The sequence below is a fragment of the Uranotaenia lowii genome, chromosome 3 (genome assembly GCF_029784155.1).
Source record: "Uranotaenia lowii strain MFRU-FL chromosome 3, ASM2978415v1, whole genome shotgun sequence".
Lineage (NCBI taxonomy): Eukaryota > Metazoa > Arthropoda > Insecta > Diptera > Culicidae > Uranotaenia > Uranotaenia lowii.
In genome coordinates, this window is record NC_073693.1 from 185,167,708 (window position 1) to 185,311,886 (window position 144,179).

General features: G+C 36.7%; 8 protein-coding genes and 4 long non-coding RNA genes across 32 annotated transcripts in view; 5 read left to right on the forward strand and 7 right to left on the reverse strand.

Annotated features, from left to right (window-relative positions):
* The first annotated feature begins 1,490 nt into the window (after positions 1–1,490).
* LOC129755592 (uncharacterized) lies at positions 1,491–3,416 on the forward strand. Of its 3 annotated transcripts, none has more exons than XR_008739288.1 (5): positions 1,491–1,978; positions 2,054–2,302; positions 2,378–2,503; positions 2,796–2,927; positions 3,149–3,416. It is a non-coding gene; the product is annotated as an uncharacterized LOC129755592 (long non-coding RNA). The 3 variants fall into 3 exon arrangements; XR_008739289.1 differs by having other exon boundaries at positions 2,796–2,914; XR_008739287.1 differs by lacking the exon at positions 2,796–2,927 and having other exon boundaries at positions 1,492–1,978.
* Positions 3,417–18,043: 14,627 nt separating this feature from the next.
* LOC129754608 (pyridoxal phosphate phosphatase PHOSPHO2-like) lies at positions 18,044–19,736 on the reverse strand. 3 transcript variants are annotated; one of them, XM_055750757.1, is made up of 3 exons: positions 19,668–19,686; positions 19,494–19,599; positions 18,044–19,099 (listed from the first exon to the last, which is right to left on the reverse strand). In XM_055750757.1, exon 3 carries the CDS (start codon positions 19,081–19,083, stop codon positions 18,340–18,342), a length of 744 nt encoding a protein of 247 aa, XP_055606732.1. In that variant the 5' UTR covers positions 19,084–19,099; positions 19,494–19,599; positions 19,668–19,686; the 3' UTR covers positions 18,044–18,339. The 3 variants fall into 3 exon arrangements, with proteins under 3 accessions (XP_055606732.1, XP_055606733.1, XP_055606731.1); XM_055750758.1 differs by having other exon boundaries at positions 19,410–19,736; XM_055750756.1 differs by lacking the exons at positions 19,494–19,599; positions 19,668–19,686 and adding an exon at positions 19,159–19,331.
* Positions 19,737–26,220: 6,484 nt separating this feature from the next.
* Positions 26,221–26,766, reverse strand: LOC129750664 (uncharacterized). Its single transcript, XR_008738443.1, has 2 exons — positions 26,679–26,766; positions 26,221–26,614 (listed from the first exon to the last, which is right to left on the reverse strand). It is a non-coding gene; the product is annotated as an uncharacterized LOC129750664 (long non-coding RNA).
* A 1,776-nt stretch (positions 26,767–28,542) lies between these two features.
* Positions 28,543–29,506, forward strand: LOC129758347 (uncharacterized). The gene is made up of 3 exons (XR_008739954.1): positions 28,543–28,754; positions 28,827–28,881; positions 28,938–29,506. It is a non-coding gene; the product is annotated as an uncharacterized LOC129758347 (long non-coding RNA).
* A 2,459-nt stretch (positions 29,507–31,965) lies between these two features.
* Positions 31,966–64,328, forward strand: LOC129758312 (uncharacterized). Its single transcript, XM_055755796.1, has 5 exons — positions 31,966–32,361; positions 32,438–32,562; positions 32,659–32,750; positions 63,578–63,791; positions 63,854–64,328. The coding sequence occupies exons 1-5, from the start codon at positions 32,225–32,227 to the stop codon at positions 64,234–64,236; spliced, it is 951 nt and encodes a 316-aa protein (XP_055611771.1). The 5' UTR covers positions 31,966–32,224; the 3' UTR covers positions 64,237–64,328.
* On the reverse strand, positions 58,070–61,454 carry LOC129758309 (uncharacterized). 4 transcript variants are annotated; one of them, XM_055755786.1, is made up of 3 exons: positions 61,399–61,454; positions 61,168–61,266; positions 58,070–61,110 (listed from the first exon to the last, which is right to left on the reverse strand). In XM_055755786.1, exon 3 carries the CDS (start codon positions 60,225–60,227, stop codon positions 58,221–58,223), a length of 2,007 nt encoding a protein of 668 aa, XP_055611761.1. In that variant the 5' UTR covers positions 60,228–61,110; positions 61,168–61,266; positions 61,399–61,454; the 3' UTR covers positions 58,070–58,220. The 4 variants fall into 4 exon arrangements, with proteins under 4 accessions (XP_055611761.1, XP_055611759.1, XP_055611760.1 ...); XM_055755784.1 differs by having other exon boundaries at positions 58,070–61,266; XM_055755785.1 differs by having other exon boundaries at positions 61,168–61,447.
* Positions 64,272–75,054, reverse strand: LOC129758310 (phenoloxidase-activating factor 2). 3 transcript variants are annotated; one of them, XM_055755789.1, is made up of 6 exons: positions 74,901–75,054; positions 73,307–73,450; positions 73,127–73,237; positions 72,871–73,001; positions 64,971–65,260; positions 64,272–64,912 (listed from the first exon to the last, which is right to left on the reverse strand). In XM_055755789.1, the coding sequence occupies exons 2-6, from the start codon at positions 73,425–73,427 to the stop codon at positions 64,318–64,320; spliced, it is 1,248 nt and encodes a 415-aa protein (XP_055611764.1). In that variant the 5' UTR covers positions 73,428–73,450; positions 74,901–75,054; the 3' UTR covers positions 64,272–64,317. The 3 variants fall into 3 exon arrangements, with proteins under 3 accessions (XP_055611764.1, XP_055611765.1, XP_055611766.1); XM_055755791.1 differs by having other exon boundaries at positions 64,793–64,919; XM_055755790.1 differs by lacking the exon at positions 73,127–73,237.
* A 4,681-nt stretch (positions 75,055–79,735) lies between these two features.
* LOC129758313 (uncharacterized) lies at positions 79,736–80,643 on the reverse strand. Its single transcript, XM_055755797.1, has one exon. It carries the CDS (start codon positions 80,515–80,517, stop codon positions 80,110–80,112), a length of 408 nt encoding a protein of 135 aa, XP_055611772.1. The 5' UTR covers positions 80,518–80,643; the 3' UTR covers positions 79,736–80,109.
* Positions 80,644–85,476: 4,833 nt separating this feature from the next.
* On the forward strand, positions 85,477–95,869 carry LOC129758311 (diphthine methyltransferase-like). Of its 4 annotated transcripts, none has more exons than XM_055755794.1 (3): positions 85,477–85,611; positions 94,742–95,326; positions 95,390–95,869. In XM_055755794.1, exons 2-3 carry the CDS (start codon positions 94,750–94,752, stop codon positions 95,854–95,856), a joined length of 1,044 nt encoding a protein of 347 aa, XP_055611769.1. In that variant the 5' UTR covers positions 85,477–85,611; positions 94,742–94,749; the 3' UTR covers positions 95,857–95,869. The 4 variants fall into 4 exon arrangements, with proteins under 4 accessions (XP_055611769.1, XP_055611770.1, XP_055611767.1 ...); XM_055755795.1 differs by lacking the exons at positions 85,477–85,611; positions 95,390–95,869 and adding exons at positions 85,854–86,547; positions 86,683–87,141 and having other exon boundaries at positions 94,742–94,882; XM_055755793.1 differs by lacking the exon at positions 85,477–85,611 and adding an exon at positions 87,001–87,141.
* A 5,139-nt stretch (positions 95,870–101,008) lies between these two features.
* LOC129754586 (zinc finger MYND domain-containing protein 11) lies at positions 101,009–104,737 on the reverse strand. Its single transcript, XM_055750727.1, has 8 exons — positions 104,521–104,737; positions 104,309–104,454; positions 103,177–103,934; positions 102,896–103,115; positions 102,218–102,836; positions 101,578–101,743; positions 101,367–101,522; positions 101,009–101,299 (listed from the first exon to the last, which is right to left on the reverse strand). Exons 2-8 carry the CDS (start codon positions 104,442–104,444, stop codon positions 101,171–101,173), a joined length of 2,184 nt encoding a protein of 727 aa, XP_055606702.1. The 5' UTR covers positions 104,445–104,454; positions 104,521–104,737; the 3' UTR covers positions 101,009–101,170.
* Positions 104,738–125,312: 20,575 nt separating this feature from the next.
* On the reverse strand, positions 125,313–126,201 carry LOC129758358 (uncharacterized). Its single transcript, XR_008739957.1, has 2 exons — positions 125,846–126,201; positions 125,313–125,753 (listed from the first exon to the last, which is right to left on the reverse strand). It is a non-coding gene; the product is annotated as an uncharacterized LOC129758358 (long non-coding RNA).
* A 5,220-nt stretch (positions 126,202–131,421) lies between these two features.
* LOC129754276 (allatostatin-A receptor) overlaps positions 131,422–144,179 on the forward strand; it is a 54,152-nt gene continuing 41,394 nt past the window's right edge. For 2 of the 9 annotated variants that reach the window (XM_055750232.1, XM_055750235.1), the window contains exons 1-2: positions 131,422–131,786; positions 143,236–143,632. In XM_055750232.1, coding sequence (XP_055606207.1) covers positions 143,464–143,632 — 169 coding nt within the window. In that variant the 5' untranslated portion in view covers positions 131,422–131,786; positions 143,236–143,463. Of the gene's footprint in view, positions 131,787–142,192; positions 143,186–143,235; positions 143,633–144,179 lie in introns of those variants that run through there. The other 7 variants (XM_055750238.1, XM_055750237.1, XM_055750233.1 and 4 more) reach the window with 7 other exon arrangements.

Below are 144,179 nucleotides of genomic sequence, written 5' to 3' on the forward strand. Positions count from 1 at the left end.
CGATAACATTGACTAAACTGACATGATTCTTAGAAAAAATTCCTTTCAATTTCTGGCTAAAAAGCCGTCTGCTACATTACAAACTACTGATAATTATGAAAATTCTACTTAAGAATACATAAAAGGAGCATGTTTGTCAATCTGTTTAGTTTGCCCAAACAAAAGCACAAATATGTTTAATGAATTTTTACCTATAAAAAAGAACTGGTAAACTAAATTAATATTTGGAATCAACACCCCAAAATGAGTCAATTTTTAAAAGAAAAAGGTTTTTTTTTGTTTCAATTAAGCTTTTTTTCTCGCTGCGTATAGGCATTTTGGCTTTTTAAGCTTCGTTCAATCATAGATAAAAATCGGTTTCAACTGGTTTCTGCCAACTGGTAGTTGTTCAATGAGCCAAAGTTTTGGTCGAAACTAGTCAGGTCGTTGTCAATGAAGCAAGCTGAAACTAGTCAAAATAGTCAAAATAGACAAAGCTCGACATGGGGGTTCGTTACGGCCTGGAAGAAATCGGTCGAAGTCAATTGGAAAAAGAAAGGTATTCAATCGTCAATCCATTTCTACTTGTTCCAAACAAACTTTATTAAAAAGACTTTAAGTTAATGAAACCCTGATACAATTAAGACGGTGTGAAACTCAAAACTTAGCAATTTTTCAATTAAAATGAGTTTTTTCTTTTCAATTATTGAGTGTCTGCAATAAAAGTGTACCTGTTTTAAATTTGCTATCACACCGGTGGGGAGCGCGTGTTTTAGCCGATTCCAAAATTTAAAATTTTGCTAAAACTGGTATACCTAAAACCAATATTTAGACCTGAACCGTTGCAGGTGCTCTAACTGTTGGGAATTTTGAAATCGATAACTGTGCTAAAACAGCAATATACGCCACCGGTGCCAGCCGAAATGTTTTAGCGTGGTCGAAAACCGTGTTTTGCATCTACCGTTGGGACAGCCCTAAAGCGGGCCACAGACTACACAACATTTGTACAAATGCGATGAAATTCGATGAAATTTTGTCGCTGTGAGCACGATTTGCATAGTGTATGGCACTGCTTGAATGAGCGCCCAAACGGTTGGAGTAAAATCGGGCGGGATCGAAATATTTTGTACAAAACATTCTCCCAGCCGGGGTGGAGATGGTTTATTTTGTTGATGTTGCTGTTTTCGCCAGCAATCATTTGTGTTCGCGTGAAATATGTTTGTATAGTGTGTGGGCGAGCATAGATCAAACAATCGACGCGGAATCATCGAATTTGTACAGGCCAATTTGTGTAGTCTATGGCCCGCTTAAGAAAACATAGTTTGTCATTGTTCTTCCCAAATTTTGTGGCTCATACACGGAAAAATTGAGTTATTCATAAAATGTGTTGCGATTACACCTTCAAAATAACTAATCGGTAGTTGCTCAAAATTTGTATATCCTCAAATCAGTTTTGAGTACTTTTGGGTTGCCAATATACATTTTTGAACTAAAACTCGATTATGCAGCTCTGTATAAAAAGTTTGCTGTTGTTGGAATCTGTTGAACAGGGATGTTCAAAGCTAATTGTGAGATTTTTCTGCATTTTAATGAAAAAAGAGCAAGAAGAAAACAATTAATAAGAAGAAAAACATTCATGGAGGTCCGTGAATTAACTTTTTAGAGTTTAGCTATCATAATTCGGTGGAAATAGCGGTACAAAAACTAAAAAATCTACTGGTATGCTGGAACATCGCGAACGGAATCCTGCGAAATGGTCGAGACAAGGTTTCGGGAAAAATCAAGGACTAATTTTGGAAAACTAAAGCGGTGGATTTACCGGAGAGTCTTCCGGTAATCTGAGGGCGATTCTTTTGCGTGAAGGCGAAAAATAAGCCAGCTGCGGTCATTAAAAATATAAATATGAGACCGAACAACATACGGTTAACGACAGGCACTGTGGTTCAAATCACACGGAAAAAAATCCGTTTCCTGGGTGTGGTCAATTACAGATTTTTAGGTAAGAATTCGGTCTTTATTTTACTAGATGTCACAAAACCATGTCTAATCGGTTCAACCTATATCACGATTTCAGAAGCTGAACTTGATTCCCTGGAATTGGAAAAAAAAATATCGAAAACTATGGGATTTCACTGGAACTCTATTGGCCAATCCGAACCCTATCCTCGAGTAAGACCATCAAGCTCTTTCAGGCACCATTCTTCTGTGCATCAAAATCTGATAATTTTTTTTTATCATGAATCGAAAGGCTACTGGCTCGGAATAGTCAATAGATTATACAGACAAAATGCAATCAAATTGATAGTCAAAAGCGACGAAAGATGTAAGTTTTCGTCGTAGTCCTCGCAAAAAAGGGTTAAACATTTTCTAGTTTCTGTTTTTTTTTTCACTGGTGCAGCGCCATGAAATCCGACACGATGGAAGTGAAACTGCAGCAAATAACCATGATAATATGAACAGTACAATCTTTAGGAATACACTCCCCGGATCATATGGATACTACAATGAACATGAAAATCAACAGGTATTAAAACTTTCAATAAGGACTATTTTGAATATAAGATCTAATATTTAATAGATTCTGAAAAAATGATTTTGAATCGAAATTTTCGATTTTTAACGTACAATTGTTATTTATAATTTCATATACTCAAATTATCTTAGTATTGCGTAGTTTGTAGTGAGTCCAAAAACAATACCAGCTCCTTGTATTTTACAATATTTTTTTTAGTATTATTGTTACACCTTTAATATGATTTTTACAAATTTTAAACATTTATTATTTTGAAAGATTGAAATTTCATACTTTTCCCCAGGTGCATTTCCTGTTCGGCATTGACCCATATTTTATTGAATCACACTTCGACGACTTTGCCAACAAGTTTATCGGACATCTCGCAGAAATCGAACGGGAGTTAATAGCACGAGCTGAAGGGTATTTCAATCAAGTATATAATCATAGTTTTAAATTGTATCATTTAGAAAATGCGATAAATATCTGGGCTCCTCGGAACTCTCCCTTAAAGATAAACCGAAACCGGACTGTGTCTTAGAGCGACGGCGGTGGATTCTTGAAAAGGGAGCCAAATTGGAACCGAGAAATTGATCTCTTGTGACTGATTTGTTTACTATAACTAATAATAACAATTATTCAAAACTCTTTTTGCAGATTCTTCTTTCCCTTTTGGCATTTGGTTTGGCGACATAGACGTGAATCGGTACCAGTTGATATTTCCAGTTGAGCTACCCGAATACGAAAATATTGTAACATAACAGTTCCTGTTGTAGTTATAAAACGATTAGAAACAGTGTAAAAAAACGTTTATCAAATTATATCTGAAACCATAAAAAACATTGCACTTATCTTGAATTCCAAAACGACGGTCTGTTGAATATGGCGTTAAGTTATGTTACTGTTTAAAACTGTTAAAACTTCTATATGGCAGTCTCACTTGAGCTACGGTACGTATCGCATCGTGTTTTCAATAGCCGTGAGCAAACCAAACTTACCCCTTTTTTTTCGCTTAATTTTTCATACTTCCTTCGGAGCTGAAATATGACCCCCGGTGATGATAATCCGGAAAACCAAGTTAAGGTTCAACGGGTTAGAAAATATCCCGAAAAACATCCTGGACCATACTTAGTGATCGCCGAATCAACCGAAAACCAGTTAGCTTGTGCCAAAATTGCCAAATCTTTGATAAAAAAGTTTGGCAATGATTACATTCGTGCGACGCCGATGTCGAAGAAGAAGTTAAAAATTTTGATGCGAACAAAGGAGTCTGCAAATTGTCTGGTAGAGAAAAAGGGCGATGACCTCCGATTTGTGATACCGCAACGCTTAGTCGAGTGCCTTGGTGTGGCTTATGTGGAAACAACAGTTGAGGATGAAGAGTTAGCTAATGCTGTGTCTTATGATAAGCGAAAGTTGATGCAACGTGATAATCCTGATATTTTAGAATTCCGTCGAATCATTCGAAATGTTGATAACAAAAAAACACCACTTTACACTGTAATATTTACATTTTCTGGCACCGAACTACCAACACACATCGAAATTGAGAAAATACTATACCCATTAAAGAAATATATTTTTCCGGTTCGTCAATGTGGTCAATGTTGGCGGATTGGTCATATTAAAAGCCAATGTAAAAGTCAAGTGAGATGTAATAAATGCATCAATGGAACGGGCGAGCTTGAACACATTTGTTCTGCTGACGAACCTCAATGTGTGAACTGTAATGGATCGCACAGAGCAAACGATCACAAGAAGTGTCCGAAACTTATATTGAAAAAGCAGAAGGATCAAGAACGGAGTGAAACATTCTCCCAAGGTCAAACTGACTGGTTTTGCCAAACCGGAACGAAAAATGCTGCGAATTTCAACTGTGTACAACAACAACAACAACAAGTCCTATCGATATCTCCAACCTCAACGGCTAATATTCGAGCTAGTGCTGCTAAGCGACGCTGTGGTGATGATGATGACCTGGAAGAAGAACCGCCCCGTCTCGAGGTAAATATTTCGGAGGGGGTGTGTGATTCCATTCAGGCAAGCATCGGCTCCAAGGAAGTTATGGGAATCTTATGCGAAATAACGGATGAAGGAATAAGAGAAAAAATTACAACAGAAACTCTGGGAAAAATTTCTGATGTTGTAACGCAGAACATTAGATCTTATCTAGGTTCCTTGCGTTTATGATAAATGATCACGTCGAACAACGAAGAGTGCAGAATCCCACTGCGTTGTATTCAGTGGAACTGTAGAGGAGTTCTTACCAAAAAATCGTCGCTTATCCATTTGATTAACTCTGAAAGGGCCAACGTGATACTTTTAAGCGAAACGCATTTAGATCGTTCCAAAAAATTTGTCGTTCCACAATTTGACATTTTTAGAACCGATGGCAGGAGCAATTCAATGGGAGTTGCCCTTGCAATAAGAAGAGAACTCCGTCCTACAGCTTTTACCGTACCTGGATGTTTCGATATACAACACACGTCTTGTCAAATAAAAAGCAGATTTGGAACTTTGACCGTAGTTTCGCTGTATATTCATCATCAAGCAAATGTGTCTAAGGCTAAATTTGAAGAGTTTTTCGCCGCAATTCCCTCACCATGTATCATTGCAGGAGATTTCAACGCAAAGCATAGTCTTTGGGGTAACGAATCGGATAATACTCGCGGTTCACGTATAGCAGAAGCTCTGGAGTGCAGCAACCTCGTCGTCCTAAATAACGGAAGTCCAACTAGATTCGATGTAAACCGGTCGTGGAGCGCAATCGATATCACACTGGTTTCATCTGATTTTAGTTTGGATTGTGATTGGAACGTTTTGGAATCCCCGAATGGCAGTGATCACTTTCCAATCATCTTTGGTACCGATTCTACACCGATAGAACTCCGCAATGCGAATTTGAATTTAAAAAAAACCGATTGGCAGAAGTTTTCTGATAAAATAGAAGAATCTTTAGCTGATACTCACGACACCCAATCCTTCGACACTTTCTTTCGTAAAATTTGGTCTGCTTTAGAGTTTTCGACTCCGGTTCCAAAACGTAGTACTCATCTGCACAAATGCCCTCAACCATATTGGGATGAAGAGTTGACTGCTGCTAAGGATGCAACCCGCAGAGCTTTTCGCGTCTGGAAAAGAACTCTGTCCGCTGATGCATATGATCACTATGCAATCAAGGAAAGATTGTTTCGAAATTTGGTAAGAAAGAAAAAATCCGAATCATGGCAGTCTTTCTGCAACAGTTTCGACAATACAACAACATTACAAACATTGTGGAAGCTCGCCAAAAAGTTTAAAAATGGTACCTCATCCGCGAATCGAACTGTTGATGACAAAACTCTAAATATGATGTTGGACAAAATAGCCCCTCAATCAGCGAAAAGCCCAGGATTGATCTTTTCACAATGCGAATGTGATGATCATTCCAGCAATCTGTCATTCAATGTTTGTGATATTGAATCGGTGATGAAAACCGGTAAAGACTCGGCGCCAGGATTGGATATGATACCCTACTCTGTTATCAAAAATCTCCCCTTAGTCGCTATTCGATGTTTAGCCAGAATTTACAGTGATATCTTCTCCAATGGAACGATTCCTCCCACCTGGAAGGTTTTCAAAATAGTAGCCATTCCTAAACCGAATCACGATTTACCTACAGTGTCCAGTGTTCGCCCAATAGCATTAGCATCATGCTTCCGCAAAATCTACGAGATGATGGTTAAGGAAAAATTAGAATGGTTCATTGAAAGCAACAACTTGTTTCCTAATGAAATTTGTGGTTTCAGGAAAAACAAAGGCACTATGGACGCGTTGCTTCCACTCATAGAAGAGTCATCAAAAGCTCTGAACATGCAACAACACGTTGTCGTGTGCACTGTTGACATCAAAAGTGCCTACGACGATGTTGAAATTGAAATACTTGTTCAAGAATTGAGAGCACTAGGGACTCCTGAATGCTTAACTCAAAGTATCTACAAACTTTTTGAAGAACGAATTTTGTCAATCACTGGGAATTCTGGTTTGATAGAAAGGACTACCTGGAAAGGCCTCCCGCAAGGTTCACCCCTCAGCCCTATCTGCTTCAACGTCGTTTTGACAAGACTTCTGCGTGATTTACCAGATGATGTTATTAAAATAAACTACGCCGATGATACAACGCTTGCTGTCAGAGGAAATAATTTAAATAATAGCTGCCGAGCACTTCAATCAGGGATCGACACATTGGTTCACGGTTTAACGCTTCTTGGGTTTGAAATTTCTCAAACTAAGAGTAAGTGCCTCCTTATTTCGAATCGACAAACTGAACATGTACCGGATATAATAATTCATGGCGAACCTGTAGAATTCGTTAATTCTATAAAACTTTTGGGAATGAATCTATCGACAAATCTCTCCTGGTCACATCATATTCTACAGATCAAAAAACGCACAGCACCGTATCTCAATTTCCTTCGCAGTATTGCCGGCCAATATTGGGGAGCCCACCCTTCGACAATGATACACATATATAAAGCATGTATTCGGTCGATCATTGAGTATGGTTCAATATTTATGACACAACTGAATTATAAGGATGGTCTAATGCTGGACAGAATTCAGTGGGCATGTATCCGTGTATGTTTAGGGTCAACCAAAACTACTCATACAGGATCGCTAGATGTCTTAGCTGGTTTATGTCCTCTAAGCATAAGAAGAGATTCCTCGGCGCTGCGGTTCGTTAACAGAAGAGCTTGTTTGAACACATGGCACCAGCAGTTTGTAAATCCAAATTTGGAAACAAGATCCTTCACCACCGGTTTGCAACGAGCTCTCCACCACGTCAACGATTTTTTTCCTCTGCAAAACACGCTGGAACAACTGCCCTGTTTTTTGTACAAACCGGATGTACGGAAAACAGTGCTTTCTATCGATCTTTCGGTGATGGACTTACGATCACAAGAAGCTTCTACCGCTGCTTTAATAGACACTTTGTTAGAGGAAAAATACTCAGAAAGTTCTATTATAGCAACAGACGGTTCCAAGGATCTACTAGGCACTGGTTATGCAGTCGTCAACAATTTTGGTGCTCCAACATGCAGTATCAAACTCCCTTCCACAATGAGTGTCTACACGGCGGAACTGCTTGCTATCAGGAAGGCAGTTTCTATCATCTCTGATCTGCCAGCAGGTAAATATGTGATTATCACTGATAGTATGAGTTGTCTTTCTAGCCTTCAAAACAACAAAATGAGTCCATCGAACCCCGTTGCATGGTACGATATTAAAAAGATGACTACAATGGCTCAACAACAAGGTTCTGAAATCCATTTTCTTTGGGTACCATCACATCGAGGAATCCAGATGAATGAATGGGCTGATCAAGAAGCAAAACTGGCCTGCAGACATGGTTTGCCGGACGATTACACGTTCACTGTGCATGATGTCTCCTTCCCAACTGTTCAACACGCTAGACAACGGTGGCAAAGTGCATGGAACGCTGGAGCCAAAGGCCGTTTCTGCCATAGTATCCTTACCAGCGTTACAAGTCATCCATGGTTCCATCAACTGCAACTCGATAGGAGAGAAATAGTTATTTTGTCAAAACTCATAAGCAACCATTCACGGTTACCTGCACATTTGTTTAGGAATAGGATAATCCCCAGTGATGTTTGCAACTGTGGCGCGATAGACGCAGACCCTGATCACTTCCTGTTTGCTTGTTCGAACTTCAGTGCGAAAAGAAATGCTCTATGGAGGATTCTTGTGAACAAAGGCGTTGTTCCTGATACACAAATTTTGTTGAAGAAACGTGATATTGAAATTTATAAAACAGTAGCAAAATTTTTCGTAGAATGTAAAATAGATTTATAATTTTCTCTGCTTCCAATACCCACTTGGCCAGCTATGTAACAGAGGTTAAGCCAAATAGATGTAGGAAATAAAAAAAAAAAAAAAAAAAAAAAAAAAAAAACTTCTATATGGAGACACTGTTTTAGCAACAGTTAGGGAATGGTTTAAAAAACGCTTATGGATAACGTATTCAGGGCATTGAACTGTTTCTAGAATGAACATGTGTAGGCATATTTTTAACGATTTGTCAAACCGTCAATCGAACTGTTACGGAAATCGAAATGATCATTGTACGAACCGTTTGTACTAAGATTACTGTTTTTTTTATGGTACCTCATATAACGTAACCATTGAAAAAAACTTTTAGATTATATCATTAAACTGATAAGAAACTTTATAAAAATACTGTAATACTTACAGTCAGGTTAAGAATAAAAAACGCTAGTCAGTACGGTTTAAATGAAATAAAACGATACAAATATTTTTGATAATTTCTTTATTCATTGTATTTATTTATTTCACATTTTAACACTTGCACTCTCATGTGGCACTTGCACTGTAACCCACCTTCGAAATAACGAAATATATCGGGTTTCATGTCCCTCCTGTTCAATTCCATGTCGCGATCGGCCTTTCCTCTGAATGTAAATAAGTGCCTCAGGAACACTCCCAGGATGCTGAAAAATGCAAATCGATTATTAAAAATTTATCAACACACGACATTGTGTTTAAAGCTTACCTTCATAATCTGTTTTCCAGTAAATTGCATCTTTTAAAAAGAGCACAATTGATTTTCGCCGCAATAAGAAAATTTTTTTAACAAAAATGGCTGACTTGAACATGTGCTAGCAGCTGTCAATATTTGGTTAGCTCTGTTCAATGATGAATTACAATAAATGTTTAATTATTAATAATGGAAACTAAACGATTTATGTTACCGTTTTTTTTTTCTAGATCAAATTCGAATGTACATAGAACAGGTCTGTAACATTTGACAGAAGGCATGAACGCTACAGATAACGGTTCGAGATCTTTTGTACGATTATTGATAAAACTGAATTAAATCGTTGAATGGTATCTTTCACCTTTTCAGAAACCATCACATTTTCACATTTATGTTCATAAAAGATTCTTATCGTTGTCGAAGTAAAGTTCAATATAATAGCTACGTTTACAGTGACAATCACTATTTACACAGCAGTAGACGAATCGTAGAGACTGTTTGAGATTCAGTTTTTTAGTATGCGGGTAATGATTGCTTTTTTATTCCTGCCGAAATAAAATTGAAAAGAAATAAAAAACAGTTTTCCGGCACTCGGATGAACGGTTTATAAATTGAATCGAGAATAAAAATTTTATTGCTACGCAGAAGAAGAAATTTTTGTATCTTTTTTTTTGAGAAATTTCATTAATTTTTACTTTTCTGAAGAAATCTTTAAAATGCATGGGCATCCCCATGTCAAAATATACAGAATTGACTAAGGGTACGAACACAGTGAGCGCGAAGCGAACTGCGAAGCGAAATATTCATTCACCGGATGAATTTCGCAAGTTCATTTTTGAAGGCCGGCCACAGTGTACGCGAATTGCGAAGCGGTTCAACACTGAAAAAAAACCTTCTGTTTTGCAAAAATTAATCACATGTGAAAAAATCTTTGCAAATTAATTTGCAGAATCAAAACTGTGAGCGAGGGATACGTACCGCGCCAAAAAAAAATAATCCGCGTTAATTCCGAAAAACCACGTTAACTTCGGAAAACCGCGGAAAAACCTTGCGCGTTCTAGGACCGCGGGGATTATGAAAAGGAATCTTAAGGTCATGAATTGCCTGGACTTTATGAGTACGTCGGAGAATAGATTTTTGACACCCAAATCCTGTATGACGGCTTCAGCCTAACACCAACATGCTTTAAATGACTGAAAATCGCATAAAACAAGCATAATGTGGATATTAGGTGAGAAGAATCAATTAGAAAAAGTCGAAATTTGCAGTCTGACGCTATGAAACGCCATTTCAAAATCCAATACGGCAGCTTTCGCTCAACTTTTAAATATTTTAAATGACTTGAAATCGCAATAAAAAAAATCTACCAAAACTATGACAAAAATATAACAAAATAATGAAAAAAAATTACAATATAATAACAACAAATATTACGAAATGCTGACAAAACTTCGATAGAAATATGACAAAGGTGACACAAATATTACAATATGATAAAAATATACCAAATCTATGATAAATTTGACATTAAAATGGCAAAGCCTTAACCAAATTTTAAAAAAATCTGACAAAAATTAATAAAGTTGACTAAATAATAACAAAAAATTAACAATAATTTCAAAACTCGAAATAAAAACTTTAACAAATACTTGACAACATTATGGAAAATATGAAAATTGAAATAATAATATGAAAAATCAAAATTTACAAATATGACAAAATTTTGCAATAAAATTACATAAATCTGGCGATACTATGAAAAAAATCTTACAAATGTAATAAATATATATGTAACAAAGCTATGAAAAAATATGATAAAAATTTAACAAAACAACGATAAGAAAACAAAATTATGACAAACAGTTGACAAAGGTTGTTATAGTACTGTAAGATTTTTGTCATTTTATTTTAATTTTTGTAATAATTTTGTCATGTTTTCATTTGTCGTATTTTTGTCATAGTTCTGTCAGATTTTTTGTTCATTTGATTGTGAGTTTTGTCTTTTTTCGTTCGATTTTAGTCGTTTTAACATCTTCTCTTCATACTGAAAGCAACTGCATTTCACACAACTGCATTCGATGATTACTCTTGTATTTGAACTCACGGACATTGGCTTAGGAGGGAACTAACTTGCCAACTGAGTTACATTTTTAACATATTCAACATTATGTAATTTTTTTTTAATTTTGTGTTTATTTTTTGTCAGATTTTTGTGATTTTATTGTAAATTTGTTGTTATTATTTTGTCATTTTTGTAAATTTGTTGACAAATATTGGTCCTTATATTAGTTCTGTCAGGTCATATTGTCAAATTTTGATTATAATTTTGCCATACATTATTTTTCTCATTTGTTATAGTTTTGCTGCTATTTCTGTGAATTTTTCTTCATATTTTTGTCTAATTTTTTTAAATTTGTCATATTTTTGGCATAATTATTTTACCACATTTATCGTGTTTTATTCAAAGTTTTGTCATTTGTCTTTATTTCTTTTGTCATATTTTTTAATTTTAGTAATAGTTATTCATATTTTCCCACAGTTTTGTTATATTTTTGTCAATATTACTTTAGTTTTATAACACTTGTCATATTTTTGTTTATTCATTTCATGCTTTTTTAAATTTTGTTAAATTTTTGTCAGTAATTTTTCATCAAATTTTTTATCCCTTTCACTCATTTCTTATATTTTGGATGGACCATACGATTTTCAGTTCTTTATTGCATTTTGAATTAAGCGGGAACCGCCATCTTTTATTTCAAAATGGCGTCGGACAGCCAAATTCGACTTCTACTTATTGAGTACTTTCATCCAATACCCATATTGTGGGAGTTTCATCTGCTTTTAGTCACTTCCAGCATTTTAAAGTTGAGTGGAAGGGGCCATATTGGATTTCAAGATGGCGTCGGATAACAAATTCCAACTTCTATCCGTTCAGCCCCTTCGCCCTATACACATATTGTGGGGCTTCCATGCCACCGGTCGTTTATTGCCAGTTAGAATTTGTTTCAATTGATAAAGACTGAAACCGCGTTTTTTTTTTCGAAAATCCGCGCTAAAAAACCGTACATTTTTTATTACTAACACAGAAACGGCAATGATAATTAAATAAATAAACTTTTGAAAAATATTTTTTTGATAAATCATTTTACGATAAAACATTTCCGAGAGAATATTTTCAGTGTATGTCCAGATGAACAGATGAATTCGCGCGATCCAGCCGGGTCTTCGCACGAAAATTCGCTTGCACTGTGGCCGGTCGATGTTTTTTTCAACGTGTTTCAATGAGAAGCGGTTTTTCGCGCGAATTGGAAATTCGCTTCGCACTTCGCACCGCGCTCACTGTGAATTCGACCCAACTGGCTGAAAGCTTTCACGGCAAAAATAAAAAACTCATCCGCCACTTTTTTGTATGCAACTCGGACAAAAAGTGCAGGGACTTACTGTTAAGTTTAATGCATTAAACTCAACTTTAAGTTAAGCGTATTTAACTCAACGTTAAGTTTAGTGCATTTTACTCAACAGAAAGTTTTTTTAATTTTTCTCGCCGGTGCGTTAAATCGAGGAATCTTTAAAATAAGCGATTTTTTCTGATTAAAAGGCTAGATTAAAATAAAAACTAGGAATTTCAAGGCAATTTGTTTATTGAACTATTAGGTAGTGTAATAACTGCTGCTTCCAACGGATTTCGTTTGGTTCGGTACTGGACTCGTTTCTATTTTATCCCGTACTAGAACGCTAATCACTTCGCTCCCGGGACAGATTCGGAGTTTCTTCCGCACCAATAACTGTACATACGTACAACTGTACGAAATCATATCTTTCGGATGACTTCTACACTTCCGGGAATCCTTTTAGAAAACATCCAGATATTTAGGTGGACACTATTGGACTATTTCTGACCCGGACCTCAAACAGAAACGTTGGTATCTATTCCATCGGTAAGACCTGTAACACCAAATTTTTCTATTGTACAATATAATTCACAAAAACTGACATTACTGACCTGATTTGGTTGCGGGATCCTTCATCGAAAGTAGTCAGCTTCAAAGGGGTGCCACTGCTATCAGCATCAACCCATCGGGACCTAATCCTGACGTTCATCGTAGTCCGGATTTTCGTCTACACAAGCAGCACAGCATGGTAGGGTTCTGATTCCTGTCAGGTAAATTATTTGCCTCCGTGCTTCGGCTTTTCGGTGTTTCCAGTATTTTGAGCATGGATGATCACGTAATTCAGATGCTACGAGTTATCGTTCATTCTGCAAGCCATCTTCCTGTTTCGGCTGACAAGGAAACTGGGGTACCGGGAACACAGTCCAACTTCCGGGAAAATGTTCACAGAATTTCCTGGCGACCGCTTCCTTGCTTCGGACATTTCTTGCCGTTTTTTGCTACGTGACCAGTTCTAATGTGGTGTGGAACTTCTTCAGCACCATTTAATCGATGAAAAGTTTGTCCTCCAAACAAACGACTTGGTGATGCGGTTCGGATCTGTCTGGAGATTTCATTTTAACAATAAATTAATACATAATTTAAATCTGATCAATACTCACTGATTTCATGTGGCTGCCTCCGGAGGATTCTGGCATGTCAAGTTCGAATTTGACCGCTTTTCTACTGGAAACTTTCTGGAGACTTTTAATCGCAAAAATTCTGCGGTATCCAGAACCGCCGTCCGGAAACAAAATGGCTGATGAAAAGTACTCACGCAATAGTTTTCTTGAATAAACTTTTGAGATGCATACAAAACATGAAACGAAAAGTATGCAAACAAAAGAAAATATCAAAAAACTCTCGGCTGCGTAAAAATAACTTACTCGGTAAGTTTTTGGCAGTTTGCGTGTTCGATTGTGTAAAAGCTTTTTGCTCACGCTCTGTATAAAGCGCCCAAACATAAAACTAAGTGGAGACACTTTTCTCGAAACTGTATGGATTTTTATACAGAACAGAGTAACTTTGTTTACCGTGTATAATATTATTACATGCACTCAATTTTGGGTTACAAAAACCCACGCAAAGCGCAAAAAAGCAGACAACTGCTAGTGGGTGGCTGGGTTGCCAGGTGCCCAGATTTGTCTGTAAAACCAAGACTTTTGACCCTTCGTCCAGATATTGGTCAGACACAGATTTTGCCCAGATTTTTGCTTAGAGTGCCCAGATTTAACAGACTTTCAAAATTGAGTGATGAAATCGATATTCATGTATCGAATTTGATCCATAAGTGCCAGATTAGACTGTAAATCTCGCTTGTATTCATGGGTATTTGACCAATCATTCATTAAACTTTTTTAAAAATAAGACTGGCATGGTACGTGGTAGGAAACAGTGTTAGTTATATAGTTCTCAAATCGAAAATAACCCGAATACAAACAATCCCCCCCCCCCCCCCCCCCCCTTCACACGCATCGGCAAAACTCTTGTTCAGTACCAAATTTGTGATCTCCCTTGTGCACAGACACGCACAGACTTTTTTTCAAAATTGCCCAGATTTTTTATCCTTTACACCTGGCATCCCTGGTGGGTGGACACATCCTGGCGCTTAGAGCTCGTGTCGAGCTGTCAAAATAAAAAAGCGCACGTGAAAAGTGCAAACGACGTGCGCGAAAGAGCAGCCAAATCAGGAAAAAGGAAAAGCAAAAGGTGCCGGAGCAGGCCGAACTGCCCCGAAAAAGAGCGTGCCGGAAACAGCCTTCGAAAGAAGGCCGTTTCACGGGGTTTCAATAAACCCGAGTCGTGACAAAGTGTTCGCGCCTAGGATCGCTCCCGGCGGCGCGACTCATTGCTGTTTTTTTGGCCACAAGGGCCGTATCGAAATCACCGAACAAAGAGTGATTGGTAGCACAAATACGCGCCCAGGATCACTCCCGGCGGCGCGAATTAGTGTTGTATTTCGGCCCCACTATCGGCCACGCACCGAAACTTATCGGGCTAAAGGAAGCGCGACGTGGTGGAAAGTTCCGGCCAGAAGAGCCATATAGTATCATATCAGCCCCGAACCGAAGGAGTTGGGCTCAATATCTCCGCGCCCAGTGATCGTTTGTGGCGAGCCAAAGGAATTGGGCTCAGTAAACTGGCGCGCAGGATTATTCCCGGCAGAGACAGTGGTTTCCGGCCAGAAGAGCTATACAGTGTCAGCACTGTGCTAAAGCGAACCGAAGGAGTTTAGTTAAATATTTCCGCGCTCAGGATCATTACCGGCAGCGCGATCTTAACGTTATTTTCCGGCCAGAAGAGCCAAACAAGAAGTGGTGACGAGCTGAAGGAATTGGGTTCAATAGTTCCGCGCCCAGGATTATTCCCGGCGGCGCGAATTAGTGTTGTTGTTTTATTTTCGGCCACGTACCGATCTTCATCGAGCCAAAAGGATATTGGCAGAACAGACGCGCGCCCAGGAGTAATCCCGGCGGCGCGATCCACCATCAGTTTCCGGCAAGAGCCGAATTGCCGCTATTAGTTGCGGTATGTTGTGTTGCTGTTGAATTCCTGTGAGACGAGCCGAGGGAGTGTCGCTTCCATTTCGCGTGCCTAGGAAACATATTCCCGGCTGCGCGACCACCAGCGAAAGTGTTGCTTTGTTGAACGAGCCGAAAAGGAAGAAAATTTGTGTGCCGGTTCGCAATGCCGAAGGGAATTAATAAATGGCTCGCAGTGCCGAAAGGAATTGATCCGAGGTGGCGATATCACAGGAGGAAACAGGTGAGCTTTAGCTAAGGGGGACTGGTGGGTGGACAAATTTTATTTTCTTCGCGCACATTTGCGCATTTTATTAAGTTTGCCCAGATATCTGTTTGGGACAACCCGAGGCAATAACAGACAGGCAATAATATTCCAGATGAAGCTGCTACCTATATCAAATCAAATTTACTAAACGTGTTATTGATAAAATATGTTCTTTTAATTCGCAGAAAGCGAATAAATTCTAATTTAATGGGTAAATTTAGTGAGGGGAGAGAGGGAGTAAGCTCGAGCGTTACGGATTGTGACATAGGGGAAGGGGGCAGGTATGCTCATCGTTAGGTAACGATAATTTTCTCCAAAATATCAGTTTAATCGCCGCTTTTTTGATGTCATGCAATCTTTGCAGAATGATAAGTGAACTAAAATCAGCATAAAATTTGTAAACTTCAATATGATAAAAACTGGTTTGTAACCTTTCGCATGCAAACTGAGTTAGGGGGCTTCATACGCGTCTGTTCTCCATGTCAGGGGCGGCGTGCGGAGTGCAACAACGTCCTGGTGGTGTTCGGGACCCAAAACAGCAACATCACGACGGTCCTCCTGCGAGATAGTGGGGTTAGCTGCGGGCCTTGCGAGCCAGTGACTGCAAAAAAACATAAGCAACGAACAACGAACAACAAATTTCGGATGGAAATCGGCAAAGACCCACGCGACAAAAAGGGACTTGCGATTGGAAACTTGGAACATGAAACTGCAGATCTCTAAATTTTGTGGGCAGTACCCACGTGCGCTCCAACGAATTGAAGATCCGCAAATTCGACATCGTAGCACTGCAGGAGGTATGTTGGAAGGGCTCCACGGTACGAACGTACCCAGATGGTCGTGCCATCTACCAGAGCTGCGGCAGCACACACGAGCTTGGACACGAGACGGTTGAAAATCAAGGGCCGGTTCTTCAACATCAGCATCATCAACGTGCACAGCCCTCACCTTGGAAGTACCGGTGACGACAAAGACGAATTTTACGCGCAGCTAAAGCGTGAATACGACCGTTGCCCAAAACATGATATCAAGATCGTCATCGGGGATTTTAATGCTCAGGTTGTTGGCCAGGAGGATGAATTCAAACCGACAATTGGAAGGTTCAGTGCGCACCAGCTAACCAACGAAAACGGCCTCAGACTTATTGATTTCGCCGCCTCCAAACGAATGGCCGTATTTACGTAGTACCTTTTTCCAGCACCGCCTCCCACACAAGTACACCTGGAGATCCCCGTACCAAACAGCCGGCACTTCTCGGACATCATCGATGTCAGATCCTGTCGAGGCGCCAACATCGAGTCAGATCACTATCTGATGATGGTGAAGATGCGCCCAAAACTCTCCGTAGTGAACAACACACGAAACCGGCGCCCGCCTCGGTTAAATATAGCACGACTGAAGCAACCTGAGGTCGCGGCAGACTACGCGCAATTGTTGACTGAACAAGATTTCGGGAAGCTTTGTCTGTGATTAAACTTTTAATGATTTTTGTTTTACTTTTTTCTCAGGGATTTTAAACCCAGAAGGTTTATTCATTCCGAATTTCTTTGAAACCTATACTTGGTATAGTTGAGGTATCCATATATGAAAAATGAGTCCCAAATTTTGACATTGTATCATTTTTATGATTCCTAATTTCACAAGCAGGGCGTGATAGCATAATTTGGAATAATTTGCAATAGATTTGGCTCAGGAAGGCCAATTTTGGTGGAAAGCCGGTATTAATTTTGTTGTATCATCAGCACTTTGGAAGTTCACAAGGAAACGAACCAACTAAAACTATTTAGCTTGAAACGATTTTCAACACTTCAAAGCTATTTTTGAACCAGTCATCAGGTCTTCTGATATAATCTCTAATTAATGAGGTTCTTTCAAACGATCTCGCGATACAGGTATTTTGGAAAATTTAGATTTGAAGTCTTTCTGATGAGTTTCTTGCTGCTTTTGTTACTTTTTCTAAGAACTAGAAGAACTTTCGTGCACGGGGATAGAAACGTTAAATGAACCAATAAAGTGTACCAATAATGGCCGCGCTCAACAAAATTATTTCCTCAACAGAATAGTTCAACAGTTAACTTTTTCTTACAAATGATATTTAATGGAGCTACAAACAACATGCGTTTAAAACTTTTGAGGTTCTTGAAATTTACACAAAAAATAAGATAAAGATGTTGGACAATACTGGATGTAAAGTAGCAGTTGCTATCGATCTTTCAGGTTAGATTTGTTGTGATAAACAACAAGTTTTATAAAAAAAAATTATCAATTTTAATAAACTAATGTGTTTTTGAAATAATTTATTTTCTCATAGTTCTTTCCGTTTATTGGAAAAAGTTGTATATGTAATTGATGTAAAATTCGAATCACTACCTAAACATTAATATTGAGCAAGTAACCTTTAGTAACTTAGTTTCATATACTTTCGCTGTTATGTTCAGTATTCTACTATTTATGTTCTGTAATTTTGATATTATTACAATAACTAATCGAAAGTTTACGCTTTTCAAGGTTATTCGAATCATACTTAAATTATATTTTATTGTTGGCATTTGATTACCGATACATTCTACATACTACAATTCTTTACAAATATCATTGAAGAGTTGCGATCCAGTAGACCAATTTATGATTTTGCCTTCATATTTATCCGGTAGTTTACTGATGGCATTATTTAGTTCTTCGGAACAGCTATAGCCGTCGCGAGGACAAGCGAAACCGTTCTCTTTCAGTCTCAGCATGGGACAAACATCGTTTTTGCCATCTCCTATGTAGAAAATTTTATCATATTTTATTTGAGCTTCGCTATACTGTTTGTTGAGAAAATTTTCAAGTATTTTTCCTTTACAAAGGTTTTTTGAACTTAAAGAGCACTCAGTTTGGTGGTGATAAGGAAAAAGTTCTAGCAAACCGTCTTTGTTAAAATTTGCAGGATTCGTAAAGATTGTATGTATGTAATCACTAATACCATTAAAATCGTTCCATGTTTTAATAAATTCGGAGTTAGAATCGCTAATAATGATGATGTGGAAATTATTGTTTGCCAAATTTTCAATGCATTTTTTAATTCCCTGTACTTCCGGGATGGATTTAATTGCCGAGCTGATATCAGTAGCTGTGAATTTATGCAAATGAAGTATTCTGAAAATTCGCTGCATGTAAGGAATCCATCCAGATGATCGTAAAATTCCTTTTATTTCCGGTGTGATGAGAGACTGGTCCAGTAGATTGCGAACAATGATATCCGTATTGTGTTCACATATTGTATGGTCGAAATCAAATGCGGCCAAGTTCTTCAACGAGTATTCATTTGTCGACATTGTGGGAAGTAACGTTCTGAAAAAGGAAAACATTGCTTTACAACCGTCGAGAAGAAATTCAGTTCATCAACAAACTTGTGATAAAAAGCTGCACAAATGTAAAAACAAAATAGGTTAAATGAACGCATACACAATTTTCACACTCAACAAGTGAAAGGACTTGGATAGCTCTGAAAGAGTGATATTCTGATTTCTTAATTTGCAGACAACAGCCGTTCACAAAGAAATTAATGAAATGGAAAAAAAATAGCGAAGCGCCTCAATGATTCCTTAATAGGGACAAGCCAATGTGAAGTATACAACGCACAGTTTTCACATGCACTCACTCGTTTGTTGTAGTCAGAATTTACGAACGCTTGTTATGAATTCGCTATTCTGTAGTTGATTTTCATTACTAAATTTTCTCTTACCAAATTACGACTTAAACAGTTGTATGAATCATAAACAAGACTACTGTGATAAAATGCTTCTATTGATTAGCTGGTTGATGATGTTTCAACTGGCGGCTGTTTTCCTCTGGCGGGATTTATTTAAAGAAATTGGATATCAAAACAAACCCAACACTTCGATGATTTTATATATACCGAGCTGAGCTTCCCCAATCCACAGAACAGACTGGCATTGCAAGAAATAAGTAAACATGACAAAAACAGCTGACGGACGACCCTGATTTAAACCGAACGACAAAACATGCATGAAAAAATGGTACATTTTGAAACGGAATGAATGAAGTTTTTTTTCATCCTGATGTCGATACAATCGTGAAGAGACACAAGGATCAAGGAATATTTGAATAAGGTAGTGCCGAGAGCCATATTCGATTGTTTTGTGACGTCACTAAAACGAATGTATCGAAATTTTATATGAGAATGGCAGAAATTTCAAAGAAACACATTTTAGAACGAAAATGAATTCCAACTTCATTTTGCTTATGTTGTAAGGTCTCTATATCACTGTTGTGATGTTTTTGGGTCCTTTGAAGATTGCATTATGTTTTTTTTCTTATTTTATTAATGCATGTCATCTTGAAGCTAAAAGTGCAAAAATGCAGAAAAAATAAGCTTTAAAAAAGGTCTAGCTGGTAGTTATTGAGTCATGATTTTTATCCAACCGGTTTACCATATTCAATTCTTCTGTAGAATAATTAACATCAATGATTGTTAACTCGATTTACTAAAATGCTTATATGCCAATAAATGATTGTGGTTTTGTATAAAAGTTTGTGTTTTGATTACTTTATTGTAATAAGAAGCTTTAACTGCACTGTCGGGAACATTTGCATGGAAGACTTTGAACTAATAGTTTTGCAAATTTGAGTAGGGAAAATCCACTATTTTTTTCGAACTTCGATGGTCTATGTTATATAAAATTACTCAAAAATCCACCTTTTTTGTACCGATCTTGAAGAGCAAGAATTCTTCTATGAATAACATGTTTGAAAAGTGGAAAATTTTCAGCAAATTCTTCGAATTATCAACGAAAAAGACAAAGACGACACAGTCTTTACCAATACTGGAGCAGGGCTGCCTTTTCACTACCTTCTTTAAATATTCCTTGCGCCAGGATAAGAACAATTTTCGTTTTAAGAATTCATTATTTCATTTTGACAATTTCTTATACGATTTAAAATTTATACAGGGCTTGTGATATAGCTCAGTTGGCAAATCTGTTGTCTCCTGAGCCGATGTCCGCGAGTTCGAGCCCAAGAGTAAACATCTAATACAGTTGTACTGGATAAGTTTTCCAATAACAATCCGCCTACTGCAACGTTGATTAAGTCGCGAATGACTATAAAACGACTATAATCGAAACAAATAAAATAACCGTTGGTCTATCGGAAGAGAGTTATCGATAATAAAATATAAAAATATACTTAAGTAGATCACTTAGTAGTAAAATTTTTACTGTGGTCGTTATTGACGTATAACAACATTAAATATAGAATAGTGAGGTTATCACAGTTAAGTCACTTCAGTGTTGTTATAGGCACCAACGGATCACTTCCGACCATAAGTGAAACGGAACCCCTAGATGTATAGGTCCCACGGCTTTTAACTAAAGCTCAATCACATGGTCAATCTGGTCCGATCATACATGATTGTTTGACTTTTTATTGTTATTTATGAATGATGAACCTTCTTTAATGCTCTTTTATATTTTTCAGATCATTTGGAGGTGGAGTTTTTTTTCAGATACATTAAAACAGTTAGAAAGTTAGTGTTTTCGTTTATTGGCAGTAGCAACCTAGTTACCCACGAGTTTTGCCCTAGCTGCAAGGAATATTTAAATAAGGTAGTGTCGAGAGCCATATTGGATTTTTTTTTGTGACGTCACAAAAACGAATGTATCGAACATTTATATGCGAATGATAGAAATTTCAAAGAAAATCATGTTTAAGAACGAAAATGAATTCCAATTTCATTTTGATTGTGTTGTTAGACCTCTATTTCACTATGTTATGAAATTTTCTGATCCTTTGAAGATTGCATTATGTTTTTTTCTCATTTTAATAATGAACGCAATGTCATCTTGAAGCTAAAACGTTCAAAAACGAAGATAAAATCTACTTTAAAAAGGTCTAGCAGGTAGTTATTGAGTGTGCAACTGATTGTCATGATTTTTATCCAATCGGTTTACCATATTCAATTCTTATGTAGAACAATTAACATCAATTGATTATTGTTAACTCGATTTACTAAAATGCGAATAAATAATATTGGTTTTATATAAAAGTTTGTTTTTTGATAACTTTTTTGTAATAAGGATCTTAAACTGCACTGACTTGATCATTTTCATGGAAGAATTTGAACTAATTTTAAAATTTTGCAAATTTGAGTAGGGAAAATCCACCATTTTTTCGAACTTAGATGGTCTATTTCATGCAAAAATTACTCGAAAATCCCACTTTTTTCGTACCAATCTTGAAGAGTAAGAATCCTTCTAGAATAACAGATATTAAAAGTGGAACGTTTCCAGCAAATTCTTCAAATTATCAAAGAAAAAGACAAATTTCCTAGTAAATTAACAGATTTTTCGTGATCGTGACGTCGCAGTGTGTACTAATACTAAAGCAAGGCTGCCTCGACACTACCTTCTTTAAATATTCCTTGCCCTAGCTGCTGTTATTGTGTTCGTTTATTAATTCAGAAGTTCACTAGTTTTGCCCGAGATTTGAACCTCAAGCAGGCGGTTGCACCCCGTAAAAGTTGTCAGTGTTGGGGGTAAACATAAGTGTGAGTATAGCAACCATATATTTGCATCGTCCCGGGTAACGATTCTGTTTGTTTATTCAGAAAAAGTTTTGCCCCGCGCTTGTGGAGAAGACGAAAACGGCATTAGAAAGGAGTAGGTTAACATATGTAAATACCATTCTCCTCCCCAATGCACCAGTGGATGTGTATTTGCGGTTTATGAATTACGAGGGCTTATTTTAAATCTAGCTTTTTACAATCACTGGGGGCTAATTGGATGGAAATGATATTTTGAGGTTTTATAGGTTTGTGAAAACGAATCTGTCTCCTGTGTTGTTTTGATAGTATTATCGTTCAAAGCAAATAGCCTTGATTATTTTTAAATCTCATTCAAAAGTAGGCATTCAACTAGAAAGAAGTAGGCTTTGCTGCGGTGATGACGGGTGTGTTTTTCTCAGCAGCAAAATTAAAAATAGAGAAAATATTCGAAAATTAACGTTAAAAGTGAAGTGAATCGAATTGTGTGGAATATGGCCGGAAGACCTTTCCGGAGAAGCTTAATTCAAAATCATGGCAGATTCGGCAGCAGTTAATCGCTTGCAAGTTTCCTCTGGATGTATCCCAGTCCCATTTTGCGCAGTAATGGTCGTTTTATGGTGAGATCTGTCCATTTAATTTAGGTTAATTTCGAAGAAGTTTTGTAAGTTTAAACTTCATCACCTTTCCTTATGCATCAATCATATCTGCCAAGTAGGATTTTCCAACAAAACTAATAATCTTTCCCTTTCCTGTCTGAAACAGCATCTTTATATGTAGGGTCGTATGAGTTATCTGCACCTGAAAAGTTCATTAAGCTGTTCAGACTATCCCTATATGATTACATTGACTTGCCACGGTGTGCATTGTGGTACCACACTGATTCTTAATAACAACACTTGAAATGAGTATTGAATCCAGGTACAAGGTTCTTAGATACACTAGGTTCTCCGACTTTCACAGTAAGTAGGCGAGAAGTGAGCGGGGCTCTCAATGAGTTTGTTTATTTTTTGCTCAGCTTTTCTGGGGTTTGTTGGTAAACAAACTTCATGAGTTCCGTATAGTTGCATAGCCTACATAGCCAAAATGGCTGAATCGGGAATTCGTTATTCGGGAACACCTCCTGAATATATACCCACCTTGTCCAGGTACTCATTTTGGCATCTTGTGTTGGCCTGATTATTAGTTGTACCTCGTGTATCAGCCAATGCTAGATGTGTGTAGTCACCCTATGCTATGCTTCAAAAGTAGGCATTCAACTATGTGAGGCAAGTAGGGTAGGGCGATGCTCAAACGGTAAGATAGTCTCTTATACCCATATTTTGGTAAATTTGCATGATTCTGTGATGTTGTGATAGGAATAATGTTGCTTATTTCTACTATTATTATGTATTATTATGAGTTTGAACTAGACTTCTTTTTAGATATTGATAGATGACATGAACTAAAATCCTGTTTCTTCTTTTTTTTCTGTTTTCTTTTCATGTATCGTGGTATGCACTACCGACTAATCATTTGGTCCAATGATGACCGTCGAGTTTGGAAGAACTCGAATAACCTCCAAGCCATCCCCTAACATCATAGGACCCAGACGTTGGCTCTCGCATGATGTGATTGTCAGCCCAAGGATCCAACTAAAAATCAACAGCTGAATATGGGGCCTTATTCTGCGACGCGAATGAAGTGACTCGGAGTCACATTAGTCGTAGTCACGTGACTCTAGTCGGGGTATTCCGAGAGGCGACTCACTCACGGTGACTAGTTCATTGCCTCGGTGGCTTGATGTTCATTTTGACGTTCCAGAGGCAATGAACCAGTTTCATCGGGTTCACCATGCGAACTGTCAAGCATGTAAGGAACATTCAAAGCAGGTAGTGTGATATTCAATTTCGTGGATGACGTCACAATCATGAAGAATTTGAAAATAATGCATTTAATTTTTATGTAACCAAACCAAATGTAAGTCTTAAAAAATCATACCAATCTTTTTCGAATATGCTGTAAATCCATAAGCAGAATTCAAATCGTCTTTCGTTGTAGTTCATGTTAAGAATTGAGATTTGTATTCTGGTACAAGATAAAATTTCAGGTTTAGTTAAAAAATTTAAAATCTTAAAGTTAAATAGTTGAAGAATTCCAAAATTCAAATTTAGATTGAAACCTGAAATCTTAAATTTAGTTTTTTATAAACGATTGTCAGATAAATTTAATTTTTCGGTAAAAAAAATCATATTGATTCAAAACCCAGAAATTAAAAAAATAAACATAATTGAGAATTTTTTTTCTTATATGATTCATTTGGTTGGCCGTCAGCACAACTAAAGGCTATTTAGGCCGTAAATATTTCAGATTAAAAATAAGACAAATACATTCATAAATTCAAAGATAAAATTCTGATTTAAAAAACTCAAATTCAAAATTTCATTTAATATTCATCTACAAACCTCTGATCAATTTTAAATGATACGATTGAAGTTCATGTTAATTAAAAATATAAATCTATTATTAATACATATTTATATTTCAAAATTTCAACTAATAACAATAGATTATAAGTTGAAAAATCTAACTAACATATTATTGATAGAGATTCATAATTCGGAATTGATGATTTCAGAATACATTTCAAGCTAGGATTAAGGAATTTGAAATTTCAGATTCATTTATTTATTTATTTTTTAAGTTATTTATCTCTCAATAATTACGGATCCAATGACCGAGAAGGTTGAATACAAACTTTCAAGCTTATCTATCAAATTACTAGAATATAAAGATTATTTTATCATCAAATATTTAAAAATAAAAACAAAAAACGGTCTTTTTAAATTTTGTCATTTCTAAATAAATTTAAAATTCCTGCGATTGAAATTAGTTTAATAAATCACGGATTTAATGGCTAGAGAATTTCAAATTTCTCAAATCATATTCACGGTAAAACCGCAATCGAGGAATCGGCATAAAAACATTTCTAGTAGGTTTTAAACAACAATACCAGTTGGATTTTCATTTATGTAACCAAACCCAATGTAGGACTTAAACCCAAGTAACATTTTTAGTTTTATAAAAATCTGCAAGCTAGCTATGAAACATTGTTATAAAACAACGTTAAGTTTTATTAACCGCATTAAAACATCTATAAAGCACTTATCAGTGTAAAAAGGCCCACCTACAGGAGGTTCTGAAGAACATATTTCAAGTACCTTATACAACCCTCTGCGGGTTTCGTCGAGAGCTGTCAAAATTTAGTTTGAGTGAATATTTTTCTGCGTGTTTATTTTCCGGACAGGTTTTAAAATTGAATTGAAAAAGAATTGAAAAAATATTCTGTTCAACGAAGATGCTTCCATTTTGATCACGAATCAAAATACACGAAAAGTTACATATCAACCTAAATGAGAAAGTATAATCTTTTTCTCAATTCACCTACATAAATTTGATGCGCTTAAAATTTTATCGATTGATATTTCGAAAAACATGTAGAAAATACGTGCCCCAGTATAGTTTTGCGAAATAAAAGATTTAAATACTCAAATATTTACCTATAAACATCCAAAAATATATTTTTAACTCGGTATAGACACCCATGTTGTGTGTGTATCTGTATTATATACCATATTTGAAAGAAAAACGTGGTTATTGCAGTATGTTATAGAAAATAACGCTTCATGTTATAAAATTTCAAGCGGTTGTTTTTCATAACATTTTATCATAAAATGGCGTTCTATCCCCAACACCTATTCGACTAACAAAAACTATATTTATTATACCATTTGCCCTGAGAAATGCTTTAATAGGAATTGTTTTTCTTGGATTTCAGTTTTTTTTCTTAAACAACCTTTTAAACCTTTCACTTAAAAATAATTTTTCTTTTTTAAATTCATTATTCCATCAACAAAATAAAATACCAGGATTTGATTCACGTTTTATTGTTATTCATTTTTAAAGACACTAATTGAACACCATTTAATCCGGATTCAACCGTAGAATGTAGGTGCTCTTCCGGTTCCAGCTGAGCAGCACCTCCATCAATCTCCGGGTGTGTTGCTCAGTAAAAAACATCCTTCGGTACACTTTTATAGCCACAGCATTGCAGCTCTAAGAGCCAAAACGACGGTTCGTCCCCCGTCCGGTGCACACATTCCGCAACAGCTACGCAGCACAACAAGTAGTACAGGTGGTTCTCCGTCCGTTGCTCGAGAAAACAACCATCCTCCGGTACCAGCTTATCAATCTGGAACTCCAGGACATTGTGTGAATGGTATTACGGACGGCCAGGCAATCTGTTCCAGGTTTCCGAATATTACCTACAAAAGTATAAAAAAATACAATATACAATATACGGATTATCGAAGAATGAGAAAAATTTACCTTTTATTGTCGATTGATGAAAAAAATGTTTCGTTACCTCAGAAACATTGTTTACATTTTGATTCTTCTTTTTTGTTTTAGTTTACACTTCGAAAAATTTTGACATTCAAGTGTCGGTTTTATATACACGCTAACTTTTGGCTACCCCTTAACGAATACTTTTGACCCGTTATTCGATAAGACTGGGAGAACTCCTTTTTACGGATAAAGTCGCTTTACCCTTTAAGGGGTACTCAGCCTGATAACGCTTCAGCGGATAAAAATTACCCCTTATTCCAAATGCTTGTAGCGGATCAAAATTACCCCTTATTTGAAAGGCTATTGTATAGAGAATTTAAAGGAGCTACTTATGGAAAATGTTTGCCGGAAAATAAATCACAACAAAATATCATATGTTTCACAATAAATATATTTATATAATATCAAATTATTTGAAAATTTAAATTTACCCTCCATCGCGGATCGACCTTAAAACAACGGCTTCAAACAACAGCTTATTTTCATCATCTTGAACTGCGCAGCGCTGAAATAATAAGATGAATGCATTATAATTTCAGAAAGGAAACAATACAAATATTTTATCAATCAAATACTTACAATCTTTCTAATCGCTGCCAATTCACCGGACAAATAACAGCGTTATGAATGTAACAACATCTGAAATTACCACTTTGAAGTGGACTCGAGCTTTTCGAAATAAGGGGTAATATTGACCCGAAATAATGACCCGTTATTTGACAGATCGTGGAGGTTCTCAATAACGGGTCAATTTTACGCCTTTAAGGGGTAGCCAAAAGTTAGCGTGTATAGCACGGTTTTGAAATTGCTTTATAGCGGCTTTCAAAACCGCTATATACACGGAGGATAAAATATTCATTAAAATTGATTGAAATTTTCTAAAAAGGTTTTATAATCGTCGTGTAGATAGCCTGCAGTTAGTTTTTGTAATGGTCTTGTTGAAATACGCTTCACAGCCATCAAGACTTTTGCAATTTCGTTATAAAACTTTGTCGTTTTGCTATAAAACCATCAGGAGTTTAAAATGTTGCTTGGGAAATAAATCAAAACAAGTCAGAGATGAATGAACTTTTAAGTTTAAAGTCTCTCTAATCAAACAATCAATCAAATCAAAACAATCTTCTTCGAACAAGCTGTAAATTTCTAAGAAAAATTAAAATTGTCTTTCGTTCCAGTTCTGGTTGAGATAAAAAGATCAAATACAGATTGAAAACTTAAATCTAAAATTTCATTCTATATTAACAATAATCAGATAAACTTTTATTTTTCGATTTGACTTACTGTAATTTTATTTTATTTCTTTATTTTATTTCTGAAACCAGGATGCTAGGTAACATTTGAAATTTTCAAAAACCAGGATATCTGGGTAAAATTTGCATGTGATGAAGAAATTTTCAAATTACAATAAACTTTTGGTCGTTTTAACACCTTTCATCTTCTTCTAATAATTTATCAGTATAAAATCTTGAATTCTTGAAATATTCTTCTTTAAAGAATGTAACATTCACCGATATAGCCGTTCAAATAAATATATTTAGATACTTTCTTAAGGGATGAATCGTCTGAATGAAAATCATAGAAGAAGAAGATGCTACATTTTTTTAAAATTGTGATTAAATAAATAAGGCACACTTTTTCAAACTTCCAATACATATGTTGAAACGAATATTGCGTACCTCAAAAATCAATTGCCCTTTAAGGAATAAAAGTTCATTGAAGTTCATCTGAAATAAATTTTGCCCAACGGGCGTATATACCCAGGTAATGCAAATCTAATTGATTCCAGGCACAATTTTTCAAAGATTTCTAATAAAAAAGAGTTTTGATTTGTTTCCTAAGCTATTTTTTGTGATTGTATTCAGCTCAAGCTGTAGTAAATGCTCTTTTCAGCATAAAAAGTAACGATTATTTCTCTGTCTAAATTTATTCGTAAAATATGCATCACCTACCATTAAATTTCTTTGATTTTTGCTACTGTGTTCATCCACAAGCTACAAAATGAATCATCTGAGCTGTCAAAAGATATTTTCGAAAAGAAAATAATGGGCCCGGAAAAAGGTAATTTTTTCAAATTATATTTTTATTTAAACTAAATTTATTACAGACCTTTCCACTCTTTTTCCATTTCAGCTATATTGTAGAAGATGCAATGGGTTGGTGTTTATCCCGGTCTTAAGAAAGAAAGGTAGTTTTACCCAATTAAATTTCATTAATAATTATTACATGTTAAATTTATTCCAGATTCCAGATTTGCTGCTGTTCTCTAGACATTTCTCCTCAACTATTTAATTGTTGGAATTGGAATAGAACGAGAAATCCGTGGATGCTGAACCAACCATGGCCAAAAAGGCAGTGAAAATGTACTTGTGAACACCAAAAGAAAATCGAACGGGAAGTTACCCAAACCCAAGAAAAGAATAAAAACACAGAAAAATGAGAAAAACGGAATTTTTAATCCTTCTATTTTGAAACATCAACAAAATTTGTGTATAATTTACGTAGCTCAGCCTCTTGGCAAGGCTCTAATTTGATAACTATCATGCTGGGTTTCGCGCATTTGATTGTTTCGGGTAGCGAAAAGCTTTTCTCCATAACAGCCGGCGGGGGTGGAAGTCCAGCTATGAGAGTTCAAGTGGTTCAAGTTTTTTTTGTACTATTTAAAAATTTACCCAAGAATATGAAGCAGATATTCAAAGAAATTCAAAAGATGTTGGTTATGTTTTCAAATTTGGTCCTTTTTCACACTAATTTTGTGGCAATAAAAACCTCCTCTCGATTTTCTTAGAATTCAGCAACTTTCCTTCTTGATTCTTACCGAGTCACCTGCGTAATAGGTTACGACTTCAAAAGTTATTGGCACCGACTTGAGTCACGCCATTCGCCTCTGAGAATACGGTGACAGTTAAAAAAAGTTCATTCAAGTCACCTAAAGTTCATTGAAGTCACGGCATTCGCCTGCTAGAATACGGTGACTCTAAAAAACCAAGTCACTTCACGTCACTCGCCTCGCAGAATAAGCCCCATGGTGTCCCGTAAATTGGTGAGATCTTTCCTTTTTATTCTTCATATTTTGAATGCGCCCATCAACCGTAGTATATAGATGCTTGGGAAGTATGTAGAGGCCATAGTCTCCAACCCTTCCATGTCCTTTCTCAAACTGGTGTTATGAGGGGTTAGTTTATTATTTTGAACTGCATTCTGTCCATATTCAGCCGAAGTGGGTATAATGCAGTGCATGATGGTCTAACTAACGTCTCATGATCGCTTTCTATTCTACGCTGCCTACTCTAAACTTTAAATTTTCTTCTTCAAACTATTCTAATTTTCATTTCAAGCGTCAAGTCAAGCTCCCCGTGCTATTTAAACGCAAAAAAAAAAGAAAAAAAAACAAGTAGTTTACTTAGTAGTAACATTTCCATCTACAAAGAGGTGGCGTCAGCATTGCAACACGTCGAAAAAATAGGACAACCGGGGGTTAGTTGATAACATCTCAGCCACAGGTCATAAAATCTTATTTCTGTCATAGCAAAAAAGGTGGTTCAAATTATGCATCATAGATTGCTCAAAAATTAAAGTCGAATCATTTCTTTATTGGACGCTATATCTCAAAAACAACTTGACATAACATCACAAAAATTGGCATATATTCATATTACATTACCAGGTAATTTTGCTGAAAATTTCATCATCCGTGCATTCAAAAGCTATTCACAAAACAAAGTATTGCATTTTTTTTTTTCGAATACACTCCTTATAAGGAAAATCCACCGTTTTCCTGAATCCTGTTTAAATAAACAGCACTGCAATAGATAACTCATTTTTTTCAATTTGGCGTTCAGATCGGTCTGGATGAATCTCTACCATATAAGTCATTTTCATATGAGTTATGCGAATGACTGACACTGATTAGAAGAAAATAATTCAATTTTCGAATAGAATATACTCATTAACTAAATAATGAACTCTAAGCGTGTAAGCTGTACAGTTACCCTGTTACGTTACGCCTACTCATCTAGGTATATTTCCCAATCTTCAACATATCCGTTTTGCGAGTTTCGCCCTTTTACAGAAACGCGTTAGCATTGATTGTTTATTTAACCTACTCTGTATCGCAGCATTATTCACATTATTTCTAAAATCGCCAGTGAACAACATTACAACAATCCGTTCAGTGTATGATGATGTGTTGAGAATCTAGTCAAATTATGGCCCTTATTCTGCGCCGCGCGTGACGTGATGATTGTCACCTCACCTCGGAGTCACCGTGAGATTTGTCACCTTATTCCCGTTGTCGATGTGGGTAAAGTGACAGAGATTCATTCGTAGGTGAGTGACTGAGTGAGCTCATGTGTCAAATTAGCTCGGTTTGTTTTGTTTTGCTCGCGTTTCCGAATTTTAAAATTAGTTTTTTAATCAACAACTGCGAATTTCGGTTCGGAAAAGACCACAATCCAATTTTATGGTGTTAGCAAGTCGTCCAGGCCGGATTTGGAGCCGAAATTTGCAGCGGATGAGCCGGTAAGCTGACTGATTGGAGCAAAAAAACTAACCGCAAATCAAATGCCCAAGCCGGCGGATGTGTCCACCAACCAGCCATCATAAAACCCTTAAAACAGATTTAATTTAGCTTATCCAAGTAAGTAAGATATGTGTTTTTAAGGCAGATTCTTTAAGTATCTAAATGTGGTTTTCTCCTGTTTTTTTTAGTAAGTTATTTAGTGCCTGACTAGCTACAGCTGAAGAAAAACGTCACGCTGCTGGGGAGACCTATTAATTTAACCGTTTTTAGGGTTTAGAAGATCATTTGAAAAATATAAACTTATTCAATTAAAAACTTACTCCTCACTTGTTTTATTACTCAACTTTAGTTTTTCATTTTAAGGTTCAATTTTGGATTTTTGTTAAGAACTCGATCAGATTAAAAAGGAAATCTCCCTAGTTTTTTATCATCTCTCAAAGATTTTTTTTTCTAAAACTTAAAATATCATACATTAGTATAATTTAATATTCAGAGACTAACCATTCCACTTTACATACATTTTCGATTAAATTTCTATCTCGTCACCACCTCAAAAGGTACCGACAATTGTCACCTAAAATCGTCACCCGAATGCGACGATTCTCACCCACGGTGACTACGAGAATAGGGTAAGAACTCACAAAGTTCATCCGAAGTGACGTTCCTCACCTAAACCGACTGCTGGAATAGAGTGACTTGGGTGACTCTACTATCGTCACGTCACTCGAGGCGCAGAATAAGGGCCTATGTGTACATGGCAATTGTGATACAGAAACACAATGGAATTTTCAACATAAAGCTGACCATTATTTCAATTCGTACATTGTAGATTGTTCTTTAGCCTTGAATCTGTTCATAGCTGTAGCCTAAACTCGGTATCAATTCTGTAAATACATGCTCAGCTGACAGTGCGAGAGACGAGATTAGATGAGTTGACCACCGACATAAAGTCAGACTCGTACCGCGTTGTTATCATCTTCAGTTTTTTTTTTGTTTTGGTTTCTAATAAATGATCAGTGTTTTTATGCGAATTTGCTTGGTATCGCGCTATCGATGTAAAATTGTGCCGATAGTAAGACATAACTGCACCAAGATGAGTGACAAATCGAGCACATTACTGAATTCATCAGATAATTGGTTCAACAAGTATGTAAACGTGTTTTTTTTTCATTTCGCAGAGCTTCTCAGATAAGGACTTTTCTATTAACTCTTTATCAAATAGGTATGCAGCGGTAGAAGATGCTCCATCTGGAATTTTCAAAGGTCTGTCGGATCGATTTAATGGCATTACGGTTGATTCAAACCAGGAAACGTGTGTTCTCAATGAGTTCGAATCAAAACTCAACAGTAAGTTAAAACTCTGTTTTTCTTCATAATTAATATACCTGCATCTGTATCTACGGGAATGTCATCATCATACTTGTTTTATTATTTTTTTTACAGAATCCCTACAGCATTGGGTGGACAGCAAAAAGCGTGGAATATGGTTTAAAGTTCATTTGAATTCTAGTCATTGGATCCCAGAGCTAGTCAAAGTACGTACATATTTAAGAAAAAATATGTTTATATAATCAACTGAACTTTTCTCTCTGTTCCCCATTTAAAATCCAGAAGCTTATACAGAACTGGGCGAATAACTTTATCATCATACATTGGAATGGCAGCGAAAAGGGTTATTTCAATTTTTTTTTTAATTTAGTCATGTTATTGACACATGCGGCGAGAGAAAACTCTAAATAGGAGAATTGAATAGGAGTGAAGAATAGATGGATAGCTAAGCAACAGATGTGTTTTCTAGGATCAAGTTTGATAAGACGTGAAGATCGTAAGTCTTATGGCAGATTTTTTAGAAAGCATTTTTGTGTTGAAACGCCTTTGCCGCAACACCAGCTCTACTGTGTATAGAAAACGTGATCAACATTTCGATACCGCATTCGTATGCACAGCAGGCCATGCAGATGGGTTGTGTATTGTGAGTAAGTACACAATTTGGCAAAAACGTAGCAACACACCGACTTACATGTGCTTTCATAAATGCGTAACCGATTCTAGCGATTATTGCAATTTTCGGGCGAAGTAGTTTTCATCACCTCTAAAACTTTATCTTAGAAAGCAATATTCCGAAATCAATCATTTTCGATTAGCCATGCTTTACTGCATTCAGAGCTAAAAAATCGAAGCAGTCAATTTTTCCTTCTCCAACCAAATCGTGTAAACAATCATGCATGACAACGACGCTTCTATATTTGAAACATTTCCGCAAAACATGATATGGTAAAGAAGGACGCAGACTATCATCAACGGACGTCTCCATCCGCTGTTTCGAAGCTGCGCTGCTGCCATCTGGGATAGTACGATGTTGCGTGAGCAACATTCCGGGTGAACAATATATTATAGACGACTTGACAATGCTTCGAGTTAAGTTTTGATAAATTGAAATGATTATTAAAAAAAACACTCCTTTGAAAATTTTAAGTTTGTTTTCAATTAAATTAGAATGAATTAGTCTGGCAGAAGAGTCAATTCTATCTGATAGTTCCATTTTAAAATAGTCAGTCGGTCAGAAAAAACTAACATGTAAATCAATCTTTTTGTCCATTTTCTAAACTTTTTAATTTTTTTCCAATTATCTATATTTTTATATTATATCTTTATATTAAACTTTATGCGCTTCTCGCTGGTCTGTGTGCATGAACGAATTTTTCGTTGTAACCTCAAACTATAATTATTGGATTTGGTATAGTTGTTACATTTGGGCTTATTCTACGACGCGAGTGACGTGACTTATGAAATTTCATATCATTTTTCTGGCTTAAATAGGCTCTTTACCTTGCAATTTTCGTTCGGATGAGCTGTTATTGGTCTTCAGAGCTCATCGATACACAAATTTCTCTTCTGAAGCTTTTTTTGGAGTCGGGACGAAGAAGTGAAATTTCGTGAGTCACGTCACTCGAGTCGCAGAATAAGCCCCATTTAATAGATATGTTATATAAAAATTTAAACTGTTTCAGTCTCATACAGTCTTAAATGTTAAACTTTTTACGGCTAATGGTTGTATAAATTTAATTTTTAATTCAATTTACCGAAAAATTCAGATCATAAGGTCCGATAAAAGTACAAAACATGATATAACCATTGAACGATGTCAATTGAATAGCATGAAAGTCAACTTAAATTGAGTAGTAATTCAAGGATATAATTTTTTTTCCATTTCAATCACCATCAAATATCCAAATCCGCCTTCCAGCTTTGAAATTATTACGCCTGATTGTATGCAGCTGCAAGGAAACCTAATAGAAAATAGCCAAAATTTAAGTTTTTTCGAATAAAAAATTCTCGCTTACCAAAAGCTGGGTCTTTCTCAAATTTTGAAGGAATGTTAATTGACTTTTTTTTTAACAAACTGCAATTGAAAATGTGCATTTGGCTTAAGTTTTCATTCAAGAATATGTGAAATACTCAGAAGGGTTTTTGAAGTAGTAAAAAATTGACCTTTTTTGTTGTCGATTTGCGATGCTTCACGGCACATACACATTTTCTCCTATAGCTCACAATAATCTCTGAACCTTCTACTTTAAATTTGTATCCATCATTTTTCAAAAATCTTAACCAAATTAGAGAAATCAATGATTTATTACAAGCTTGTATTTCCACCTGTTTGTTTACATTTTTTGCACGCACACGATCTGTCAAAAATTAGCTTCGAAATCGCGAATGGTGATTGCCTCCCTTGATCACAACTGATATGTATCAGTTCTGAGCTATGTGTAAAATTTACAATAGGTGTGTTCAACAGAACTCAATCATCAATTGAAATGGATTGACAGTTGATCAGCTGTTTTCCCAATTGACTTCGATCGATTTCTATCAGGCTGCTGAATGAACAGCCAGACACTAATACTAATGCGCTTCTCGCTAACTTTCAGCTACTCAGTTCAGAGTGACGGTTACTCAGTTGTCGCCAAAACCGCACTTACTCAGTTCTGACTAAACGGCCTTTACTCACACGCAGAAAAATAGAAATTAGTTTCAAAGGAAAGTGCCGCAAAAACAAAGGATTTTTTCCTTTGAATTTGGGACAAATAAAAATTCCTTTGATTCAAATGCATTTCCTTTTGTTTCGAAGAAATGCTTTCCTTTGAATCAAAACTTTTTCTTTGTTGCAAAAAACAAAATGCTTTTGATTCAAAAGACTTTTCGTTTAATTTTAAGAATTTATTCTTTATTTCAACGGCATTGGATTTCAATTTAAAAACATTTGTTCTTGAATTCTATTTCTTGTTCCTTAAAAATTCTAGTACTACATATGGATTTTCGTCCCATTGGAAATAAAAAGGAGACAATTATGGTTTAAAAAAAATTTATTTCTCTGTAAGTTCATGTTCACATCATCGATTTTCTCCAGGGTTAGAGTTTTGAACCGGTACATCTGTAAATAAAGAGGAGAACAAAATGTACACATGATGTTTCTACATAGCGCACATAATACAAATTTATGACAAAAATGCTTCTCTTGTTATGAAGCTCACCAAAAACTATATTTAGCAGGAAAGTACTTACTGAAGGATGTTTGTTGGCGGACAGTTCCATTCGAACAGGGTTTCGGCACCAGATGTCTCCTTGGACCGGATCCGAAGCATTTAGTTGGATAAATGATTGCCCTGAAAAAGTTTGTTAGGTTGACAGTTTATTTGAAAACAAATTGATTTTGAAAGACCTACCTAGGAGTTCACTATCGTTTGTCCTCTTAAAGCTCTCGAGACTTTCCTACGCCGTATCTCGTGATTCCGGGGTGCTGTCTGGCTGTTGCGCGGCAGTAAGATTTCGCAAAAAATAAACAGGATTGATTATCGGAAAAGCTTCTCGCCAACCCGTTCACCAAACAGAAAATAATGAAGATGTGTCGACTGTTTGACGAAAAAATACTTTGATTCAAAAGAAAATTCATCTAAATCAATTAATTTCCACATTGATTCAGAGTCAAAAAATGGGGCTTATTCTGCGAGGCGAATGACGTGAAGTGACTACGATTTTTAGAGTCACCGTATTCTAGCAGGCGAATGCCGTGACTTGAATGAACTTTAGGTGACTCGAATGAACTTTTTTTTACTGTCACCGTATTCCCAGAGGCGAATGGCGTGACTCAAGTCGGTGGCAAGTGACTTTTGCAGTCGTAACCTATTTCGCAAGTGACTCGGTAGGAAATAAAGAGAAAGCAGCTGAATTCCATAAAAAAAAGATAGTGGTTTTTTATTTTGACAAAATAAAAATGAAAAAGGACCAAATTTGAAAACTAATCATAGAGGGAAGCAATAAAAGCAGTTTTTTTTAAATTCTTTGATTTCATTTTTGTATTCTTGAGTAAATGTTTTTAAGAAATAAATACTCAAAATTGAACTCTTCGGTTGAAAAACAGAAAGGTCTTCAAGAGGGTCGTGCAGAATTATAGATTTTAATTTTATTCAAATAATTCCTTCAATTTTATTGTTTTATTTCTCCCCAGTAGAATGATTTTACAGCCATTATTGAAGGGAGCATGCACACACATAGGAAAGCGATTTCGGATACAATTTTACAAAATTATATTTTTTTAAATACTTTATTAATATAAATTTAACGAACTTACATTTCCTTGCTGTTCTTCATTTTCCACAAAGCATTTCCTTGTTGGCTTCTCCACTGTGTTTCTCGATACCAGCACGATTCGAGTCGGGAGAGTTTGATGCGGCCTGGAGTGCTGACAAAAGCACCAGTTCATGTTATTCCGGTGGTCCGGAGTGCCGCTTGGTCTGAGGAAGACCACACTGTTGCGCTCGCAGACCAAACGACCAAACCGCGCTGACAATCACCTTCTAGCCTGTTGGAAGTTCCTACTTGGAATCCAGTCGCATCTAATGAAGTAGAGTTGATTCGGAATTATAGTTCCGTCCGTCCGTACAGTCGTTGATGGAAACTTACCTTTTTCTATTTGGCTAGAATTTTTTTTCCGATGTATTCCGGTGCTGGCTCCGGAGGCAGGAGTCAAATTGGTGGTCATATTCCCCGTACGGCTCCAGGAACTCGACGCGAAAACGCGGATAGATTTGAAGCGCTAATTTAAATGTTATTGTTTGTTTTGTTCTTCCTCTTGTTTTCCTTACGTTTGATTCATCGAAAATGAATATGGCGGAAAATACCAATGCAATGTAAAGGGAGGTGAAGCATATATTTTTTGTTAAAAATTAGTTTGAACCTAAACATACAAAAAATCAACTTTTTTGCTGATAGGAGTGTTATAGCTCATTGTAAACACAAAATTAAAATATTCAGCATAAAATTTACACTTAAAATTTTAAAACTAGAGTGAAAAATTTTGCATGAAAATAATTTGATTTACATCACCTTAGAATGTACGTAAGTTGGGCGAAAGTCATTTCGAATGAACTTCAACGAACTGTTTTTTTTAGGTTGGACATTTTTGGTTTTGCATATGTATTAGTACATGGACTGAAAATTAATAACTTTAAAAAAATATTAGTGTGTATATAACTATGTTCATATATGTTCAATTCTTTATTCAGTCAATTTGTAATTTAAATCCAAACTACAGGTAGAAACAATTCAAAGAAAAACATATTCCTGACATTATTCAAATATTTAAATAAAAATTTGAGATTGTTTCAAAGCTTATGATAAACATATCTTGGTTTCTGAATTTTAGATCATTTAGATTGCAACTGCCATAGGGTTTATCAGGCACAATTTTTTTTTCTATCAATGATGACATCCGATCAATATATGAAATAGATTTTTTTTAAATGTTCAACTAAAATCGTTTAATAATGGGTAACAAATGTTTTTTTTAAATTCGAGAACATATTTGAAATATAGTGATGATTAAGTATGCTACGTTTGCATTATAGAACTTTGAAAAAAGGAGCTAAAAAATTGAAACTTAACTTAAATTTTCCATAAATGATCAAAATTGACGATATCAACTGAACACAACTAGAATTGGAAAAAAAGTTGCGAATCATTGAAAAATGAATCCTTTTTATAACTTTAAAATAACATTTGAATTATTTTTCATTTGATTAATTAAATTTAATTTAATTAAATCAAGGAATATGACTAATATGGGGTATATATTATGAGGAACTTTGAAACCTGAATCTGAAAAATTATATGATAAGAAATCTGAAATTCTAGTTTGAAATATGCAGAAATCATAAAATTTGGTTTGATGATGCAAATCGATTCCGCATAAACTTATCTTAATCTAATGTTAATTTAAGGATTTTTAAAGATTTTTTTTAAATCATTCATTTTTGATTGACCGGAAAAAAAACTTTCCGAAAAGTAAACGGAAAACGAACAAAACGAAATCTTTGAAGCGCGTTTTTTTCTTTAATAACTTAACCCCTCTGCCAGAGGGCCTCTGGTTTCATGTGCCTAAGATGTAATCTGAAGTCTGTAGATCTGAATTATTAGTGGTATGAATAAGGTTTAGCAATTGCTTCGGTAGCTTTTACTTAGCTCGAAATCAATCAAAGCAAAAGTCCAAAGCATTTGCTTAGTTTGGTATGAATAAACATTTGCTTAGCGGATGTGTACTAAAGTCTTAGAACATAGCTTTTGCTTCGAAAAATAGAGCTATCCAACCAGCAGAATCTGAAGTTTTCTAAAGTAAAATGAAAGAAGACGATCAGAAAATTGAAAAGTACGGCTAAAGTAGCCTTGAAGTCGACGAAGCGGGTGGTGGGTGTAAGAACGACCAGAATTTTTTTGTTAATGCGTGCTCGTATGTTGATGTTTAAAGAAAAATGAATACATATTCGAATATTGTCAAACAAAAAATGGCCTAACTTTAATATTTATCATAAGCTCTCCCACATGTATTCGGATCGGGATAATCCGATGTACAAAAAAAATAGGCAATAGGCGCGCATTTTAATTTAGATTTTTTTTTAATCTTAGGATTATAAAAAATTATATAAAAATGAGAGATCTGTATAATGTTTTAAATTATTACAATTTGTTTCTTACTTTGAGCCAATTGGGACTTCTTCCACTATAGCCGGATTTTTTTCAATTTGAAATATTTACTAATTGATTTGTTTATTGTTATCTTAGACGAATGATTTTATACAACGACAGGAATATGAAAAAAGTTGGGTTATCACTTCGACTTTTCTTTATCCATGTTGAAAATACCTTTTTGAATTGTTTTGAAGTGAAATATTGCTAATTTGATAAGTTCATGACGTTATTAAAGAATTTTTTATTGGAAAAGTCTGCTACCGAGCATGCTTAGAAAATAAAGCAATTGCTATGAGATTTGTCGAGCAATTGCTTCAGATTTGAGCTTTATTCATACCAAACTAGCTTGTTCTAAAAGTAAAAGCTCCTGACTGAGAAAACAGCTGTCAAAAAACTTTATTCATAACAACCGAAGAAATTGCTTTAAGCGACTGCTCGACTGCTCGATTCAGTTTAGCAAAAGCAAATACTAAGTTTTTTTCATACCACCCTATGTGTCTAGTTCAGATGTATAGATATATCTGAATTCAAATTTGAAATATGAATCTGAAATATTGTTATATAAAGCTGTCTAAGTTTTGAATTACAATGAACGTTAATCGCAAAACTTTAAATTGATCCGAAAATGTTAAATTTTGATTCGCGTCTGAGATTTCAATCTGATCTTCAACTTGGAAATTATGCAGCTATTTAAATTTCGATTTTAATTGAATTGAATACTAAATGCAGAAAATTAATACGGAATTCAGAAGAAAAATTTTGATCTAGATTTCCAATATGAACTTTCGATCTTAATCTTAGATTTTATTACTTTGTAAGACTAGCCGTTAGCCAATCGGTAGGAAGTGCTGTGAACCCCTATCAATCCCTAGGGTCGGCACGCTTACCATTCAACACTATGTTGCAGGGAAGTTCGGGAAGACTAAGGTAAAACTCCTAGGCTAATTAGTTAGTACCCTTTATTTAAGGTTTGCAGTTCCTCCCCCACTTTCTTATTGCTATCTATCTAACCTTTATACTGCGCTGCGAGAACGTTGTGGGAACGTACTCCTCCTTCCTCCTTCGGTGTCAAGCTCGGGTTCGTTGATGACAACTGGGAGGTCGACAGGTTCTCGCTGAATGTACCCGGCCCCACCTTGGGTGCTGAACCGGGCACGGTTGTGGCTTCGAAGGTAAGCGAAGTGGCGAATTTCAACGGCGTACCTGGCCCCACCTTGGGTGCTGAACCAGGTACCGGTGTAGGTCAAACCAACGGCGTAACGGTTGTCGGTCGACGGCGTAGAGCTTATTGCACGTCTCTCTCGAGTTGAGTTTGAATGGCCTTTAAACTCGGAACAGCGGGGTCCTGTTGATGTTCAGGGCAAATTAGGGGACGATTTTTGGGGCAACGAACAAAATGGCGGATGGTTACCTGATGTTCCGTCAGCTGAGTATCCTTTTCAGCTAACTACTTTCACAGGTCCACAAGTTTGACCAATATTGTGATAATACTACAATTTGGCTTTTAAATGTAGTGTTTAAATGGTCGTGTCTTTAAAAAACGGGACACTTTAAAAGATCTTTTTGCGCTTGATCTGAATGCGTTCGCGAACTATCGGCAAATGCCTTGGTCATTTCATTCTTGACCGGCCTTGAACCATCCCCGATCGTTGCCCTCGTTTTTTTGCTCGTATATTTCGCCCGATTGTAGATTTCGCCTCTTCGCTCGACCTTAGCGGCTCGCATCTCTTGGTGGCCCTCTGGTGGTGGGTTGCCGAACGAACTTTTTCGCCAAGTCGTTCGCCGGGTTAGGGTGGCTGGGTGAACTACTTCGCCAAGGAGAAACCCTTAACCCCCACGAACACCACTGCAACATTATTTAACCAATCTACAGCAAGATCACTGCAACATCCTCGACAGACTAGCAACGCTTACAACGTATAAAAATGCAAATCCCAATCTTCACTAGAACAATAGACCATTTGAATTCCACTGAGCATATTTGAAAAAAAAAAACTAATATAGAATTAATTCCTACTTTGAGTCAGATGCTGGATGCATAACAAATGCATAAAATTAGTATCAATTTTAAAATACTTCAGAATAGTGACGTCATCCAAGAAATTGAATATCACACTACCTGCTTTGAATGTTTCTTACATGTTTGACAGTTCGCATGGTGAACCCGATGAAACTGGTTCATTGCCTCTGGAACGTCAAAATGAACATCAAGCCAACGAGGCAATGAAGTTGTCAAGGTGAGTGAGTCGCCTCTCGGAATACCCCGACTAGAGTCACGTGACTACGACTAATGTGACTCCGAGTCACTTCATTCGCGTCGCAGAATAAGGCCCAATAAATTCTTTGATTTCAAATTAAATATTTTTATTCAAAATTTTGGAACATTGGTTTAATGGAAAAAAAGTTCGGTTCAATATAAAATTTACTTGAATCAAGGAAATTGGATTTTGTTTCAATGTACACAAGGTTTTTGAATCAAAGATGTATTTTTTTTATCTCAATGGTACTACTTTTCGCTGCGTGCAGAACTGACTAACTGCCCTTTTCGCGACTTCTGAGTCAGGGTTACTCAGAATGCGTGAATGATTTCGGAACGGTTTTTGACCGGATTTTTTATGCTGGAAAAGTAAAAACCTGTACAATTGTTGAAAAAGAATGATGGATTTGTTGATGCAATAGAAAACAAGTCAAAATATTTTATTTCAAAAATCTGTATTCAAAAAAAAAATCCGTTTCGTTGATCCATTTCTTTTTTCCGCGACGGATGTTTGATGCACCTCGGATTCTTTAAGCAATCATCGCAATTCCCTGTAAAATAATCAAAATCATGTTATTATTATAAGATTAACCTTAAAAATGTACATTTACCATAAAAATTTCTTAATTCTTTGTTGTCGAAAACAAACAAAGTCGACTGCCACGCACAAACTGATCCAACTTTACTCAGTTGTCGCCTACAAGCACTCGAATTCGCTGAGTGCCAATTTTCGAGTCGTCTGAGTAGCCGTTACTCGGAAAACTGAGTCATTTTAGATCAAGCGACGGCTGCGCTATAGACAAGGCGATGTCTGAGTAAAATGGAGTCGGGCTCTGAGTATTTCAAAATTAGCGAGTTAGTTTGTTTTCATTTTTTATTCGGCTGCGCGCTTCAAGCATTCGTGCACAAATTTTGCGGACAGCAAACGCTGACGCTGAGATGCGATGTCGTGATCGCGCAACCGGAATTCATCTAAATTAAATGAAATAAAATAATGATAAATAAATAAAATTAATGATAAAATTGCCAAGGAAATTGTCTTGAGCATCTATCCCACATACAAACATAATATTAAATGTCATCATGATATTAAGAAATAAAATTCAGGGTATTAATTTAAAATTTATTTGGCATCTTACCATATTTGACAAACACTTTCACCACACTTTTTGATCAGTTGCTGCTGCAAGAAGAAGAAGTTGCTGCAGCAAGCACACCGACTGATGAGACCAACGCAGAAACACCGACACAGCACCGACGGATGCTATACCAGCACCGCACCACCCAAGACGGACCACATCAACACGGACTCCCTGCAGCAACTGATTTGACTGACACCAGACTGCTAGCACTGCACCACCACCCCGGCACAGAACCACTGGCACAACACCACTGACACAGCACCACCGACGCTGCACCGGTTGACTCCACTGTAACTTGCACTGCAGAAATTAAAAACAAATCGAACCAGCTGTTTTTGACAGTAAACAACTGCATGTGTGTTAGTGTAATAGAAATCGATAGAAACGAATCCTACCTCTGAGCTTGATCGTTTTCGATTGGTTTCGATCGATTTCGATTGGCTTCATTGAACGTCAATTGGATTCGTTTCGATCACAACATTGGCTGAGTGAACAACAATTTACCAATCGAAATCGATTGAAACCGATTTCAATTGGCTGTTGAACACGCTTAATATGATTTTTAATTTTTCGCTTTGCTTAGACAATGTTTCGAAAATTGCTCAAGAAAAGCAATCAGGATTCGTTTCTAGCTAGAAAATGTCTTCTTTCATTACTGCGATACGCACGTGGTTAAGGTTGTACGTTTTTTTTTTAAAATTAACACTAATTAGATACAAAAAAATCAACCGAGGGGCATCGTGTGCTCCCTTTGCTACTCGTAAGAGCAAGTTCACTGGAGTTGGGAAAAAGTGGTAGAAATTTTGACACTTACGGCACATTTTGAAAATTTTGCCATGTGAACTGTGGCCTTCTAGTTTTTTTACAACACGTGTTGTATTTTCGCATGCTGTGATGCAAAAATAGCAATATTTCTATCACATACGGCTGAAATAGAAACAGTGTTGTAAAAAAATATAACGCCCCAAGATCTTGAACACATTTTTGCATGGTAAAATTTTCAAAATGTCAAAATTTCTATCACTTTTTCCCAACACCAGTGAACTTGCTCTAACGTGGTCAATCAGAGGTGATTGACATACTTGTTGATATATTCTGAGCGTCGCTCACTGACTGTTTCACAAATATTTAGCCTATCATCATTGTCGATCATGCTTGTTATTGATTGACTTTCATGAATGTTTCAAAAGGAAATTTGAAGAAATGCCGCCAGGAACGCATGTTGGCAAAACCTATTGCATGGACTTGGCACTTCATTGCGGTTAGCCTGTAGTGATTGGTACCTTCTACGCAAAGCGAAAAGTAAACAATCATCTGATAGCCTCCATGTGTAGAGAATAGGATTGATTAGAAGAAAATAGAATTATTGATTAACTAAAAATGTAATGAAATTAAGTAAATATAGACGAACTGGAGATAACGTTCAATTCGAATAAATTATGTGTAAATTGCTTCTGTCTGTGCGACTTTGAGAACGTGCTCCAGTTGCGTTAGCAAGAGTTATCACATTAGTTAGGGAAAAGAAGAACAGTCGTTCAATAAGTGTGTTCGTGAAATCGGTAGAAAATCAGCATAGGAATATTAGATGATGTATTGATAGTATGCATGTATGGATATGGAAGAAAAGCCGTTAGTATCGAAGCTTGGTTGAAGAAGCCAGTTGAGAAAGTATGTTTGACGAGTAAGCACGCGTTTTGAGGGATTGTCGCAGTGATGACGCGCGGTCACTACATTGGTGCAGCATACGCTCCCACCATCTTGTTGCTTGGTTTGTTTGTTAAAAGTGATGTGTTCTATCTCAGAGGTTTGAAGATTAGAATTGAAAGGAAGGTTTCGGCAGCGAAAATTGTTTCAATGAAGGATTAATAGTGATTCTTGGTTCTGTAAAGTGGTTGGCGACATGAATTCGGGAGGAGAAAGAAAAACTTAATTTTTTTGAATGCCGAACATGGTTGAGTGATTTTTTTAATTGAATCTTTCGAAGCGAAAAATTATTTTTGAGAGAATTTATACCAAAACACAAATTTAAATGAAAATGTAAGTCTTATGATAGAATACTAAAACTCTGTTTGAAACAGTTTTGAATGCGAAGTTATGAAACCAAAACGAAAAATGATGGAAATTTCAATATAAATTATTATTTGCAATTTTTTTTCTTGAAATCGAAATATTTTCAGAGAAATTTTGTCGTGGAAAATAATTTAATTTAAACGAAAATGTTGAAGATTTTGGTGGTTATTTCAAGAGTTTTTTTATTTAAAAAAGCGTTGTATTTTCGAAAAAAATGTATTTGAAAAGAGTATTAAGAAAAAGCGTAAAATTTAAAATGAAATAATGAATGGTATAAACTTATCGATGTTATGATAAAATAAAAACAGTTTCAACGCAAAGTATTGAAATCAAAACATAAAATGGCTGAAGTATTTGAGATTGTAAGTATTTACGAACGAAATATAATTAAAAAACCGTTATTTGAATATTGATTAAAATGGAACGAAAACATGACGTATTACTTATTGGGGAAAAACTTAATTTTTTTGAATGCCGAACATGGTTGAGTGATTTTTTTAATTGAATCTTTCAAAGCGAGAAATTATTTTTGAGAGAATTTATACCAAAACACAAATTTAAATGAAAATGTAAGTCTTATGAAAGAATACTAAAACTCTGTTTGAAACAGTTTTGAATGCGAAGTTATAAAACCAAAACGAAAAATGATGGAAATTTTGATATAAATTATTATTAGCAATTTTTTTTCTAGAAATCGAAATATTTTCAGAGAAATTTTTTCGTGGAAAATAATTTAATTTAAACGAAAATTCCGAAGATTTTGGTGATTATTTCAAGAGTTTTTTTTATTTCAAAAAGCGTTGTATTTTCGAAAAAAATTTATTTGAAAAGAGTACTAAGAAAAAGCGTAAAATTTAATATGAAATAATGAATGGTATAAACTTATCGACGTTATGATAAAATGAAATCAGTTTCAACGCAAAGTATTAAAATCAAAACATAAAATGGCTGAAGTATTTGAGATTGTAAGTATTTATTCAAACGAACGAAATTTAAAAAAAAAACGGATATTTTGAATATTGATTAAAATGGAACGAAAACAAGGCGTATTACTTATTGGGTACAGTGCGAAATACTAAAAACTGATTGGATCATCAACTGGAACATTTTTAACAATCGAAATATTATCAAAAAAATTGGTTATTTTAAGAACTATTTATTTATCTGAAGCGGAATATTTAATAGAAAATAATTAATTATTGAAATAGGTCGAATGTAAGTTCAAATGCTCGTTGGAAACAAAACCAAATTGACTTGAAATTCTATGTGAGTTTTTGAAAAAAAAAAATTCATTTAAAAAAAAAGATAAGTGAGAACCAAACTTGTATTTTTATTTAGAGTTTTTCTGTCTAAAAAAAGCGTAAATAAAATAGGACATGAGGAATGGTTAATCAGATCGGCAAGCTAGTTGAAATAAAAAAAAATTATGGCTGAAATATTTGATTTAAAAATATCGAAAGCATTTGGAATATTATTGAAAAAAAAAATATTTCGAAAAAATAATATATAATAATAATAATAATATAAATCATAATTATAAGAACGTGATTAATTAGACAAATCGGGCTAAACTTAATTAGGTTGGTTTTATAAAAAAAAGCGAAGTATTGGAATCGAAACGAAAAATATTGTAGCATAGTTATAAATTGTTTCATTAAATCAAACATAACATATTCAAAAGAAGTAGCTATTTGAAATCAGCAGTTTTATAGGAACTAACGCAATTGTATCAAGGAAACGATTATTTAAGATAGAGCTTTGAATAAATGCGTAAATTTTTCTATAAAATCATTAATGATTCAATTGAATGGAAAGTAATTGTATGTTTATTTTGGAAATTGGTAGCATGGAAAAAATCTTTAAGTAATTGTATGCAGAAGAATTTTTTTTTTGGTATATTGAACTTGGATAATAAGTATTTAAGTCGAAGCTTAAATGTCTGTGGGTTATGAAATGTCAATTTAAAAAGAGGATTCTATTGAAACACTGAAAAAATTATAAAGAGTTTTGATCAAGAATGTAAATTTACTGGCAGGATTGTAAATTCAAATGAATCTAAATCATGCTAGGTTTTTTTTTTTGTAAAAAGATATCTTAAGTAAAAGCAGAAAATTGAATGAAAATTTATAAAGATACATACGAAATGAAAACATTTAATGCAATTTAGCAGTTTTGTTTTGCTGAGAGGTTTCAAATGGCTCGAAAGCAGGTTGAAGTGATTTTTCGTGCAAGTGTGGAAATCGATACGAGAGTGCTGGATCTATTTTATAGGAAAGTTTTCATCGAACAAATGAAATATTTTCTAATAAAGGTAATGGAAATGATAATTCTGGAAATGATGAATAGTTCAAATAGAACGAAAGCAAATTGACATAATTTTTCGATAGTTTGTTTTTGTGCAATATTGAAGCCCGAAGCTAAAATGATTGAAGGTTTATAAATCAGAAGAAGTTTTTATTGATAAACACGAAGAAAAATTTAAAACTAAACATTTATTTTGTAAAGAGTTACGATCAGATGCGTAAATTTAAAAGAATAAGATGAATAATTGAATATCAAATGAAGTTAGAGTGCTTTTTGGCAACAGTGATTAATTTACGAACTATTAAATAGGAATCGAGAAATGAATAGAATATTCGAATTAAGAAGTTTAACAATAATAAATCTTAAAGAAAATGATTTTGACTCGAAAAGTGACTATCTGAAAGATTGCCAGGCAAAACTCTAAAAAGCACACTTAGAAAATAATAATTTTTTTCAATGGAACGTATCCGAATTGAAATGCTTCCTGGAAATCAATTTTTTGTTTTAGGTGAAGTACTTAAATCCAACCAAAAAAGGATTTATTTTAAATAATAACTTTTAAACAACTTTTGAAACAAATGTTTTATTATTAAACAACCATTACTTTGAAAAGTTCAAAAACGTAGACCTCAATCGAAAATGGTGCATAATCCAAATGGATCGAAAGAGAGTTAGATTTCGTTGATAGTTTTTTTTTCTAGTAAATAATAATCGCCATTTATGAAATTGAAGCTTCAAATCATTGTTGTTTAAAATGGTAATTGAGAAAAATGTTTTTATTTTAACTAACGCCAAATTCGTTAATGTTAAATGTTAAATATTCGAAGTATTTAAAATAAAAAATTATTACAACATACTATATAGTATAAAAAAAAATTATATTAATAATTTTAAATGAAAGCAGAAAGTAAAATTTTTTAATGATACAAACGGACTGAAAGCTAGTTGTAATGCAATTTAGAAGTTTTAGTTTGTTTGCAAAAGGTTGGAATCAAAAATGAAAATCATTTAAATGCATGAAAAAAAAGTTTTCATTGAAAATAACGATAGATTATCGAACGTGAAATATATATTTTGGAAACAGTTTTATCAAATATGTTTAACTTGCGTTGATAAATGATTTAAATTTTAAAAAAAAAATCAAAAGTCGAACTTTTTAGTACCTAATACATTCAAAATGTATACAAAAAGGGTAATTTAAAAAAAATATTTGAATATCAAAACGACACTTCGGTCAACATTTTTCAAGAAAATCAGTTCACGAAGAGGGGTAAAATTTAAGAAAAAAATGTTTATTTTAAATTCTGTAGATTTCAATTAAACAACAAAATAACAATGCCTAATTTTTTTTGAATTCCAGAACTTTTGAACAAGTTTCAATAATAAGTAATAATTTTGCAATAAGTTTGTTAGTACAATGCAAAGCGGCAACCGAATCGCTTGTTGACAAAACTGTGTTGCTCTTATTAATTTTTGAACGTTTTTGTGTAAAACCAGATACTTGAAGTGTAGGCAAGGGGGCGGATGTAGAGAATAGGATTGATTAGAAGAAAATAGAATTATTGATTAACTAAAAATGTAATGAAATTAAGTAAATATAGACGAACTGGAGATAACGTTCAATTCGAATAAATTATGTGTAAATTGCTTCTGTCTGTGCGACTTTGAGAACGTGCTCCAGTTGCGTTAGCAAGAGTTATCACATTAGTTAGGGAAAAGAAGAACAGTCGTTCAATAAGTGTGTTCGTGAAATCGGTAGAAAATCAGCATAGGAATATTATACCGTATTTGTTTATGCCGAGTGTTGCACTAGTGTTGCACTGGTGCAACACTAGGTGCTGTCAAACTGTTTGTTTATTCGGACGGTGTTGCACTGGTTTTGACCTGTCGGAGTTCTGCTTACGGACGGTGGCCCACCGATAATTTTGCCAGTGTTGCGAGAGAGCGTGTGAGTGAGCGAGGTAGCAATACACTGGCGAGGATTTGTGTTTGTTTTTATCGGGTACGGTGGAACCAGCGTTGCCAGATTGAAAACCGCTTAAGTCCGTAGATTTCACGAAAATCGAAAAATGTACTGTTTTCGGCTAAACAAAACTTGATGACCTTTTTTTTTTTTTTTTGGTCGTCAGGTAGAATTTTCATTTATCCGCAGAATCCCTTGAATTTATTCGATAATCCGTAGAAAATCCGTAGGAAATGCTGAAAATCCGTAGATTTGGAGCATCGATCCGTAGCTCCGTAGAAATGGTCAAAATCCGTAGAACTACGGAGAAATCCGTAGATCTGGCAAGGCTGGGTGGAACACTCCACGAGTGGAGAAAACAAATACAGTATTAGATGATGTATTGATAGTATGCATGTATGGATATGGAAGAAAAGCTGTTAGTATCGAAGCTTGGTTGAAGAAGCCAGTTGAGAAAGTATGTTTGACGAGTAAGCACGCGTTTTGAGGGATTGTCGCAGTGATGACGCGCGGTCACTACACCATGGATTGCTCAAAACTGATACATATCAGTGTTATGATTCTAGGAGGTTGAAAATCATCAAGGAAGGCAATCACAATCGAAACGCTGGAATACTGCTAGTCTGCGTGGTCTGCGTCCTTCCCTGCCACAACTTGTTTTTTTTAGGAATGTTTAAAATATAGAAGCGTCGTTGTAAGTAATCCACCATGGGTGCACGGATTCACCGCAGTTTCGCCAACCTATGCGCTGAATTGCATTCTTTTTAAATCATGAGTTCGGCTAATCTTCAATGCAAATCACCACATACCCGACACCATGGCTTCGTGTGAACTGTCATGTAATGAATGTGTTTTGTGTATGTGTGAGTCTTATTTGGAGAACGAGACAATCAGTTTCGCAACCCATCTAAAATTCGTCACACTCAGCCGAAAAAGAAACGTTAAATTTACCTGGATTTTCACGGAGCCATTCGTTACGTGAATTTTTGCCTGGTTTACCTGAAGCACTTAGGAGTTACCAAAAAAACACTTGGTCCTTACGTGAATGGCTCATTCACGTAAAATCTGTGTGAAGGAATACCAGTTTCAATATGGCGCGGATCCGACAGTTGGTGCATAAAGACAAAAAAAATCTAAGTGATGAAGAAGCACATATTCTTTTCGTAAGTAATAAAGTTTTGTTGTTTGGTTGCTATTTACATCTTTTGTTTTTTTTTTCAACAGGATTTGAAATTGAGGCGGCGGAGACGGCCAAGCAACCGCTAAAGAGGCCAAACCAAAGACACTTTTCGATGAATATGTGTTCAATAAATTAAGTGAAGTGAATATTTAATGGTGGAAATGAAAAGTGCATATATTGTGCAAGTGTGGATTAAAGTAGATAAGTTTGGTCGAAAAATAAAATTTAATTTCGAAATTAAAACATTTTTATTAAAAATATCCGAGAAAAAACCTCCCTACATTAAAAATACAATGAAATCTACGTGAATTGCACGTAGCAAAACGAATCCCTGCCCACATTCGATCTACGTTCAATTCACATACAACTCATATGAAAATTACGTGAATTTTGCTTGCTGTGCGAGCTCTGTTTGCTACCTGAAATTCACGTAGGTTTCACGTGATTTTCATGGGGGCAAAAATCCATGTGAAGAATGGGCGATGGGCGCGCTCGCAGTCCCGGTATACGATTTCTCGTGTGTTAAACAGAGAGAGAAATAGCCTTCACTCCAATTTCACTCCGATTAGCTGTCATTCTTATGGAAATCTGTGTAGGAGTAAAGAGCAGGCTTTATTCTTTTTAGCAGGCCCAATCCCAATTCTTTCGGTGCACATTTTCAGTGTTATAAATCTACGACAGGTATTCCGCACTCGTGTATATACCTGGCCAGCTGGCAACTGATTGAAATTCTTATTATATACAGTGAGGGGCAAAATAAAGTGTCCAAACTATTTTTTTATCATTTCTTTCATTTTTCTGGTTGAAATTCACCGAAAACACATCATAATCATTTTTAAAATATTGTTTATTATGTTCTTTTTAATTTTTGTTAATGTTGCGCTGGTAAAAAAAGAAAGTTTTTCTGATAGAAAAAAAAACAAATAATATTCCAAAAAAAAAATGGGCAAAATAAAGTGTCCAACTCAAAAATGTATATAATTTCGATAAGTTTCCATCGCGAGGCCCTTCGAATTTGTTTGTTTTGTGTATTTTGACGTTGCATAAACAACTGGCTTGGCTCTGGAGTATTCAAACAGGTGTCTACATTCGAATAAGTTGTAAAATATGGAGAACGCATAAATTTCTGGTTCCATTCCGTTGTCCATCCGGAAACTGGTTGTTCGTGATGTGAATAACGGTCAAACGCACCGGGAAGTGGCCAAGAACTACGAAATCAGCAAGACAGCGGTATCAAAAATCATGAAGAAGATGAAAACGTTCGGATCGGAGATGGATCGCTCAGGAAGAGGACTGAAGCCCAAGACAGATGCCAGAACGGACAAGAAAATCATTCTTGAAGTGAAGAAAAAAGCAATAATAACGATCCGGCAGATACAGGAAGAGCTCCAATTTTCGGTATTGCGTTGTACTATCCGTGTGGCAGATCTCTTGCCGGAATTTTTAAATTGCAGCAATCTTGCTGCTCTGCAATCTGTGCACGAAATGAAAAGAGTGCGTCAGATGCGAATCAAACCATTAATGAATAAAAACCATAAACCTTAAGCTTACCTTGATGTTTTTGGTGATATGTTCACGCTCGGAACATCACGCTCCTCTTCTCGGCAAGAAAACGACGCAAGAATCCCTTCAGCGCTCGAGGCTGGAACACAAGCTTGAAACGCCTTGTTGGGCGGCAATTCCCGGCATCAAACACTGGCCTTTGCTCGGGGCCGGATCACGAGCAAGGTCCTTTTGGCGCTGGGGGCCGGATGAACAAATGGCCACTCAATCAGCACTCACAAACCCGACATCCACTTATGGACATTGCTCGGGGTCGGAACACGAGCAACGTCCCTCTTGGCGCTGGTGGCCGAAATAAAAAAAACAGCACCTTAATCGGCACTTAAATAACGGCACTCAAATTCCCTTCGGCGCTCGTGGCCGGAACACAAATAACCGCTGACCCGGTTTTGGTTCTCCGGGGTGATTTCCCCTGCGGCGCTAGTGGCCGGGGAATGAAATGTACTAGGCAATAGTGCCTGAAGTAATGTGCAATCCGCTCCGGTGGTGTTGGTCGCTGCGCACTGAGGGTCACCACAGTTCACTTCGAGGTGAACAGCTCCCTCAAGTGCTGGCCGGAATTGACTTCTCTTCGGCAGTGAGCACCCTTGAAGCGATCCAACACCGGTATCTCCTGCAAGCGATGATCCAACGCGGCGACGATTCCACGTGTGTGTGGAAAATGCCACACCACAAAAAAGCCCTGCAACATGACCATCATTAGTTTTTTATTCCTAACCACAAATTTATGACTGCCTACCTCTTTTCAGAAGGCCTCTTCGTGCTGGATCTCGTCGGATCTTCGCTGGGTCGATTCGGACGCAAAGGGGTTCCTTTCCCCTGGCACTATCCGGAATTCCTGTGTAAAAAACGAAGGGTAATTGCAGTTAGCATTCTGCGAACGAAATCTTTGCTGGCCGTTACCCGTCTTCCGGGTCTGAGTGACGGAATTGTTGTTTTAGTAGGAAAATGTCATCAGACATTCACTTACCCGAATCTCGGAGTGTTGACGGGTTGTTGCTGCGGACCACAATTTCTTAATAAGCGTTTTCCAAACTTTTGGAAAGACGCGTCGGGAAAACGTGTGAAGCTTTTTTCCCACTTTTTCTGTTTGGTCCAATGTCACTGGATATGTGGTAGACCGGTCGGCGTGTACGTCTAAATTTTATGTGATTTTAGACTTTGGGTTTTTTGTGACCCAGTCAATAATTGTAACACAATCTACAATTTATCTTAAAATTTTGTGAATTTTTATGACAAATTCACAAAATTTTACCAGCGTTATGTTTCGGTCTTTTAACAGGAGAAGTGTTTCTATCTTAACTAATACACTCTCGACAAATTCTTCTCTGCGATCTTTGCAGCTACGATGAGTGTTTGATATCTCTTACAATTGCAAAATTTGCAATTTAACTTAGTGCTAATGCTTGAACTTAAGCTTCGCTGATCTCGTTGTCAGCCTTCCAGCTATGCTCTGGAAAATTTCCTTACTGCTAACGTATATGCTTCTCCTGTTCGGCTTTTTCTCTGTGGTGTGGTTGAATGGTTCTTTGGTCTTGGGCTATGGTTTGGTGGCTTTTGGGTGTGGTTTCTTGATGATGGTAGTTCTTTGGAAGAAGACTCAAAACTTAAGTAATACACTCTCGATAAATCCTTCCGCAATTTGCAGCTACGACGAGTGTCTTGGTGTCTCACAAAACTGCATAGCGCTTGCAGCTTATGTTCGGGCTAATACTTGAACTAAAATTTGAACTGATTGCATTCTGTGTCAATCAGCATTCCAGCTAAGTTCTGGAAGATGTGCTTCATAGGTACTATTGCATTTGCTTCTCTCCGTAGAACATTCATCTGTATTCTTCGTTGGGGTGGCTATTGCTTAGGTTATGGTTGGTGGAGTATGTTTGTTGAGGGTTTGATTGTTATGGCTTTAGAACTACAATATCTGATTATACTACAGTGAGGAATTATGGACATGATAAGAATGGAATATTTTGCCTTGGATTTTGATTTGTTTAACATTAATTTTGCGATATGATGACTTAGAGTCTTGACCGATTAGCGATAATTTTCAATTGACATTATTGTTCATTGATTAACTTGAAGTATTTTTACTTAACCGCGCTGCGTATTTTTAGCTTGACAGATGTTTCGCAAGCATGGTTCGGCGACTGATGTCTTCATTCATAACTGTGTCGACTTCAGGTTGTTCTACCTGTTGGTGTTTTCGAATGATTGGTGCTTACTAACAGTTGTTTACACGTATGGCAATCTAGTAAAGCTTGATGTTGTTTTGTTTTTTGTCAAAGAGCATTTTTTGGTACTGCGAGGCGTATTTTATGCTGCTAGTGGTTCTAGGCATAGTTTGTTGACTTTGTCGTTTTTCACAGCTTCGTGGTTCTAGCGATGTTACACGTTCGAAGAACTGGATTGTTTTCTTCGGCCGCTGTGCGTGTTTTGATGTTGCTGGTAGTTCTGGATGTTGCTGGTTGACTTTAGTCATTATTCATAGCTGCGTGGTGTAATGATGTTTTGTTTTTTGGTGAAGGATTGTTTCTTAGCCGCTGTGCGTATTTTGGTGTTGATGTTAGTTCTCGACGTAGTTCGTTGACTTTGCCGTAGTTCATAGCTGTTTCTTGTTGTGATGTTTAGCACTCGGTGACCGGTTTAATTTCTTTGCCGCTGTGCGTATTTTGATGTTGCTAGTTGGTTGACTGTTTGGTTGTCGTCTTTCGTAGCTGCGTGGTTTGCCGATGTTTCTCGTTCAATAACCGTGTTTACCGATATGCGTGTTTCGATGTTGCTAGTTGTTCTTTTGGTGACCGGAGTGTCTGCTTACCGCTATGCGTGTTTTGAAGTTGTTTGTAGGTTGATGTTATCTTCGTTCATAGCTGTGTTGTTACCGGTTTTTCACGTTTCGATGAACGGAGGGTCTGCTTTGCCGCTTTGCGTGTTTTGTTGTTGTTTGTTGGTTGGCTGTTATATTTGCCTTCGTACATAGCTGATTATTTTCCGATGTTTCTCGTTCGGTTGACGGTTTGATTTCTTCGCCGCTTTGCGTGTTTTGTTGTTGTTTGTTGGTTGACTGTGTGGATTGTCATCTTACATAGCTGATTTAGTCCGATGTTTCTCGTTCGGTTAACGGTTTGTCTTATTCGCCGCTTTGCGTGTTTTGTTGTTTTTCGTTGGCTGACTGTGTGGATTGTCATCTTACGTAGCTGATTTAGTCCGATGTTTCTCGTTCGGTTAACGGTTTGTCTTATTCGCCGCTTTGCGTGTTTTGTTGTTGTTCGTTGGCTGACTGTGTGGATTGTCATCTTACGTAGCTGATTTAATTCCCGATGTTTCTCGTTCGGTTAACGGTTTGTCTTATTCGCCGCTTTGCGTGTTTTGTTGTTGTTCGTTGGCTGACTGTGTGGATTGTCATCTTACGTAGCTGATTATTATATAATGGAACAGGATTTTAATCCGATTTGATGTCTTTGGCGTGGTATACACCCTGATAGTCGCTGGAGACATCTTCTAATCGGTAGTTGTTGGCGCCTATCCGTTCTCTTACGAAACAAGGAACAAATTTGGGTCCCAGTTTTTTCGTTTCCTGTTTTGACTTCGATGAGAGCTGAAACGATCTTCTCCAAACTAGTTGACCTACTTCGAAACTCCTATTTCGGGCTCGAAGGTCGTACCTTGCCCTGCTTTTTTCGTGAGCATCTCGAATTCGCTGTCTTACAAAGTCATGTACTTTTGATAGTGCTTTGATTCGTTTCTCCTGCTCTTCCTGAGGATTTTTGGAAGCGTTCAGATCCTGTATCTTGTAGTTTTCGGTGAAGACGATCATTTCTCGGCCGTAGTTAGCGAAGTGTGGCGAGATCCCGGATACTTCGTGTCTCGCTGTGTTGATCGCGCAAACTATCTGCTGCAGATGTTCGTCCCATGATCGGTGGTCGTCATCGATGAGTGCTCGTACACAAGTGATGAGTGTGCGATTCACCCGCTCGGCGTTATTGCACATTGGTGAATAGAAAGCAGTTTTCATGTGCTCAATCTTGTATCTTCGGAGTAAAGAAACAAACGCAATGGCTTTAAATTGAGATCCGTTGTCTGTTAGTATTATGCGAGGCGTTGAGAATTTAAGGAATACATATTTCTCTAGAAAATTTATCATTCCGCCAGTTTCAGCAGATCTGAACGGTTGAGCGATTACATATTTTGTAAACCAGTCGACAATCACGAGGATTACTGTGTTCCCTTTCTTCGACCTTACTAGCGGACCGACCCAGTCGATCGATACTAATTCCCATGGTTGAGCTGCAGGTTTCAGACCTCCCATTGTCGGTGTTAAGCATTCATTTGGCGCCTTGACTGCCTTGCAAACGGAACAGTTTCGTACATATTTCTTGACGTCTACTGCCATGTTTGGCCAATAGAATGATTTTTGTATTTTCTGCAACGTGCGATCTGCACCCAGGTGCGCTGCTGTAGGTATGTCGTGATGCTTTCGTATTACCTCCTGCCTTGCTTCATCGGGAATAACCTGCTTCCAAACGTGCGTTCTTGCACCAACTTCATCTGTAGTGGTGCAGTGTTTGAATAGTTCACCTTGAACAATGCGAAAATTCGGGAATTTATCGGGATCTTCGGTAGTTCCTTTCACTAAGTTCGAATACCATGGATCGTTAGATAGCTGTAGTGCGTTGATTTCGATTCTGCTTAAGCAGTCTGGTACTTTGTTCAATGCTCCTTTTCGATATTTTATATCAAACTGGAAGGCGTTGAGTCGCAGAATCCATCGGGACATCAGAGCTGATGGGTTTTTCATGTTTCGAAGATATTTCAAACTAGCATGGTCGCAATACACGATAAATCGGGAGCCTTCGACGTATCCCCTGAATTTTTCAATACATCTTATAACCGCCAAGCATTCACGCTCCGTTGGGGAATATTTTCTTTCAGACGATGAAAGTTTCTCTGAGTGGTAACAAATAGCTTTTTCCTCTGCATCCTCTCCTTGAGTCAGGACTCCACCGATGGCTATTTCACTAGCATCACATGCTATTTGAAAAGGTTTTGTGTAGTCTGGCGTTGTTAGAACTGGTGCAGTGGTTAGACATTGTTTGAGACGTTGAAAAGCTAATTCGGCATCTTCGGACCATCGAAATTTCGTTTTGGATCTCGTCAGTTCTGTCAGTGGTACAGCAACTTTGGCGAAGTTCTTGATAAAGCGCCTGTACCAGCCAGCCATACCTAGAAAACGTTGGACATCTTTTCGGTTAGTGGGCTGTGGGAAATTGGTGATTGCTGATGTTTTGTCGGGGTCGATGTTCCACCCGTTCTCGTCCAGAACGTACCCTAAATATTTCAGTTTGGGTAAACAAAAGCTCGATTTCTTTTTGTTAATGGTGAATCCTGCGTTTCGGAGTCGATAGGCTACTTCTTTTAACAGGTGTACAAATCTGTCGAAGGAATTGGCTGCGATGATTATATCATCCAGATATGCGAAAACTTCAGGTTCCAAATCAATAAACAAACTCGTCATAACTCTGGCAAGTGCCTGGCTAGCAGTGCAAAGTCCGAATGGAACTACGCAATACTGGAAATGACCGCGCTGTGGAATTGTGAATGCAGTTTTTGGTTTCGAGGCGTGGTCTAATGGTATTTGCCAAAAGGCTGCTTCTAGATCGATTGACGCCAACCATTTACTTCCGCTGAGATTCTGCATTATTGCTGCTATTTGAGGAATGGGAAAAGCTTCTGGCACTACGATTTTGTTCAGTCCTCTTGCGTCCAAACACAAGCGTATCGAATCGTCTTTCTTACGAACTGCTACTACAGGAGAGTTCCACGGACAGCAGAAAGCTTCTTCTATCACACCCATCTTTAACATCCTGTCAACTTCCTTATTAACATCTTGCAGAATGAAGCGAGACATTGTGTAGAACCGTTGCTTCACTGGTTTTGCTCCATTGGTGTCAATTGTGTGAGTGTACAGATGTGTTCTTCCTAGCTTGCCTGTCGATTCAGATGAAGGGAATTCTTCCACTGCTTCTTTCAATCGCTGTTTTTGTTGCTCAGATAGACTGTTTAAGCGAGCATTGTTGTCTTCTGCGATGCTGTTCACGAGTAATTTCATTTGAAATTTATTAAAGAAATCCATTCCCAGAATAAAACTGTCAGGTAGGTTCTCTAAGCATATTACTGGCATAACGTGTCGCTTACCATTGAGTTCTAGCGGCAGCATGACGTAGTGTGATATGTTGTGTTTTGTGTTATCGGCTGTGAATATTGATCCTCGTCCTGGAATTTTCTGTAGTTTAAGAGTTTCCGCAATTTTGGTTTTACTACCTCCTAGGAGTGAACACATTGCTCCTGTGTCCAGCATGCCTTTCATCGGGATTCCTCTGCATGTCACGTCAAGATACGGCCTGTTGTCAATTGTGGCGATGTTGTGTACTGCTATGTTTGACTGGCCGAAGTTTTTAACTGTACATTTGGTGGGGTCGAGTTTGGTTTTCGGCAGCAAAATTGGACCCTCTAGCAGTTGCCGCCTCGGGCGTTTCCCGGATGGCTTTGCATGAGCTCTCTGGCCATTTGGATACAATCAGTACAGTTCCGTACCGTGTAACCTTGCTTCCCGCAACGATAGCAAAACAGGTGTGTTTTCGGAAATGGGCATGTGAGGAAGAAATGATCATCTCTGCCGCATTGCCAGCATCTCAATGTCGTTGTCGGGTTGATTGGTGTTTGGCGATTCATCATTCTGAAGTTTTGCCCTTTATTGTCCACTTGAACTGCGTTGCAACCTGCACCATTCAGTTCATTTCCAAATTCGGATACTTCGGTCTGTCTTTCCCTTGTGGCTTGATAGTTGTGTATCGATGGATCTAGAGGTATGTTGCTGTCGTACTGTTGTGATGAGTCTAGCATGTTATGCTGCATTAACGACGAATTCCATTGTTGTGTGTTCTCACTTTCAATTGCGTTTATTCCGTGTTGAACTGTTGGCCTATTGTCCCTCTGCATCTGTGGTCTAAGCTGTCTGTAAACGTTTGCTCGTCCTAATTCTTGTGGTCGATTTGAATTTGCTGCGAAACTACCACTATTGATATTCGCTTCATCCACCTCTTCACATACTTTGATTAAGCTAGCCAGTGATGAAACCTGAGCGGCGATAGTTACTAGTCTGAAGTGTTGATTCAAGTTCGTCCTAATAATGTGGAATTGGTCCATCTCCGAAAATGGAGGATCAGCTGCACCAAACATTAAAGTCATTTCCCAATTGAAAGTTTCAAAAGATTCATTTGGCTTTTGTACTCTGCAATATACTTGTTTTCTTATCAACTGTGCAAAGTCTCGCGGAATGAATTGTTGTTTAATTTTTGTTTTGAATTCGTCCCAGGAAATATATGCGTTGCATGACAAGCAAAACCAGTCTAAAGCTTTGCCAACTAGCAAAAATTTTATTTGTGACATCAACTCGTCACCATTCATGTCATCAGTCATTGCAAATTTCTCTACCTTCTTAATGAAAACAATCAGATCCAAAGGACTACCCTTTCCGTCGTACTTAAAAGGCCAGGCGTGAATTGGTTTTCCTCTTGGTCCTCTTTGATGCCTATTCTGTTCCCTGAGTATCGAAAGCAATACTTCATCTCGGAGCTCCTGCGACATTTCGTTGTTCTGGTTCTCCCGATGTAGACCTCGATGCCTCTGCGAATTGCCTCGATCTGGTAACGGAGGCGCCTGCTGCATCTCTACTTGCTGCATAGCTGCATTAGTGTTTTGATGAAGTGTCTGATGATTCTGGATTACTTGTTGTGGCTGCGCAATGGGTAACTGCCTGAGTCTTTCCAAGATCTCTTCCAACAGCTCCGTTTGATTCCTTTTGCTGGAATCGATGTCACGTCTCGCATCTGCGTTGGTGTTGGATTTGGGTATTGCTCCAGTTCTCTGCATAGTTTCCATCCGACGACTTAAATTGACCGGATCTGTCGATGGTACGGTTGCACCCCTGGTGCTTCGATCGTTCCTCAAATCCTCTTCACCGAATCCTCTAAAAGGGCTGGATGTTCTCGGTATACTGTCCGAAATCGTCAAATTTGCTGCTGCCTCAAGCTGAGTGTTGTCTACACCACCAGTATCTTCATTCGATGTCAATATTGTATGTAACTGTTTCACTTCACTTGTAAGTTGCACTAGTAACTCACTACGCGGTTGATCCTTAGGAATTAAATCCAATCTATTGCGGTAATGCTCAAGACGCGAAAGCAATTGCTTTTTCGAATTCGAATCGTTATCAATGACAGCTTTACGTGTATTTAATTTGATCGCTTCTAAGTTTGTTAAACATATGTTGAGATTATCTTCAATATTCATCACGTGATCTGAGGACTTAGCAAAAGTGTTTGCTTTTTTCTCCTCCGTGATTAATGATCGCAACGCACTAAGTTTAGTTCTGCGATTGCTAAAACCAAGGTCAAATTTGTTTCTGAGCCGAAGCTCGTAATCAATTTCCTCATCATTCAAATCAATTATGTCCATTTTTAAATTTTATTTTTGTAGTATTTTACAAAAGTTCTATTTTATTCGGGCGCCAATGTGGCAGATCTCTTGCCGGAATTTTTAAATTGCAGCAATCTTGCTGCTCTGCAATCTGTGCACGAAATGAAAAGAGTGCGTCAGATGCGAATCAAACCATTAATGAATAAAAACCATAAACCTTAAGCTTACCTTGATGTTTTTGGTGATATGTTCACGCTCGGAACATCACGCTCCTCTTCTCGGCAAGAAAACGACGCAAGAATCCCTTCAGCGCTCGAGGCTGGAACACAAGCTTGAAACGCCTTGTTGGGCGGCAATTCCCGGCATCAAACACTGGCCTTTGCTCGGGGCCGGATCACGAGCAAGGTCCTTTTGGCGCTGGGGGCCGGATGAACAAATGGCCACTCAATCAGCACTCACAAACCCGACATCCACTTATGGACATTGCTCGGGGTCGGAACACGAGCAACGTCCCTCTTGGCGCTGGTGGCCGAAATAAAAAAAACAGCACCTTAATCGGCACTTAAATAACGGCACTCAAATTCCCTTCGGCGCTCGTGGCCGGAACACAAATAACCGCTGACCCGGTTTTGGTTCTCCGGGGTGATTTCCCCTGCGGCGCTAGTGGCCGGGGAATGAAATGTACTAGGCAATAGTGCCTGAAGTAATGTGCAATCCGCTCCGGTGGTGTTGGTCGCTGCGCACTGAGGGTCACCACAGTTCACTTCGAGGTGAACAGCTCCCTCAAGTGCTGGCCGGAATTGACTTCTCTTCGGCAGTGAGCACCCTTGAAGCGATCCAACACCGGTATCTCCTGCAAGCGATGATCCAACGCGGCGACGATTCCACGTGTGTGTGGAAAATGCCACACCACAAAAAAGCCCTGCAACATGACCATCATTAGTTTTTTATTCCTAACCACAAATTTATGACTGCCTACCTCTTTTCAGAAGGCCTCTTCGTGCTGGATCTCGTCGGATCTTCGCTGGGTCGATTCGGACGCAAAGGGGTTCCTTTCCCCTGGCACTATCCGGAATTCCTGTGTAAAAAACGAAGGGTAATTGCAGTTAGCATTCTGCGAACGAAATCTTTGCTGGCCGTTACCCGTCTTCCGGGTCTGAGTGACGGAATTGTTGTTTTAGTAGGAAAATGTCATCAGACATTCACTTACCCGAATCTCGGAGTGTTGACGGGTTGTTGCTGCGGACCACAATTTCTTAATAAGCGTCTTCCAAACTTTTGGAAAGACGCGTCGGGAAAACGTGTGAAGCTTTTTTCCCACTTTTTCTGTTTGGTCCAATGTCACTGGATATGTGGTAGACCGGTCGGCGTGTACGTCTAAATTTTATGTGATTTTAGACTTTGGGTTTTTTGTGACCCAGTCAATAATTGTAACATCCGTCGCCGCATCCATGCAAAGGAGTACCATAGAAAGATCGCAGTGAGAAGGCCTTTCATCAGCCAGGTGAATAAGGCTAAGCGGCTCAAGTTCGTCAAGGAACACGCCGATAAACGGCTCGAGTACTGGAAAACATTGTTGTGGCCGACGAATCCAAATACGAGCTATTCAACCGGAAGAAGCGGGATCATATGTGGCGCAAGTCGGGTGAGGAGCTCCAAGATCGCCATATCCAAAGAACAGTCAAGCACGGAGGAGGTAACGTGATGGTGTGGGGGTGCTTTTCTCGGGGTGGGGTGGGCAATTTGGTAAAAATTGACGGAATCATGACAGCTGAGTCATATTCCAATATCCTGCGGGAAAACCTCGAGGTACCCCTCATCAAGACGGGCCTCGAAGAGCGCTTCGTTTTACAGCAGAATAACGATCCGAAGCATACGGCCAATCTGATGAAGTCATTTTCCCGTTCCTGCCGCATAAAAGCCCTTGAATGGCCCCCACAAAGTCCTGATCTGAACCCCATCGAAAATCTGTGGGCCATCCTCGATGCTCTGATTGATAAGACTGGTGTGACAAATTAAAAATACTTATTTTGATGCCATGGAGCATGCGTGGGAGGAACTCGACCCACAACACTTGCACAACCTTGTTGAAAGTATACCGAAGCACTTGTAGGAGGTGTTGAAGGCCGAAGGAGGCCATACCCATTATTAAATAGTTCTTGTTTGCCTTCAGTTTGAATCAATTTGAAGCTGTACCGATCTGGACACTTTATTTTGCCCCTGTTTTTTTGGAATATTAACTGTTTTTTTTTCTACCAGAAAAACTTTTTTTTTTAACAGCGCAACATTAACAAAAATTGAAAAGAACATAATAAACAATATTTTAAAAATGATTACGATGCGTTTTCGTTAAATTTTAACCAGAAAAATGAAAGAAATTGAAAAAAAAATAGTTTGGACACTTTATTTTGCCCCTCACTGTAGTCAGTTATAAGAAAAAACACATCTTATCTGTCGGCCACTTATGGGATTCGGTTCCCAAAAGTTTTCTTGTCGTATGTATCATCAAGTATGTCGATCACCGTTGATTAGCCACGTGACGAATAGCAACGGTAGTCCCCGATGCACAGTGGTCCGAAAGGGCTAAAAGTGGAACTTTTTTCCTAGCGCCTCTGTATTTAATCTAATCTCTTAAGTGTCTTCAAAACATTTGCTTCTTCAAACATGCTGTATTACCTTAAAAGCATCAACATCTAGTCAAAGTCCAATATAAAAATAATTGAAAATTCTAACTTTTTTATTTTAATAGATAGAGCTTTTAAATAATTTAAATTTAAATAAAGGTTTTATTTTTAAACATATTTAAAAGTTAGTTTTTTAAACTTAACTGTAGTTAGGTGAGCATTAACATTAATGAAATGTTTTAAAAATTTGTTGAGGCATTCAAATCACACGTTTTGCACAAGATTTCAACATTCTACGACGTTTCCTAGCAAACTTACTGAAACTCTCAGTTTTATTTTTTCTCAACTTCACGAGCGTTTATTGCAAAAAAGTGCAAGTGGATTTTTAAAACTAACACATTGAAGCTTGAATTAAGTACAACAAATTGGTGTTGGCGCCATTTGTCTCCACGCGCTCATATTTGAACACAACAAGCATATATTTGATGTGTTTTGCGTGTTTCCATACAAAAATTTATTTCCATGCTACGCTGTTCTATGCAGATGTTAAGCAAAGCGAAGGCAGGAGGCAGTTGATTATAATTTTTGTATAGAAACACGCAAATATATTCCATTGCAACCCTATTACATACACCTATACATCTACTTCTTTAAATTTTATGAATGAGAAAGCAAAATTCAAGTGGATTCATAACTTTATTTCTATACCGCTAGAAGTTAGTTATGCAAGCAAATCCGTTAAAACCTTTCCTCCATCTTTTACAGAATGAATTTAAATTTCACCATGCCAAAGACAGTTTTGTTATGATGTACCGATGGCTTCCAACAGATGAAAGCCTGAATATACCACCGTACGCGCACACGATGATTGGAGTAGGTGCACTTGTAATAAACAATCAAAATCAGATTCTGGCGGTCAGTGAGAAACATGCTTTAATCAAGGGTTCTTGGAAGCTTCCTGGAGGTTACGTTGAACCTGGTAAGTCTAGCATTTGTCCTCTTGTTCTAGGCGCTGAATTCAAATCTATTTTTTTTTTATAGGTGAGAATCTTGTTGATGCAGGAATTCGTGAAGTTCTGGAAGAAACAAGCATTAAAACGCGATTTGAATCTGTCGTATCGATACGGCACGCTCATGGAGCCGGTTTTGGTTGCTCGGACCTCTATGTTGTGATGGCCCTTGTACCTGAGAATAACGAAATAAAAAAGTGTGACCGGGAAATTTCCAAGTGCGAATGGATGAATATTGAAGATTATTTGAACCATCCCAAGGTTCATGAGACGAATAGGAACTTTGTTCGCACGTATCTCCATTACAAAGAAAATGGTTTGAAGCTAATGTGCCGAGACGAGGTTCACCAAGTTTTGAAAAAACGTTACAACATATATTCTGTAGAGTTTGACGAACATGATTCTAAACTATAACGGATTTATTGAATTTATAGTGCGGGTAGACTATATTTTGTTTTGTTAATACATTTATTTTACTCGGGAAATAGTTTTTGTTTAATTTGAATTCACAGTACTAGTTATCCATTGAACGTAAGAAGCCACATTAACGTATACTCCAGGAATGTTTGTAGTTCCACAGCCGATGCCCCACGCGACCAATCCTACCACAAAAAATCTCCCACCAAGTCCACAAACTAAAGGCGATCCTCCATCCCCTGTACATGCGTCCTTACCAGCTTCTCCTCCAGCACATATGAAACTTGTCGTATCAAGCTGAAAATTAGTTCCCAAGCGAGTTGTCCGCAAAGCGGTTTCACAATCTGCAGATGACCTAACTGGTACGTCGACCTCTTTTTGTATAGCCTGGTAAGCACCGTTAACAAAATCATTTTTACCCCAACCAGAAATATAGCAGCGTTGGCCAACGAATGATGTAGCAGGAAGACAGGCTGTTGTGATAGTTGGAGTGGTTCCCAAATTTACAGCTGATGAAAGTCTTAGCATTGCTATATCATTTTTAAGATTCGTTGCTGTATAACTAGGGTGTATAAATATTTTAACGACAGTGTATTCCTGTGCGGGAATTGGCTCAGAAGCAGCCGATGCGTCCCACTCACCCATCCGAACTCTTAAAACTCTGGCGCCTGACCTAGAAACTTATACATTTACATTCCAGCAATAAAAATTAACAATAATATGTTATTTACGTATAATCCGAGATGCGATGAGCAGCGGTTATGACATTTAATGGGTCAATGAGAGCGCCGGATCCAACATATATATCTCCGGGACCGAGAAGAACTGCCTGCCATGGATATTCTCCATAGGAAGCTTGTCCAGGACCTGGTTGCCTAGCAGCTGCGACTGGTGGAAACTGCAGACCACACTGATATCCACCAGGTAAGCAACACCTTTCCAAGCCTGCGGCACAAGTGGTCGGGGTGACGATGTTAGGGGTTATGCCTGGAGTCACTATGTTGGTTGTAGCCGATGGCGACTAAAACAGAAGAAAAGCCTTTTATAAATTTTGACATTATAAAAACACTCGAAGCTTCTATTTCCTTTCCTAGAGAAATAATAAGTTTGTGAAAATTGCGTCTCACATTTTAGGGTCAAAGCTTCTGGAATTGATTACCTAATTTAAAAAAAAGGTAGACTTAAAGCTAGGGATTACAATCATTATCATACATACAATTAACTTATTAAATTAGCTACTTAATTCATCGGCCTTATTAAGTGATGTCCTTTTTAGTAAGAAGGGAAAAGTATACCTAAATGCGCTCAGTGTGTTCAATATGCGTCTGCAGCTGTTTGGCGAAACGGTTTATGAAGATTATGAAGGTTTGATAATGATTATAAAGTGCAATAAGAGAGTGCTTTGTATGTCCCGTCATGTTTGTAAAATGCCTATATTCTTAAATAACAGGTTAAATAAAAAAAAGATTTTTATTACTAAAACTTAAAATCTAAGCCCTAATCAACACATAGAAATTTTGCTTAAAACATAAATAGGCACATTTAGCCCGCACGGTTTAAGTATGATCAGTGGTTCAAGTTTCGGAATTTAGACAACTTTTATAATAAAATCATTTTTTTTTTCGAAAACTGAATGAGATTTCAAAATAAAAAATAAAATTACTTCAATGTACAGAAAACAGATTTCTGCCCATGTGCGCATAGTTTTTATACACATTTGATGGAATATTTGATAAAATCAGTATTCTGCTTCTCCCAACATCTGAGAATTTTAAATTTTATAGAGGGATAGAAAGATAGAAGAAATAAAAGTTGGCGAAAATGACGGGTAGATATTTTGACGGGTTTTATTTTTATAAAGAACTATTATAAAGTATTCGAAGGTTTTTTTAACCATAGCTTTTTTTTTTTTTTTTTTTGTTTCGATTATAGTCGTTTTAACATCCTTATGTCATTCGCTACTTATATCAACGATGCAGTTGTCGAACAGTTATTGAAAAACTTTTCCGGTAAAACTGTGATCGACGGCTCAGGATGCAACTAATTTGCCAACTGAGCTATGTATATCACAAGGCCTTCAACCATATTATATTAGTATTATCGAGGATTCTTAAACACTACCCTAGCCGAATTGATGGCAAAATTTTAAAAAATGTTGCTATCACAAATTTGCTCTCATTTTGCTTGATTTAAAGTGGTTAACAGCAAAAATGAGAGCAAAAATTTTTAAACTTGGCTAGCAAAGTGATGCCAAATTTTGCTTTTCGATACCCGAATGATACTTTGTTTTTAAACTTTTGAGAGCACATTTTGATCAATGTTCAAGGGTGTCAATACTTAAAATGGCACACAGTTTATTGTAATCTTCTATAATCGCGCCAAAATGTTGCATTCTTGTAACACCAACAGAATTTATCCAACAAAAGTCGAAACTGATCACATATTTTCTCGCAATTCAGTTCTGAGGTATCCAAAAATGTGGAAAAAAAACAACAGCTGTAGATCACTATAGCTATCAGGCTTGGCAAACTCATCGTTATTAGTCAAAAAACTGTGACTGTGAAGCTTCTTGGTCCGTCAAACTCAATTGACTGTTCCTCATACGCCAGACACTCATCTCACAGTCGTTTGAAGCTAAAAGAATTTCATAGTGAAGCATTCACCAATCGCATTCAAAGGACCGAAGACAAAAAATCAACGCATTTATTATTATTGTTGCTCCTGCCAGCAAGCCCGTAACTTTAGTTGATCATTGTCTTGAAAATAATATGAAAATTTTAGCTTAAATTTATGTTGAATTGTGAAGATTTCAAATTAATTTTATTAGAGAGGCTTGCTTGATAGATTCGCCTCTGGCCCTGATGATAGCAGCAATACCGGATGTTTCTGGGCGGTATACGTTTGCTGCTGGACTGCAGTTACCCCAGCTTGATGGTTCCGATATTTTGTCTTGATAGTAACGTTTATTGTTCGCAAATCTCATCTTCAGTATTTCCGTTTCTAATTACAAAAAAAATTCTCGGATCGCGGAAGTCGAGGAAAAGAATTTTGATAACAGACCGACACGAACGAAATACCTCCCTGTGCATAAATTTTCAAATTGATTCTATGCCGACTCTTTACACAAAATTTGATACCTCTCAAAATTCCTATGTACATAGTTTCATCTCAATCTGATGCCTCATTATGACAATATTGCGAAAACAATGAACTTTCAATATGGACGACCCTTTTACAACCCTGATCTAAAATTAAATGTTTGAAATCAATTGCCCGCCCCTTGAAACTCCCACGTACTAAATTTCATTTCCGTCTGATACATAATTACGACAATATCGCTAAAACAGTGAAATGTTAATATGTACGACCCCATTGGCCGATCCCTGATCCAAAATTGGATCCTGACATCAATTTCCCATCCCCTAAAACCCCAAAGTACAAATTTCCATCTCAATCCCATGTTTAATAACGTCAATATAGCAAAAACACTGAACTGTTAATATGGACACCTCCTTTTGCTGACCCCTTTAGGGGCCGTTCACATACCACGTGGACAACTGAGGGAGGGGGAGGGGGGATGTGTATGTAAATGTCCACGCTTGTCTACGGAGAGGGGGGTAGGGGTTTGGGTCATGTCCACGTGGACATACTTACTTCCAAAATATTTTCTAAAGGTGAATAAATATTAAGATGTTTGAATCAAAATCTTCAAATTGCAAAACTTTTCAGTTTAGGTTTAAACAACTAGTAGCCACTTGAAGGCAAGTGATAAATAAGGTAATTTAGAAATTTAAAATTTTCAAAATTATTTATGAAATCAGGAAATTCTAATTCGTTTTTTGTCAAAATCAGCCATTTCAACAACAAAAAGACAATAAGTAGTGTTTTCTAACTGTCAAATTAGATTTAGAAAAATAAAACAAATTTCAAATCTGTCCACGTGGACATCCTGGGAGGGGGGTAGGGGTTTGCCAAAAGTCCACACTTGTCCACGAAGGGGTAGGAGGGGGTAAAAAATCTCATTTTTCTGTCCACGTGGTATCTGAAAAAATCAAAAGATATCACGAAGTTCATCCAGTATATTTTTTGAATAAAAATTACTTGTTGTTTGTTCGTTGTACATTTAAATATTTACAAATTTTTTTACAAAATGATGGAATGTGTGGAAGGGGTAATGAAACTTGTCATTTGTTTGTTTGAATATTAAACAATTCCCAACGATTCGCTTGTATAAAAATCTATGAACCTGATTTTATTTCCATAGAATAGTTTATGCTCAAATCCAAGAATAATGAGAAAAAAAAGCTCACGCTCGGAATTGCAGTATATTTACTGAAATGAGGAAACGCATGATTTTTTCAGGGCTCCGTTTTAATAAAGCAAGTTTTACAACACATTTCACCGAATTTCACATGAATTCAAATTTTATATGAAACTAGCTGACCCTGTGTGCTTTGCTACACCTTCCAAAAATTATTAAAATTTGTGGTCCCAAGTTATTTAACTTTTCATTTAATTGTACAAAATTCTAAATTCAATTTCAATATCATTAAAATGTTTTTTCTAAATAGAGGGTCTCAAACTATCCTTGACAAATTTTCTGTAAAACAATAATATCACGGGGCACTCATTTTACCTATTCGTTCTCGAATTACTATACAAATTGTGAGAGTGCCCTCCTCCATAATTCCTTTAACCCTAATGGAAAGAATGGGGTCTTATAACATCAGAAAAACACTTCTTGGATACAAATACGATTCCATATCATATTGGGTTAGGGATGAATCATCCCAGAGGATGAAAATCCCGCAAAAAAAAAATTCATATCATATATGGCGTCATTCGCGATAAGCTCTCGAGCTATTCAAAAACTGGGTGACCCTCTCCCCACTTTGTATCTCCCCTCTGGCAGGAGAAGGGGGTCTCAAACCATCGAAGCAACATCACACAAATATGCATTCATGCAAATTTGGTTCCATTTTCTCGATTAGTTATCAAAATATTTTTAAAAAAATGTATGAGTGACCCTCTTCCGATTATATCGTTCCACTGAATGGAGAGAGGGGTTCTAAACTACCGAAAAAACATTTATTGTACTCGAACACCCTCCCACGCTAAATTTGGTTTCGTTTGCTTTATTAGTTGTCGAGTTGTGCCAAAAAAATTTGTATCTTGCTGCCTATCATCCCCTACCTGGAAAAAAGGGATCAAGATCAAACATTCCGAGTAATCAAATACATTCCCATGCCCAATTCTGATCTAATTGCTTAATTGTATGATTGTTCCTATGTCATATTTGGTTCCATTTGTTAGATAAGTGCTTGGTTTAGCAAATAATTACATATCCAAATGCTTCCCATGCCAAAGTTGATTCCATTTGCTCAAGTTATGTGAAAAATTGTAAAGGAGCCCTCTCTCTCCTCCCTATCACGCAACTGGAAGTAGGCAGTAGTACCAAATATTCACAGAAACATTCGATGTGCTTAAATATCCTTACACGCAGAGAAAACTTGGATTTTGATACAAAACAAAACTGACTTTGATTCAAAACATTCAGTTTTTTTAATCAAACTCTTGTTTTCTTTGAATCAATGAATTGTCGTTTTGATTCAAATGAATAATTTTTGAAAAAAAGAATTAATTTTTTGAACTGAATAATTTTGGATTTTGATTTTAAACACATTCTTTGATTCAAAAGAAATTTGTTCAATTGCACATTTCGTTTAAAACAAAGTAAATTTTCTTTCAACCAAAGAAAATTGTTTTCAAAAGAAATGAAAAATTTCTTTAAATTGAAATTTTAAACTTAGAAGATATTTTGGATTGAGCAAGAACAGAATTTCGAATAAAGTTTGTCCGGTTGTGTTGAAGATCAAAACTAGTGAATCAAAGATAGCTTCAGGAGGATTCAGAATGAAGAATGGTAAGTGTGTGTTAATCCATTCATCAAAAAGTGAATGTTTAAGATTTTATATAAACTCTTGCATTGTTACAGGACCACGGCAGATTCCGCCCAAAATCCAGCGGTCTGATTATCTTCGGCCCGATCTTCAGCGGTAATCACCATCAGTCGGATGACCACTAAAGCTAGCAATCGGAGCTGCTTCCAGAAGTCTATTGAGCTGCCCAAGAAGAATGCCCTCAGGCCAAAATTAGGACCGGATGATTCAGTTATAGTGAACCAGTGTTAGTGTTAATTTTGTGAATAAAAATGAATTTAAAATGTAAATTCTTTCTTTTTATTATTCAAAATTCCTAATAGGAACTTCGGGACAACAGGAAATATTTCTTCCAATTGGAATAAAAGGAAAATGGTTCAATGAACCAATCCTTTTAAATCTAAATCTAAATCACATTGTAGCAAACGAGAACAATGTTGCATCAAATGGAACTGTGTTTTGTTTCAAAGCATTAATATTTTGATTCAAAGTTTTTTCAAAAGAAAAACAAAGGAAAATGCCTTTGAATCAAAGGAATTTTTATTTATCCCAAAATCAAAGGAAAAAATCCTTTGTTTTTGCGGCACTTTACTTTGAAATAAAAAATCTTTTCGCTGCGTGTACAAACCAAATTTCGTTTTATTTTCTGGGTAAGTTCCCGAGTGATGTAAAAATTGTATGGAACCACCCTCCTCCCTTAAGATGCTACAACTTGAAGAACGAAGGGTTCTCAAAATATCATAGACACATTTCTCGTATTCAAATACCTTCCCTCATCAAATTTAGTTCCATTTGCTTGATTAGCTATCCAATTATTCTGAACATGGTGAAGGAGCCCCCTCCCCACTTTCTATCTCCTCACTGGAAGGAGGAAAGGTTAGCAAATATTCAAAGAACTATTTATCGTACCCAAATAAAATTCCAAGCCAAATTTGGTTTCATTTGATCGAATAGTTTTCAAGTTATACAATTAAAAAGGTATGAAAGTCTCCTCCTTTCTTCCTGTATATTCATTGGAAATAGAGAGGGGTCTCAAATAATCATAGAACCATTTCCTTTATTTCCCTACCCTCCCATGCCAAATTTGGTTCAATTAGCTTAATTAGTTCTCCAGTTATGTAAAAATGTTAGGTAGGCCCCCTCCCTCCTTCATAACTCCTCACTGGAAGGACGGAGGGGTACCAAATATTCTTAGAAATATTCTTCGTACCCAAGTACCTTTCCATGCCAAGTTTGGTTTGATTTGCTTAATCAGTTCTCGAGTTATGAAGACTTATTACTTTTATATGAAAGACCCCCTCCCCCACTTCCTGTTAGAGAGAGGGGTCTCAAACCATAATAGGAACCTTCCCCGGCCTCCAATACCCCCACCTTCCAAGTTTCATGTAAATCGGTTCAGTAGTTTTCGAGTCTATAGGGAACAGACAGACAGAAATTCATTTTTATATACATAGATGTAAAGCTCACATTTTTTTTTTGTATGCATCATGACGTTAATATGGCATAAACAGTAATGGTCCTGTATGGACGACCCCTTTGGCCGATCCCTGACCCTAAATTAAATTTGAACCTGAAATCAATTGCTCGTCCCTCCAAACACTCATCTACAAATTTTCATCACAATCCGACGAAAAATAACGTCAATACCGCGAAACAATATTTGTCTTGTATGGACGACCTTCTTCAGAAGAGGTCATCCGGAAATCTGAAAACATTTTTCATCATTCCTGCTCTTTATGAGCATCCATGCCAAATTTCAGCACTCTAGCTCTTAAGACGGCTAAGTCTATAGAGGACAAACAAACCCACAGAAATTGCTTTTGCTTTTTGCTATCATGCCTTGAACATAAAATTTTGTATTATTTTGCCCGCATGAAGGTTGAACAATTACAATGCCAAAATTTGTGTCTTAATTTTCATATGCCATACTATTATCATCCCAAGTGTAAACTTCACTCGACACCTCGTTCTGCCATCATTTTAAAATCAATTGTGATAGCATTTTTTGGTGTTGAATGAGATCAAAATTTGGCATCGTTGTGAATTCGTTTATTTTGTTTCAGCTCAATTTAGGTTCGAACATATACAACAAAAAAGAATGCCAAATGATGCCATAATAAATGAACTATGAATTTAATGAATCCTACTTAAAAAAAATTGACGATTCATTGATTGAAAAGTACATTTTCACAATTCTTTTTTGCATTTTTGCAGTCATGATCTTAAAAAAATTCAAGAAAATATGTCCATACGTACAATGTAAAGCTTTATTGAAAACTAAATTAAAGTTTTTTTAGCATTCCGTAGCTGGTTTGCAGTTATTTTTCCGAAGTATATTTTTCGGATTTTTTTTCTTAACCTTAAATAACAGAAAACTGAAGTGTTGTAACTGGATATTTTACGAGAAACGTATTTGAGTAACATTAAGAGGTTTCCAAAACTATAAATTTTGTACAAATCGGTTGAAAAACAGAGAGATATAGCGGTTCTAGTCCTGAGAGTCGGATTGACACTCCAAGATTTTGGCCAAAAACCGCCTTAGTTGGTTTTCCGAAAAACGGCCACAATGTGGTTGATTAGATACACCATAAATCATGGCATGCTCCATGGCCGATTTTTTTCTTAGGGGCTGGTGACATAAAAGAATTTTTTTCATTCACGTGCCATGTAAATGACTAGTTAGTTTACTTACTGTTATAATGCGAACATCCAACAATCCTGATCCGTCGTTAGTGGTTGGGGTGGAAGTGCATCGTCCTGTGGGCACACAAATGCAAGTTTGATTCGTTGCGGTCGTGGTGGTGGGTGGTATGGCTGTAACACCTTGAGAAGAAAAGTAAAAAAGTACAAGTGAATCAGGTGGTTGGCCAGACCGTGCTGAAATATTTTCAAACAAAAGCTAATAATCGAGATCAGTTTTTTTTTGTTTTTAGTTAAAAGCCAATTACCCGTTTGCAACGGTACAGCACCGGTGAGAATTCCAGTAATGACACCCGAACTTACGTTGGTCGTTTGCTGCTGGGGTGGAAGCGGTTGAAGGGATTGTTGTCTAGTGAGGTCTAAGCGGATTCAAATCAACGGATGAGAAAACAAAAACGTCCGGAATGTACTTCCTGTTTTAAACTTACCACCTGACCCCGTTCCCGTATCGCCTGGAAAACTTATCTGTGCGAATACTCCGGCATACGATGAAAAGGTGACGATGATTAGAAATGGCTCTAAAGTTGACAATCCAGAGTGAAGTTGCATATTGAAACGATTCACGACGTCAACTGATGGGGAAAGATGGCTTTTAATAAAGCGTCCGATCATTTCAATTTCTAGACCGATAACCATCGCGTGCAGGTAATGATATGTAATAGTAACACGTTTTTCACTGAATAGAGCCATTTCTATTTCCAAAATAGCGTCTGGGTATAAGCTTACTAAAAACATCGAAACTTATCTGCATCTTTCATGTGTGCACAAACGTATATTTTAATTTGAAGCACTAATTCCAACTAATGGAAATCTTCATCATTTAGCCTTTTATTACGGAACAAAATACTCTATACCTTGCCATTGTGCATGAACATTTTGGGTATTTCCCATATTCTTAACCTTAAATGCTTATTCCATGAAATCTGTATTGAAAGCAAAAAGTTTGATTGTGTCGTATTTCACGCATATTCATTTCAGAAAAGCTTCAGATTCGGTTTTCACATTTAGTTTTCAGAGTCTGTTTCCCGAGAAACAACTCGAATTAAGATTTTCGCTATGAATTTCAGGTTATAATTGTAAAACATGAAAAGGAAATTCAGAACCAGGATTTACAATTATATTTTATAACCTTTGAAGATTACCGGTTCAGATTTCAGATTCGGAATTAAGATTACGAAACTTTGGAGTAAAGATTTAGATTTAGAACATTGAATTCGACTTTCAAGTGTTAAAATACAGATTTTATATTCAGACTCAGCTTTCTTATTCGGTGATCAGATTAACGGTTCAGATTTGATTTTCAGGTTTCGGATTAAAAATTTCGACTTCATATTCAAGACTGAAGTGCCAGAAAAAAATTCAAAATAAGAAACCGCAAACAATATTCAGATTCCTGTTTCAGAAACAGATTCAGCGATCCCATTGAAACTCCAGATTTTGATTTAAATTTAAGTGTCAATTTTGGATTTTATAATGAAATTCAGAGTTGACTACATAATCAATAATAATTATTTCGAGGATATAGTTTTGAAAAATACAAATAATTATATGTGTTTTCAACATCAATTGTAATTTGTTCATTAAAACTATGTTGAAAATTTTCCATTGATTTTTTTCAATGCCTTTCCGCGCAAATTAAAACGCTTTCCATTCATATTTTACGTAACATAAGGGGTTTTGTCCTATTTTAAAAATACGAAATCTGACATTCGCTTTAAATTCAAAACCAGTACATGAATGATCAGGTTAATCATTTATAATTTTTTTAAGGTTGTAAGAAACAAAGAACGACAAATTTTAGGATAATTGACCTCAAACCTCCACTGTCATAACCTTCACATAAATCACAATTTTTAGCAGGTGTATATTTCACTTTCAAACGAACGTTACATGTTTTAAAAAATACATTAATATTCAAAATCACATTATATAATTGCAGCATGTAAAGTAATTGATGTATTTTATACTTTTTTAGTCAACTTAAGATAATTTTGTCGATTTTTTTTATCGCCGAGCAATTACCGGAATATTTCCTTTATTTTTTTAATCAATTTATGGAGTTGAAATAAACTTATTTCACATCTGAACGAACGAATGGTTTAAACTTCTGTTACAAGTGTTTGAAGGAACTAAAATAACGAGTGAAAACAGAATTCGCTCTCACTGCTGTTTATATGCTTGATAAAAACTGAAGTATAAAAACCTCCATCCATTGACAATATTGTTACCTATATTGTATCTACCTATATGAAACGCATCATTCAAACGCTGCTGTTCATGGCTAGTGCCTCCAGTACTTGAGCGAGAATAAACGGTTCTATACTTGCAGTTACTCAGCCAGTTTTCACAAAAACTGTTTCCATTGTTCTAGCCCTTGACAAATGAATGTTGATTTGGTCATAGCTTCTAACAAATAACTAACATAATTGACCACGTCAGGATGATGAGAAGAGTGGCATTTGTGGACAACGTTCTACTATTATTTTCTTCTATTCTTCAGTTCCCCGAGGTTGAGGTTGGTTTTTGATCGAATCTCTACATATTTTCTACGGATTTAACTGAAAATAAATAAACTGTTTTAAATAAATTTTAAAACGTTGAGTTTTATAATTGGTCGGGGTAGGGAGCATATAGTTTCAATTAAGTATATATACATTGTCGATGCAATTATTAAGTTAGAAGAAGGTTTTTGGAACAGTTCTCATTTTTGTATTTTAAAGGTACAAACTTTAATAATTTTAACCAAACTTCCTCTATAACCAATAGCTTTCACTCCAATAGCAATAGCTTTCACTCCAATTTCACTCAGATTAGCTATCATTCTCATGGAAATCTCTGTAAGAGTAAAGAACAAGCTTTATTTTTTAGCAGACCCACGCTCAATGGCTGAAAATTGCACGCTACGACAGCTTGCGAATGACTGTGTGGTTCACATCACAGGTAAAACAGACACTCGAATTAAACCTCCGTTACAAGAAACTCTTAATAGTTTTTCATACTTAGCAACAAATCTAGGTATGGTAACCCGAGTTAGATTTATTTTCAAGGAAGCTTTCCCCTCCTCAGGTAGAGCTCTTCATAATGGGTAGAACTCTAACTGAATCACTTAGTTTTAAATACATATTTGGATGTCTGGTTCAACTCTAAATGCCTCTGGAGAGAACATATTCTAAGTACTTGACGTAAAAATGCCAAAAGAGAATAAATTTCCTTCGAACGATCACTGGAACCTAGTGGAGTGCTCATCGACAGGACCTCATCAGGTTATACCAAACCATGATACTGTCGGTAATAGAATACGGAAGCTTTTGCTTAGGGTCCGCCGCGAAAGCCCACCTGTACAAACTAGAACTTAGAACGTTGTTTGCGTATTGCCATGGGTTGTATGAAGTCGGCACATACGATGAGTCTCGAAGTACTGGCGGGAGTAATGCCGTTGAGAAATCGGTTCTTCTTTTCATCACTTTAGTTATACCTAGTATACATTTCCTCATTCAAAAATAAACTATTCATTGGTGATAGTAAATTCGGAAAGGGTTACGAATGTTAATCCGCAAGTATGACAATTGTAAACAATTATCATACTTTTAGTCAATTAGAAATAAATCCTTCTGAAACCGTATTCGGCACTGTTGTTCGGGTGTTGAATGTTAATCTTAAGTTGTTCTCGTCGTTTATTCCAAAGGACTGAAGCAACTGTCAAATCACATACAAACCGACCGTACAGACTTTTTGGAACCAGAACGTCAGTTCCCCTATGATTTCAATGGAATTTTGGAACCAAAACGTCAGTGCGGTACTGAAATGTCAGTTCGGAAATTTTCTTCTCTTTCAGCCCCTTGGTTTATTCAGTCTGTAAAGCTTAAACCTGCTAAGACGGTGTTATTTTTTTAACTTTATTGTTTTAAAACGAAACATTTCGGCTTATCGAAATTATTTTTAAACCGAAGCCGTTAATTTTATTTCAGTGGAGATTAAATATGGCCTCTATAGGCCACCTATATCCGTGGTCCAAACAGCCGGTTTAGACCCAAATTCCGACACGAGCAACCGCACTGGTGATCCATTATACTAGTTTCAACTCAACTTTTTTTAGAGCTGGTATAAGGATTGATCCAAAACTGATGAGATTTGAATCCAATTTGACGCAGTTCTAAACCGTTTGACAGTTAATGGAATACGAGTGCAGTTGCAAGTTTTTTCATTGGATCGGATCTAATTTCTTTGGTTCAATTCTTGTATAAATTAGACCCAAGAATAGACCACGAATAAAGATGCCCTTAGAACTGATCGGAAGCTACAACAGGGAATTAGTGCATTTTAGTAGATTAGGAGCTTATTTTTCTAGAGGTCTCATCACTAACCAAGGTGATTTCCGTGCCACCTTACTTTACGCCCAAACACTCGCGTGAGATTTGTAGAGGGATGGCGTACAGCCGGCCTCCGCCGGCATAAGGGTGCTGTACGCGTCTGTTCTCCATGTCAGGGGCGGCGTGCGGAGTGCAACAACGTCCTGGTGGTGTTCGGGACCCAAAACAGCAACATCACGACGGTCCTCCTGCGAGATAGTGGGGTTAGCTGCGGGCCTTGCGAGCCTGTGACTACAAAAAAAACATAAGCAACGAACAACGAACAACAAATTTCGGATGGAAATCGGCTAAGACCAACGCGACGAAAAGGGACTAGCGATTGGAAACTTGGAACATGGAACTGCCGATCTCTAAATTTTGTGGGCAGTACCCACGTGCTCTTCAAGGGTGCTGTATACATTTAGGGATAAAAAATACAAAAAAAAATCATCATATTCTAGCATATGGGAACAAGATTTAAACTGTGAAACATTGATTTGCATGTCGATGCATTTTAGCCCAGACTGATAACAAAATTTTAAAAATATTTATTTAAAAAAATTAAATGATTGTTTGAAAAATATTCATACACCAACAGTGTTGATATAGGATAATAAAATCAATATAAAGTTTGTAGGTAATATCATTAAGCCAATCCGTCACATTGTGTAAAGTTTTTAACGGCATCAAAAAATGTAAAATTTCGATTTTTAAAATATCTCACGATGTGAGAAACTATGGCGTCATCGTTTTGTTATCATTAAATGATAATTTTATTACATTATATTAAAATAAAAGTTAAATAAATGTTGTGGTACACAAATGTTGCATCGAACCATGCTGTTGCATGATGCTCTGTTTGACTGTACTTGTTTGAATCCTTTACAATGAATTTTCTACTTTTTGAAATATAATAAATGCATCCATTGGAAAAGTAAAAGTTTGAACTTGAATAAGCTCAACATCCACTACTTTCTTGAAAACTAGCGTAAATGAATATTGTGTAGGATTTAAATAGTTCTTATTGCTCTATTCATATTCCAAAAACGTTGAAAAATTTTGAGTTTTGAGATTTTTCTTATTAAAGTATTAAAAAAACAGACCCATATGCAAAATCAGGAACAAATAGTGTAATATTGGGTACGCTGATACATTTTTCCTCATATGTTAACATTAGGAACACCCATATGTTAACATTAGGAACAATTAGTGCCAAATTAGGAACATCGACACACTTTATAAAACATGATATTTTTCGAAAATTAAGGCTTGAAATGATTATTTCAAACCAAAACAGAGTTCATAAAAAAATTTGGAACTTAGCACCCTATTACAAAACACGAGTCACGAGTCATTCTACTCGAGTGAGCCATTTTAGTATTACAGTAGTCGAGTCGAGTCGAACTTCAGTCGAGTATTTCGACTGAGTCGACTGCTTGAACGTTCGTGACTCAGCTAACCGAGCCAAGTTTGTTTTCGTCCAATTTAATTCGATCAGTTTCACTCGACTATCGTAATACGACATTTCGCTCGACTCGACGGTGACTGGAGTCGAGTCTAGTTACTCGACTCGTTTTATGTAATAAGGCCCTTAGTTACCAAAAAATTGTATATCTAAGCATTAAAGATTCGGCGTAATAATATCAAATCTAAAAACCTCTGACAAAATATAGCGAAATTAGGCTCACTCACCCTACTTAGTTGATAGGTTTTAACATTTGATAGCAGATTTATAATATTTAAGTAACTGAAATTATTCAAAGTCTAAGATACAAGGTTTCTATCTAAAACTATAATTTTTATACAAATCGGTTGGGATACAAAAGTAATATAGCGATTTTAAGCCAGGATTTTCAAATTGACACTCAAGATCTAACTCAAGGGCGTATGGGGTTAAGTCTGTAGGAAATAAGGTTAACAATAGTGAGATGAATGACAATTCTCCTTTAAATTATCAACAACTTAAAATTAATTAATTGAAAGATACCCTACCCCACGGTATAAATATATAAGGTAGGCTACTAACACGAGTAAACAACTCGTTTGAATGTAAACAAGTGACGTCATTACTATCTGCCTATAGCGTGCCAGGCAAAAAGTTTTGCGCGCGTAAGATAATGCTGCATACACCGAGGATCACTAGATGGATAGTAATGACAACACTATCGGGAAAATATCACCTTATTATATTGTACACCGTGCCCTACCCTATCCTACAAAGAGTCACTACATAGTCGTGACGTTACAACGTGTCACTTTTTTTTAAAATAAATTTAACAATTTAGATTGCGTCCTTAATACAAAATATGATTTGAATTAAATTTCAAACATCAAATTTTGAAAAAAGTGGGATTTTTAAAAATAACGATTTATGGAAATTGTGAGTGTGGTTGCTTGGAATGGGTTCTTTCTTTTGAAGATTACAGATCAGTGCATTTTAATATTTAAGTTGTAAGGGGACTGTCAGTGATAAAATCAATAAATCAATAGAGCATACAGCTCAAAAGCATAAGTCAAGTTTTATTATATTAAATTACATTATAAAATAGATATTCATCCAGAAATTTTAAGATCTTATAAATGTAATGTCTTTTCCTTGGTGAAATGTTTCACGGTATCTGCTTGGCAAAATGCTCAACAATATAGAAGTTGGTATACGTTAGCTTCCGTGCATCGTTTAGATTTCGTTTTTTTTTTATTAAACGTGTGCTGTAACCTTTTTCCAAAATTGAAAGGTACTTTCAAACGATTACTTATGAACACAGCTTGTAATCGATTTGTACTATTATTACCGGCCTCGACAAACAAAGATTTTCTTCGCTTTGTGACAATCATTCGGTGGTTTTGACCATTTCTATCAATCGAAAATTATCCAAGTTACGTCACTGCCTAGCTGAACGTTCCGTTTCCAGAAGACATTCTCGAACCAAAATTCTAGCGTGCACTATCCCACGCTTCAGTCGCTCAGCTGAACTGCGGCTACCAGAATATGTTGGCCGTATATCGCGACCCATCTCCTCAATAACCATCAAAAGTTGGGCGTACTTAGTTAGATTGGATCCGTTGTTGGGGAACTGGTTCAAATTGGTCACAGGGGTCACGAGTGCCGATGAACTAGCATTAGAACTGGTTGTAGATAAATTCTGCGGCTGTTGTTGTTGGCTTGGATGACAAGTGGTGGACACGATTAGTCCCTGGCTACTCGGTGCAATTTTAGTCCCCATTGGGATTGGTGTAACAGTGATATCCGTCAACTTTGACTCAACGGCTTGGATGTCGATGAAATCCATATTAATTTCTGCTAGCTTCTTTAAACGGAATTCAATTTTTATTGGAAAATTGAAAATAAACTTTTGAATTGTTATTAAAATATGACAAAAACAAAACAAGCTAAATTTTACACGATAAATGAAGATTAATCACGGGATGAGATATTTGTACACGCACTGGAATGGCGGTGGCGGAGAACTGTTTGTAGAATTTTGTGGCATATGTGTGCATATGGTGATCGCTCACTGTCGTCCGACCTTAACATGTTAGCCCATACTGCAATGTCATCTCTACTACAATCCTGTCACCAAGGAAACAGTCATAGCATTCCATTTTTCTGTAATATTGTTGCTGACAGAAATTTTTGTTGCATGACATTCGACCGCGATACATGTCGTTTGTTTGGCGCGTTTGAAGTTTGGTGATTTGTGTGGTATTTCCAGTCAGTTTTCTCAAAATTAAAATGCTTTCTCCGGGATGGATTGGAGCGTCTGGACCTCAATTCACTGAAGCTCGTACTGAACATAGTTAAGGAAGCTTTCTCAAAAACCCCTACACTGATTAATCAATAATAAATCATTTCACACATTTTGCAAAAATATTTCACACATTATCGCCAAATATATGGAGCTGTCAAACCGGTTTGTGCTTTTTACACACCATGCAGATTCGAAATTTACACATTATCCGGATCAGTCTGGATCAAGGGGCTGAAGAAAGCAAACATTTCCGTACCAAGTTTTCAGTCAAGAAACCCGCAGGAAGAAGAAAATTGAAACGAGTGAAACACCTATATGGGCAACATGACCGTCTTTATTGCAGCAATTTCAACGAGAGGCAATTTTTTAATAATCCTTAAAATGATATCTGCGGCTCGGGAATGTCAATCAAAGGGATCTTTGGTAACATTAATAAATTATGGTTCGGCACAAAATGCAGAGTTTTTAGTATAATCCTTGTTAAAATTGATTATAAATTTGCACTATGACAACAACAGATGCGTTTGGCAAGCAAAATGTTACCCTATTTCGAGTCTGTTATGGGGTGAAGTGTTTAGTTTCGGGAACCACACTGACGTTCTGGTACCAAAAATTTGGTACGTTGCGTTTGTATGCGATTTGACAGCTGGCTCAGTCCTCTGGTCTGGATAAGATGAAAGTGGGTGAAATCACACTTGTTGTTTTCTTAATCAATTTGGTGTCAGCCATGTACAAACTACGTCGAAGAATTTATATACGGCTGAATCGTCGTAACGAATCGGATGTAAGTTTATTATAATTTTTATTTTCTAGATTTCGGATTCAGCCCGCTAATTGCTGGCGGTGCCAATGGAGATATTGTTTGGCAAAAATTGAAGATAAGTTTCCTCAAAAACCGAAAAATGATGAAAATCTTCAATTTAATGAATAAAAATACTTTTAAAAACCATGAGCATTTTAGTGGGTTCCAGTCGTGCTTAAAAATAGCGTCACTCTTTCATTTTACACATTTTCCTTTCCAAGCGCTTTATTATTTCACACATTTTCCCGTTTTCAACGCTTTCTGCATAATGTGTGAAACGCACACATTTCTTCTCCTTACATTAATGTGCAGCAGTACCTTCACACATTTAATGTGTTGGTCTACTTATTTCCAAAATGTGTGAAATTTCACACACTAATGTGTGAGATGTTTTGTCAGTGTACCCATCAAATGCAAATTGTGACTTCCCGATAGGAAATACACCCTACTATTCACTATACTTAGTCGGCTCGCGAAGGGTGCGTCGGCCGATTTTCGATCATACTAATCGGCCTATTGTTGCAACGTCGCTTATGGGAGTTTTTGCTGGGCATCAGCCGATTAGTAAGCCGATTTCGTAGGCCTATCAAATAGGGTGATGAGTAGCATGATTGTGTAGGAACCGACTTAGTCGCCTGATTAGTAGGGCGATAAAGTAAATGAGATTTTCGACGTTCAGCTATTTAATAGGGGTATCAAACGAGCTATTTAGTATTAACCATCCGACTCAATCCGACTAAATAGCAGAATTGATTGGCCTCAAAAATCGATTGTTTTTCCTACCACCCTACCCAATCGTACTAAATAGCCGGATTGATTGACAGCAAAAATAGATTTTTCTTTGTACCACCCAACTCAATCCGACTAAATAGCAGAATTGATTGACCACAAAAATCGACTGTTTTTCTACCACCCTACTAAATCGTACTAAATAGCCGGATTGATTGACCGTTAAAATTGATTTTTCTCCCTACCACCCTACGCAATCCGACTAAATAGCAGAATTGATTGACCACAAAAATCGATTGTTTTTCTACCACCCTACCAAATCGTACTAAATAGCCGGATTGATTGACCGTTAAAATTGATTTTTCTCCCTACCACCCTACGCAATCCGACTAAATAGCCGGATTGATTGACCGCAAAAGTACCATCCGACTAAATAGGGCGATTTATGTAAATAATTCATTTTCGTATCTCGGAGCAAGTCCAGTAGAGGTATTTTTATTTTTCTGTAGTAAAAATGTAGGTGGTTGGCGAAGTAAATTTTTGGCAGGTAGCCTGATGGTGGAGGCACGAACCTGCAAACTGGCTCATTCGGCAATGAGAATGCCGGAATCTTTGAGCCTAGCATTCTACCGGTCGGGAAACGACCTGTCCTGTGGAGAAGCTAGCCATCCAAGCACTGCAAAACTCCAACGATCTACCAAGGCTTCCGTAAACTTCTGACTCAACAGCAGCTCGCACCTGAAGATGGAAATACGTTCCAGCTTCTCCACCCGACCGGTACAAAAGGATTTCGAGAGCTGAATGTTTTTCTATTGAAATAAGAGGAAAACAATCAAACTATTTTCCAAAATAAATTTTTTATTCCATCAACTCACCTCCGGCACCTCATCCAGAAACTGGCCCACGGTGTGGGCGTCGTCAGCGATGCCACCATCGGAATCATGAACACCTTCGATTACGGCTTCAGGCATGCCCGGCAAACGTCCGGGAACTTGATCAGGTTGACGTCGTGATGACGGAACCGGTAGAAACCCGCTCGCCACTCGAACAAACTGCTGATGAGCACTGACGAACCGTGGGCCAAGCTTTCCCTTCGATGAACTCCATCACACAACACATGTCAAAAACTAATTCAGTTATGACCATTCCATACTAAATAGGCTTAAAGTTTGCCAACTAAATAGAGTCCTACGAAAACCTAATAAATTGACCGATCCCCTCCGATTACGTCGATCAATTTATTGTGCTACCAAATCATGCGTAATTGTGTGAGCCTACTCATCAGCCGATTTAGTATGGCACCTATTTCATATTCAAGCGTAGCCCGATTAATCGGCATACTAAATAGGGTCATTGATTTAGTAGGGTGATTCGTAGCTAGACTAAATCGGCACCCAACTAAATATGTGAACGGCGAAATTTTTCAACTGTCAAATTTCCTATCGGGTTTTGCCATCTATTTACAATTTTGATTAATTGTTGTTGATCTATTCATTGAAAATATTATAACAGGAAATATGTTCTTGATTTAATTTAACTCCAAAATACTTGTTCGGTTAAAAACATTTAAAATCCAATGTGAATATCTGCAGTAAGATATTGTTAAGACTATCCAGAATAATGGAAGGCGGAAGTAGATATTCTTCACCATACTCAAATCTTCAAGTCAACTTGCAAGAACATCCCGGATCAATGGAATTTCCTCCAGCACCATTTAGCATCGAAGAGTTCAACTTTTACCATCAACATTATCCATCTTATTTTGATTATGACAAAGGAACGTTTTTCAATGCCAGCCCGATGCTGAATTCTATGATCGATAATCCTACGAAGACCAATAAATCGGATTCATTTTCGGTACATTCTTCCATTACGAGTTCCGTGAGTAGTGACAATACCGGTAGTTCCAGTTTCAGCAAAGATAACCGGGACCGAGAACGAGAAAAAAAATCATTAAACTCGGGTGTAGAATCCATGAAACAAGAGGATGCAGAAAAAAAACTTACAACTAAGGCATTAAGTAGGGCACGACATACCTTACAACAGAGAATCAAGCGCCAGAATGAAACACCGGAACAGAAAGCAATACGTCGAGCCCGTAACGCCGAGTTAAACCGGAGACGTCGAATGAATAAAGAAGATATTCGAGTAGCCATGGAGAAGATAAAGAATCGATTAAGACAAAGAGTGAAGCGTGAAATCGATCGAATGCTACGAACGCGACAAAAACGGGAGGACTTCCTGCGGGAAACATTGGAACAAATGAGCACCGTCTTTTCCGATACTGATTTGATCCAGTACCAGGGACGCATTGCTAAAGCGCTTCAGGAAATCTCAAACTAACATGTAGCCACTTGTGTACCTTAAAACATGATTGAATTATGTTGCTTACAATACAACTGATAACATTTACGTAGAACGTATGTACGAAAAAAGTGTTCATTCCAATCGCAAAAAGTACTAGAGATTTTGAATGTTTTAATTTGGGACAAGTGTTCCTGTCTTCGCAAATTTTGGATTAATAAAATGTATCAATATTCTGCTGTCAACAGAATAATAATGCAGTGCAATGTAATATTATCATCTTTATTACCACAAATAAAATCAGTAAATCATAAAAAACTCCCTTGTTTCAGTTTAACTTATTGTCGAATGTTAGAGAATAAGGAGGTGTAAAAATAAAACAACTAACCCCCCTGAACTCTCGCTAGTTTCGAATTCTAAGCAAACATAGAAATGCAAAAAAAAAACATACTCAGAAATGAAAGAAACGTACAAACATAGTTTAAAAATAAACAAACTTTGATATTTTTTTACTTTTTAATTAATAATATGTATTAGATTATTATCATCAAACCATGAAAAATTTGAAATTTCATCATTTTAATACTTGGTAGTTTTTGTCATAAGAAAACTGAACTTTTTTTTTCTCTAACTTGTTGCTAAATCTTATTAATACAAATTTTGTACCACACCGTGATAAAATCGAACATTCACTGTAGACCTGAAAACAAAAATATTTTCCTATTTTGGTTAAATTATTAAGTTGTAAAATCTAAATTCTTGTTGGATTTCAGTTCTATATCGTTCTGTTTCGTAATAAGGTGAGTACGTTTGTCCCAGCTATGTAACTTTTACCACAATTTTCTGGATTTTCGAGCATTACCGTACGTATAAATCATAAAGCTACGTTGTTAAATGCTACATTTATGATTGGGTTCTATACGTTCTTGATAATTGATAAAAACGTGTTAGTTCATAATCGCGTAAAACAAACTAGTATATAAATTTAAAATGTTTCTTTTATGGTGTTATGTTTTTTTTTGTCAGAATTCTATCTGTAAACAAAAATCAATAAAACGACAAATGTCAACCATATCAGTCTTTTTACGCATACGCAAAGCGAACAAATGAAAATATGTGAAAAATTGGAAAACTTTGTAGCTAAATGGCTCTGTCTGTCATTTGAACGTCATTTTTTCAATGGCTGGCGAAAAAAGTTGAAAATTTTTGTTTTGTGTGAATTAAAGTTGAAATGAATCCTGGGGCATTTCCTCCGCATCAAATTCAACCTAGTGTGTATAACATTTTGCCGAGCCAGTTGCCGCAGTTAACGCAACTTCCGCAATTGCCACAAATATCACAGCCACAACAGATACCACCGGCGGCCGCTCCGACAGATAAGAACAATACAAATCTCACAAAGGCCCAGCGTCGCATGCTGGGTGAAAGCGAAGCAGCTAGAGCCAGAAGACTGTCTAAAAACGCTGAAAGGATGCGACAAAAACGATCAAATGAAACTTACGAGGAATACAAAGTAAGGCTCGCCAAAAATGCCGAAAGTAATCGAAGGCGGAGGGCCAATGAATCGGATGCGGAGCGTGCCTTGAGACATATGCGAAACGCCATGAGACAGAGACTGCGACGAGCTATGGAAACTCCTGAACAGAAATCACTCCGCAGAGCTCGATTGGCTCAACGTATGAGGGAAAAAAGGGCCACTGAAACGCCGGAGCAGAGGAAGGACAGACTAGAAAAAGGTGCAGCTAGGGCAAGGCAAAGATTTCTTAATGAAACTGCTGAGCAAAGGGCCGAAAGGAATAAGAAAAAAGCTGAATATGCTCGATTGTTCCGAATCAACAAACAACAGAATAATCAATCTCAACAAATTTCAGACGCCGGATGTTCAAAGGTTCCACCACAACAAGCCACGAATCCACAAAATTCCAATGATATGAATATAAAAGTAGAACAACAACAACAACACTCGAGCGCAAATAATAATGCAAACAATATTAATCAAATGCAGCACAATACTCCAATTCCATTGCAGACGAACGAAACTGTTCCGCCTGCAAACAGGGATCAAGGATACCCTCCTGCGAAGAACTGCCCAATAAATTATTCGGACTTTGGTGCTGCTTTTCCCACATTTTTCAATTATCCGCACCTAAAAAATGGGCAGCAAAACAGTGCATACAGTCCTGCGTACCCCTCTCAAAATTATTACCCAGAACTTTCGGTTCCTTCACACTACATGAAAAATGACCGTGCTACATTTCCCACGCCTAAAAGCGGAGAATGCGTACAGTCTCTTAACCCTCCAAAAGGCACACCACAGAAAAACTGATCTGGTAAGCTAAGCACAATCTTACTAATATATTCAGACCAATTAAAGTAGATTGCTTTTACATTAAGGTTTTTCTTTTTAAAAAATGAATATTTCTGAGGTTGAAAAAAGGGGTGCTTGCATTTTTTATGGGCTCCACTGAATTTCATTAAATTTTTCTTCAAAACTTTCGAAACTAAATTTAACTCATAGAGGATAAAATACGAAATATTCCGTATTGCGTAGAAGAATAATTTTAAAAAACATATACCTTTAAAAATAACATAATATTCTACATGACACAGTTGTACCGAATAAGTTTTTCAATAACGATCCGCCAACTGCAACGTTGATAAAGTCGCGAATGCCATAAAGATGGTAAAACAACGACTAAAATCGAAACAAAAAAAAATTAAAATATTCTAGGGACCATTCAAATATTACGTAACGCGTTTAGCGGGGGAGGGGATATAAGAGTTTGTTACGCTTTGTTAATTTTGTGTAGAAAATCTTAAACGAATGTGCTACGTAGGGGAGAGGGGGGGTTGAAAATGATCAAAAATATCGTTACGTAATATTTGAATGGCTCCCTACAGAATCAAACACATTTATTTGAGAACATATTAGGGTGGTCGAAATACGGTTATGTTCCGGAATCATTTGATTAATTCTAAGGAGTCGCCTCAAGTTTTATAGAAATTTAGCACATGGTCACTAACGAAACTGCAAAATCCACTTTCTTGGCTCTAACTTTAATGCACATGCACCGATTGTTCTACGAATACGGTATTCTCAATCTAGACAATTCGATTTAAATAACGTTCGATGATATGAGTTACGCAAAAAAACTTTCCAACTTTTTAACATGGCATAGGAAAACGGTTAAATCAGGAAAACGGTTAAATCAGCATTACAATTGTTTATTATTTAGTACCGCCGATGTGGTCTAACGGATAGGCTGGGGCGAGTCTAGTTTTGTTATACCATTCGTACTAGGTTCGATTCCCGGTGTCGGTAAGAAAACTTTTGGGTTCGAATCCCATAAGTGGCCGACAGGTAAGATGTGTTTTCTCTTATAACTGACTATATAATAAGAATGTTCAATCAGTTGCCAGCTGGCCAGGTAATATACACGAGTGCGGAATACCTGTCGTAGATTCATCACTGAAAATGTGATGCATCTTATTCGGTTGCGAAACTGATTGTCTCGTTCTCCAAATAAGACTCACACATACACAAAACACATTCGGAAACAACAAATGCCAAAAATGTAGTGGTGATATAGAGTACTAAACTCTCTGCCAACCAGTTAGACACATACATACATACAAAACACATTCATTACATGACAGTTCACACGAAGCCATGGTGTCAACTCATGATCTAAATAATGTAATTCAGCGCATACGTTGACGAAACTGCGGTGAATCCGTGCACCGATGGTGGATTAGATATACATACATACATCTTCCATTACAATTGTTTAATATTTAGTTTTTATATTCAGTCAAGCAGTGATTTTTATATTTTATTTTAACTAAAGTTGAGAAGTAAAATCTTTTTATTTGAAAATATTTCGAAAAACTGTTAACTTCGCATTTTTTTTTGCACCGGCATATTTAATTGGAATCCTCAGAAACCCCCTACGGAATGTATAGGTATTGGTGTGAACCAACAGTACAAATAAATTACTTTTGTTAATAGTACTTAGTATAGTTAGTAATTAATTCAGTTTACAAAAAAGAATTTTACTTAGCTAATTGGAACTCCGAAGTAAAGAGGTCTCTGTCATCAGATTGACCATACCGCATTTGCAGTTCAATGTTGTATTCAACTTTTGATGCAATTTTACTAGCAACACCATTTCGGAGCTTTTGCGCAGCATCACGCGAGCATTTTCAACAAAAGCTTTGAGCTCGTAGCGTCACCATCTTCAAACTAATTCGAACCATTCGAACCACACATAATTAATTACCAAAAAACAACACCTTATCTGTCTGATTTACTTAAAACTTCACTTTACCGGATGGGGGTTACACCTAGGGTGGTCGGATTTACCGGTTTTTTCCAAATCCGGTATTTCGGTATTTGTAATTTATAAAACCGATAAAACCGGTAAAACCGGTATTTTTCAAAGAATATCGAATTCATGAAAAGGTTTCGTCTAATTGCAGTAGTAAAGGCATAAAATGCTCAGAATTTATAACGCAATATAGATTAAGCAACATTTTCAATGGAAAAAATGGTATTGTGCCTTGTTGTTGTTGTTGTTGTTGTGTATTTATTTTAAGAGGTTTTTTAGCCTTCAACATTTACCCTCGTATTGTGCCTTTAAATTATCTCATATCATAAATCTATCATCATCCTCATGATAATTATAATATTTATCATCGTCATTTTATTATTATAATTTCGCATTATGGTTGCAGAGATTATATAAGTTTCATATAGTTTTCGACAAATTTTTGTCCTAAACTCTGTAGAACAGTAATCAGATTGAAGAACTGATTTTACAGATTTAGTAAAAGTTTTTATAGTCTATCATGAAAATGATATGAAATTTGTTATACTAAAAGATTTTTCGTTGAAAAATGACTTAATTGATAACTAAATAAAACACAAAACACTGTAACAAAGTTTTTGGTTGACTCACAGAATTTCAGATTATTGTTATCTAAAATACGGAAGCTTTCCCCGCAACCTAGGACGTGAAATAAAAATCTATTAAAAACCAGTCAAAATTCAGCAAAAATATAGATGTTTAGATCTGATCCATACGCTTTTTGTTGCTATAATACAGTTGCAAATTTATAAAAATTTTACTGCTGCTTTGCCTGGAAAAATAATATACTTCAACAGTGTTAAAAATAAAAAAAACAAAGTTCCATCAATAACCTTGAAAATATTGATAAAAAAAATAAACAGTCTAACATTTGTTTAAATGCTGACTCTGTAGAAAGTTTCGTTAGAACTGAAGTAAGAATCAGCGGTGTTTAAACTCGCCTCGGAAAGAATCATTCGGCTGATTTTTTCCGAGTTTAACTTGTTGTGTGCAGATTGATTTTATCTTCGTTCCAATCATGACGTGATTGCACACAAAACGAAGAGAACAGTTCCGAGTTGATGTTTTCCCCTCCTCGCAGGAATAAAATCACACCAATGAAACAACAGAACGAAGCTAACCGTACACGAATGCTCACGAGCGATCGTTGCCCGACGGACCGAGTTAACATTCCTCGCACCCTTCTCTCTCTCGTTTCCCGTTCCCTTGTATCTATCACTTTTAGCCACGCCCCCATGCGTTGTCCGATTGATGTGTTCGGCCGCCGAACGAAAACGATTTTTTCTTTAATTCGCTGAACTGTTCGTTTGCTTCGCTGATGTTTCTCCCCCGATTGCTGTTTACTCCTGCCGAGTTTACCCGAAGTTTACTTCCTGATGCTTTCCGAGTTGAACTTTAGATAGCATCATTGCAGATTGAGTTTAACGAAATAAAATCGTTCTGCAAAGAAGGGCAAAGTGCGAGTATGTAGACTCACGATTTTAACATCTCTGGTAAGAATACATGTAAACATGTGTTTAAATGCTGACTCTGCTGAAACATTTTATGTTCTAAAACAAACTAGGAATTTTTCATCAATTTTCAATATTTTTCGTTTTAAATTTAAAGTTTGTGAAAGCCCGGCACCACTTAGAACGATTTAGATAAACTTGGCCTGTTTATACATAGATAAAACATTTTTGCCAATTTTACCAAATTCCAGCTTATCAATGAAAAATTCATTGTGATTATTGTGATTATTGTGAAGCAATCTTAAATTTCTTGTAGCTGTAGCTTGTATCTTTTTTCAGTCATTGTACACTTGTTCAGTAATTAAATGTTGTGGAGCGTTAGTTCAATGGCTGTACTAAAATGTGTGAAGTTTCATGAAAAAAGCTTTAATTCAAAAAGTTACATTGGCAAGTTTTAGCAATAATCAAATCTCACATAAACCTCGTAGTAAGGTTTATTAAGCTTGGACTTTGAAGCTGATTGAACAAAATTTGAGTATTTGTACTCATAAGTATTTGGTAAAAAAAATTTAGCTGTGTCAATTTAAAAAAATGCCAAATAATGACGAAAAATTTACCGGAAATACCGGTTTTTTACCGTCCCAAAAGTCGGTATTCCGGTATTGAGAAAATGGACGGTTTTACCGGTTTTACCGGTTTCGGTAAAACCGGTTAGACCACCCTAGTTACACCCTACGTGACCGAATCACTAGACGAATTATCCAAACGCGGTTAATTTCACACAAAATTTAGTTTTTTTTGCACCGAACAGAGGAAAACAAACGTTTCCCGGCAATGTTGCCAGAACTGCCTTCAAATAAAATATTAAACTCGTTCTAAAAATCAATGTTTGACTAAATATTTATAAAAACTGAAAAATAAACAATTGCAATGTACTTTTAACCGTTTTCTACGTCGTCATGTATAGATATATAGGATGGGTTGGGAAATAACTTTAAACTTAACTTTTTAATCAATGACTTTTTTAAATGATAATAGCAGTTAGGCTGGAACAAATATCAATTTCTTCTTTTGTCATCCCCCCCCCCCCCCCCCCTTCGAAATTTCCAAAATCTCGAAGGGGAGAATAAATAAAGTTTGAAGTATTTTAGTTAAATTTCAAATAAAAATTCAAATATCCGAATGATTACAAGACCAAGAACCAAATTTTGGAAGATAGAATAGAAGTTAATTCACATTTTGTATTCTTGATTTTACTGAATTTTTCGTTAAAAAAAATACTTGATTTATAGGTTTTTTGCAATAATATAGTATGAAATTTGGTTGCATACAAGCTTTCGTGCAATTTATTCCAATTTATTTGTTTTTCGCATTATTTTTTATTGTCCCCCCCTCGCGATGTTCCAACTCCGAGTGACAAAAGAAGGATTTGAAATTTGTTCCGGTTGATTCAGTGAAATAATAACATTGTAATTCGGATAAAACAACTAAACAGATTCGAAGTCGTTATTTTGAGTATTATAAAAGTTATGGCCTATCAAAGTTGAAAAACAATTTCAGAAATTTCTAATTCATTTCAATGCAAATTTTATCCTAACCTTGCTAATTGGGTGCAGGAGAAAGTGTTCGTGATCGGTTGAAATTGAAAATTTTGTTAGAATTTGCAAATCTAAAGAAATAACAGCGATTTCCCAAAAACCACTTTTTTTCGAAAAAATCAATTTGATTTTTACATTTTTTCGCCTTTTTTATTTGATATCTCACACATAGATACATAAAAATATTGTAATAAAAATACCGTGGGCTAATTCCTTTTAGACTTAGAATATTTCAATATCACTTAAAAATTTCCAAGCGTTTCCGAGATATTTGGATTTTGATTAGTGCTGTTTTAAAACATCACTATGCACCCTTGAGGTTGAAAACATAATTCTACAAAAAAGTTGTCTCTATTTTGATGTTCTGCTTCAGATATTTCAAGACTTCAAGTAATGGTTCAAAGTTAGTAAAAGATCGGGTTAGTGCAGGAGCAAATAACTTTAAAGGGTTATTTACAACAAAGGCACAATGTTCTTGAACTTGAATCACCTCCACAGTGTCGTGACTTTCTTTCGCGCTATTTTACTTCACTTTTTTCAACGAACAACAATTTTCCGAATTTGGCTCGACATCCGTTATCGATGGACGACGAGAAAAGTTTTCTGAGTTACTCCCAGGGACTGAGTAAATGGCCTGAATTTTGTACACACAGCACAATACATCATGCCACAGAGGGTGGTTTGTAACCGTTTGCGCGATCATTCAAACAGCGCCATACGCGATGCAAATTGTTTTCACAGCAACAGAATTCCATTGCATTTGCACAAATGTGGTGTGCTCTATGGTCCGCTTCAGAAAAAAAATCAATCAATGTGGTGTAATCGGTGCAATGTATAGCTCGCTTAAAACAAAACAAAAACACCTCCACCCCGGCTGGGGCTGCTTAAATGTCCTCAAATTTGTACAGGTAGCACCATACACCATGCCAATTTGAACCCGAACGATCAAACCACATTTATCAATTATTTTGATTGTTGGATTAAGCGGGCCATAGACTACACAAATGGCGTGTGCAAATACAACGATTCCACGACGGTTGTTTGATCTATGAACAGTGCCATACACGATGCAAATCGTATTCACAGCGATAGAATTTCATCGAGTTTCACATTTGAACCACATTTGTACAAACGCGATGAAATTCGATAAAATTCTGTCGCTGTGAATACGATTTGCATCGTGTATGGCACTGCTTAAATGATCGCGCAAACGGTTTGAGTAAAATCGGTTGGGATTGAAATATTTTGTACAAACCACCCTCTGTAGCATGGTGTATGGAGCTGTTTGTACAAACTTCAGAGCATTTATTCAACTAAGCTGGGATGGAGGTGATTTTTTATTGTTGCTGTTGCTGATTTCGCCAGCAATCTTTTGTGTTCGCGCGAAATTTGTTTGTATCGTGTGTGGGCGAGCATAGATCAAACCATCGTCGTGGAATCATCGAATTTGCAAGCGCCATTTGTGTAGTCTATAGTCCGCTTTATACGGCTAGTAGCATCATATACCGAACAAAGCACCGGAAACCAGTCTTCCGAAAATCACTCGGAAGAAACACTCATGATAGGTTTCTAGTTGGAAACATTCAAAGCCGATTGCTGCTGCCTGTTGTTCCCTAGAGAATCGGCAGAGCGACAATGCGAAGTCAATGTAAACAAGATTCAAAAGCGAGAGCGGACTCGCATCTAAGTCGATCTCTCAAGCTCACTACCTGGTGTATCAGAAGTGATTGAGACACTGACTGATACAAGATCCAATTCGAAAATCCACTCACTCACTCACTCAAACTCAATCAATGCGGCCTTGCATCGGTTCATACTGCCTGCGTACTTTCTGGCAAAGCGGCAGAAACATATGTTCATACGTACTGCCTGCGTGTTTGAATGACTATTTTAATCCTCCCCAACAACAGCAACAACAAAGCAAGATGTATCAGGCAGACAGCATTCGATCATCGATCAGTAAACGAGTGAGTGAGTGAGTGATTGAGCAAGAAAAGTTATTGACTGAAAAAAGAAACAGCAAATCAGGTAGCTCCTCACTCAGTTGAGAATTCCAACTGGAGAAGAAACGTCTCTCTTTCAAATTTTATTTCTTTGATTCTCGGAGCAGCGCTGTCGAACACAATCTTTGCCCCACTGGGAGATAAACCAACCGAAAATTTAGGTTTTGCTTTCGCTGTTGAAAACGTATCAGTGTCTCTCATGAGAATTGAGTGATATTCGGAACACTGCCGGAAACCTACACAGTAAACGCGAAAATTACCGAGTTCGGTAATTTTTTTTTACCGAAATGATGGTTCTTATGCCCTAAATGACTGATTTTCAGCAGTTAGAAAATAGACATTTTTAGTGTCTGAAAACGAAACAATATTATAGCTGTTTTCTGTGGTTGAATAAGCGTGGCCATTATGCTCTTATTTCCCCTACAACTATTTAAGTCGCAAATATTTTAAAAGGATCATAATCGCTATAACCCAAACAAAAAAAATACAATTATTTAATTTCCTTTTTCAGATTGCATAATGCCGTCTATCATAACTACTTTGCATACCTATGATACCGATTATTCCGCTGATTCTATAGAATGGTGTCCTCACAATCCGTACCAACAATTTTTCGTTTGTGGAACATATCAATTAGATAAACATGAAAACCCGTCAACAGCGAGCAACACAGAAGGCTCAACAATTCGGAAGGGACGCATCTTGCTTTTTAGTTTTGATGTACAGCAAAACTCTTTGATACGCGAACAAACTATCGAATCTTCTGCTATTTTGGATCAAAAATGGCATCCCACACTTCCAACATTGGTAGCAGCAAATGCCGGTGGTGTAATACTACTATACGAGCTGGGCTCGGAACGCAATCTAGTCCAAAAAGATGTATTTAAAATTCCTTCAAATAATGAAGAACTTCTTGCACTGTCCATTGATTGGTCATCCGAAGGTGATAGAGCTTTAGTGAGCGATTCTAAGGGATGCATCTCGGTCATCGACGTCAATACTATAGGACTACAACTTCTCAATCGATGGACAGCTCATTCTTTTGAAGCATGGGCTTGTGCCTTTGATAGAACTGATCCTAACGTTCTATACACAGGTATGGTTTTCAACGCTAACCTTTGGGTCAACTGAATTACCTAACTATCTTATTGCTTTACAGGAGGTGATGACACGTTCTTGTGCGTCTATGATATCCGATGTCTGACAGTTCCCGCTATCAGAACAAAAAATAAAAATCATACTGCTGGAGTAACGACTTTACTATCGTTACGCCATAAGGAGCATCTATTGGCATCTGGAAGCTACGATGATAACTTAAGATTGTTCGATACGCGGAACATGAAATATTCCCTAAGCGAAACGAATCTCGGCGGTGGCATTTGGCGACTGAAAACATGTCCTTCCCAACCGGAACTCATATTGTGCGCTTGTATGTATCATAATTTTAGTGTCGTAACTTTGAATGAGGACCATAGTATTTCGGTCGAGGCGGAATATAACGAACATGACAGTATTTGCTACGGATGCGATTGGAGCTACGGACCAACCGGGCGTGGAGCCAAATATTTTGCGTCTTGCTCTTTCTATGATCATAAAATGTGTTTGGCTGTCCTTAAGTCAGATTAATAAACAGTAGCGATAAAAACACGAGCTTCACTCTGTTAGTGTTATCACATTGCCATCAGTTAAACTTAAGTAGCAGTATCAGGTAGGTATAGAAAACTTGTGGAAAAATATAAATTTCAGTTTTGAAAAGTTTAAAATTGCATGTCAAGCGTAAATAATCCAACTATTGAAATTGATGGGTGGTGATAAAGTAATAATTTTAATCAATAGTGGGCAAAAACACACAGGAAATATACACAGAGTGTATCGATGGAGTGTTTTTTTATTAGTTGATCACCCAGGTGGTAAATCCTTTTTACGGATTGCATTCCAAGGCACGGCAAGCCACCGCGTCCCCCCAGTTTGCTGCAGTTTGTACCCCTCCATAAAGTCCACCTAAGCTTCTGGCCATAATTCCCATCCGGACCTACAACGAAGGCTATACTTGTGAAGGAAGACCAAACTCGCGCAAAGCGCTCCACAGCAATATTCGTTTATACGTACTCTATTTTTTAAGATTTGTCTAATCGAAGCAATCGAAGGGAGAAATAACAACACGGTACACATAATAAATAAACAATTAAATATGTAACCATAGGGATGGTTTTCCTATGCATGTTAAGATAGAAATTAAAAGTATTCCAAGTTCTACCTCCAAATAGTAAAGTCTCTCCTTTCCACTGTCCAAAGTGCTTCCAACAACAGGTTATGGGCCCAGCATTAGTGGAAAGGAGGAGTACACAATAAAAACATTGTACACAGCTTATGTTAGATCCATTCTTGAGTATTGTAGGGTTGTGTGGTCGCCTTTTCAAATTTCACATAAAAGCCGTTTGGAATCAGTCCAGAAACAATTTGTTCTATTCGCTTTATGAAATTTAGGATGGTTTCAGAACCAATTACCCAGCTATGAATCGCGTTGCCTGCTTAACAGGCTTGGTCGGCTCTTCTCAAACAACAAAGAGCCGAGAGAAAACAACACTGTTTTCAGTTCGGCTTCCGAGTGTAATCCTCTTTCGCTGATCGTGCTCCACTCGTTACCCGCACTCAGAAATGAAAATAATATAAAAATTATTAGTTTTCAGGTATTCGGTTATTTCTCTGACGATAATAAACTGAAATCACTTAAAAATAATGACTCACGATCATTTCTAGCCAAGAAACGATCCAATGCATAAAATTTAATAACCGCGAGATATTTCTTTCCAAAACAAACGCTTTGTCTTTTGTCGTTTGAGTCTCTGCTAACCAGTTTGTGAGTACGTGCTAGATTTGTCAGTTGCTGCACGATCTTCAACTTGACTGCATGTTGGTTCCATCCTTTGTGGAAATGTTTTTAAATAATATTTTATAAGCATGGAATCAGCAGCAAGTCATGATAAACAGGAAAAATATGCCTGTTTTGCATGCTATGGTCAATAATGCACATTGACCATAAACCTTGTACGAAAATCAAATGATTTTCGTTTGATTTTGTTTGGCTAGTTCTGCTTTAAGCGTTTGTTATAAGCTCCGGCTAAACTTTTTTCCCCAACCACCAGATGTCACTTCCGAATAGTCCCAATGCATAAAATTTAATAACCGAGATATTTCTCGGCGAGAAATATCCCAGTAATTACACCCAGAGAAATAACTCTGTGAGTGGGCACGGTAAAGCGTGGAAATACATGAAAAATAATATTTTTATATTTTTTTCATTTCTGAGTGCGAGTTTACACGAGCGAGCTGTAAGTGACTCGGACGGCAAGTGTGAGAGCTTTCACATCTGAGTGGGAGAAAGAGAATTCTAAACGACCGGGAAGCCAGGTCGAGGTTTATGGAAGGTCCTCGTACCGAAAGCGGGTGGCGGGCCAGTATCATGGAACGTCGTCGTCGCCCTCTGCCGGCAGCGCTGCTTCGACCGATTGCGCGTAGTCTGCCGCGACCTCAGGTTGCTTCAGTCGTGCGTTATTTAACCGAGGCGGGCGCCGGTTGTTGAAGCAGCACTTGGGCAGTGGAAAGGAGAGATCTGTTCTGCTTGAGGGTAGAAACTGGAATGACTTTATTTTAAACTTTGCGTTCTATTTATACTTGTCTGTTCCCTAGAGATTCATAGGGAACCATAGTTACAATAATTTGTTTGCACCAACATGCGTGTGTTGTTATTCATCTCATCGATTACTTCGATGAGACGAATCTCAACACTCCTCCTCAACACACGCTGTTAACAGTTATCCAACTGCAATCTCTCCGGTGGCTCCTCCTGAAGTGGCTACTCCTCCTCTACACACACCGAACCTTATCGCCTTCAGCACGACTAGGTTTCGCTCGACGACCTTCCACCGGTTTCGCCCGACGACCATTTCCTGGCTCACTCGACGACAACCTGCCTTCGGTTCGCTCGACGACAACCTCCCGTCGGCTTGACGCTCCTTGCAGTCCGTAGCCCATTCTCAAGGCTTTTCGCCTTCCCAGCGGCCTGACGACCCTCTTCGGATTCCCGGCTCGATCGCCTCCAACGGATTCCAGGTTCGACAACTCCGCACGGATTCCCGGTTCGACTGCCTTCCAATTGGATACCAGGCTAAACCACCTTCCAATTGGATCCCTGGCTCGACACCTCCGAACGGATTCCCGGTTCGACGCCTCCGCATGGATTCCCGGCTCGATGCCACCGCATGGATTCCCGGCTCGAAGCCACCGAATGGTTTTCCCGGCTCGACGCCACCGAAAGAATTCCCAGCTCGATCACCTCCGAACGGATTTCCGGCACGACCACCTTCCATCGGATTCCAGGCATTATAACCTCCGAATGGATTCCCGGCTCGACGCCTCCGAACAGTCCCAGGCTCGATGTACTTCCAATCAGTTTCCAGGCTCGACGCACTACCAAACGGTTACCAGGTTCGACGCACTTCCAAAACGGCTACCAGGTCGTCCTTCTGCCGCTGATGATTCCACTTTTCTCCTCCTTTCCACTAGTGCTGGGCCCATAACCTGTTGAAGCAGCACTTGGGCAGTGGAAAGGAGAGATCTGTTCTGCTTGAGGGTAGAAACTGGAATGACTTTATTTTAAACTTTGCGTTCTATTTATACTTGTCTGTTCCCTAGAGATTCATAGGGAACCATAGTTACAATAATTTGTTTGCACCAACATGCGTGTGTTGTTATTCATCTCATCCATTACTTCGATGAGACGAATCTCAACACCGGTTTCGTGTGTTGTTCGCTACGGAGAGTTTTGGGCGCATCTTCACCATCACCAGATAGTGGTCTGACTCGATGTTGACGCCTCGACAGGATCTGACGTCGATGATGTCCGAGAAGTGTCGGCTGTCGATCAAAACGTGGTCGATCTGTGATTGCGTTTGGTACGGTGATTTCCAAGTGTACTTGTGTGGGAGGCGGTGCTGGAAAAAGGTACTACGTACGGCCATTCGTTTGGAGGCGGCGAAATCAATAAGTCTGAGGCCGTTTTCATTGGTCAGCTGGTGCGCACTGAACCTTCCAATTGTCGGTTTGAATTCACCCTCCTGGCCAACAACCTGTGCATTAAAATCCCCGATGACGATCTTGATATCATGTTTTGGGCAACGGTCGCTGCGCGTAAAATTCGTCTTTGTCGTCACCGGTACTTCCAAGGTGAGGGCTGTGCACGTTGATGATGCTGATGTTGAAGAACCGGCCCTTGATTCTCAACTGGCACATTCGTGAGTTGATCGGCCACCACCCGATCACGCGCTTTTGCATCTTTCCCATCACTATAAAAGCTGTTCCAAGCTCGTGTGTGTTGCCGCAGCTCTGGTAGATGGCACGACCTGGGTACGTTCGTACCGTGGAGCCCTTCCAGCATACCTCCTGCAGCGCTAAGATGTCGAATTTGCGGCTCTTCAATTCGTTGGATTTTTCACCGCCTAAAATCATCCTTTAATGTGTATGTTGGAAAAACGGGAAGTTTTTCTCAAAAATATTACGTTTATTCTGTGTTGGCATCATTGCTCTACCATTTCATTGAAAAAAACATCACTTAATCATGCTAATGATAGTCAGAAATAAAATACTTAATTTGATTTTTCGTTTCCGGTCGAACTATTAAATTGACGCCTGTAAGCAAACTAAGCATTACTGCGCTCCTAGTGCATAAAGGGTTTTTTTTTACTAAATAGTAAATATTTGACCTAAATTCGGCTGGAAACGAGAGTTTTATTTTCGTAAAATTTATTTGCATTGTTTTTATTGCTAAGGCATTTTATTTATAAAGTTTTTATGTGCCGGGAGTATTTTTCCTAACTTTATTTGCATTGTAATTTTTTCGATATTTTCAATAAGTAGTTGTTGTTTTTTAAGTTTAAAAAAATGTATAAGTTATAAGTAACATTTAGTTTGATTATGTTAGAAAATTATGTTTTATCGCTAAAAGTGACAGGTTACTTGTTACTACTACTAAACGCACTTTGTTAAAAATTGTACTTAATTTACGGGGAAAATTTCACAAAATGCATCCTCTCAAGATCCAAAATAGAGTTTTTGACAGCTGCTTACAAGGACAATAATAAAAAACCACCAGAACCAGAAGTTAGTGATGTTATAGAACAGCATTTTCTGGCCAAAACATTAAAACGAAGAAAAAGAAGTAGAAAATAACCGTTTCCGTTTGGGAGATAGTTTTCCTTAAGAAAACATGATCGGTACTGGAAAAAGTCGAATGGGCGTTTATAGGATCCGTGAAACACCCGCAAGTTAAGTTAGTTATTTTGAAAAGGGTACATTTCTCGCATAATACCTACTACTTTTTTAATTTAAAGAAGAACAAGTTTGAGATGTGTTAGAAATGAAAGTGGATAAAAATCTGATATTGTTCATGTTTGATTTAACTTAATTTATTTTATTAGAGAGGCTGGCTTGATAGATTTGCCTCTAACACATGTTTGAAGTTGAAAATCCATTTAATTAGGCGATGGATGGTAACTTGATGAATCGTTCTGAATTATGAATGTTTAATGTTTTTTTTTTATCTTAAAGTTTCACATAGAACATTCAGAAACAGAAATTCCGCTACTACTAAGAAAAAATCATTTCATTCTGTCGCAAGAAAACAAATCAGTGATATACCACTTACAATTGTAATTGTGAAAAAACATTGAATTATGGAACAATATTTTATTAATTAAATTCAACAAAAGATAATAAGTTCAACCAATCCATGGAGCATTAGCTCATTACTTTATGTTTAAATTTCCAAGTAATAAAGCATAATTATGCATAAACATAATAATAAATTGTAAAAAAGGAATAAAGGAAATCTTAAGAAACAGATGTGTTATTCAATCTATGAATAACAAAATAAATGGCTAACTTACGTTGACTTTTTGGAATACTTATGAGAACGTTTATGGTCGGGCCAGTCCTTCTCCTGACAGTCTCTCGAACAATAAGACGTGTTCCAGCAGCAATGCAGTATGGCCTCGTGCTCGCAGCTTTTACACTACAAGTGGATAAGGAAAGAAAATAAATACTCACATTGAATTTTTCGAGCAAAAAGTTCATTTTACCCATTGTTTGTGCTTCACTTCAGTTATGCGACTGTTGTATTCAGCTATCAGAGTACGGATCTTTTGTTGCCATCTGTTAATATCTTCTTGTAAGGCATCTACAGCCAGTTGCTTAATCTTCTCAACGTCACTCATTTTATCCATTAAATATTTCAGCTAAAATACAAGTTTTAGTTGATTAAAACATTTTATAATGATATTTTTAAACTACCTTAACAACGTCGTCCGAATATTGTTTCTTCAGTTGCGATTTAATACGCGGGCTACGTTGTATAGATTGGTCATCCCTAGTTAATGCTACGTTATCGGATTTGTCCTCCGCACACGAGCGATCTAGAGTTGAATTCATTGATGACCCATTCAAAAGCACCACATCACTAAAAAAAATGAAATGAAATGATCATTTGTGGCGAATAGAAAAAAATTGTCATACTAAGTATGGCATTGGCATGGAAAGTGATGAATCTAAATGTTTGCGTTGCTTTCTTTTATCACAACTTCGAGTAACTCGAGCTTAAAAGTAAGCTTTTGTTAAATCATTAGTCAGTTGAAAGGCTGAAATTGTCCGGAGGATGAAGTTTCATGATCTAAAGCTTACTTTTTTAGGTCGGGAAAGATAAGTGTTACTTTATAAATTTAAGAAAATCAGTTACATGAGAGATGCTTGCAAATACAGGAACTTAGGAGAAAGAATTTCTAAATGAGTGGGGTTGTAGAACACCAGAGCATTTTTCAGCATCCTTGTACAGACACTTTTTCTACAACCCTATTCCGGATTTTCCTGCATTCTTCACTTGACTTGTTTGAGAACTTCAAAATTGAAATCGAAATGTTAAAAAAACAGTTAATACCTGTTTGTAGACTCAGGTGTATTTTCTACAGTATCACTCTTGGCAAAAGAAGGCGGATCATCATTTTTTGGTTTCTTTGCTTTTGTCGTTCGTCGACCTTTCATTCTACGCTTCTTTCCTTTACTTTTTGTTGCCACCACCGGTGGAGAGTACACTGGTTTGTAGCACGAGCCTGGTTGTATCAATTCAGCGGGGGTAACGTTATGGCTTCCGTACGCGTAATAATCTTTCGGAAGTGTTATCAAAGCTTGATGTTTATGTAGTTCTTCCATTGCCTTGTGGAAACCGCGCTGCTTAGGGTTTATTTTGAGAGACTGAAAATCTGAATCGATGGGTTTCACATTTGAAGCATCAATTACGGCCCGCGTGTGGCGGTCTCCAAAAAAGCGCACATCATATTTTTTGTTTTGAACGCGTATGACTTTAGCCGGCCAATACTGGTAGCCCTTTTGTTTAGCGAAAACTAGCTCATGTCTTGTTACACATGGTCTAGCAAACCAATCAGCTTCGGCTTTTTCATTCGAGTGTCGAAAACAATCTGGACATTGGCGAATTTCATGAAGATCATACAAACAGTCCGTAACAAAATACATAACTGCATTGAACTCCAGCGAGTTTGCTAAAATAAACAGAAACGTCTTAATTATTAATATCTAAAAAAAAATATCTCCAACTTACCTCCATGAATAATTGCAACATTATGAGCCACATCAAGGACATCACTACTGAACTGTTCCAGAGTTTCGTATTTTACTTCTTCTACTTTTTGTCGTATAATTTCAACTGTGAGTGGCGAACGTATCAAAAGTTTTTTGGAAAGTTCTAAATTGTCTACTATTTCTGCGACATGAGGACGATGGTTGAAAAGCCGAGTCGGGGAATATGTATCTTCAGGAAGCTGGAAAATATGGAAATCAGACTTTTCTAACACTGTTGAAAAGATTCCAGCAATGACTTACCCAAGACTTGTACTCATTAACAACGAACTTAAGTAGATAATTCATTTCCTCCTTTCCCAAATTTGGTGGCGTATTGAACTGATTACCTCGTACCAAACGGCATGGGTAACAGTACGTGTGGACTAATTCGTCATTATCCATCATGGAAGAACTATTCTCCTCTGGTTTGATTGTTGGAGTGTTGAGACGTTCTTCCATACGACGATCTGGAGGACGAATAATTCCAACAAACTGAGGTTCATCACTGGTTTCCTCCTTCACGCCCTCTTGCTTCACGTGCAGGCTACTGCCTTCACTTTTTATGGAAAAATTTACATTACTGTTCTCATTCATGCTTTCAATATGCTCTATTCGTGGTCTGGGCATTACAGGGAAAGATTGGCTAGGGCCTGGTCGTTCTTCAATTGGTGGACTAATCGCTGATTCACGATCCCGCAAAGAATTTTCAGGTAATCCAAATGCAGAAATGTTAACTCGTTTATATTTGGTAATAAAACCTTCCATTTCTTCTTGCTTAGCAGCCGTAGACTTTGTGCACGAACGATGGAACACCCGATGGCATCCAAGACATTTGATAACATTTCCTTCTTGATGGCACTCATAACAATAGAAATCTGGATGATCATTTGGAAACGAGAAATTCGAAATATCTGGTAGCCCATAAATGTACACAGCTTTTGGTTTTGGTTTCTTTGGTCTTTCAACAATTCGGATGAGTCCATCCACCACGGCATTGCTGACATACACTTCAATTTGATCTAAAATGGAGTGACAGCTTTAGTCGAAACCGATGAATCTTCTAAAGCCTAGTCCACACTAGGCAACATGAACTGCGATTTTTGTTATGAGACGAACTTTGTTGTTTGTTGTTGGAAACCTGAGACGGTCTCAGTGTCTCCCGAAGAAAATGGGAGACGCTGAGACCGTCTCGAGACGAACCGTCTCAGTGTGGACTAAGCTTAATAGACAATTTTTGTTGAAGTTCCTCTTTAGTAAGTTTATGTTTTTATCAAAGCAATGATTTCAATATGTTATGAATCAGCGACAATAATATTATTATCTTTACTTTTCAATCTAAGCTTAGAAGAGGTCGAATAAAAACAAAGCCAAAGAAGTAGTCTGAAAAACTTACCGGCAGCATGAACATATAATTTCTGTAATTGTCGTACCAGACGAGTGTGCTCGATTTCTTCAAATGGAGCGCTGCGGATTACAACCCACATAGATCTTAAAACATCCAATGGAGTTTTGCGTTGGTACCTCTCCATTTTGCAAGCTCTATAATCAATAATAAACAAAACATTAATTTCGTTAAAACCAACAAACGGCAAATTCAATTTTCACTTGTTTCGAATAGGAGATCAGTAATGTTCAAACTTCAAGAACGGTAAATGTCATTCGAGTTCAAAGGGGAAGATTTAATTATATTTCACTTTCAACATTCTAAATGTTTTCTTTAAACTGAATGAACTTTAGCTTTGCATTTAATATTCAAAATTGAAGAAACAAGCTTCCAAAATATTTAACAATAAAGACGTGTTGCAACGAACCACAAAAGCGGTTTTTCGGTACACGCTTATTTCATTTTATAAACACACTCGTTTTTGTTTAACCATTTATGGTTATAGAATAACCATTTTATGGCTTTTGCTGAAAAACTATGAATATGATTATTAAAAGAAGATATTAATCACATTCTATTCAATTGCACTAAATATAGAAATAGATCTAAATTTCAATCTTTAATCATAAATAACGATATAGACACTATCTTAGAAAAAGCTGACATTAAAATTTTAAAGGAAATAGCTAAATTCATAAAGCTAAATAACATCAATATTTGAAATAAAACAGCAACCTTTTATGCACCTTAACCAGTTCAAGCACGTATAAAATAAACAAAAAACCCTTGCTTAGGTAAACAACTAAAACCACTGTAAATTTTTACCGCGTAAAGATGCATATGTAGCACAAAACCACCCCTGAATCTGACCATTCTTTCGTCGACTGTCATCGCGTTTGGACGTGTTTTTACTTTACTTTTAACCTCGATTACGTGCTTGTTCTATTGGTGTCACAATCACGGACATCCAATTAAAAGCTTCTTTCGTTGTATTTTTTTTCCTCTACGTTACAATCAGGAAAAGTGAATTTCACTGAACATTAGTACATAAAGGATGGTGGATCCCAATCCACCTTGGGCCGAAAGGTCCCAAAAGCCCAAACAAAACAACGGACGGACTCTCCCTCCATGGATGGATCCGAAAGGGCTGCACGGGGACTTACAATTCCTGGTTCTTCGCCCCCAAGATGATGCCAAACTTCCTAATAATCCGTTCCTTGTCTCGAAGACCATCGACCGAGCCGTCGGGCGGATCGAAGGAGCAAATCCCATCAACAACGGCGAGGCCTATCTGCTGAAAATCAGGAGTATAGACCAAGCCAACCGATTGAAGAAACTCACGGAGCTGATCGACGGAACAAAAATTACCATTGGACCACATCCAACCCTCAACACATGTCAGCGCGTAGTCTCCTGTCGGGAAGTAGCCGGTCTTACCGATGAGGAAATCCAGGAGAACCTAGCCGACCAGGGTGTCACCAGAGTTTACAGATTTGTCAAGAAAATTGATGGAAAACCCTCTCCCACGAATTCTATGGTTCTAACGATTACGGGAACTGTGGCTCCCGAATTCATCTACTTCGGTTACATCCGGACTCCTACCCGACCATACTATCCGAGACCTCTGATCTGCTTAAACTGCGGAAATTTCGGACACTCAAAGGCCCGTTGTCAACAACCTGAAAGATGTCTGAACTGTGGGGAACCCTCAGCCCACCCCAAGTGCTCAAAGGATCCACATTGTCTGAACTGTGGCGGGGCCCACTCTGCCATGAATCGAACCTGTACAGTCCAGCAAGAAGAACAGGGCATCTCATCAAAATTCGCGTGGACCTCGGAATATCCCAAGGCGCAGCAGTTAAAGAATTCCGCAAACGTCAAAAGGCTGCCCAACAAACCAGTACAATTCAGCAACGTCTTGAATCCTCGTCAGAGAATTCCAAGGACTTACTTATTCTTCAACTGAAACAACAAGTAGCTCAACTCAGCGCGCAACTCCAACAACTTCTAGCCATACCCGAAACCCAATCCACATCCGAAACCGAAACCGAAACAGACCACTCTGACGACACTACGGTTACCGCAAGCAGCCTAAATTCCAAACGCAGCCGACGCAACCGTAGACCTAGAGATGATAAAGCAACCAAAAACAATAAAACACCCAAGAAGCAGTGCCTCGAATCGGACAGCAATGCAGGACCTTCAGAATCCAGCAACATTCAACCTTCCAATCAACAACAGACCGGTAAGTCCGTTCTAATTAAACCTACTTAACATGGCCTTCATCTTCAACACTACCCACAACCTAAATATACCAACAAACAACAATACCTCCAACAACAATAGACCGGTTAATCCTCCATCTCAAAAAAATAAGTTATGCCTGGCAATTCAATGGAATCTCTACGGCCTGAGAGCACGCATATCCGAACTACAACTCATCTCCACCCAGTTTTCCCCAATCATATTTGCTCTACAAGAAACGCTAGCACCAACACACATCATCCCAAAAACCTACCTTAAGGGCTATCATCTCCACCTTCATCATCAAATGGGCCTACAAGGTGTCGGACTCGCGGTTAAAATTGGCTTTCCTTACTCTCAACTGCCCATCAACTCCTCATTGAATGTAGTTGCCATCCGCCTTCACTCCCCTATCGAGATTTCAGTTATCTTACTCTACATCTCTCCAAAAACACCACTTCAAGAATTCAGCAACGAATTGGAAAACATATTGAGCCAAATTCCAGCACCTGTACTTATCATGGGAGACTTTAACTCACACTCCACTGAGTGGGGTGGTTCCCATACCGACCGAAAGGGAACGTTCCTCGAGAACTTTGTACTTAACAACAACTTATCAGTACTCAACAACTCCCTCCCCACAAGAATCTGCCCCATCTCCGGTAATACTTCCGCTTTAGATATCAGTATAGTTTCCTGGAATTTAGCCTCCAAATTTAATTGGAAAGTGCTCGAAGACTGCCACGGCAGTGATCACTTCCCAATCTTGATATCACTAGAACAACCTACTTCCGAATCCATCATCAGACCAAGGTGGAAATATGATGAGGCCGATTGGATTGGATTTCAAATAGATCTGGAACGTACTCTACACAATGAGCCCCAACATAATATTCAAAGTTTTGCCAAACTTCTTTTTGACACAGCAAGTAAACACATTCCTAGAACGACCGGGACTCCTGGGAGACCCTCGGTTCCCTGGTGGAGTACAGAAGTTCGGGATGCAATCAAACTTCGGAGGAAAAAGATGAGGTTCCTCAAACGTCTCGATGATGACGATCCTCGGAAGGAAGCTGCGCTAACAGACTTCAAGGCAGCACGTTCGAAAGCTCGTTCTGTGATCAAAAATGCCAAACAAGACAGCTGGAAGAAATTCCTAGAGGAAATCAACCCCTCGACCCCCTCCGCCAAACTATGGGAAAAACTAAAACAACTCAATGGTATCAAAAGACATAGTCGTTTCCACCTACTCCTGAATCAACAATATTCCAACGACCCTACTTTACTAGCCGATTCCTTCTGCAACTTCTTCTCTTCTATTTGCCCTTCCGATCACAGTTCTCAAAACACACAAATAAATTTTTCAACTGACCAGCACCTCGACTACAATGCTGACTTTAGCTTGAGAGAATTAGAGAAGGCCCTTGAAAAGGTCAAAGGTCATTCCGCCGGAATGGATGAAATTGGCTATCCACTGCTGAAAAATCTTCCGCCACTTGGGAAAACTATTTTCCTGAACCTACTAAACGAGATCTGGATCAGTGGAGATATTCCCAGTCAGTGGAAACAAGGACTTATAATTCCCATCCCAAAACCACAGCAAGATCTACACCAGCTTAATAGTTACCGTCCCATTACACTCCTGGACTGTTCGGGAAAAATACTAGAACGCATGGTGAAGCGGCGACTAGTCTCAATCCTAGAATCAGCCAACCGTTTTAATCATCAACAATTTGGATTCCGCCCGGGCCTTGCTACGGACGATCACCTGACAACTTTGGAAAACATATTAGATAGTGCCCTAGAAAACAACCGACACGTGGAATGCCTTTCCCTTGATCTTTCTAAAGCGTTTGATCGAGTCAGCCGCCATAAAATTCTTTTCTCGATAAAAGATTGGGGGATTCTGGGCAGAATGGGGAGTTACATCCAAAGTTTTTTAACGAACAGAACAGCGAGGGTGTTCATAGATGGCAAATATTCCTCCATCCACACAATACATGAAGGCGTACCTCAGGGGTCGGTTATAGCCCGCAAAAAACTTCAACTAGCAGTCGACAGGATTTCCAACTGGGCCCCCACAATAGGATTCGCTTTTGCACCTGAGAAGTCCAAATTGATGCATCTGGGTCCAAACAGAAAAAGATTACGCAAGATTCCTCCTATTATGATGCAGAACAAAACCATTTCTTTGGTTCGTTCTGCCCGCATTCTTGGGGTTTGGATAGATGACCAACTTAGATTCAAAAAACACATCAACTACGTGCGAAATGCCACTAAGAGCAAACTCAATATCCTCAAAAAGCTCTGCAGCTTCAAAGTTGCAGGGTCTCGCTCTTCGTTACACCTTTTCGTTCACGGCTGGTTGTTACCAACCATGCTACATGGAGTCGGAATATTCAGTCGCGAATTGGACAAAATAATGGAAAAATTGGAACCCGTGTACAACCAAGCAATCCACTGCATCAGCGGCAGCTTCAAAAGTAGTCCCATCCCCTCGCTAATGGCGGAAAGTGGCCAGTTGCCGTTTGAATATATATTCACAAAAGCGATTTCTGTCAAGGCCATTCGGTGGTTGTCGCTGAATCGAAATGAAGATGTTCCTATGGTTCGTCGCGCCGAATTTTTACTTAACAAAATCCACGCTTCCCTGCCCGCTATCAACCCAAGACACGATCCAAGATTGCTAAAATGGAACGCACGCACCCCTAAAGTAGACCTTTCACTTCTCTCCAAAATAAAAGCCGGTTCCAATCCAACCATTGTGATACCCCAATTCTACGAGCTTATCGAAAGGAAATACAAAAATGTACCCACATTCTACACAGACGGATCGAAAACTAACAATGGGAGAGTAGGGTGCGGTGTGACAGGGGACAATAACATTGAATTGTCACTGTCCCTACCTTCCATTTGCTCGGTGTTTAGCTCTGAAGCATTTGCAATTCAGTCTGCAGCATTAAACTGTTGCCCACCCTCCCGATCCGTAATCTTTTCCGACTCTGCCAGTGTCCTAAAAGCAGTAGCAGCGGGCAATATTAAACACCCCTGGATTGTCAAGCTCTCTGAAATCGCAATCCAAAAAAACATAACATTATGTTGGATTCCTGGGCACTCAAAAATACCAGGGAATGAACGAGCAGATCAACTTGCGATGGCTGGGGGTCTACTTGACCCTCCAAACCAAGGAATCCCTTCACTCGACGCCGTACAATGGGTAAAACGGTACATAGCCCTAGCATGGTCCCAGACGTGGAACAACATAACTCAAAACAAGCTCCGAGAGATAAAAAATACAACAGAAACTTGGGTTGACCGCTTATCGTTTAAAGAAAGACGAACTTTAACACGGCTTCGTATAGGACACACCAGGATGACCCACGGATATCTAATGGCTAGGGAAGAACCACCGTTATGTGTTGCCTGCCAGGTCCCCCTCAGCGTTAAGCACATAATCCTATACTGTCCTTGCTACCAACAAGCTAGAAACGATTCGGATCTTGGGAGCAGTCTTCGACAGGTTCTGCCCAACTGCCCGAAGGAAGAGAAGAAAATTCTACTGTTTCTACAAAAAAGCAAACTGATGGATGAAATATGAATCCGATCAATCCGAGCAAAAATGAGTAAAAAGGAACCATTATCACAAAACTGTGTACACAAAAGTTTAAATTGACACAAGTCACGGAGGAATAGGGATGAATAACACGATAGTGTTAAAATCCCAGACAAATAAACAAACAAACAAACAAACACAAACCCTGAATCTGACAAGACTTGGCAGTTTAGCTGAACGTCAGCTTGCCACAAAAGAGAAGAAGAAGAAGAAGAAGAATATGATTATTTTTTAGGAATGCTTCGGGTTTTCTTCGCTATTTTGGAAGTTACCTCGAGCAAACCGAACGCGTTTCATAAGATTTTTTTTCGCATGGATTATACACTTACTGATGCTTTCCGAGTTGAACCTACAGTTGCGTTCAAAAAAGAATGAAATCGCGTGAAGCTGCGCATCCACTTCCAACTTTGACAAGCTGCCATTTCTCTCTCGGTTGATATTTTTTCATGAAAATTTCACACAATCTAGTTCAACTACCCAACAAACACTCCACAAAATTTGAAGTCATTACAATGACGGAAAACAAAGATACAGCTATTCCCGTAAAAAAGGGAAATTTGGAGTTGCTTCACTAAATTTGCTGTATCTTTGACAATTTTCATTGAAAAATCTTCAAATTTGGTCCAAAGATGTAAAAATGTTTGATCTAATATCAGGCCAAGTTTCGTCGAAATCGATGAACGTGATCAAAAATGGTGCCGGGTTGAAAATAAGGTTCATTATCGGCCAGCAGACGATTTCATTCTTTTTTGGACGGATGTGTATATGGAAAACATCGTAATCCATGTATTATTGGTATTTTCTTTCACAAAACCAAAATTTATCACAAAAAATGTTGTAAATTGCTAAAAACTTCATTCGTACTTTGTTTCGAAAGAGAAAATGTTTCAACAGAGTTCAAAATAAGAAGAACAGAGTTTCAGAAATGACTTGCTAATTATACCGATAAACAAATTTGATCCACAATTAAAGCGAATATTCTATTCGCTCTTGTGTTTCAATACCAGTTCTGTTGGAACAATTTCTGTTTCTTCACAAAGCAAGAATAAAGGTCCTATCAATTTACAACATTCTTTGTGATAATTTTTGGTTTTGTGAAAGAAAATACCAAGAATACATGGATTACGATGTTTTCCATATACACATCCGTCCAAAAAAGAATGAAATCGTCTGCTGGCCGATAATGAACCTTATTTTCAACCCGGCACCATTTTTGATCACGTTCATCGATTTCGACGAAACTTGGCCTGATATTAGATCAAACATTTTTACATCTTTGGACCAAATTTGAAGATTTTTCAATGAAAATTGTCAAAGATACAGCAAATTTAGTGAAGCAACTCCAAATTTCCCTTTTTTACGGGAATAGCTGTATCTTTGTTTTCCGTCATTGTAATGACTTCAAATTTTGTGGAGTGTTTGTTGGGTAGTTGAACTAGATTGTGTGAAATTTTCATGAAAAAATATCAACCGAGAGAGAAATGGCAGCTTGTCAAAGTTGGAAGTGGGTGCGCAGCTTCACGCGATTTCATTCTTTTTTGAACGCAACTGTATATATAGCGATATACGGTAATCCAATTTTCAATGAAAGAGATAATATCAAGGTTATTAAATGTGCATTGGATCATTACGATCATTACACGACAAAAATTATTGGGATGCATAAATTTGAATATTTGAAATAGTTATTTTTTTTAATATTTCTGGATATTAATGTCAGAGAAATATCTGTGTTATTAAAACATAATAATTTTCATATTTTTTTCATTTCTGAGTGTAAGGTACGGTCCACCTCCATTCCACACAACGCCTCCTGTGCACATTTACATTTAATTCGTTGATTCTCAATGATCTTGGGCTTCTCACACAACGCACCCCAGCCAACATGAAATCGTAAAAGAAATCATCGTCGAACTCGTATATAGATGCCATTCAAATCGGAATCGTAAATATGTACACTTACCATTCGATCATATCGTTTATTTATCGTAGAAGATGCAACATCCCAATGAAATACGACTTAGTTACGATATGTTGGATGAAGTCGTATTTAGTTCCACCGATGTCAAATGAAATCTTATAACGATCGTATAAGATTTCTTAAGAAGCATTTTATTGGTACACAAATTACTTTCGAATCGAAATCGTAAATAACTTCGAATAAATTCGTAAAGAATACTACGTAAGCGTCGTCTTTCGTATCACGTTATATGTTTACTAGAATGTCACATTAGTAGGCAAATTAACATCGTGTCTTTCCGATATAGCTACAAATATTATAACAAGTTTAATTATAATCGTATAATCGGTCACTTTACCCACGATATAAATATATTTAATGCGATCAAATCAGATTCGTATTAACAGATACTTAGCGTTCGCCCACATCTCATCATGATATTAAAACTTCATCGTGATAAATCGTGTTCAGTGGATGTGCAATTTTGCGATCGTGCTTGCAATTTAGTATCAGCATTTAAATTTTGTGAAAGTTGACGACTAAAGCGAACAAGCAAACGGATAAAATAAAATAATAAAGGTAGGTTTTGGAAAAACAACGTTTTACAGAAACCTCACATACATTTTCCTTTCAAAAATAACAGGATTATTCTCCCCTACTAGGCTCAGACTAAAAAAAACCCCGCCGGATAATTACCCGGCGATTTGCATGTGACTACTAGTATCAAGGAATGTTCACGGACAGAATTGTGGCCCGGCAAATTCCGCAGTAAACCCGAAAGAAAGAGGCGTCAAAGATCCTGATGGAGGCATGGAGGCGGTGGCAGTTAGGAAAGTAGCGAGCGGGACAATGCCCGGTTGCGGTACCTACGAAAATATAATTAGTGCATTTCAACGTTAGTTATAATAAAAATCAGTTAAAATCATCAATTAATTTTATTTCTTCCTAACGTCGTATTTCAATCACAATATTACACATAACATGCTACATAAAGTGGTCCGCAAAATCGTTTTATGATACAAATCGTACATGAGTACATCCCAACTCACATAAAATATCGTTTAAGGAGTCCATCAAATGTCAAATTGCATCATATCGTACAAGCTTACAACACACATCTTATAAAATGTGACTTAAGTTGTCAACCGATGCTAAAATCTCTGAACATCGTATAAGACTGCAACACATTTCGCATAAAAGGTGACATAAGTCGACATTCCACCCAGCCAACAATTTGGTAGGTATATCAAAAGATATACGTACGTTTATGTCGACACAAATCATCTTACATGACGTTAGAAAAAAGCATATACCTACCAAAAGTGGAGGCAATATACGTACATGTTTTCGTTATTTTCTTTTTTTACGACATCGACAACATCATATGTGATGTCATTTACGATGTTAGAAATACTTTGGTACTTTATGTTGCATTGGCGTCGTTTTATACGTTACATTCAAGGATTCGATTCATGCGCATTTACGATGATGGGAGGATTGACAGTTCCATCCACACATTATGCGATGTATGTTTTACCCTATTACGACTTGAAGCGATATGATGATAAATTGGCGATTTAAGTCACCCTTAATGCGAGGTGTGTTGAACTCTTGTACGACTTGAAGCAATCTGACGATGAATTGGCGATCTAAGTCACCCTTTATGCGAGGTGTGCCGAACTCTTGTACGACTTGAAGCAATCTGTCGATGGATTGGTGATTTAAGTCACCCTTTATGCGAGATGTTTTGTACTCTTGTATGACTCGAAGCAATCTGACGATGGAATGTCGATTTATGTCACCCTTTATGCGAGATGTGTTGCAGTCTTATACGATGTTCAGAGATTTTAACATCGATTGACAACTTAAGTCACATTTTATGAGATGTGTGTTGTAAGCTTGTACGATATGATGCAATTTGACATTTGATGGACTCTTTAAACGATATTTTATGTGAGTTGGGATGTACTCATGTACGATTTGTATCATAAAACGATTCTGCGGACCATTTTATGTAGCATGTTATGTGTAATATTGTGATTGAAATACGACGTTAGGAAGAAATAAAATTAATTGATGATTTTAACTGATTTTTATTATAACTAACATTGAAACTACATATATTTTCGTAGGTACCGCAACCGGGCATTGTCCCGCTCGCTACTTTCTTAACTGCCACCGCCTCCATGCCTCACTCAGGATCTTTGACGCCTCTTTCTTTCGGATTTACAGCGGAAATTGCCGGGCCACAATTCTGTCCGTGAACATTCCTTGATACTCGTAGTATGCACATGCAAATCATCGGGTAATTATCCGGCGGGTTTTTTTTTTTAATCTGAGCCTAGTAGGGGAGAATAATCCTGTTATTTTTTAAAAGAAAATGTTACTGAGGTTTCTGTCCAACGTTGTTTTTCCAAAACTTACCTTTATTATTTTATTTCATCCGTTTGCTTGTTTGCTTAAGTCGTCAGCTTTCACAAAACTCAAATGCTGATACAAAATTGCAAGCACGACGCAAAATTGCACATCCACTGAACACGATTTATCACGACGAAGTTTTAACACAGAGAACAGACATACAAGCTAGCCCACGAAACTTGTGTAAAATTTCCAACGATAGTTTTGAACAATTTTTCTGTTTCTTTTGGCTGGGCCTTTTCGGAAACTGGCCATCTGAAAATTTGATTTGTAACTTTTGAACGGCACAATAGATTGCACTATTTCAAGTCAATTTCTAACGTATTTTTTGAATGTCAGCATTTGAAATTTTACACACTTTTTGGAAGATTTTTTGTTCGAGCTTGTACGTCTGTTCTCTGTGGTTTTAATATCATGATGAGATGTGGGCGAACGCTAAGTATCTGTTAATACGAATCTGATTTGATCGCATTAAATATATTTATACCGTGGGTAAAGTGACCGATTATACGATTGTAATTATACTTGTTATAATATTTGTAGCTATATCGGAAAGACACGGTGTTAATTTGCCTACTAATGTGACATTCTTCATTCTAGTAAACATACAACGTGATACTAAAGATGATGCTTACGTAGTATTCTTTACGAATTTATTCGAAGTCATTTACGATTTCGATTCGAAAGTAATTTGTGTACCAATAAAATGCTTCTTAAGAAATCTTATGCGATCGTTATAAGATTTCATTTGACATCGGTGGAACTAAATACGACTTCATCCAACATATCGTAACTAAGTCGTATTTCATTGGGATGTTGCATCTTCTACGATGAATAAACGATATGGTCGAATGGTAAGTGTACATATTTACGATTCCGATTTGAGTTGCATCTATAAACGAGTTCGACGATGATTTCTTTTACGATTTCATGTTGGCTGGGCATCTTCAGATTGCTTCGAGTCATATAAGAGTACACAGCAAATTTTTTTTTGCTGGAAACCAGCAAAATTTTGCTGGTTTTTGTCCCGCTGACTTTCCAGCAAAATTTCCAGCAATTTCAATTGCTGAAAAAAACAGCAATCGTTAATGCTGGTTTCCAGCTATTCAAATTGCTGGAAAATCAGTAATCCAGATTGCTGGAAACCAGCTATTTCTTTCAACACAACCGGCAGTATTTAGTATGAAATTTATATTTCAATTCAAATTGAAGTTTAATATTGGCTGCGCATATAATAAGCAATAAGAACAATTATTTTCTCCCATTTTCAAAAAGGGATTAATTTATTTTCCAAAAAAAACTTTTTTTTTCACAACTTTCTAACACCGGCTCTGGGGTGACCGCTTTGTGCCAAAATGTTGATCATCCGCCACCTGTAAAAATAGTTTTGATTAGTATCTTCTATGGAATATTCACCTGTGCAATGAAAACTTACCCTTGACTTGATGCCTGGTTGCTAGAATATAGAGGAAAATAAAATAATTATATTAATTTAACCTTAATTCGTAAAATAGAATCTCACCTTATTTCAGCGTACGAAACAAAAACAAACTCCAAATTGACAACTCGATTGCTGATTTTCCAGCAAACTGGATCAATTGCTGGAAAGTCCAGCAATTTGAAAACCGATTGCTGATTTTTCAGCAAAAATGACAAGCACATAACCGAATGCTGAAAAATCCAGCAATTCGAAAACCGATTGCTGGTTTCCAGCAAAAATTGGGATTGCTGAACGTTTCCAGCAATTTTTTTTGCTGGAAATCGAGGCAAAAATTTACAGTGTACAAAACATCTCGCATAAAGGGTGACTTAAATCGCCAATCCATCGACAGATTGCTTCAAGTCGTACAAGAGTTCGGCACACCTCGCATAAAGGGTGACTTAGATCGCCAATTCATCGTCAGATTGCTTCAAGTCGTACAAGAGTTCAACACACCTCGCATTAAAGGTGACTTAAATCGCCAATTTATCATCATATCGCTTCAAATCGTAAAAGGGTAAAACACACATCGCATAAAGTGTGGATGGAACAGTTAATCCTCCCATCATCGTAAATGCGCATGAATCGAATCCTTTAATGTAACGTACAAAACGACGCCAATGCGACATAAAGTACCAAAGTATTTCTAACATCGTAAATGACATCACATACACGCAGAGAAAACTTGGATTTTGATACAATACAAATCTGACTTTGATTAAAAACATTCAGTTTTTTGAATCAAACTCCTGTTTTCTTTGAATCAATGAATTATCGTTCTGATTCAAATGAATAATTTTTGAAAGAAAGAGTTAATTTTTTGAATTGAATAATTTTGGACTTTGGTTTTAAACAAATTCTTTGATTTAAAAGACATTTTTTCAATTGCACATTTCTTTTGAAACAAAGTAAATTTTCTTTCAACCAAAGAAAAATGTTTTCAACAGAAAGGAATAATTTCTTTAAATTAAAACTTCAAACTTAGAAGATATTTTTTATTGAGCAAGAACCGAATTTCGAATAAAGTTTGGCCGGTTGTGTTGAAAATCAAAACTAGTGAATCAGAGATAGCTATCTAGGAGGGTTCAGGATAAAGAATGGTAAGTGTATGATAATCCGTTAATCAAAAAGTGAATATAAAAGATTTTATATAAATTTTTGCATTGTTACAGGACCACGGCTGATTCCGCCCAAATCCAGCGGTCTGATTATCTTCGACCCAATCTTCAGCGAATCACCAGTTGGATGACCACTAAGGGTACGAACACAGTGAGCGCGAAGCGAACTGCGAAGCGAAATATTCATTCACCGGATGAATTTCGCAAGTTCATTTTTGAAGGCCGGCCACAGTGTACGCGAATTGCGAAGCGGTTCAACACTGAAAAAAAACCTTCTGTTTTGCAAAAATTAATCACTTGTGAAAAAATCTTTGCAAATTAATTTGCAGAATCAAAACTGTGAGCGAGGGATACGTACCGCGCCAAAAAAAAATAATCCGCGTTAATTCCGAAAAACCACGTTAACTTCGGAAAACCGCGGAAAAACCTTGCGCGTTCTAGGACCGCGGGGATTATGAAAAGGAATCTTAAGGTCATGAATTGCCTGGACTTTATGAGTACGTCGGAGAATAGATTTCTTTCTGGTAGAAAAAATCTACCAAAACTATGACAAAAATATAACAAAATAATGAAAAAAAATTACAATATAATAACAACAAATATTACGAAACGCTGACAAAACTTTGATAGAAATATGACAAAGGTGACACAAATATTACAATATGATAAAAATATACCAAATCTATGATAAATTTGACATTAAAATGGCAAAGCCTTGACCAAATTTTAAAAAAATCTGACAAAAATTAATAAAGTTGACTAAATAATAACAAAAAATTAACAATAATTTCAAAACTCGAAATAAAAACTTTAACAAATACTTGACAACATTATGGAAAATATGAAAATTGAAATAATAATATGAAAAATCAAAATTTACAAATATGACAAAATTTTGCAATAAAATTACATAAATCTGGCGATACTATGAAAAAAATCTTACAAATGTAATAAATATATATGTAACAAAGCTATGAAAAAATATGATAAAAATTTAACAAAACAACGATAAGAAAACAAAATTATGACAAACAGTTGACAAAGGTTGTTATAGTACTGTAAGATTTTTGTCATTTTATTTTAATTTTTGTAATAGTTTTGTCATGTTTTCATTTGTCGTATTTTTGTCATAGTTCTGTCAGATTTTTTGTTCATTTGATTGTGAGTTTTGTCTTTTTTCGTTCGATTTTAGTCGTTTTAACATCTTCTCTTCATACTGAAAGCAGTGCTGAAAGTCTTACCCAGTACAACTGCATTCGATGATTACTCTTGTATTTGAACTCACGGACATTGGCTTAGGAGGGAACTAACTTGCCAACTGAGTTACATTTTTAACATATTCAACATTATGTCATTTTTTTTTTAATTTTGGGTTTTTGTTTTTTGTCAGATTTTTGTGATTTTATTGTAAATTTGTTGTTATTATTTTGTCATTTTTGTAAATTTGTTGACAAATATTGGTCCTTATATTAGCTCTGTCAGGTCATATTGTCAAATTTTGATTATAATTTTGCCATACATTATTTTTCTCATTTGTCATAGTTTTGCTGCTATTTCTGTGAATTTTTCCTCATATTTTTGTCTAATTTTTTTAAATTTGTCATATTTTTGGCATAATTATTTTACCACATTTATCGTGTTTTATTCAAAGTTTTGTCATTTGTCTTTATTTCTTTTGTCATATTTTTTAATTTTAGTAATAGTTATTCATATTTTCCCACAGTTTTGTTATATTTTTGTCATTATTACTTTAGTTTTATAACACTTGTCATATTTTTGTTTATTCATTTCATGCTTTTTTAAATTTTGTTAAATTTTTGTCAGTAATTTTTCATCAAATTTTTTATCCCTTTCACTCATTTCTTATATTTTGGATGGACCATACGATTTTCAGTTCTTTATTGCATTTTGAATTAAGCGGGAACCGCCATCTTTTATTTCAAAATGGCGTCGGACAGTCAAATTCGACTTCTACTTATTGAGTACTTTCATCCAATACCCATATTGTGGGAGTTTCATCGGCTTTTAGTCACTTCCAGCATTTTAAAGTTGAGTGGAAGGGGCCATATTGGATTTCAAGATGGCGTCGGATAACAAATTCCAACTTCTATCCGTTCAGCCCCTTCGCCCTATACACATATTGTGGGGCTTCCATGCCACCGGTCGTTTATTGCCAGTTAGAATTTGTTTCAATTGATAAAGACTGAAACCGCGTTTTTTATTCGAAAATCCGCGCTAAAAAACCGTACATTTTTTATTACTAACACAGAAACGGCAATGATAATTAAATAAAAAAACTTTTGAAAAATATTTTTTTGATAAATCATTTTACGATAAAACATTTCCGAGAGAATATTTTCAGTGTATGTCCAGATGAACAGAATGAATTCGCGCGATCCAGCCGGGTCTTCGCACGAAAATTCGCTTGCACTGTGGCCGGTCGATGTTTTTTTCAACGTGTTTCAATGAGAAGCGGTTTTTCGCGCGAATTGGAAATTCGCTTCGCACTTCGCACCGCGCTCACTGTGAATTCGACCTAAATCTAGCAACCGGATTTGCTTCCGGAAGTGGGGCATTGAGAGCCCCAAGAAGAACGCCCTCAGGCCAAAATGAGGACCGGATGATTCGATTATAGTGAACCAGTGTTTATGTTAAATTTGTGAATAAAAATGAATTTATGATGCAAATTCTTTCTTTTTACTATCCAAAATCCGTAATAGGAACTTCGGAACAACAGAAAATATTTCTTCCAATTGGAATAAAAGGAAAATGGTTCAATGAACCAATCCTTTCAAATCTAAATCTGAATTACATTGCAGCAAACGAAAACAACTTTGCATCAAATGAAACTATTTTTTGTTTCAAAGCATTAAGATTTTAATTCAAAGATTTTTCAAAAGAAAAATTCTTTGAAACAAAGGAAAATGCCTTTGAACCAAAGGAATTTTTATTTATCCCAAAATCAAAGGAAAAAATCCTTTGTTTTTACGGCACTTTCCTTTGAAATAAAAAATCTTTTTTCTGCGTGTATGATGTTGTCGATGTCGTAAACCAGAAAATAACGAAAACATGTACGTATATTGCCTCCACTTTTGGTAGGTATATGCTTTTTTCTAAAGTCATATACGATGATTTGTGTCGACATAGACGTACGCATATCTTTTGATATACCTACCAAATTGTTGGCTGGGACTGGTTACAATTTCTCTGTGTTACAATATACTAATACCCAAGTAACAATTTAAGTTTTATACTCATCTGCAAGCCCGCTATGAAACTTCATTATAAAACAACGTCAAGCTTTATAAACTGCATTAAAACATCTTTAAAACACTTATCAGAGTAAAAAGGCCCACCTACAGGAGGTTCTGAAGAACAATTTGCAAGTACCTTATAAAACCTCGTCAAGAGCTGATTTCAAATGTCAAATTTTAGTTTGGGTGGAATCTTTTCTGCGTGAATGTTTATTTTTTTATCGCAGCGGTTTCATAATTGAATTGATTGAAGAAAAATATTCTGACCAAAAGCATACGAAAAAAGATGGTTCCGTTTCGATAAGAATTAAAATACAAGGAAGTAACAATCAACCCAATTGGAATGATCATTTTATCCTTCTAATTGCATAAATTTAATGCGCTTTAAATTTTATCGGGTAGTTTTTCGAAAAACTTGTGAAAAATACGTGCGCCAGTGTCGTTTTGCAGAATAAAAGACTTGAATTTATAAATTTTTATTTTTAAGTAGCCATAAATTTCTTTAAGATGCCTGTGTTGTGTATACATGCATATTTCACTTAAGTTTTGTGCGAATTACGTGTTAATATCAGTTTTTTATGGAATATAATGCTTTTTGTTTTCAATTTTTCTTCAACATTTTCCATATTTTATCAGAAAATGGCGTATCGTCCCGAACAACTAATTGACTAGCAAATACTGTTTATACGTCCATTTTTTCTGGCGGAATGCTGCAATATGAACAGAAACAGGAACAGAACAACAATAACAAAAACCATTTTTTTTCTTTTAAGAGTTCATGATTCCATTAAATAACACAACACAGAATGTGATTCACTTTTTTTTATTATCTAATTAATAAGACTCGCTAATTGACACAGCCACGCATCAGCTCCGATGGCCCTAGGATCATTTTCCGGGTATTTTGTTCGATAAAAAAAACGATCCTCCGGTACACACATTACGTCAAAGCTTACCAATCCAATCCGACGATAGAGGCGGTTTTTTTTTTCTCCAAATGTGATGCTGAAACATCCGGATTCTGTATGATAGATGACCGGGGCAATTGCACCGAATTGCGGTCAACCGGGCTAGGCAGGGGATGCATAATTCCGGGTATTACCTACAACAGTTTGAAAAAAATGTATTAGATACAATGTTTAGCATCATCAAATGGTGAAAAATGTACCTTTCGATTGTTTAAATCGCACGCAAAACTTTCGTTGCCGTCCAAATTACACTTTGTTGACATTTTTAATGATCTTCTTCTTCTTATGGCTTGTTTGTTTTCATGCCTGACATTTGACGTTTTATGTCATTTTCATACAGGGTTTTATAGCGAGGTTTTGAAATTGCTTTATAGCGGCCTTCAAAACCGCTATAAACACGGAGGATAAAATATTCTTAAAAATTGATTGAGGTTTTCTGAACAGGTTTTATAATCGTTGTGTAGATACCCTGAAGATAGTTTTTGTAATGGTCTTGTCGAAATACGCTTTACAGCTACCAAGACTTTTGCAAATTCGTTATAAAACTTCCACATTTTCCTATAAAACCATTATGAGTTTAAAATGTTGCTTGGGATATACTGATTGGTCTAAGATTGGATAACTCATGGGATTTAGTTTTTTTTAATAGGAATAACTTTCGATTGTTTCCATTGATACGGAAATTTTGAAGTTTTAATAATTATGTTAAAAATATGACTAATAGCGAGTAGAACAAATGGTAAAATTATTTTGATTAGTTTGACAGGAATATCATCCATTCCACTGCATTTGATTTGATAGAATAATGAACTGCGTTTATGATTTCATATTCTTCAAAACGTTTGAAGTTAAAACCGTGTAAGTTATTATAGTTATACTTACCTAATTATTGATCTTTTTTTTACAAGTAGTTTTATCAAGGCATTTAACTCATAAAGTTTTTTTTTGTGCCGAGTATTAATTTCACTTTTGTGTGATGTTAGTAAGAGGGGGGCTGTAATCGTCGCGGCTACTCAACTGTTAATTAATTTAACTAGAGAGAGGAAAGAGGATTGTGTAGGGTCACTCTCGAGTACAGATTTCCGTCTGGTGGCTTCCTGTAGCGTGGTTTTGTTAGCTACCTCAGGTATTGTCTTCCTGGCCAGCCTTCTTTCCGGTGTTATCGAACCGGTCGGACGAGAGGTTGTTCTAATGAATATACGAAAAGAGCATTAGAAAGAGTAAAGACAGAGGGGAAGAGGACTAAACGATCAAGTCAGACATTTTAAGATATTTGTATATAGGGTACAAATATTCAAGATCTAAGTTTGCCAAGATGTCTCGAATTGGAACACCACCCAAGTAACCATAAGCACTAAAACGTAGCCCTTAATCAACACTATATTCCCATATATAACTCTGAATTAATGCTTGTTTTGCACTGTAACCAACGGTTCCCCAGACTGCTCAGCCGAGCAAGAACCCCCCCTCTAAGCCTCAGGGTCGGCACACTCGATTAGTTTCGGAACAAGGAAACACCTTAATGCGCTTAGTTAAAGTCCCACCTTTATTTTCCCGATAACACCTTAATTCACTTTGGCACAATATTCCCCTTATGTGGTTTTTGTCCTACCTTTTGGTCGCTTGGTACAAACAGCAGGCCGGGGCAGCAAACGAGCCGACGATGCGGGCTAGGACCAGGCTTGGTCCTGAAGTGGTTACGGGATAGCGGTCTCCGGAAGGTCAACGGCTTAGACCCACGTGGCGACGGAATCGGCTTTGCTCTCACGCACTAGTACGGCTGGTCCGGGCTGGACTCCGAAGTGTCGGAGTCGGAATTGGCCACGGCGCAATCCTTAACACACGAGGGAGAATTGCGGGGCACTCGAACGACGCACGTTTTTGTTGGGCGGTCGTATCCGGTACCAGCACGAGGTTCAGTGTCGCCTAGGTCGACCAGCACGGGTTGACGAACGCTGGCAATTGGATGGATGGTCGGTTTTTCAAACCAAAACTCGGGGTCCTGTAGAGGGACATGATGGGAGAAGGAATTGCGAAAGCTGTTAGTGGCTAGCCTGTACGGGGTCCAACACGGTTGCTACCTGGATGCTCAATATGGATCACTCAAACTTCAGCTGTTGGCATTCACAGGAACGTGTTGTTTGTTCGAACTCTTTCATCCAAATGAAGCGGAACAAGTATGAGGTTTTTGACCCCGTACAAAGGTCAAAGGCGTTGTAGTCCATCCATAAATTCCTCCCATCATGCCCTATTGTCCTTGTTGGCGGGATAATGCTGCTAATAATGACTCACAGCACCATCTGTTGCCAAATTGAGTCCAGTTGACCTAATCGCGTTGGGTGGTGATGCTCTCGGGAACTTTGGGGTGGTCCTTCTTCCTTACCCAGTAAGGCGCCTCCTTGCCATAATACGCGGATTTAAAAAACGATTCTCACTAAACCAAGCAGTAAAGGTTATGCTGGTTACAGCACTATATGCGTATATAATGCAGATTTAATGCTAAAAAGGCGAAATAGCGGGCTGAATAAATGTTATCACAACATAGCCTTTAATAAGCATTACAAATGCTGAATTAGAGCACCATCAAAACGTCATTTTTCGCCAGCCGTATAAAAGCATTAACAATGCATACTTAGAACTTCTTTTAATTGATTGACCATGATTGATGTGAAACGGAAATTTAAAATAGGAAATTTTTATTTGATTTATTAAAATGAACAAAAATTGAAAAATAAAATCATTATCTACAACATCAATCAACCTGCTGAATGAAGGATTATGCTTGCTTAATGAAGTGATTATAATTGAATTATGAATTAATTTTTAAGAGTCTCGAACCGAGGATCCCTCAGCAGCCTTTATCTTTCCTTGCGCCTTTACCATTTCGACCACTCTTGATGCTGATAAGGTAGGTGAAAAAAACCCGTACATCAAGTACTGTTCGGGTCACACAACTTCATAGACAATGTATGCATGAGAAGGTTTGGAAATGTATTGGAAAATTTTGGGAGAAGACAACTGCAACTGCCCGCTCTGATTGTTTTCGTTTGCTGTCTTGTTTACTCACACGCAGCAAATGAAAAAATCATTCTTGTTTACATTCGCGGGTTTGACGTTTCTACGCTTTATAAAAACTTTATATAAGCATTAACAGGAAGTTCTAGTGCTACAGTCTTAATGCTTGTTAACTTTATATAGTAGCTCTATATGTGCATATAGTGCTATCATTAGTGTTAATTTTTGTTATTGCTTCTATGCATTAATAATGCTTATATAAAACTAAAAAGCATTATGAATGTTGATATAATGTTAACTTGCATAAGAAATGTTGATTTAATGCTGATTAAGGGTTATGGCTTAATGCTTATGGTTACTTGGGCAGGTAGTATACTTCGGGCCCTAAGAGCAAACGCACCAATAAGTGAGTATAAGCGGCCCGGTTTTGCTCATTTCAGCGGACCGGTTTTGGGATACACACTCTTTCGTGCACCGGGCGGTAGCATAATTATTTTTAAATTTAGCATTGCACTGAGAAAACTTTTGAAGAAAATCTAAATTTAAATTAATACGTACCGAGTAAATTTTCGGAGTCGTCAGTTTTTTGCTCAAATTTCGATGAATGTTGGTCTTAAAAGGGCCTGGGGGTGTTGGCAGTTATTTGACGGGATAGCTGCTATCCGTATCGTGACGTCAAAGTCTACATCCTGGTTGAACATGCCATACAGAAGCAGCAAGGCCAAGCAGCTTCGAACACCAGCAATCGGGTCCGATGACGGATGCAGCAAGAACTTCCGAGCAGGATGTTTGCTTCGCTTGGCCTCGTCATCGTATCTATAGGACACCGCTTTCAACCGGTGGTGGTTGTAAAGCGTTGAGTTTTCCTTACAGTGTTTCCAATTCCGTGTCACCCGTTTGCTGGATTGTGATTAAAAACTTATTGAATTGTAGGACGACTTGATTGAATAAAATAAGTTCAGATAAGAATATATTTTCGAATTAAGCTCGATTTTGCTTTCAAAACGCCGGGCACTTATATTTCCTAACAAATGGACCCGAAAAACAAAATTTAACAAACCAAACAATTCAACTAAAATTCAACTTTATTTGTTTATTATATTTATATTAAAATCATACTTTTCTAAAAAATCTTCAACTTCTTTTTCTATCCAACGTGCTGATTGAAATAATTGCTGCTCCGAAAAACTGGGTCCCATTAGTTGCAAACTTATTGGACCTCGTTCCGAAAGCCGAATCGGTAGGGACAGTACTGGAATGCCACCCATATCGGCCGGTTGGATACAAAAATCCTGCACAGCGCACTGGTCTCGATTATTATTACTCCGAGAAACTCCGAGTGACCATTTTTGGTCACAAATTACGATGCTTCAAGTTTGTTTATCTGAAATTGAGTGAGAAAGGAAAAAATGTTATCAAAATTCATAGGTAGAAAAAAAGTCAAAAGCAGTATAAAATACAAAATAAATAACTCACCATCAGAACCAGCATTTACACTTTCTCGTTCAATTCCTGGAAAACCCCGAAAAAATGTAACGAAATTGCGAATTTAACTGCAGTTATTACAAAAAAAACCATCCACAATTTTAAGCTGATACAATTTTTTTCTTAAAATAAATATCAACAAACATCTACACGCTGCGACATCGTTTGTTTAATTCTGCTCAAAACGGTAGAATTTTTTCAGTGCATGTTTGCTCTCGCCCCTTTCTAGTGAGCAAATTTGGTGATTTTGTCGGTCCCGACGGCATCGGCCCTATTTTGCTCACCTTCATACTAACCCCCGGTGCGGTATGGAAGTGATTAAACTCGTGAGCATTTTCACTTTGCTCGCGATTGCTGCGGATGCCCTAAGGGTATCCAGTAGCCAAGCTCTCGATCGATTAAACCGTTCACACGTCCACACAACATGATCAATGTCGTGGTAGCCATCCCCACAAACACAAACATTGCTTGTAACTAGTTGTATACGAAACAAATGCGCGTCAAGCCGGCAGTGATTTGACATGAGCCGAGAAACCACGCGAATGAAATCGCGACTCATGTTAATTAACTCATCCGAATAGATGAAACAGTGGTCTACGGGCGGTGTGCGAATGTGTTCCAAGGTACAATAAATTGCGACAAGTTCGACAACGTAATCGGAGCATGGCTCTTGAAGCTTGAACGAAGCCTCAAAGCGCTCATTATACACTGCGAAACCAGTCGCGCCGTCGATTCTAGAACCATCAGTAAAGAACATTTTTGTAGGGTCAATTTCACGTACTTTTGATGCAAAGATTGAAGGAATGACGTTGGGTCGGACGTGATCAGGAATTCCACGGATGTCAGCGGTCATGGACAGATCGAATTTCATTAAGGAACTACTGATCGGGTAAAAGTGACTCTTGTCCGAATTTAACTAAGAAGGGTTTACATATTTGACTTGCGGATTAATATTCATAAGCCTTTCCAAATTTTCTATCGCCAAAGGATTCATAGTTACACTTCGAATTAGAAAACGTAGCGATAAATCGAAGAAACGATTTTTCAACGGCATTACTCCTGCCAGTACTTCGAGACTCATCGTATGTGTCGATTGCATACAACCCATGGCAGTACGCAAACAGCGATACTGTATTCGTTCTAGTTTAATCAAGTGGGTTTGCGCGGCGGACCCAAAGCAAAAGCTTCTGTATTCTATGACCGACAGTATCGTTGTTTGGTATAACCTGATGAGGTCCTGTGGATGAGCACCCCACCAGGTTCCAGTAATCGTTCGAAGAAAATTGATTCTTTTTGGCATTTTTGTGTCAAGTACCTAATATGTTTTCCCCAGAGGCATTTAGAGTCGAACCAGACACCCAAATATTTAAAACTAAGAGATTGAGTTAGAGTTCTACCCATCATAAGGAGCTCTATTTGAGGAGGGGGATGCTTCTTTGAAAAAACTACTAACTCGGTTTTACTAGGCGAAAACTCGATGCCTAGATTCCTGGGCCAATGTGATAAATTATTTAGAGTTTCTTGTAACGGAGGTTTAATTTGAGTGCCTTTTTTACCTGTGATATGAACAACACAGTCATCCGCAAGCTGTCTTAGCGTGCAATTTTGTGCCATACAAGCATCGATCTCTCGGACATAAAAGTTGTATAGCAGAGGGCTTAAACATGAGCCTTGGGGTAGACCCATGTAACTAATTCGTTCAACTTTGGTTTCTCCATGACTAAAATGCATGATTTTTTCAGACAACAGATTATCAAGAAAATTATTCAATATTGGTGAAAGTCCGCAAGAGTTAAGATTACTAGATAGCACTTCTATGGACACCGAGTCGAATGCCCCTTTGATGTCCAGAAATCTGCCCCCATCTGCTCTTTTTGGGCAAACGCCAATTGAATGTCTGATGAAAGTAATGCTAGACAGTTGTCCGTACCCTTTCCTCTGCGGAATCCAAATTGTGTACTTGACAAGAGACGTCTGTTGCTCTTGACAATGAGTATTTGCTAAACTTGACAGAGAATGAAGTTCCATGGACCTCGAAATAGCATTTTGAACAGCAAAAAAGTTCCACAGAACTTTTGTTCAGCTCTATGTGAACTTATGAGTTCGTTCCTTAAGCTATATCCGAACTTTTGGTTGCTTGGGAATGATCGCAGTGGACTCTCTCCCCAACAGAATCACCCGCTAACGGTGGCTCCAGAGATACCCCATTAGTTTAAAGAACTAACACTCTACTAGTCAAGCTTACGGGTAAACCCCTTCCCCCTGTCTGTACAAGAAACGATTCGTCAATTAAATATTGGAACGACACTATATAATCCAAAAGTAGATCTGAGCTTAGGCAGAGTAATCAAAGCCCGAAAAGCTTCAGCAATCGTCCTGCCACACTTTTATCAACTCGTCAAAAACAAATACTCCAACTATTCACACACCTATACCGACAACTCTAGAACAACTGCTGGAAGAATCGGACGTGACTGTAATCTGCAATAGAAGTCTGCTCCTTCCGGGCCAATGCTCCGCCTGTAGTTCAGAAGCTAACGCCATGATTGATGCCGGTCAGAAATCTACCACAGACACCATCTTTTCTGACTCTGCCAGTGTTCTTTGGCAGTGGCAGCCGGCAACCTAAAACATCCCTGGATACAATCTATTTTCACCTGAATAGCTCCCAGTAAAAACATCACACTCTGCTGGTTACCAGGTCACTCCGGCATTTCCAGTAACGAATCAGCTGATTGACTTGCCTCAGCCGGTTAAAAAATGACTTCTTCCACGACTCCCATTCCGCAATCCGATGCTGGTCGAAACGCTTAAAACCATATACTGGAAGCCTGGGAAATCGAATGAGCTTCGAACAATCGCTCAAAGTTGCGAGACATTAAAAACGAGTCGGACATCATCCTGTAGATCGGCAACAACGAGCCCGAAACCGGTCGACGAAAAAAGGTAAATTTAATTTCTTTTTCCGTTAGTACAAACGTTAAGTGTCGTGTCTGTAATACGTCAGGTGTTAAATATTTGTATAACCCCCTTACCTGCGATATCTGTCTTACATCTACCTCCATCAAACATATCCGTATACCTCTTGTCTGCAATATCAGAACCTTAGAATTTCCTGTTCCCTCTTACCAAACCTCCGATAAGCATTATCCAACTGCCCTGAAGAAGAAAAGAAAATTATATCCTTCCTCCACAAATCAAAACTCCTTCATGAATCATAAACAACTCCTCTTTTCCTTCAAAAAAAAAAAAAAAAAAAAAAAAACAAACAAAAAAGAAATACAAAAACTTCAAAAAAATACAAGAAAGTACAATTATGCAATGTAATGAATAAATGAATAAACCACACAAAACATACATCGATAAAAACAGTATGTTGTAATACACCCAAAATAATTTAGAAATTATTTTTACGGGATCTTTCACGTAAATTAACATTTGGTTGTATCATATTGCTTCTACGTGAATCTTGTATTGACCACAGTGTTTAAAGTGCGCCATCGAAGTAACTACTTTACATACTTCAACATAATTGCCTAATGAATTTTACGTAAAATCTAAGTGGATGCTTTAAATCGGTTTCGAGTATTTTTTTTTTCTCAAATTCTTATAAGAAAATGTCATGTTGCTGACTTTGTTCGTTCTGTGAAATTGAAATTTCTAACCAACGAAATTATTTTATTTTTTCAGACCACGAAACATCCCTTAGCGGAAGGTTGGCGTTAGGTTTGCGGACTTCCTGACCGGTCAAGTAAATCCGAGTGCCTTCCAGGAATTATAAGAAAACGAATCCTCGACTGATCTTGTAAAGGAAACATATTTACTATTCAGAAATTTCATTTTTATTTATTCAACTTTTTATTTTGTTTCTACAGGATAACATAATCGTACCAGGCTCAGAATGCGGATTGTTGCAGATTTTTTTCGTGATTAAGTGTAGGTGTAAAATCCTATATGTGTGTGCTCATTTAAAAAAATAATAAAAAGAAATACAAAAGCAATAGCGAATCAATCTTAATTACATTTCAATACTAAACGAATTTAACGAATCTTTCACTATCACATCATGTCGTACTCACTAAAAATTCACGTAAATTTTATTTGATGTTCATTATGCACCGATTCTTATACACAGCAAAAAATTTCTAAAAGTATACGGAATCTAAAACACGAGTGATCTAAGTTTTCACAAGTGTATTTACAAAAAGATGTAATTTTCCACTCATTTTGATGTAATTTTAATCTTTTTTGAAAAAGCGAATAGAAATAAATTGTTTTGCTATAATTTTACATTCCGTGATGTAAAAATAAAGCGGTCAATGAAATTTATATCACAAACAGTGTAAAATTATATCTGTTTGATTTAAAACTGAATAACATTGTTTGTCTGTGCCATTTTCCAGTTGCATCATTGTGTGAAAACCGAGTATCTTCGTTCCAAGACGCAGCTCCTGCATCTCTATAGTTTCCTAAAAGTGGTAGGTTTCTCAAGTAAAAAACAAACGAATGATGTTATTGAAATTAATCAGTTCTTTCTCGATTACAGCGACCGCAGATTTTGCAATGGCAAGGATCCGGAATATGATTGCCTGGAGGAAAATTTTGCCTGAGCAATCCGAGTGTGTAAAAACCCCATCCTGACCCGGCAGTCTCCTGTGGATCCGGACCATAACTGTCCGGAACGGAATTCCCTTCGGTTCCCCAGTGACTCTGATTGTTAAAAAATCAGGGAGTCCTTTTTCTTTATTGTTGTTGTTTTTTTTATTTTGAAAATAAATGTTAAATTATTGTAAACAGCTTTTTTTCCTTTCATAATATCTGAATATTTAATAATCATTGCAATTATCCTGAATTAAAAATCTAAAATTTTACATCGCTGTGTATTTTTACACGACAATAATCTGTTCTCTTTTCGTGCATCGTTTTTGGTCTAAATTTACACCCCTCGATGTAACGATGATGTAATTTTAGATCATAAACAATGTTCCGTTTTCGTGCATCGTTTTCAATCTAAAATTACACGAATTTTTCTTGCTGTGTATTGTGAATTTTAATAAAAATTTTAGAAACGTCGCTGGTGAACTGGCAACAAAACACAGACTTCCGACAATCTAGTCCTTCTCTTTCCTTGTCGGAAGTCTTTCGGAAGTCGGAAGTCCGGACTTCCAAAGTAAAATTTAGTGCTGACGCGTTTACATGTATACCGTACACGGATAAAAAAGTCTACTAGTTGTTATAAAAATTCGTATGGTTGCCTCTTCCATGCCAATGATTTTCAATTCAACGTACAGTTTTACTTGATCAACCTCGATATCTACAAACAAATCAGCGTTGCTGTAAAGTTATTTTGGCTATCGATTTTCAAAACTCACACATACGCCACCGTGAATACTGAATTCCGATGTTTCAAAACTCTCACCTCACCTGTTGCCCACGAGTCCACGACGAATGACAAACCAAGCTGCGAGAGGGTAGAGCTACAGAATGCTGTCTGTAACTATGGACCATGCCATGCCATGTGTTTCCATTCTCTCAACGTGGAAGGATCTTATCAATTGGCGCTCTCCGGTTTTTATGGTTCGCTTTGCATTGCCGGAAACAGTCGGAAAATGAGAATCATGTCGATATCATCCATTGAAATCTTCATACAGCCATTTTTCCTCGACGCGTGTTTGAATTTCCATCTAGAAAAATAAAAAGATACGGGAGTGATATCAGCTTCACACCATGATAGCAACTTTAGTCTCGTTCCGAGCTTTGCGTCGTGCGGTTGGAAAATTCGGAAAACAGTCTCGTCTGCAGTTTCTATCAAATAATCTAGAAGCTTTGTGTTACAACTTTGATGTAGTGATGCTTAAAGTGAGAAAGATTGAAAGCAATTTTGTAGATTGGATTAGCTAGCAACAAGTGTTCTGAATTGTTATTTACACATGTAACGTATTGATGTGTTTGAGGATATGATGGTTTCCTCCTGATGGCAACAACTTGTTATGGAACCATTGAAAAGGATACTGGAATATTTTTTTTCATCTGAAACACAAACAAGCGCCGCGAAGCTGGATAAGCTGATAATTTTCGACGTATTTGATTGGCATCTGCTGGTTTCTAGCTCGCAGTGCGGTATTAGAATGAGTTTCGCGTAGGATTATTTTTTGATTAAACTTAAATTCAAATACCAAATTGAATTCTGTCACAGATATTTAATATTGAAAATCCACAATTGTTATACATGTGACGAATTTCAAAAAGACACATAAGTTCCGTTATTAACATTTTTATAAATTTACATACAATTTCTCTAACGCTTTTTTTTTTAAATATAACTAAAGCTTAGTTTGTTAAGAAATGGGACACTTTCTTTTGCTGATAGCTAATTTCCTAGTTATCGGACATACACGCTTTTGACAATATTTTGTTGCCTGTAAAATGCACTATCCGACCAATTTTTTTTAAATTTTATTTACGATGCAGGAGCAAAAGGAATAAAATATTTAGCACAGTTTCCTTCAAAATCTATCATAATCAAATCGAGAACAGACAAAACCGTTGATTATTCAAAAAAAAATTGTGCGTGGTGGTCAGTTGCAAATGAGTCTACAATAAAAGCTTCACACTGCTCTACCTTCTCCCATGAAACAAGAGATGAATAATGAAAACTTTATCAAAATTTCTCTTCATACTCATTTCAATATCCTTCTACACAACTAAACATCCTTTTTTAAAACAACCAGCGAATCTATAATATCCTCTGCGAAAAAATGTTGATAATTTTGTTTCATTTGTAGGTAAATCTGGTATTTTAAAATTGTCACTTTAAGAGCTCTTTATAGAATTTCTCTTTATATAAGTGTTTTTTTTTTCAATGAAAATTAATACACACGTTGTTGGGAGATAAAAATGTAGAAAAATAATTTTCAAGCTATCTTCATTAATATTAGCGCTCTGATATTTTATAATTTTTCGGAAGTATTTTACATTTCACCGATAAGGCCGATAAACTAATTAACTAACATAACTAACGGGCATTAAATTCTTCATTGGGTATTTTACTGAATTGTGATTTGGAAATTTAGAATTATTATTTTAAATTTGGAAACACAATATATAAAATCAATACTTTAAATATATATTAAGTAGAAAATACGATTATCAAAATCAGTTCCTGGATATGAAGCTTCTGGAACCTAATTTTATGCAATTTGCTCTTGAATTTAAAGTTATCATTCAAAATTTTCAATTTTAATTGTACTACAACAAATAAATTATAAAAAAAGGGATTAGTCTTTTATATTGTTCATGTAGGCACCAACACATAATTCATAATTTTTTAAGTAATTTTGAATTACCTATAATAAAAAATTATGAAATGAAGGGTTAATTCTGAAAGTTAATACTTTTATTTAGTGAAGAGTCTCAATCATTTGCAATTGAAATAGCCAAGCTTTCAGATTCAGAATATCAAACGTAGTGCTAAATCTTAACTTGAAATTTCAGTATTATTGTGTAGACTAGCTGACAGCATTATCGGTGACATAATTGCTGTAGATCTTGAAATCTTTGAGTGTTGATTAAAAATCACTAAAAGATCTTCTGAGTGTTTAGCATGATTGATAGCTTTGTTGCCGAATAAAAAGTATAGTGGAATGATAAGGGGATAGTTTAATTTCAGAAGGGAAAAATTAAAACCGAGGCAAACTGACTTTGGAAGATTTTTGCGTCCCAAACTCGATTTTTTTGTCAGATTTTTTCTCTCCCTTCTTTAAGCAGTTTAGAGTTAAATCGATCAATGACACAGTCTTCATGAAAATTGATCATTAAGTTAAAACCTTTTTTCTAGACTGTTTAGAAATTTTACACTTTTTCTAAAAAGTGCACAAATTTTTCCAATGAACCTTGTATTTTCAAAATTTATATCGGAAACAAGAGCTGATAAAAAAAAATACAAATTTGCATTTAATGCTCCTAAAAACATCGAAATCTGTTTTCAAATTCTTTGCACCTCAGAAATTGTGAATATTGTTTCCTTGTGTTATAGTTTTGAATGCAGGTTTTGTGTTCGGGAGATGAATTTGAATCTCTGTCGCCAACACCAATTCCGTCATATTGAAACAACTTTTATAAATACTTTTTGTTCTTTTTTTTTTTTTAATTTAAACTCTCACTACGAATATTTCATATTCGATTTCTGTTTGGCAGTACCTACTTGTATTTTTTTTATGGCCATCCATAATATGAATGTTTGATGTGATACATTTCAAACAGAATTAAATAAAATCATATCTGAAATTTAAATTTTTGTTTTTGAATTTCATAATATAGGTTATTTATTTTAAATTTATAATTCATATTTGAATGGTGGAAAGTTAAGGGTGAAATAACTCGCGAAAGAGAATCTTTAGGGGAGAATGAGGATACTTGATCCCTGGGGATACTCGATTCCTTAGCTATATCTCGAAACTGGAATGTCTTACAAAGATCAAATGTTCTAGAAAAATGTGCCAAAATGAGCAAAATAACAATGCTTGTAGTTTAAAAATTTTTAACAAAATTATTGTTTGAGTAATTGAACTTTATTTGAAAAATTTCACAAAATGTAACTTGAAGATCTTTTTTCATCACTTTAAAATGTTCCTTACATGGGAAAATTATGATAAAAATATTTGTTCCAATGTATCAATCGTTCGAGCGTAAAATGAACTTCAAAATGCCATATTTTCAAAGCAATGGAAAACTCTCAACTTCTTTCAGAAAAAGTTTTCTAAAATGTTGATTATGGGTACAATTGATCCCTAGAGTTGGGTACAATTGATCCCCCTTCCAAACGGCATATTCTGTTTCTGAATTAATCGTTATGATTGCTGATTACGAAATTACTAATATTTATCCTAAAACTAATATTTATCAAACAATTGTCTGACGAAAAGAGCAAAAATAATTAATTTTCTCTTAGTTATAAAAAATAGCGGTGATAGAATTTTCTTCTTATGTCTGCTATAAATTGTAAAATGAGAACAAACATGACCAAAATAGTGAATTAACATTCTATCTTGGGGTTTTGTTTGATTTTTATACAAGGATTAGGGCTCCCCTAACTTCAGAAAAATCGCATTTTTTTACTCCCACGAAAATGCTTCTAGTTCATCAACGGGTTCAAGTATCGTTCTAATTTTTGGAGCATAGAAACTTGAAGTTTTTCCAAAATTTTTCCAAAAAGATATGGTGAAAATAAGAAAAGAGGATCAACAAGGCCGGATTAAAGGGGGGGCAAAAGGGGCAATCGCCCCGGGCCCCCCGGGTCAGGGGGGCCCCCCGACGAATTTTTTTTACATTACTTTAATCATACTACCTCAGTTTCTACTAATCTATGAAAATAAATCAAAGCAAGAAAATTGGTATAAAAACTTGAAATATAACTACTAAAGGGCCCCCCGTTAAATAATATCTAGAATAGTTTTTCTCTTACATAAATTAAGGAGGGCCCCTAGAGTAAGGTTGTCAGATTGCCCGGATATTTAACACAAAATTTGACAAAAGTTCGGCCCGGCCCGGTTGCCCGGATTTCAGTTAAAAATGCCCGGATTTTGCCCGGATTTTTCACTTTATTTGCCAAAACAAACAACAAAAAAACAAATTGTGTTGAATAATTTTTTATTTATGCGTCTAAAACGAAATTTTTTGAACCAGTTTTATAAAAATAACCATGAGAAGTTTTTTGTAGGCGTAAAATACGATTTAAAAACTGATAAAAAAAATGAAATGGGAAAAAATGGGATGAAAAAAAAAATTATGTATTCATGGTGAGTAATTCCTGGATTTGGACCAACTTTGCCCGGATATTGCCCGGATTTTTGGTCGACATTTTGGAATCAAATTCCCGGATTTTGCCAGGTTTTTAGATGAAAATAGCCCGTATTGTTCGGCCCGGGTAAGTGCTAAAAAAAATTCTGGCAACCTTACCCTAGACTCTAGAGGAAGCAGTGAAGAAGTTCTTCCACATTTTTCGGACTGAGATCATCAAAATCTTGGTATTGAATTTCATAATTTTCAACCCAATATCTGGACAAAAATAATGTAAACCGAATTCGAAAAAAAATCAAGAGAATATGAGGAAAAACACCTCAAGTTTTCTTTTTTTTATCGAAACATCTCAGTGAGGTAAAATAAAGAGACTGTAAACAAAGAGGCGCCATCTGATCCCTTTCCAAATAATGAGCTTGCAACCCTGCTGTAGGGCTGCCTTTAAGACTGCTTGGTTCTGCTCGATTGGAATGACACTGACAGAAAAGGAAAAATTCCAATCGTGACATTTCGTCTCTTTGTTTACTATAGGCTCGTTAAGGTAATATAAAGAAAAACATCTCCTCATTTTCATTACATGCAAACGTCTTGCACAACTATAATGTTTATTATTACGTTAACTTTTCAAGAAACGGTTACAGCTCTAAAATAGCAGCTCATTTCGTCAAAAGTGGCTCACAGTGCTAAGAGAGAACAGAGAAGCTTATGATAAACATTTGAAAATTTTTATCAGTATCCGGATTAAAACCGGGTATTATTATAACTTTTCACTATTTAATAATTACCATTGAAATTTTCGTTGGTTGATATATTCTACACCCTTTTGAATTTTTGAAAATAAAATCTATAAAAAAAAATTGAGTTGCTTAAATTGAACCAATCGACAGAACTGAGTTTTTTTAATTGAATTTCCATCCCAATTTTTGTCTTAGGTTTAAAATTCGTATTTAAACATTTTCAACTGATTTCAAATAAATTTTACCATATTCTGAAGTACATATCCTGGATTTAGCATATCATCTTCCAAATGATCATTCTCAAACCATCATTAATACACCCAAAATTCAGCCTCTGTGCCAATGGCGTGTAGTCAATTTCATAGCATCATTGGTACAAGAAGATAACGCGACCGGCACTGATTCGATTTGCGCCCACCGGCATTAACCTCCCAGCGTAACCGAATTGCGTATGTCTGAATGAAACAAAATAAAAACGTTTTCGCGTCCCTCCCAATCGCATCACAAGCCGAAGAAGGATGGAAATAAATACCGGCCAACACCAGGCAGCCAGCGAACCGAGCACTGTGCGTGTGAATGTAGCAAAAGCAACAACCAAAACATCCTTCTAATTCAATCAACCGGCAAACACGGCTAAGCTGTGCGTGTGTATGTAGCAAAAGCAACAACAAAAACATTCCTTCAATTTACCGGCAAACAACACCGGCCAAGCTGCCCGGCTTTAGCAGCTGTGTATATGTAGCGTGTGTATGTAATAGCAGGCAGTAAGCAAAGCACAGTTCTCATTCAATGGGTTTCCCGTTCCTTCACTCCCGTTCCCTTTCCCGTTTCCATCTTAAGACAAAGGAATGCATTGAAAGGAGGCCAAACGCCGGGAAGCCGCCGTTGTACGTTTTTTGTGATTGATCGGTAACAGAAACCCTATGACAAATATACCTCGTCCTGCATGAAGCTCGAATAGTACACTGGTTAGAATGTCGGACTGGCAAGACGCTACAATTGGTGATGTGAGTTCGATTCTCAGTACAGCGCTGTGGTTTTAATTTTTATTTTCTTGTTTCTGGGATGAATTATCCAATAGGAAGGAAATCCCATAAAATTATTTTCTTGTTTCGCTTGAATGTAGTGGTCATCATTTTGATTGGGAGCCGAGTCCTTGTGCCAGTTACGGTTTTTCAAACATACCGTCTTCGGCACAGTGCACATTTCAGAGCATTATCGGCACAGAGATGTGCTAAAAAGGCATTGGATTTTTGCAACCTCTTCTATGGGTGTACGATCTCATAGTTGAGTTGCTAATATCATTGAGTGATTTTTTTAACATGAATATTCCTATGTTTTTTCATATTTTATATTTCCAGATTCTGTTCATTGAGATTTTCAAGTTTTGTTTTGTTACTTAAGTTACTGAAACTCAGTTCCATGGTTTTTCTGAATTTTGAGAACTCATGATCTTTGTTTTAGGTTCTTAATTCATTTGGATTCCTCATCTGACTTTTTTCAATGATAACTGATTCTGTATTTTAAACATTTGATCTCTATTCTGAATTGTTTTTTTTTCAAATGATATTTTTTTTATTTATATCCTTTTGGCTTCGGGAGCATCGAATGAAACTTTTGTCACATTCAGAATAACAATTTTATAACTTTTTTTTTATCTGATGAGAATCATACTCATAAACATCCCACGAAAACGTTTTGTTTGTGTTTCAAAGGTATAAAATTGAAATACACATTTGGTGCAATTTTTGCTTTGGATCTGGAATCTCAATTTTTTTTTCTAATTCAATTCATATTTCGTTCCTCAAAACTTGATTTGAAATTATGATTTAGATTTAAGACACTGAATTTTAGTTCTGAAAATAACCGTATTTAAAACTTTGAAATCTGAAACTCTTATATCGGTATCACTATAGAATTTGAATTTCATTATTTTGTTTATTTTTTTTGAATTTTGTATTTTATTTTTAAAATCTTCATGATACTTTCCAATTGCCATAAGGTGAAAATTTCTCGATGAAGCCTAAACCAGACGATCAATGATGAAATGAAAAACATTTAAAATATCTATCCGGTCATTATTCTAAATCAAAGAGTTTTAGTTGGTGATAAGGGTTAAAAAAATTGAGAATTAAATTTTGCATTTGGAAGCTCAAATCAGAGCTGAGAAATTTCTAAACTCTTCCGCAATGTTTGCACTTGATTGATTAATAATTTTTATTTGAAGATACCAGAAACCATCTTCTACACAGACAACATGGCAATTTGAAGAGAGTACATTGAACTCATCTCCAGTCCTTTAACACGTTTAAAATGTTCAGGATAGCATTTGAAAAAAAAAATTGAATCGTAGGGCCCCCCCGAGAAAAATTGCCCCGGGCCCCCCGAAGGCTTAATCCGGCCCTGAGGATCAAGTATCCCCACTCTCCCCTACTGTGATCAGAATCTGAATTCCTTGTAAACGCAAGTGAACATAGCACTACTTTAGATTCTAAAATGAGGTGAGCATTAGACACCTGATATGACTGTTCAGAGTTGTTAAATGCAAAATTCAATTCACAATTTATTCAATAACTCTATCACCACCCAAAAATCTCTGGATTAGAAAAAAAAATACAGATAGATATTAAAATCTTTTTTCATTTAATCATCATTTGGTGTTTTCTACGTCGAAAGCAGAATAAATACTTCCCACATGACTATTGGGAAGTAACATTATGAATTCAGCCAAAGAATCAATAATAAAAAATACAACAGAATTAAATTCAAATTCCTTGGGGATATAGACAGTTCAACAGTGAAATTCAAAACCTAAAATCGGATTTATTCAGACCCACAATTCAAAGTATCAAATTAATTAAATTATAAAATTATTAAATTATACTATCAAGTTAAAATACAAAATTGAGAATTAAAGTTACAATCAGAGGAAAGCAGGAATTGCAAAATTTATACCTAATTCAAATCCAAATGTGTATTTTACTTTCATATCTTTAACTTAAACTTAAAATTAAAAATGTTCTAAGAAATAAGAGGCTTTTGTCAAACAGAAGTTCCTCTAAATGTGTCAAAAGTTACCTTCGAAAACAATAATTCAGAACGGAAATCAAATTTTCAAGACACAGAATCATAAATTAGGAATAAGATGAGATTTACAATATAGAAATATTAATGAATGGTCATTTAAAGAATGATATGCTGAATTCAAGGTATTTCCTCTAGTAGATGATAATTTTAAAAAATCATCACATCAGAATCAAAAGTAGGAAATATGGGCTTAATCAATTGGAAAAGTTTCAAATCTTAGGTTAAAATTGGAATAAAAATTTAATAGTGGAATTCACTTTAGTCGATTGATCCTATTTAGTCAACTACAGTTACAGATTGTTCATAATAAAAATGGATGTAGAGTGTATAAATCAACGCAAATTTCGATAATGATCGAAAAACTAAGATTAATTTTACATTTTCATACTCATACTTAATGTTACAAAGTGAGCATTCCAGATTTCCTTGTTTTACTAATTTTATTCCCAACAAAGCCCGAAAATTTCTGTTTTACAAATCTAAGTCGGTCAATCAACGCCGGACCCTTAGGTAGGTAGGTAGGCTTTTTCAAACATATCATCTTTGACTTAGTACACTTTTCAGCACATTTTCGGCACAGAGATTTGCTAAATTGGCATTGGATTTGTGCAACCTCCTCTATGGGTGTGGAATGAATTATCCAATAGGATGAAAGTCTCATAAATGTTTTTCTAGGTTCGCTTGAATGGATTGGTCTTGAACCATTTTGCTTGGGAGCTCGAGTTCTTATGCCAGTTGCATTTTCGCCACAGAGGTTTATTAAATTGGCATTGGATTTTTTCAACCTCTTCTATGGGTGTGGTTTTAAACCTTTAATCCCGTTGAAAACAAATGTTGAAAAATCTGGATTTAACAAAACAGGAAAATGTGTTTCTGTGAAGTGAAATATTTACTTCCCTCTGGATTACGTTCTGAGAGATGATTTTTTTTGAAAAATTTCTGTTGTGTTGTGAGCCTACTTGGTTGAATGATTCAACTGAATCAAAGCATTCGAAAGATTCAACCACGGTACCGTGGTTGAATTAAAGGGAATCTTTCGATTGCTTTGATTCAGTTGAAAAATTTGTTTTTACAGGCTTAATGACTTCCTCAATTAACACTAAACATACCGACACTTTGTATATACCTATTCATACCGCGAGCGGTCAAATGACGGCAAACACCGTTTTCGCTAAAACTCCCTTGTTTCTCAACCGATTTCTACCAAATTTATAGTTTAGAAAAGCTTATAATTCGACTCAAATATATTTCTCAGACAATTTTCAGCTACAATCAATAACTTTAAAGTTATTTACAGTACAAGAAAAATTTTATGAAAAAACATGCTTCAGGACAAAGGTTGTAAATCAGTTATTAAGAGCTCGAAAAAAATTTCATTTAGTGCCTGAGAAAGCTGAAGTTAGAAGCTATATGTTGCACATATGGAACAAAATTTAAAAATTTTCTAAGATCATGGCCACAAAAAATGTAAAAAAGTTGTGTAAACCCGTACTTTTCAATCAATCAATCATATTTTTGCCAAGCATTGCACCGCCAATGCAGTTACACCACTAGAACCGGTATGAAATTTTCTTTCTTTTGCATATAGTTTTATTGCCTAAACCTTACGTTAACGTACTCAAAATCTAGTGCAAAGCTGAGCTTAGGTGTAGGAATTGTCTTGGAAAATCCAAATTGATAAAAAGTTCGAAAAACAGCTACCTTTGAAAAGTCGTCATAAATTATGTACTTCGTATTTCAAAAATCTAAAGATGCCAAAATGTGACAAATTACGTCTACTTTTCAATTCACTTTTCAAAATTTTCTACTGTAACAGGAACAGCTTTGGCAGTTGATTGATTGAAAAGTACGGGTTTTACACAACTTTTTTACATTTTTTGTGGCCTTGATCTTAGAAAATTTTTAAAAAAATTTTCCATATGTGCAACATATAGCTTCTAACTTCAGCTTTCTCAGGCACTAAGTGAAATTTTTTTCGAGCGCTTACAACCTTTTTCCTGAAGCATGTTTTTTCATAAAATTTTTCTTGTACTGTAAATAACTTTAAAGTTATTGATTATAGCTGAAAATTGTCTGAAAAACACATTTGAGTCGAATTATAAGCTTTTCAAAACTATAAATTTGGTAGAAATCGGTCGAGAAACAAGGGAGTTTTAGCGAAAACGGTGTTTGCCGTCATTTGACCGCTCGCGGTATGAATAGGTATACCACATACGTTATTCGAAAACCGTAACACTTAAAAAAAATTAAAAACGCAAAAATACTTGCATTTCAAAAACAAAAATAGTCCTGTCGTTAAATTTGCGAAAAAACAATTATATAAGGCGTAATCATCGTTTAAAGTTCAAAAACCGTCATTTGACCGCCTCCGGTACGTTTAGTGTTAATTTTGGTTCTGTCAGGCACGGAACAACATACCAAATTAAAAATTGATATTAGACAAACAAAATCACTTGAATCTCAACATGGACTGACTAAGCTGAACAGAACAAAGCTGAACAGAACCCTAAAATTGTCCTCATTCATCCGGTTTTTTTTTTCGGTGGTCAATTTAATTTTCCACGGATGTTTTCTTTTTTTTCCGCGATGTTTACGTTGATCTGTAGACCAAAGTCCCTGTTAAAATAAAAGCGGTAATAGCCACTTTGGGAACGGAACTGGGCTGACTACCTAATAGATACTTGTTTTGAGAAATGGTCCTCTGATGTGATTACCGGTTTACGTAACTGAACTGAGGGAAATCCTAAGTAATCTAATAAAATGTCCTTATGACAGTAGGTGTACCTATACATATGGAATGTAATGGTGCAGCTCAATTTTGTTTACGGTATGGGTATGGGAATAGCAGTCGCAGTAAAATTTAATGAGCTGTACGTGAGAATAAAGTGCCAGTTTTCTGTGCTTCCAGCTACTTGCGGCACTATTACATTCTTTCCAAACATGAAGCTACCTATCTATATTCATCTTCCTTCTTCCATTGAAATTCACCACGCGCTGGTATTTTTAATTGCTTATCTTATGCACAATTCATAAACAGGGAGGCTATGCAATTTTCTTTCTGTGTAGGTTGCTCATAAAATACATTGAGGATCAACCACGAGATATCTCGACTGATCGTACCATACTTAAAAAAAACTTTAAATTTATAAATTATGCAATGAAAATATGTTCTTCAAAATCAAACACAACACTTTCAGTAATACAAAAATGCAAAATCTGTAGAACTTGGCCTTTGACTGTTCCCGGGATATAACACGTGAGCACGTCAAATCTTTGAATTCTCCGAATAGATTTCTTCGCCGTCTTTGATTGCAATTTTAATTTTGATGCCAAATGACTTGAAAATGTATGAAACAAACATCAAGATCTGTTTTTATTTCGAATCAAAATGGTTGAAAGTCGATTTTCTGCCTTTTTCGGAACTCCAGTGGATTTATACTGAATTTTTAAAATTTTATTTGAATCGAAAACTGCGCCACATTTTAATAAAATTGCAAAAATGAAAATTGTTTATAGATAAAAATGTTTAAAAAAATAAACTTTTGAAAATTTTCATAAACGAGAACTATAACCTAAATGTAAAAAATTACAAGATAATAAAAAAGAGGACGTTAATGACAAGAACTATAAAACGGCTCCCAGAAAATCGATTTTAGACCAAAAATTTATTTGCGGTATAACACTTTAAATGTTGAAAACCAGTAAGTAGGTAATAAGTAGAAAAAAATTCAGAAGTGTCTATTATTTTGTTATTAATAGCATTAAAGGTTGAGCCGTTTATTAAAATAAGTTATACACATGTGACGATTTTCATTTATCCAAAATGAAAGCCTAAAGTGAATCGAAGATGACAAATGTCAACTGTTTGTAGGATGTAAATACCAGCTGCTCTGAATCATATTTGGGCAAAGTGCAAACTCTCAGGCCGAGCTAGTGCAACTAAATATCAGTGGTTGAAGCTAGCACAACAGAAAAAGAAGTGCAAATATGTACGAAAACACTTCATGGAACGTAACATTCGAACTTTTCAATGAAACATTCAGGAGCTATCCCGGAAACACGACATACATTGAGAAAATCGTGTCCATGATGGTACCGGTATTCTTTGGAATTATCGGAATTTCGGGGCTGATTGGAAATGGACTGGTTGTTCTCGGTAAGTATTTTTTATTATAGATATTTATTCGATGGCAAAATAAATATTTTTTTAGAAATAATATATTATCAAAGAATCATTTTGTATTGTAAATTTGTAAATTTGTAAATTTGTAAATTTGTAAATTTGTAAATTTGTAAATTTGTAAATTTGTAAATTTGTAAATTTGTAAATTTGTAAATTTGTAAATTTGTAAATTTGTAAATTTGTAAATTTGTAAATTTGTAAATTTGTAAATTTGTAAATTTGTAAATTTGTAAATTTGTAAATTTGTAAATTTGTAAATTTGTAAATTTGTAAATTTGTAAATTTGTAAATTTGTAAATTTGTAAATTTGTAAATTTGTAAATTTGTAAATTTGTAAATTTGTAAATTTGTAAATTTGTAAATTTGTAAATTTGTAAATTTGTAAATTTGTAAATTTGTAAATTTGTAAATTTGTAAATTTGTAAATTTGTAAATTTGTAAATTTGTAAATTTGTAAATTTGTAAATTTGTAAATTTGTAAATTTGTAAATTTGTAAATTTGTAAATTTGTAAATTTGTA

Bases quoted from the DNA above. Each gene is read 5' to 3' on its own strand.
- LOC129754608 (XM_055750756.1), bottom strand. From the start codon at position 19,211: ATGCGTTCATTTAACCTATTTTGTTTTTACATTTGTGCAGCTTTTTAT. The intron at 19,100-19,158 runs GTTTGTTGATGA...TTCCTTTTTCAG, and splicing joins TGTGCAGCTTTTTATCACAA to AACGTTACTTCCCACAATGT.
- LOC129758312 (XM_055755796.1), top strand. From the start codon at position 32,225: ATGATCAGTGTTTTTATGCGAATTTGCTTGGTATCGCGCTATCGATGT. The intron at 32,362-32,437 runs GTATGTAAACGT...TTTATCAAATAG, and splicing joins TCAGATAATTGGTTCAACAA to GTATGCAGCGGTAGAAGATG. The intron at 32,751-63,577 runs GTACGTACATAT...CATCTTTTACAG, and splicing joins GGATCCCAGAGCTAGTCAAA to AATGAATTTAAATTTCACCA.
- LOC129758309 (XM_055755786.1), bottom strand. From the start codon at position 60,227: ATGGACATAATTGATTTGAATGATGAGGAAATTGATTACGAGCTTCGG.
- LOC129758310 (XM_055755789.1), bottom strand. From the start codon at position 73,427: ATGCAACTTCACTCTGGATTGTCAACTTTAGAGCCATTTCTAATCATC. The intron at 65,261-72,870 runs GTAAGTAAACTA...CTTCTGTTTTAG, and splicing joins TGGATGTTCGCATTATAACA to TCGCCATCGGCTACAACCAA. The intron at 64,913-64,970 runs GTAAATAACATA...ATAAGTTTCTAG, and splicing joins CATCGCATCTCGGATTATAC to GTCAGGCGCCAGAGTTTTAA.
- LOC129758313 (XM_055755797.1), bottom strand. From the start codon at position 80,517: ATGGATTTCATCGACATCCAAGCCGTTGAGTCAAAGTTGACGGATATC.
- LOC129758311 (XM_055755792.1), top strand. From the start codon at position 86,043: ATGAATCCTGGGGCATTTCCTCCGCATCAAATTCAACCTAGTGTGTAT.
- LOC129754586 (XM_055750727.1), bottom strand. From the start codon at position 104,444: ATGGAGAGGTACCAACGCAAAACTCCATTGGATGTTTTAAGATCTATG. The intron at 102,837-102,895 runs GTAAGTTGGAGA...TGTTTATTTTAG, and splicing joins TGTTGCAATTATTCATGGAG to CAAACTCGCTGGAGTTCAAT. The intron at 101,744-102,217 runs GTATTAACTGTT...CATTTTTTTTAG, and splicing joins ACACCTGAGTCTACAAACAG to TGATGTGGTGCTTTTGAATG.